Source organism: Falco punctatus, assembly GCF_963210335.1.
Source record: "Falco punctatus genome assembly, chromosome: 9".
Taxonomy (NCBI): domain Eukaryota; kingdom Metazoa; phylum Chordata; class Aves; order Falconiformes; family Falconidae; genus Falco; species Falco punctatus.
In genome coordinates, this window is record NC_137589.1 from 37,697,632 (window position 1) to 37,841,810 (window position 144,179).

Genomic DNA, 144,179 nt, shown 5'->3' on the forward strand with positions numbered 1-144,179 from the left:
CAGGACTCTAGAGAACTTCTCTCGCTACTGTCTCTCCCTAAAACACTTTGGCTTTCAGTATTCCTTCCGCACCTGTAAAATGGAAACACTAAAATTCAACTTCTACCAAAACTTTGCTACACTTGGAATTAAAACGTTTAGTTGCTTCATTATACCCTCCTTGAATCCCTGTGGAAGGTCACCAAAGGAGAATTAAAATAGGGCTCTCAGAATAGACATCAGTGTCTGGTTATTCAGATGATATTGGACACAATCCAGTTCTAAACCACACTAGTAATTATATTAGTACTCTGGACACATATTTGAAAGTTCAGCTGAAAGCTGTTCTTCAGTAATCCTAATAATGAAAAAAAAAAAAAATTAGGACCCTGACAATGTGTTGAAACAGTAATTTGGCTGTTCTGCCAGCTTTTTAGGTTAATTGTATCTCCCCTGTAATAAATGCGGAGATATTCTGCTTTCAGTTATGCCGTGAACTTCTGGACAAGTCATTGTGAACTTGTAAACAGATTAATCTAGATTTACATAGACAAAAGCAAGAAAACAGTCCTATTTGAAGAGCCTAATTATGTCTTTTTGTGTTCATTTGAAGACACTTAAACAAAGGGATGGAAAGCCTCATCAAGGAACCCGTGCTGGAGAAAGCTCAAGCCTCCAGGCAATTGAAGCCTCAAGGGACAAGCCCAGGGCCAGCTCTGCTCCTGGGTCTGTGCAATAGTTGTCTTCTGCCACAGAAAATAACCATTGCCTGGAGCCAGATCATGCCTCACATAAACCCTGTTGTCTCAGAGATGTGACCAAACAAGCTAGTACATGCAGAGCATCTTTCCTTTCACCTCCCAAATCCTTGTCTACTCTAAAGCGAGCCCAGATCTGGTTCAAGTCTGAGACCCAGGCTGAGCTCCCCTTCTGCAGAGCCCTCTCCTGCATCCATGCCTCGCCTGGCAGGTGGTAGTCCTGGCTTTGGATTTGCTTCTTCCAGTACATCAATAACGGTCAGCAACATGTGGAGGGACACTGCGGTGCTGTGGAGTGCTCGGCGGCTGCTGGCTGGCAAGGTGGCACGGGCTTGGCGTGGGGATATGCCCTGCCAAGGGTCTCTCTCTGCTCTGGGATTCATTTTCCTCTTTGGCTTAGAAAGATCAGGGTTTGCTGAGGTCTGGGGAGCACTGAAGAGCATAAATTGAAGCAGGGAGAGTAAGGGAGGCTGGAACTAAAAGACGATAATGAACAATTACTTACTTCAAAAACATTAAAAATGATTCTTACATACTCAGGATACAAAGAGCTGTACAAATACCAAAGCAAAGCACGTCCTTTGGTCCTGTAGCAAATGGGATGTGCTAGAGTTATTAAATACCCAAAGAAGCACGTTGAAATACCTAAGAGAACTGGTTAGAAAATTAGGTACTTTTGTGTGAAATCACACCGATAATACAAACCCTGTCATGTTAATAACTCCCCAAAGCTCTCCTTAAATATGATAATAGAAGTCTGACTAGTCTAACATTGTCATTTTAATTAAAAGCTCTATTCCTCCTGACAGGGGCAAGTCAAAGAAAATGCAGTTGGGACCCCACTCCAACCTCATAAAAAATAAGAATGCTTTCCTCTGTAAGACGGTAAACTGGTAGTATAGCTTAAAGGTTGCTCTGGCCTATGTTCCATATGCAAACATACATAGTTCATCCCCCAAAATGGAATTTTATGGCTGATCCAATTTGGTCAAATGAAAAATGGCACAAGCCCATCAGCCCTTTTTCCCCTTCAGAGTACTTTTATTTTTCCCCCTTGAAAGACTTTTCATCCAGAAATTTCCAAGGTTTCCAGCATTAAATTTCAACTGAACCTTCCAGTTTTATCAAAATGTTTCCATTAGTTCAAAATTTGTTTTCAGAATTTCATTCTGCTAGAAACTGTCACATTTTACCAAAAGCGTGCGTCACCTGTAAAAGCGAAAATCCAGTTTCCAGCCTGTTCTATTAAGCAACGTGGTTGTGCAGAGTATAGTAGTTTGAGTCCAAATGCCTACATTTTTCCAGTAGGTCCAAATGTGCAGATCACCAGGTACAGTAGCTCACACCACTACTATACTCGTCACTGCAAGGTGGATCACAGTGTTCTACAACATACTTCACTGTCTGTAAGACCTGGAGAACTCCCTCAATATTCACAAAATCCAGTTTGCACCTATGTAAAAAAATAAAAGTCACTCTGGCACACATACAAGGGGAGGATAAACCTTACCAGCTGTCAAATACACTGTCTTCCTAAGTAATTGCTAGCAGCTAACATTGTCATTTCTGCCTTCAAAGGGCAGAGGTATTTATCCAAATAAACAGCCAACTCTGTAGACTCCTTGCTTGCTGTTTCTAAGTAGCAATCCTTGTCTGTCTTGGTGCATGCAGAGAGAACTGGAGTCTTTTCAGGTGCCTTCTTTTTATCAAACTCAGCAGTTCGATTGTTTTCTGGGTGCTCATGCAGACCTAAGAGGTTCCAAGCATAACACATTTGCACTGCCATGCATCAGCGGGGCACGAACATTCTCAAGGGAAGTAATCAACAGTCATAGAGCTTCTCAGGTGATAACAGCAGAGATCAACAAATCTTGCTAAGAAGGGTGATAATCATAATAGTTTTGCAACAAACTTCTCTGTCTGCAAAGAACAAAGGACAACTAACACCCTATAATATTTTTGTTGCTTTGAAAATAAGGATTTGCATACACTGCTGATGCTGTGGCAAAGAGACCAGCTCCTTCACAAAACCTTGCAGAGCAGAAGCAAAGGGGAAAGGCAGCCCTCACCTCTGCAGCAAAGTTGTTTTAAAATATTAAAGGTATTCAAACTCTGCATCACTGTTTAAAGATAAAGTCTGGGCTCCTCTTCACTGCTGAGGGGAAAGGAGCAAAGGGACAGTGTTCAGCTCTGTCCCCGGCAGCTCCTTCAGTTCGGGTCTGGCCAAGCCTCAGCACCGGGGTGATGCTCGCTCCTCACCTCCAGCCCCCGGGTGCTTCTCTCTGTCCCATCCGATGCCCCTGAGCTGGTCACACAACCGCTCCCTGGCCCAGGAACCAGCTGGGATAGCCGAGCCGGCCCAGCTGCCTTCCCTTACTGGGAGAGCCACCCAGCAGGGGTGATGGGGCGGCTGCCCCGGGGGGCTGCACACGCAGCAGCTGGGGGCAGCACGGCCCCCCCAGACGAGCCCGGGGGCAAGCACAGCCCTCCCCCCTCAGGCCATGGCCCGGCGTGCCTCTGCTTGCCATTGCCAGAGCTCAGGGGAAATTCATAATTTCTCTGGGTCCCCGTGAGTAAATCAGCCTGAAGGACATATGCTGAGGGCAAAGCTGAAGAACTGGGGTTCTCCTCAGAAACTCAGCACTTAGAATAACACAAGTGAAGGAACTGTGATTTCACTGCTCCCATAACACTATTCTAATCCACTCCCATATCCACTTTATGTGCATCTAGGAGTCCTATAATGTCACAGGAATTCAAAAATGTGCCTAAGACTGCCTTTTGCTTATCGGTGTGAAGTTCCCATGGAGCAGATGCATGCTGCAGCAGATTATATACCAGGACACACTATTTTGAGAACAAAAGGAAGCTGATGGAGGCACGTCTTTTCCCTCGATTAGGCAACAGACCATTCTTCTATTTGCATTACATTTTGTCATGTACATTTTGTACAGAACGGTGTCTGTAATTTGAGTAATCTTTTGTGATATAACCAAAAGGAGCCACTATATTATGTTGTATTACGATCATTTTCCTCACAGGAATGAATCATATTCCTTTACTGCCACCGGGACACATTTTCGTGTAGGAACACACAGTAACTTCTGCTTTCTGAATGCTAAAGAGCAGAGAGCTGGCTGTGGAAGTATGTGGCTACATAAATAAATATGCTGCTTTCTATTTTTCAAGGGCACTTAGAGATGTGCACAGCACTCACAAAACACAATTCAAGCTATGCAGTAATTATCTGGGTTTTAGTTTGTTTAACCCAAGTTTGTTAAAAAAAAAATCCCGAGACCTGCAAGCCCTCTAAGTGAGGCTGAAATGAACTCAAATGAGTGATTTGTTTTTATTTAGAAGTACTTATTTTTAAAAATCGCTTCACTAACAACTCAAATTTAGAAGTAGGAGAGAAGAATTATCAAATTGGAGTTTTCATGGGTTTTTTAAATCCTCAGCATCCCCAGAGAATTTGTACAAAGTGAATTCATCCAATTTGTCAAAGCCAATAATGCTATGCCAATGCAGGTATCTTTCATTAAACAGCAGGTAGCGTTACCTGGAGCCAAGGCAGTATGTATCATGGAGACTTCAGACTCTCTGTCAGCCTGGATATGGACCAAACATCTCTGGAAACACCGGTCTCGATACAGACAAGGGGAAGAGGGCAGAGCCCTCTGAGAGGTGGGACGTGCCTCACTGGATCAGCAGAGCTGGACATCTTGCTCGTGCTGCAAACTGCTTCATGTTCTCCATTTAGGTGCGGGCCGGTGGACAGGGTGGGGACAGGGGAAGAGACACAAGCAGGTTTCAGTCCTGATTTAAACCACCTTTCCCTGGAAGAAGAGTTAAAAATGAACACAAATGCTGGAACCACAAAACCATCTTTCTTTAGCAACTGCAGCCTGTGATATCTGCTGTCTAGATATAGATATGAATTTCTGTTTCCTAGTGCATGCTATAAGAAAAGATCAGTCAGCATCTTTCCCTTTTCCCTTGAGCTGCTTTCCATTAACTCTTTGTAAACACTCATGCTCTTAATTATTTCCTCTGCTGTTATTTATTTAAACTCTTCTGTTCCTGTGCTGATTTCATACATTACACCACAGCAAACCTCCTCCCACAAATTTTTTACTTTCCTTGGTTCACAGTAAAACTGCTGAATAAAATATTTAAGGGGAAAAATTCATCATCATAATGGAAAATTAATTACAATCTCATCAATAATCATATACCACTATGTATAGGTAATGAGTTCAGCATATAGGCTGGGATATCTGAGGCAGACTGCCACCGGTAGGCATGCAGCTCTCCTGCTTGTCTTTGATCACCTTCCCTGGAGGGTTTAAAGTGGATGGATCAGTTTCTCAATCACACGGGTTTGTAGTAAACATGTATTTTCTTCCAATAAAAATTAAACCTAAATGAAATGCAAACCGAAGTATGCTTATGAAATTAAAGACATATTTTTCCAACCATATCCACCACCCCATCACGATCAGAAATGCAAAGCTACCTTCCTTCACCAAGCAGGTTGCAAGGGGTGGCTGCCAGAAGGCTTCATGACACATTCATGAGGGTGCATGATGTATATATGAGCACACATCAGTCCTGGTGTCCAAGAGCCAAGGGAGCAATTACCCAGGCTTGTTCATAGTCAAGGAGCATAGGTGTGGAAGTCACTGCTGGAATGATGGATTTCAGTCTTTGCATTTTTCTTCTACTACTATCGAATGTAATGAGACGCATAAGAAAACCCCTGTGTTGTCTCTTGGTTAGGAATGCACGGCTCTCTGACATTGTCCACTCTTTAGGCATTGTCCACTCTTTAGGAAAAAAATATCAACAAGATCTGACATGACTGTGAGAAATTCATACACCTTCAACACCTTGAACAACAGTTTTCTCTCTGTTCAGAGGAGAGAACACAGGAGGTAGAACTTTCCAATGTTGCCTCAATCTGGCTTGATCCAGCAGTTATGGAGACTCCCAGAAATGAAGTCTGTGACAGCAAACATTGTGCAAGAGAATATCTATTTTTACCTTCATATCATTAAGAACTAAGACTTCTTTGTAAGCGGAGGTAGTAGGAATCTTTGGAGAAATCCAGAGACTACTTTCGGGGCTTGGAAAACCCATACTTGGAGAAGTAGCTAGGAAATGTTTCAGCAAGACTGCTAAACATTTCAGAGTAGCCCTAGTGAAGGGAAAGATCTGCGGAATGCAACAGCCAGCAGTATAACGTCTCTCCTGTTATGCACTCTTGGTACAGACAGCACTCACTGGCAGCGATAACAGTCAGCCAGGAAAAGCAGTATCTAAGAGCTGCAGGTGCAATAGAAGAGAGACAGAAATTTGAAACTAGTGCTGCATTCAATCACTTGAGCCCCAAAGAGAGCACTGAATTTACAAGATTCTGTTTTCACCAGACTTGTTAATTCAAATTAAGATTACATACTTTGGAAATTGCTCTGTCATAAACAGATCAGGATTTATTACTTGGGATCTCATTTGCAGCTACCTGTGAAAGCCAAACTGGTGGAGGTTTAACAGTGACTGAAGGGAATGCTCTCTTTTGGTAGCCAGCTCTGCACAGCCCAGCATACTGCACCCAGGGAGCCCCCTCCGCTCTGCCTCCAGCACCCTCAGCTCCAGCAGGGGGAAGCTTAGCCCCTGAAATAGCAGGTGCTTTCACAGTTGTGTGCACAGTACAGGCACAGCCTGGGGATTCGACATTTTCCACTTCATTCAGCAGGATTCCCTGTATCACAGCAGACCCTGATCACGCTGGTTTTAGAGCCTACAGAATTCAGTTTACACAAAAACTCAGCAGAAAGCTGGCCAGCTTTACATGAGAGGGCATGGGTGTCCAGCTCCAGACAGCTGCCGCAGTGGAAACGGCTTTGAGGCACCGCATGTTTTCTGATGCTGGGAAGAAAAGCATCCCAGCCTGTGTGATGGTTCAAGGGGAACAGCAATCTCAGCAGGCTGCTGCATCCTCTCTGGGACCAGCAGATAAAAGCTTGAAGCTTGCTCTCGAAGCAAGCGCTGCCCTGCCCTCTGCCAAGAAACGTCAACCAGCAGAGCTGAGCCAGCCTCGCAGGGAAGCAGTCAGATCCCAGAACAGGGATGCACGAAGCAATTTCTTCCTGTGGAAAAGAGGAAAAACAGAGAGCAACCTGACATCTACCTGCAGGTTCAAACATCACTCGGTTGTGGGGCGAGCATGGCTTTATGCCTCCTTTTAAAGATGAAGTTTGAATCTAGCTTCTCCAAAGGCATTGCACCAGCTTAACACACTAGACAAAACTTGCATGGGCCTTCTCATCAGCAGTCTTTGGTCTGCTTCAGCCTCCTTGTCACCTTTGTTCCCTTTCAGATGATGCTTTCCTTTGGTCTCCACACAGGCCAAGTCAAGCAGGCTCATAGGATTGGGAAGCACAGAGTGCACTTGGTTTGGGGTTTTAACAAACGCTTTCACCATAATAGTCCCTTCAACACTCAACTTTTTTACTGTCTCCATCCCCTTCTTAAAGAATTTGCTAAACTGTTAATGGACAAAAGCACCCCTGGGTCCAGGCACTGTAGACTTCCCTGTCTCCCATTAGTCAGGATTGTCTGTAGTTAGGCTTTCCTCACATTTCAGGATATTTATTTTAAAATGAATCCAGCAGGTGTTGTGAAATTAATTATGACTAACATATGGCTTCATTCGACCAGTTTTGGCTGTCTTAACGGCCAAACGCGCGTTGTACCCACTTTATAGAAAGCCCTCCTCCAGCACGCTTGCCGTGAGCCACAGAACAGAAACTGAGCAAGCAGCCTGGGCAAAAATGTCCTTGATGCACAGCAGGGCAGGCATCCCTGTATAAGACTCTGTATCACACTGCGCTGTTCTTTCCAGCCATTCTTTTATTCCTCTGCAATTAGTTTTCAATGCAATGGTGAGGGCAGGAAAGAGTGTTTTAGGGTGCACTTGGAATAACTGATGCATTAGGGGCTAGATCTTGTAATCCTCATTTGTAATCCCCTTCAGGCTCAACACAAAAAGAAGAGCTGAGCTGAACACAGACTCTATTATAGATTTAAAATATCAAAAGCAAAAACTCAATAGACCCTCCTCAAACTATGGGCGAACAATTAAATAATCCCAAGAAGTCTGCCAGGAAGCGAAAGCGTCACATGTAGCACCCTGCTGCCTTTTTTCACTTTCATTTCTAACTAATGCTACAGGTTCATTTAATTATCTAAGTGAATAACTTAATGATAAATTCTATTCCATCTCTGACAGCTGAGTAATTCAGAAGAATTTTAATAGGGAATAATAAACCAGACTTTTTAAAATTCACTTTGATTCCATCTCATCTTTAATTAAGTTAGTTCTGGAAAGCTTCAAGACATAAAGGTCATTGAAAGATATTGGCGAATTCATCAGTTAGCATTAAAGTCCAAAAAACAATGCATAGGTCCAGTTTCAACACAAGCATTAAGGCAACCTTAAAGGAAACTGCATGTTATTACCAAATTATCATTATATATTAGTTTGAAACGTTAAAATTATCTAGGGTTAATTGCAATTCCCATAAATTTGCTTTAGCCAAAGTAAAATAATGTTGTTTTCCAGCTAGTGACTAAAACTTGATAAATAATGAATTTTTCAGAGTTTGGGAATGAACTCTGGAAAATGGTTTGTCTCCAAATAAATCAAACTAGAGTTGTTTTTTTTTTTCAAGTTGTCACTGATACAAGCAAACAAGAACACTCCGTTTGGAGTCAGCCTACAAAACTGTTTGACTTGAAAGGTCATTTAAATCCATTCACTAACATTTGCTGTGGATCAATTTTTAAACAAAGGAAGCAGTTCAAGAAAAAGTCAACATTTCAAATAAAAAGAAAGTCAGTGCTTCCAAATAAGAAAGTTATTATTTTCTTCCCCACATCTGAAACAATTCACTAACCTTTCTCTACGTTCACAACACCCATCCATTTTGGGGGGGGGGTCAATCCCTTCTGTTGAGAACTCTTCACCCACGTCTAGTTAAAACCACTTTCAAAGAGTTTCCTCACTAGTTATACAAAAGCATTGCTCAAATACCATCCAGACTGAATGGATCGTAGGAGTGTGGCTATAGACCTCTACCCAAACGCAACATGTTTCTCATTCAATAACGGTACCCCGAGTCTGGCAGAACATCTCCTGGCACATTGCCTGCAGCAGAGCTGGGGGAACTAGAAGGCAGAAGGGAGAGCCAAGACCCCAGGGCTCTGCCCTGCCCCCAGCTCTCAGCCAGAAGGCTTTTCTCCACTGGTGCTCTTTGCAGCCCAAAAGAAGCCAGCAGAGCCCTCTTGCAGCCATTAATCAACTATAAAAGCATTAGCCTGCTTACTGCTTTGCTTCAGCAAGGTTGCTACAGAGATAGTCTAGCAGAGGTACACTGCTGGCTGTTGGACAAGTGCTTATAAAAATAAATGAATATATTTAGAATGATTTTACAAATGTGTATGGGAAATATTCACTGCACCTGCTCTCATGGAATGGGACTACACTTAGCAAACATCTTCTGGAATTGCATTTTCAGCCTAAATAGATTAGTTGTTAAATTTATTACCTTCTCAGCCCAAGACTGGACAGGACCAGAGCTGAGGTCCCTTAGGGAAACCTGTCATCCCCAATCATCTCATCAGCCAAGAATAAGACAGAGTGCAGATCCACAACTAAATGCAGCTGTACAGCATCCTAAGGACTGGTTTGTGCCTGACTTCAGGCCTGGCAATCAGAAATACTCTCTTGTTTCCCGATGAAGCAAGCTTCTAGCAGCTAGACAAGCCCTGGCTAGTTTCCTGCTGCTGTGAAAATTGACTCCATATCCACATGCCTGGCGAAAATGTGTTTTGTCCTTGTGACAACCTAAGGTCGGAGAAGGCCATTTACAAATAGTGATGACTTAATATAAAAATTAAAGCAAACCTTGCACTGAATTTGCATAAGTTTGGGGTTTGGGGATTTTCAGCCAGTTCCAGGACGTGAGATTCCCTGTAAATTCCAGTTCAGACAAGATCCCTCATCACCAGTACCATCCAAAAGCCATATAGGATTAGAAGCAAAACAATACCTGCAAAGTGACATTATTCACCAGCCTTCCTTACTAATATTCATATCTTGTTATTTCCAAATCACAAGCCTCATCTACCTCCCAAGCAGAAGCCAGTCACAGCCAGCATGCGCAAGCTGTGGGCTACTGCTATTTACGATCCTCGGGTTGTTTGTCTGGCTTCCTCCTTTGAACACAGGAACGCTGAAGGTGCCCAACCCTAAAGCAAGGACTGTGTGCCCAAGACCCACACTGCGCAGGAGGAGCTGTTGGCACCACAAAGGGGAGCTGCTTTCTGATTCCACCAGGGCAAGCCCACAGGCACAAAAGCCTCCACCTCTTCTGTTGTTCATCCCCTTTTCGGGCACTAACTTCAGTCTTCAGCACAGGCCAGGCTGGGTCTGCCCTCTGCACCCACCGTCAAGAGGGAAAGGTCTTGCATGGCACAAGGCAAAAGCCAGCCCACAGCCAGGGAACAAAAGCCCAAAATCAGAACAAAAATATGTTTTTAGCCAAGCCCAGCAATGCAATGCCATACTGCTGCTTGTGCAAGCCAAGAAGAGGAGAAGGTGTCTGTTCTGGATAGATAAAGAGACACGAGGGCAAGAGGCAGCAGAACACCATTCCTTGGAGCTTCCCTCCAAGCCGTTGGGTTATTCCTACTGCAGGAGGAGGACGCTCATGGTGCTGGCATGGTTCCTCTGAGCACATCAAGAGGGAGGGACTGTGCAAGAGCCCCTGCAGGGGTGGGGAGCACCATTCACCTCCATCCCACCTCCCACCCACACCCCATGGCCCCAAGGAGGAACTGCTCCTCCTGGAGCTCTCCACAGGTCAGTGCCACCAGCAGATGCTCCCAGCAGGGGCACAGGGCCAACACCCACAAAGAAGCACTGTGCTGAAACAGTGTCAGATCATCCACCTGCACATTATAGGGAAAACTTTGGTGATTATTTATGCACCATTGCACCACCTCATTTGCACAGATTTATCATGGCTGTAAGGTCAAATTAGGGAAAACAGCTCTTTGCATACAAGATTCCCCAGGTTGTATGTGCAAGCAAGAGAAGAGAGCACCCAGGGCAGCCAAGAAACTGGAACACTTCACAGAAAATGCAGAAGGAATGAAAGACTAAAATGAGATGCAAAGCAAATGAATAAACTTGCACAACTTCTCCTTGTGGGATTTATAGAAATACCAGGTTTGTCTTGCTTTCTTGCTCTGAAATATTCCTTAGTGCCAAAGGCTGTGGCTTTTCCTTGTTTGTTTTTAAATAAGGCTGGTAGTTTTTACTTCAGTGCCTACATATCCAGGCATACATTTACATGAAGTGTTTAACTTCTCACAGAACCACAGAATGGTCGGGGTTGGAAGGCACCTCTGGAGCTCATCTAGTCCAACCCCTGCTAAAGCAGGCTCACCTTGAGCAGGTTGCACAGAGTCATGTCCAGGCGGGTTTTGAATGTCTCCAGAGAAGGAGACTCCCCAGCCTCCCTGGGCAGCCTGTGCCAGTGCTCCGTCACCCTCCAGGTAAAGCTGTTCTTCCTCATATTCAACAGGAACTTCTTGTGCTGCAGTCTGTGCCCGTTGCCCCTTGTCCCGTCACTGGGCACCACTGAAAGGAGCCTGGCCCCGTCCTCTTGGCACTCGCCCTGGAGATGTTTGTAGGCATCGACGAGCTCCCCTCAGCCTTCTCTTCTCCAGGCTAAGCAGCCCCAGCCCCTCAGCCTTTCCTCATACGGGGGATGCTCCAGTCCCCTCACCATCTTGGTACCCTCCGCTGGCCCCTCCCCAGCAGTTCCCCGCCTCTCCTGAACTGGGGAGCCCAGTATGGACCCAGCACTCCAGGGGCGGCCTCAGCAGGGCAGAGCAGAGGGGGAGGATCACCTCCCTCCACCTGCTGGCCATGTTCTTCCTCATGCCCCCCAGGGTCCCACTGGCCTCCTTGGCCACAGGGCCACTGCTGGCTCACGGGCAACTTGCTGCCCCCAGAACCCCCAGTCCCGTCCCCGCAGAGCTGCCCCCCAGCAGGCCAGCCCCAGCCTGTGCTGGTGCCTGGGGCTGTCCCTCCCCAGGGGCAGGACCCTACACTGGCCTCTGTGGAACTTCATCAGGTTCCTCTCTGCCCAGCTCTCCAGCCTGGGGTCAGGTCTCACTGGACAGCAGCGCAGCCTTATAGAGTATCAGCCCCTCCTTCCAGTTTCATATCACCAGCAAACTTGCCGAGGGTACACTCAGTCCCTTCATCCGGGTCACTGACGAATGAGTTGAACAGGACTGGACCCAGTGCTGAGCCCTGGGGAACCCCGCTGGCCACAGGCCTCCAGCTGGGCTCTGCACCGCTGATCACAGCCCTCTGAGCTCTGCCATCCAGCCAGTTCTCAGCCCACCTCACCATCCACTCATCCGACCCACGCCTCCTGAGCTTACCTGTGAGGATGTTACAGGAGACGTTGTAGGGAGACATACCTATTTTAAATGAGATTTTTCCCCAGTCTTTGCAAACTTGGCCCATCACATCAGGATCAGGGAGCAGGTAAGTATCTGTCTCCCTACATGAAAATGCATCCCCTCACGCATGAAGGGCAGCAGTCAAATCCTGCTGAGGGTGTCCTCCAATTTCTCCTGGCTTGCCTTGCCAAGGAGAAGTACACCATATTGATATTAGGCTGCTCTTTGATTTTCGAAGCGTTACATCTATTTGGCTCAAGCTGATGTTTTTTATCTTACGGGTAAATAGATGATCTTCTCAAATACAAAGCACAAGCTCATGAAAGATGGGGGCTAACTTGGGCCTTTGCCCTGAGCTTGGTTGCATTCCCAAGCCTGGCAAACACTGAGCTCACTGGAACAGTGCGGGTGCTCTGCCAGACCCAGATGGGAGGGAGAGAAACAGGCAGCTACAGAGTCATTGCCCATTTATTTACCCCTTGTAGGTTATAACAGTTGCCTGTAAGGAAAACACAAAGCAAACAGCTATCAAACCTGATGTCCTTCCTTCTCCTCCTCACCTGTAGTCCACCATTTCCCCTTTTGTCACCTTGAGAGCCATCCCCTCCCTCGAGCAATCCCCTCTGAAATGAAGGTGAATAAATCCACTCCTCCAAGCGGAGCCAAGGCATGGTCACAGACTTGCTGCCAACTTCCCCTTCCCTTGTTGAAGCCACCGCATCTCCACGTGCACCCATCCTGATTTCCACCGTCACCCCTTGCTGCCGAGCAGCACACAGAGTCAGTGAGCACCTCATCACTGCACCCAGGGACCAGGCAGCAGCCTCACTTCTCCTTCACCTCCGGAAAGCTGTGCGGACTTTACAGAGCACAGAGGGATTCCTACTTAAGAAGGGAACTAAAATATTACAACTTGCCTCAAAGCCCCGCACCCGGGAGAAACTCCTCAGGGCAGGAGGTGGATCCTTGCCCAGGGCACAGGGCTTCCCCATTCCCAGCACAGGGATTTGTGCATCAGCTCCCATGCAGGTCACAGGGGACATGCCATAACTGACTTAATTTCTTAAGTTATTTATTTTCAAGTCCATTGTAGCAGAGCTAGACTTCATCAGTGCCACCATCCTGGTTTGGTACACATCCAAACTGGGCACTGCCAGTGTAAATGTCAGTGTCCCTCACCTTCACCCCCAGCACACGTCCCCATTCCCAGCAGAGGCAGCCAGCTGCAACAGGCTGATCTCATGTTTGTCTCTTCTAACTTAAGAAAAAAATTATCAGCGCCAACATCAGTAACAGGAATTCACCTTAAAGGATTAACAACCTGATTCAATACCAGCCATGGATGCCTCACCCATGTGAGCCAGCTCATTAATCACAGCTCGCATGATTACTATGGGGGTTTTACTGTATATGGCAACGTGTGCATGTCTGCAGAAGCCTGTAATTTACCATATATTTTAAAGCACATTAAAGGCCTATCACAGGAATTTTTCACTAAAGCATCTACTTTTCCTCTTGGAAATGTTAACTTCAGTAGGAGTTGTGGGCAGGGCTGAGCTCGGCTGCAGGTGATTTCTGCCTTACCTGCCTTTGGCCCAGTGGGATGGGGGGATGTTTTTCAAAGGAGACGCTTGAAAGCCCAAGGGCTGGGTTTGCCGCTGTTCCCCAGACCCCGTCCATAAGCGGGACCCATGCAGAACCTGCGGCCAGGCAGGGGTGATGGTCACCCAGCCTCTGCTGAAGCACCCTTACTTGTAGCTCCAACGTGCCTGTGTTGGAAATGGAAAAATCTGCATCTGACTGAAATACAAAACATATTTGACAAAAGATTAAATCCTTAGCAAGAAAGCCAGTCTAGACGTGGAGGCATCTGGATATGGAGAATCTGCCATCCTCCCAGCAGCTCTGTCCAGCAGTTGATACTTAAAAAGAAATTGCTCCTAATCTGTTCAGCTTCACTTCTAATCAGTCCCTCTCACTATTACTTCTGTTGCTACATGAAAGAGCCCTTTTAAGACTAAGAATCATCTCCACAAAGGTCTTAGCATGCTCCTATCTAGTGCCCTGGCAGCATTTCCATTAACTAAACAGGCACGTTCGCTTGACTCCCTTGCTGCTAGGCTGTTTGTCTCTCGTTCTTCACTACCCACTCTCTACTTTTTCTACTTTATTTTAAGGACACAGATGGTGACAGTCTCCCCAGCGGTGGTCCCACCAGCAGCACCCACAGGCACCACATCCCTTCCCTGCTCCCACGCATTGCTCCCCTGCTTAGTCACTCAGGTTTGCCACTCCGTTTTGCCAACTAGTTTGCATCACAATTAGCAAGGAGGAAAAAAAAAAAAAAAAAAGACAAAAAAAAAAAGACACCAGCAAAAAAAAAAAAGACACCAGCAAAAAAATAAGCACTGTTTGAAAGATTCCTGTTCATCTCAGCACATCTCTGCTTTTTAGCAATTCATCTCCATATTTTTTTTTTAAAGTACTAATGACCATTATCCTATCAGTAATTGCCTTAATCATCTGGTCAAAATTCCTCTAGTTATCAATCATTACAAGTTCTCATTACCCTTTTCTCTTTCTGATCTGCTATGCCAGAGGCATCTCCAACACCACCACTTAAAATTTTCCTTTATTCAAGTAGCCTACTTGAGACCTGGATATCAGAGCTACCTATTTACCAGGCATATTTTCCTGGACATTGAATCAATCACCTCAGAGCACTGCCAGTGACAAATTAAGCCTCATAGCTTGTGTGCAAGATAGTGAAAATTACTGGTTTCCACTTTAATAGATGCACAAAGAGATGTGAAAGTCAGAGCATGCTATTCACATAGCAACAGATATATCTCAGGACTCCTGTCTCAGCTAACGGCTCGCTGTGCTCCTGCCCAGGAAGAAGTGTGGTACACAAATAGTTGCTGCAGTCAAACTCCTGGAAAACGGGAGAAGTTTAGGAATGTTTACTTTGGTGAATTGTATCCCTGAACAGTGTAACATGCCAGGCTGTCAACAGCCTTCTTTCAAGCGGCAAGTGGAGTTTTCTGAGCTTACGACCATGGTGAGGCGTGGTTTGCAGTGCGCGTTGATCGCAGGGCAAATGGAAAGGGATGCAGCGCGTTCAGGTGCCTCATCTGGGGCTCCTTTGCAGAGGAACACTTGCTAACAATAAGAACAAAGCCCACAGATTTTCTGGAAGCCTACCCTGGACAGCAGCCACTCATGCATGAATTTAAACGGTTTTACCTTGGCTGCAGCACCAAGCCCAAGGGCATGGATGAAAGCCTGACAGTGGAGACCTGGAGGAAATGAGTAAGTATGAAGGAGCTGCATACAGCACAACATCTAAGTAGGGGAGAGACAATGGAAGTGACCCACCCCAGACAGCCCAGAAGCTGAATTCCCATCATCAAAAGGTATCCTTAATTTCTTAATGCATTAAGGGATTCAGCAGTCCTTGTAAATGTCTGAGTATTTAAAAGTTAATTGCAACCAAGATCTTTCAACGAAGTTATGTCAGAGAATAAAGGTTTCAGGAAATGAAACCACTGTAATTAAGAGATTGATATCACAGATTCACATCTCCCAGAGCTTTGTACCGTGCCTGTACCAAGAATGGAAGGGAACAGGAAGGAAAGAAGCATTGCTATCCTACAAAAAGCATAACAGCTGGGCCAGTGACATTTCATTTGGATGGAATCAGAACTTTGCTCTATTTTCAAAATGAAACCAGAGAGCGGGGTTAGGGTCATGCCAGAAACATTTCTATTTTCAAAGCAAGTCAGAAAATAAGTTGAATTTTCTCAGGAAAATGTTCCTGAGCTCAAAGTCTCTCCTTTGACATCTCATGTGCCAGTGGTTTAGGACTCTACGTATTCCAAAATGCTTTAAAGCCCAATTACCACAGTAACATCTAAGTACTTTGTTCTAATTTTACACTGTGGGGGGAAAGCTAAAATGATAAGACCTTTTCCATTACTAAATATCTGAGAAATGAACTTTCGGAATTGCCTTTTAAGAAGGATTTTTACCTGTTTTACACACTTTTGCCTTGCTGCCAAGTTCAGGGAGTAGCTTAAAACTGAAACAGAAGGTACAAATGCAGCATTGCAACCTATTCTCTTACTAGAAGCCAGGTGGTTTCCTCCAGGTGTGGTAAGGCTCCAGGCATGTTCTGCGTGGAAATTAACAGATTGCATGAAACCAAAGTCCTGCTTTTTACTGCTTCTTATAGTGAGCATCCGTCAATTTGTCATCTCCAAGAGGGAAAACGCTCACTCAGTCTCAATCTCATTTCTCATTAGCAAGGCTGCTAAGTGAAAGGTCTGACTTCAGATCCAGAAGGACCAGCTGCAAGGGGAAAGCAGCCAGCAGGAAGGGTCCCCAGCCTCTGAAGGTCACAAGGTGTATGCAACGAAGTCCCAGTAGTGATGCGGGCTGCCAACACAGTGCGATGACTCTACATCTGAGAGGAGTCAGAGAGGGAAAGAAGCAGAAATGCAATTTGGCTGCTACATTTAGCATTCAATTCACCACTCACATAACAAAGACAAGACATCGTTCTTCCAATTAACGTGGCGAGTAAAGGACCAGTGATTAATACTAAGTGTTTGAATGTTCTGTTATATGGTGTTAACAGCCCTCTAAAACTGAGAATTGGTTCCAGGCACCTCAGGCACTCAAGACCACTTCTTCAGAGCCATGGAGAGCACTGTGAGAGATATGAAGATGAAACTCAGGAAATCAGTTTTCATCTGTACCGCAACAGCAACACAAAAAATTAATTACTTCAACTAAGCCTGAAAAATAAGCCACATTCTATTCCACTGGCTTTTCAACAGTGATTAGAGCAGCATTTGGGAGCAATGGCTTCACAGGAGCCCCATCTGAGCTCTATTTTAGAGATGTAAGTGATTCCACTGTGAGAAGACAGAGCACTAAAAGTTAAGGGTATCTGTCTTAAAAGGCACCTACGATGAAATCCAGACTGAGGTCTTCTTTTATGCAGCTTTTCGCAGTACAAGAATCTGGCATCGTACACTTATGCTGCTTCACAGGGAACAGCATCGTCTCTATACAATGTACTAAGCAGAAAGCTGCTTCAGCAGGAATTTCTGAGAGGGAAATAGGAGTGGCACAGCATTAAAAAAAAAAAAGAAAAAGAAAAAAAAAGGCATGAGAGACTGGGACATGACAAGACTGTTGCAATGTTAATTTTGCCTAGCATCTATGGAGAATGTCACATCTGCACGCCAACACAAGGGGCCCCAGCTGCTCGGTTGATGGTTGAGAGGCTCTGCAATGGAAAGAATGTGCTTCACATACGTGCATGCACATAAGCATACGTAGGGACTGAGGTACAAAACTCAGTCCTTCCTCTGTAGGGGACTTACCCCAGAGGGCTCTCCCTAAGCTCAGGCTTTGGGGGCTGACAGGTTATAAAGGCATACTGTCCAGGCAGCATCGCCTTTCCAAACCTGGGAGCAGCTGCTGCTGGCAGACTGAGCCAAAAGGCTTCAACCCCTGCAAAGACACATTGGCCGTGAATAGCAGAACTCCACAGGCTAGCAAAGGTGATCCTAAAACTTCATCATCACAGGGTGAAGTTCATACAATCTTCCCCTGACAGAAACAACAGCAAAACAATCAGCCCATGGCAGACATGAGAGACGTTCCTTAATGCACTTCTGCAAAGTACCAACGCTACCTGCTCCGCTCAGTAACTCCAACAGAACAGAAAGCAGGCAGCGTGAAGGTCACTTGGAAATTAAATTCTAAGAGATGCTACACATTGAAAAATCTCCAGCTTCAGGAGGACAGAATTGAGTTGTTTATTCAGGCGGAAGCACGTCTGGCTAACATTGAGTTTGCATTTAATTGGCACTGATGAACAATAAAGTTGCAAACTCCTTTCACTAGTGCATGAATGTGCAGAAAACAATCTGCCACAGAATATTACATAGGAAATATTGTCCTTCAGCGTCATGCAGCCTTCTGCCATGTGAATCACAGCCCATTTAACAATGACATTGATGCTAGGCTTCTCAGAGGAAGGAAAGGCAGCTCTGACCATTACACACCAGCCAACATCATTAGGGTCAATTACCCTATTAGCACTGAAACAGACCTTAATACGTGAACAGGGAGCTTCAATACTCTTCAAGTACCGCTTTCAACTACGGATCAAAAATGGGCACATGAAAATATTCAACTACTTACAATCAGCACTCAGCACCTAGCAGAATTTGGTCCCTAATTAGGATTTAATAAGCTGGTAATTGTAATGGCAATGGTCTCATTAGCCTGATGCCTCATTACTGTGAGCACAGATCAAGTTGATAAAGCCAGTCAACCTTGCAAGCTGTCCCAAACAATGACGCTGGAGCTGATTAAAGCAAGCACTGCTTTTGTGGCATTTCCTAATGAAAAGTGAATTCATGGCCAATGGGAAGCCAACAGTAATTTGTGTCACTCTTTTTAAGAACATCTTTAATAAGAGGCATGGGACCAGGAAGTTTGTTAATACTAAATAAATGCCAAAAATAGAAAGGAAGAATTTGCAGTCAGCACCGCAAAATCAGGAACACTGGAGTGGAACAATGTTTGCCTCAAAGACAGTTCATGGAAACTACTAATGACTGCTCATTGTAAAATCTCTAAAGCAGACCAACACAGTTCTGAATCATGAAGAACTTAATGGCCTTTGGATACCCGTTACGTTTATTTCAGCTGTCACTTCAGGTATACACTTGGGCACTGCTCAATAGCAGGTGAAATCATGCTGGTTTTTCACTGCAGTGTTCAGCTTGCCTTTGATCAAATGTCTGCCCAGTGATTCTCATCTGCCTTTGTTTGGACGAGATCATAGCTACAGGTTCAAGATATAGTTGTGCATTTCTTTACAATAGAATTGCAATGTGCTTTATAAATCTTATTTCTTTTGATTTCAGGAATTTAGAGATAAAGCCAGATCATACCATGAATAAAATGGGAGTATAGATGCCATTGTATGATGAGCAATCCCCTAGGTGCAAATTAATGAAGTATTTCTGAATGTAAATCAAGAAGGCAAGACCTCTAGGCTCTATTGCTCACCTTCTTCTTTCAACCAAGAACATTAAGTTTATTGAGGATAGGCTTTTGCTGCAAGTTACTTTACATCATATTTTCACCACAAGGAAGCAATGCAAGCAGGGAGCTGATAAAATGCATACAAAAGAATCGACTCATCAAAACTAAGTACTAAAATGGCTTCAGCAAAACCAAAACACTACCAAAAAGGACACTTCTGGGCTTGATTTCTGGGTATCCAACTGGACAGTTTTAAAGCTCCTGTGAGCAGTCACTAGGGCAAAGACACACATGAAAAGTCTTGTACAGCAGGGAATTGGAAAATCTTCAAATTGATAGTGTTCTAATAATGAATTAGCCTTTTTTTTTTTTTTTTGTGGTGAAAAGATGCCTGCAAAACAGATCTTTATATAGACTGCCTTTCAGTCAAAAAAACCGCAGTGACCTACCACAGAGAGCAAACTGTGCTGTTACCTTCCTGAATCATTTTAGGCTGGCACAGGATGTATTTGCACCGAGGCCTTGGAGCAGCAGTTACCAATTACAAACCACATGGATCATCACCGATATCACTTGGCAGCTGTTATGTGACTGTTAAGAAAAGTAGCAATGTTCATGGCCACCAAAATGGAGAAATCCCTCAGGAGCCTGAAAATGTGATTTTTCAGGAGTTAAGGGAGTCTTATTTACGAAGCTGACTTTAGCACTAGTGCTCCCAAGAGCCATTCTACCACACAGGTGCTGGTATCTGTCCGATTGTGCAGGCAGCTGGTTCAGGGAGGGCAGGCAGCAGACAACCAGTCACTTGCCTGGTTTGTTGGGCTGTTTCTTTGTTTAGTTCCCTGAACCACCTCACCTTGGGATTAAAAACAGAAAAAAAAAAATCAAAGCAGCACCCATATCATCACTTTGAACATTAATCATGTGCTTACAGAGTTGACAGTAAATAAAAAGCGCCACTTAAAGATGCTAATACACACAGAGCGGCCCTTAAAGATGGCCAGAGACTAGTTCAAGAGAGTAAACTGGAGTTTCACGCAGGGAGAGGAACAAAGAGCTGTGATGTGAGGAAGCTTTGCTGCCAGCTATTGCTTTTATACTGTAGGCAATGAGAAATCAGCAATCAGAGGGTTCAGTGAGGAAGTCTTTGTGAAAGGCTCGGTTGGCCTTCAGAGAGCTTGTTTCATCTGAAGGTGCTGCAGCAAGCCCATGACTCGGGTGTGATGAAGGGATCCCTACCGAAGCCCCCCGCGGTGAGCTGCCCCATGCCTGTGCTGCCAGCCCGGTGACAAGTGCAGCCCCCATGGGAGCGAGAGCCCCAGCGACGGCAGGCAGGGCACCGGGGCACCTGGGCACGTTCGGGGCTTGGTCTGCTTACACTTTGTCTTGGGAAACCACTCGTTGTCTGGGATAATCTCAAGAAAACACTCATTGCCTGGGATAACTGTGCTGGTTCAGGCTTTGGTGATTGCCTTCTGTCGGTGTCCACACCTCAGAAGATGAACGTCTTTCTCCCTCAGGCAGCTTCAGCAGAAAAGAAGTAATGGGGGCGCATAGGGTGCATCGGCGGCGCTGCTTCTGCCACAGTGCACCCCCAGGCCACACTTGACAGCAGAGACCCCACACCCTGCTCCTCAGGGCAGAGAACTGAAAAGGTTAGCCCACCTTTTTGTTTGTTCCAGTGCCACAACAGCTAAGCACAAAGCTGTAGCTTTGTATCCTTCAGCTTCTCCCCCAAACCCTGAGCTATGGAGACTGCCACCTACTCAGACTGCCCCCCATGCTCCAAGAGTGCCCAGAGGAGGCGGCACAGGGACCTGGAAGGCTGCCAAGCCACCACATTTTGAACACCAAGTGATGCAATACCTCTAACATAAAACATTTTACTGGGTGTAGGGGGTCACCACAAGGACCCACCACGTTCCTCATGCTAGGTGGGAAAGGAGGAGCTTGGTATACCATGCCTTCCTCCAGCTACAGAGCAAGAGGCTGCACTGGTCTGGCCCACGAACTGCGCAGGAGTGGGCAATGTGCCCATCAGCCTCCCTGGTACCCCTGTCCACATGCTACTTTTGTGGACTTTAACTAGTGGAAATTACACCCAATCCTCTTAATCTCTTGCATTGCACAGAGCAAGGAAGGAGCTGCTTGTATGTCTTAACACTTCCTCCTGCTATCAGGTGACTGGGTTTTATTTTATTGATATGAAATCTCCAGGCAGCAGCCGAATCAACTGGGCAGCACAGGAGCGGCAAGAGGAACATCAGAGTCAGGACAGGATCTGTTCATCCAGCAGCAGTTACCACCTCCACATCCCTCTGCGAGGCAGAAATGCAGAGGAAACATGACCTGAGAAAGGCAATTCCAGCAAATGAACACGCTGCGTCGAACCTGGCCAGCTGCGCTATGCAACTACTCTTTTGAATGAAATAGATACCTTGTTACCAAAACCACCATTTCTAGAGACTGAGCAGCAGCAGCCGCAGCTGTACCTGCTGCAGTATTTAGGTGCAATCTCCATCAAAACCCCGCTGTGCGTCAGGGAACAGCCTAAGCCAGACAGTGGAATGTAAGAGCAAGGCAGAGGGGATGTCAAAATCCAACAAAAACTACCTCAAGCTTGTAAATTATTTAATGAAGCAAGAAGAGCCTGCATTTGTACTCTGTGCAGCAGCATCTACAGGGAAACAGAACCGGTGGTGCTGGTAAGCAGACAGACAGGTACCCTGCTCTGAAATATCCAAAACTGAGATGAGGAAAAGCAATTATGTCCTCTTCATGGGTGAGGAATGAAGTCTTACCGTGACTAAAAGTCACGTTTTAAAGGTTAAGTACCTCAAGGTGTGGAAAAGCATCTAGGATATGACAGAAGAAGGCTATAAAGTACCTGACACTGAGCTCCACTGATTTCAGTAACATTTCCATACCCAGAGGCTTTTTTTAGAAGTTGAAGTAGATACCGAAGCAAATGGCTATGGCTGAGGTGAGCGAGAAGTGAAATACAAGTTTCCAAAATCACTGTCATTCTTCCCCTCACCCACACCTTTACCATACTGCAATTTCTCTCCAAAAATTATATTCCAATCTCCATAGTCTGTGCAATTCCTCAGTTTGGGGCATGGGGAGCTTTCACATCCCCAGGCTCCCTCAATGGCCAAAGAGATGGAGAAGCAACAGCAGAGAAAGAGCAAGTAGAGAGATTGCAAAGCATAAATTGGTATCACTTAAACAAGGATGACCCAAAAAAGCCAACCAGCAAATAAACCAGTGGGCAGCAAAGAGCAGCACTAGGATTTACAGCCTTTGTGGGTTCAGGTCTCAGAAATATTCCAGACATTCACCCAGGAAACACGGTACCTGCAAATGTCGGTGCACAGAGCTGGGCAGCGGCAGCACCCGAGCCCACAAGACCTGATCCACGTGCTCCTCCTACGCTTTGAGCTCTCCTGTTGGCTTCCCAGTGGGTAAGCAATCATGGGAAAACCAGGGTGTTCCTACTTGCCTTATTCCAGAAGGATTTGTGGAATCCTTGTCCAAGGGACTGCCAGACCAGTAATCTAATGAGGAAAAGCAGATGGTTGCTTTTTAAAAAAAACTTGTAATTCTGTCCTAAATGTAACGACAAATGCTTTTTAAAATTATCCATAAATTGCTTTACTCTAACATTAGCATTAATTTTGATGTTAGTCAATAATTGTACTTTGTGGCGTTCAATGAATTACACCACACCAAGCAAAATCTGATTTTGAGCAAAGGAAAAGATCTTGCAACTGGAACAAAAAGTTTCTTTATGCTGAAACCATACAGTTATTTATCAAAAGCCATTTTGGGGGTTTTCCCACAGAGGTATACAACTCCTGACATAGAAAGTAACAACCTGCTTTTGATCTTGATGCAGTCACTGGGACTACAAGCAACTTCTGTCAGGTTATTGCCCCTCGAACTCCCGCTGAGGACAGCCAGCCCCCCCAGCTGGAGCACAGCCCAAAGACACGGGCAGAGATCAGAGGATCCTTTCCCGCTGAGGCAAAGCTGCGATTTGCAGATGGAGTTCAACATCCTTTGGAGGGCCAGGGTGTTATGGCAATTTAATTTATAACTGTATCCGTTCTAGGTATCTGTCGCTGTACTCAAAGACATGGGGCAGGGAAGGGACCGATGATGATGGTGTTCAAGAACATAATCTGGAAACCCCAGCCAGAGCACTTCAGTGGTAGGAGGGAGGGCCTGAGAGCATGCAGGAGGTGAAGCCTACAGAGAAGAAGGGTGCCTCAAAGCACAGACTTTACACTCTGGAGATACAGGTTCAGACCCCCACTCCCCAGCAGAAGTCCTTCATGAACCCACACAGTCAAGATTGCCTGTTTCTCCCCAGGAGATGCTATCATCTCCCAGGTTCAGGGACACGCTATGAAGAAAGTCACCTGAAATGCTGAGAACTACAGATCAAAACTTAATAACAAGACCCCATGTAGTCCTCCCAAAGCTACCCTGGGATCCCAGCATGCAGGCAGCCACCACATGCGGAGGCTTGCGAGGAGCCGCTGGATTCCTGAGGTGGTTCAGACAAGCAGAGCCAGAGATACCAAACCTGCAGCTTCCCACACACAAAGCCCTCCAGCCATCCCAGCTCACTAACCCCATTCCTGCATGCAGCACGCTGCCGCTGTGGGACTGACGTGCCCACATGAAGTGCAATAGTAAGTTTAAACCTCACAACGTTGCCGTTAAGCTCACACTATAAAGCTCTTCCAGATAGCGTCGGTCTCTTCCTCCAGGGTCTATAAGCACATATTCATGTGGAATAGAAACTTGACAGGAGGAAAGACAAGCAGGTCAGGGTAGATGACCACAGCCTGCTGTACGAACGTGATCAGAAGCGCTGTGGATGCTTCCTGCATTCCTCCATCCAGCAGAATGACACTCAGCATGCGGAGGGCTGTACGTTGCTTCTGCTTGCTAGAAAAAGAGTGGCGGAGCTTCCCACGTGGCATACCGTTGGGATTTTTGTTTTAAGGCTCGACAACAGCTCAGGTAGGTTAGAAGGCATCACTCTTTCACCGTTAACGCGCTCGCCAGGAGGCTCTGCTCTCCCCAGCAATCACCGCAGGAGTTCGGGTTGGACAGCAAACGCCTATGTTAGATCAGATCACTTTTAATGACATTTTGTGCAATATTGCATTGTTACTCAAACCCACAGGCTTCTGTATATTCACCCAGAGGCCAGACGGCTCTGTTACCTGATGGAGAAATCAATCTATCCCATGCACTTAGAGGCCTGACAAGATATGATAAAGTTTGCCTCTTCTGCCCAAAGCAACTGGGCACTTACCCCATTTGCTCCTCAGCAGCACTGTATTTGCTGCCAGAGGGAGAGGGAACAGCCCAAAGACCACCTTGCAATCAAACGCAGAGTGTTTGGCAGGCATTGCAGACTAACCTCTTGTATTGCCACGTGATATATTTTCTTCAGGCTTTTCAGTACTGCCATCCCTCAGAAGCTGTGAGCACAGCCATTTGTTTTGGGCAAGCCTTTCCACCCTTCCATCACCAATGCTCAGAAAACACTGCAAACAAACTCAGCCCACATCATCTCCTTTACCATTTCTTGGTAAAGGAAATGATCTGTCATGAACTCTCCAAGACCCCAGTAGACTCTAATATCTTGCCTAATTTATTGTCTAACCAGTTTCTGTACGTCTGGATCCTTCACTTATGCCACTGTTCCACACAACATCCCTGTTCGGTTTGTGCATAATTTAAGGAACAGTCAAATGCCGTTTCCTTCCTTGCGCAAGAGTGGATGCAGCCGCATGTCTGAGCACTTTGCTGCACAAACACCTTGGGTCAAAACCGCAGCATTTGGTATTTTGCAGGGAAACCTCTGCCGAGTTCAGCAGGTGCAGAACTTCAACCCGTCTTTGTAACATCGGCATCCTTCACCGCTCTTTTTGTGCATCACCTTGTTTCACTGTTTTCCTTACAACTGCCACTTCATTTTGTGGTGCAAGCTTTGTTTGCAGCTTTATGGTTTAAAGAAACCCGAAGCATATTTTCTTATTAAATACAGACAAGAAAAAAAGTTACTCTGCGGCGAAACAAACCTCTGACATACTGAAGTAACAGCCAGCACTGCCTGACGGCTAGACATGTTCAACCCATCTTCAAGCATACAGATGTCCCAAAGCAATCTCTCTTGGTATCTTTCAGGAATCAGACAGATTACTGAAAGTTGGCTGTTTTTCTCCAACTTCCAGGAATTTTCCACCAAGTAGGAATAAGCCTTTCTGACCGCTCTGACTCAGAGTGAAAGGCAGAAGAAGTGACAGGTTTGGACAGCTTGAGAATAAAGCCAGAGAGAGTACACCTGCAAACGGCATCAACTTCATACATATTGAAGCAGACTACAAAAATGTGGCAGAAGAAGAAAATCATACATTGTAGGAACCCACAAATCAGGAGAACCTGATTGACAGCAGAGCAACAACTACAGAATAACAGACTAGAACGGCTGGTAGAAAACTTAAATATATATAAATGAATTCCCCCATTCCCGAGAAAGACTATGTTACACTGGAAGTACCGAAGATTTCAATTTGTTTTGAAACATCAAGCTGCTGATATTTCCATCTCTTCTGCAATATGACTATTAAAGAAAATTAAAATGCATCATTGCTAAATGATTGCCAGTACATCATCCATGCAGGAAAGAGAGAGAGAGATTAAAGCTGCTTTGACAACTGCAGCCTCACCCAAGCCGCAGAACTTTGCTTATGATAAACAGCCTACTCCTGAGCAGCGCTCAAGGCCAGCAGCCCAGAGGGAAAAGGGTACAGAGAGAACTTCAACACAGTGTAAAGGCTCTTCACAGCATATCTGGACAGCCAGCAGCAGAGATTGCCAAGCGGTTAAAACTGGCAAGATTACTAGACCCAGGGATATTCAGGTCATGTTATTTCTCCTTAGAAAGGGACAAAGAGACCACCTACCTTCACTGTTGTTCCTCTTTAACCAAGTAGTCTTGTCCTGTCCCATCCCTTGTCCTCACAGCATCTGCTTTTAGAGATGCAGAGTGTAGCCCAACGACCATGCCCTAGGGCTAGGAAGGGAAGATGGGGATTTGAACGTGCTCAGCATCTCCAGGTCAGAAGACACCAGAGAGCCAAAATAGAGACAATATTTGACAACCACATGGAAAATTACAAATTTCAGAGACAAGTCAGACAATATACTGGAGAAGCTGAAAACAGCTGAAATTGTGTCTATAGACACACACAAGTTTTGCATAATCTTAGTATGTGATCAAAGACAAGCACTTCCAAGTGCTGAAGTGCTCCTTCCTTCCTGTTCAGGAGCTGTCATGTTCAACACGACCTGGAAGTTTTATTATTAGCTCTTCACAACTCTGAAAATTCTCAGAGATTAGTATCTAGGGCTGAGCCAGTTATCTTCTGAAATTTATCCAGTCAAGAGAAGAATTATTTCTTCTGTATGAATATCACTATTTTGCTTTAAATTCAGTTTAGTTTTAATTTGACTGATATAAAAGTAAGCTAAACTACAATGTCTCCATTAAAAGCAGCCACATATGTTGGGTTTTTTTCTGTGCACATGTAGCCCACAGAAGAAGTAAAGAGAATAATGTGATAATAGCCAAAAGCGTTTGTATTCCACACAAGTGGAATTCATCAGACTAAAGCAAGCTTGAACTAAGTCACTGACGATGCAGACCAACAGAAAGTTAAATTATCTCCACTGGGAACTAACTTCACATGCATTATTTCTCAGGATGCCTTTAAAAATCAATACAGCTCTTGAAATACTTCAAATACAATCAAACATTGGCTGCAAAGTGGCTAAATCAATTTAAGAGTGGAAATTTGTTCTGCCCTGGGAATTGCTAAACAGAAACACAAGCACCATTTGGTGGTACAAGTAATAGCCATCCCGCCCAGCATAACACACACCTCCAGCCGGGCACAGCAGCGAGCAGCTCTTCCACCACCAGCACCTACATGCACGCTGGGGAATCCTGCTCTCCTCAGCATCCTTTTGTCAGCACGCAGCTCCACACATCGGACCATGTGGAAAAGTGCTCTCTCAGTCAAAAGCACAGCCACTGCTGCTCTGGCAGGGCACTAGTGCTGTGGTTTCACGATTCAGCTTTCTACCCCGTTCTTCCCCAAAGCCCAAGGGAGCTGTCCTTCCTACTCACTTATGTAAATACTAAGGACAACCTTTTGTTCCCCTGTTTATTAGGCAAACCGCCTACCAAGCCCAAAGGTTAGCTGCGGGCCATACACACAGTCATTAAATCTTTAATTAAAAACTTTACTGCAAGGCACAGAGCACACGGGCGAGGGCCTCAGGTAGCGCTGCGCACCCAGCCCACGCGCGCTGGGCAGGGACCCTCGGAGCAGCCTTGTCGATCCCGCGCAGGTTTCAGAAACAGAAAGGCACAGCTCTTCCTAGGAAAGAGCCCAGAGATGACCTGCTTCAGAGAGGGCACAGTGGCTTTGGTAAATATGCCTCAGAGGTGACTCCTGAAACCTGCTGATCACTGACTGTGGCTCGTTTTAACTAACAATCAAAGCCAAGCGCGATGACAGGCAATTTCAGTAACAAGGCACTAAAGCGCCCTGTAGGAGAAAGAGACCATTCTGCAGCAACAACTGCAGATGTCAAACCTCAGCCGGAGCAGCAGAATGGCTGCCGGCCTGCTCTGCTCGGTTTCCTTTGCTCGGTTTGGATCTTCAGACCCAAGTAGATTCTCCGAAGATGAGCAGTTGTGCTGGCAGGCAAAGGCACTCAGCCGGCTCGCTCTCCTCTCCTGCAGCAGCGAGTCATGAAGTGGCTCACAACTGGTTAGTCCGAGTTCTGAGAATCTGCAGCAGAGAAAGAGCAGCAGAAACTCTGCTAAATAAAAGAAACCAAATATTATCATGCTAAAAAAGTCTGCCTTGTTCCCTTTTACCCAAGGAAATCATCCTGATAATTCCCAATTCTTCAGCAGGATCAGAGTGTGACATCACAAATTCCCATTTGAACTCTCATCACCTGCGATGTCAGAGTTTGGACAGTTGAGCCTGTGCAGTGACACCACCATGCTAAAAGAGAGAGCTATAAAATATGAGTGATGAGGGCTTGCTTCAGTAGTTTGTAGCACGGATACATGGCTTTCTATGACGACAGACGTAGCTGAATTACATTCAACAAGCACGTGGCAACTGAGATCCTTTATATACACAGATTTCCACAGGGTGTTTGGTGAGCTCTCTCATCAAAAGCTCTTTACGAAAGCTACCACGAGATAATGGGGCAGCTTTTCCACATGAATAAATTGCCACTGGAAAGCTACAGAGCAGGAACTGACAGTGCTCACAACACAGAGAGGGCACCAGCAGAATTCCACAGCGCTGGGGTCATTCTAATTGCTGTGCTCATAAAAAGCTGAAAAAAAAGCATTGAGGTGAACAATGAAACGCAGAGTTCACGTGCCATCATCCAGGGAAGAAGAGGATTGACTACAAAGAGCTACAGGGCTTCATTTCACTATGCAATGGGGTGAGAGATACAGACTACATATGTTTATATTGACTGACAAAATGATGCATTGGGAAAACATGGTCCTCATTTTACTTCCACAAGGAGGAACTACTATTACCCACAAACTACTTCTGGGGATTACAACAGATAGCTTGAATAAGTGTTAGCTTGATACACAGCTTAAGAAAAGGCAAAGTCAATGCTGGGAATTAATAGAAAAGAAAGAATAAAATGTTATTATGCCAAATTACAAAAGAGGTAAAGGATCGTGTGTGTACTTTTTCAATTAACCACACATTCCTGGAAGGAAACATGAAGCTGAAATAGGCATGAAGAATTTAATTTTACTCGACAGGCCTCTCTCTCCTGCATATCTGTACCCAGTAACTACAACATTCTCTGAGGTAGAAGATTGAAGCCATAACTGGAAAGCACATCATCACTTGAACACACATTCAGAAGCTGTAACTAAGGGAAGAAATAGGATCATGAGATCGCTTAGATTACAAATAGATAATCACCAGGTATGATGCATCTCTGTATTTTAAGGGAAATGGTTCTATACCTCCGGTGACATTCTGCCAAAGATTCATTCCAACAGAGAAAACCATCAAAACTACATACCTGGAACAACTTGGGTTATCCAAGCAGCTGGGAACAGCAGGTGCCTGCTCTGTAAAGGCTTAGTACAAAAGTCATTAGTAAAAAGAACTAAACAGGCCTGTTTTCCTTCTGCTCTTGCATAGGTAGGCCAGGTCCTGTCTGGCAAGATCTGCTTCCTTCTCCTTTGATGAGACCGGTTCAACTACCAGCAAGCCACGGCTAGTAACAGAGACCCAAAAATGGAAATCATAAAGTATATCCATTTAGTGCTGTGCGGTACCTGTGGGAAAAATCTTTGGCTTCACATTGACCATACAGGGAATTTACGTTAGGCACCTTACAAATAGGTTACTTTTAAGATTTCATGCCTTGACCGATTTCAAATGTGAGTTGTATGTCACTGCACAGCCATTCCTGCTACGGGAACATGTTATTATGAATATAAAATGTGAATTTGCAGAGCATCGGCTATCCCATGGTAACTGACTGTAGAGTCTTTGGGCGTGTGCTCAAAGCACAATTCACTTCACAGTTGCTATATGCTTCTATAGGACAGTCACAGCATGAACCTAAGCGGATGGACCACCTCAGCTCTTCAGCAGTACACTCAGACTTGTCCTGACGATGTCTCTCATCCACAGGGTAACAGGTACCAACCATCCCAAGATGCTCATTTCTGAGCTGTTCTCTACACAAAATCATTCCATTTGCTGGTAGACGGCAAATGGTGCTAATAAACAAGTTACCTGCTGCCCTCTAATACTAAACCAGGATTGGCTGAAAAACAATACTAAAAAGGCAGCAAGTGCTATTACCTAAATCCATTCTGCTGTCATCATTAGGGGAGTCAACTTTCCTGTCCTGTGCTAATTAGATCAGTTAGCAGCAGCAAAGAAAGAGCAATAATAACCAACTGTACCTGGAGCATCCCAGGGACAGCCGGAAGGAATTTCCAAGTACTCCTTGCCTATGAAATTTTGGAATTCCCTTAAACCAGTCATTCAAGTTAGGTCAAGATACATGGGTTTAATCTTTCTACTCCCTCTAGCCAAGTACAAAGCACTTTGTCAAGGAGCTTTCAACTGAGGCCAAATCAGCTGTTTGTCTTGTTTCAGTAATGTAGGAACACTGATCTTCTGCACCTCCTGACGGAAGGCAAGGCTTCCCCTTGCACGGGATGCTGCTCCCCATTCAAAGCCAGTGTATTTCAGGGCTGATAAAGACAAAATTCAGATTCTCTGACCTTCTGTTAACAGGTGCTATGGGTATAAAAATACCTTGTTGGGGCAGTATCACACCAATTTACACTATAATAAGTAATGTCCCCTGGGAAAAAATAAACTTCCTCTGACCTGTAATTACCAGAATGACACCTGCTAGAGTAAGCCCATCCCTGGTTCACACCTTCCACGATTACCAATACCTGAGGTTTGTGAGCCTACCAAAAAGACCATTGTTTATCCCAGATTAAATCCATAATTAAAGTCTTGCTGTGCTGTAAGCATAGTGTACTCAATACAATTGACTGTCTTGCACCACGTTGCCTTGGAGACCAGTAGATAAAAATCAGACAGATGACCCATAGTCCTTTTCCTTGGAGGAGAGATTCCCTCTCCTCTACCAGCCAAAGAATATTTTGCAAGAAAGCTCTAGACTGAAAGATCAGAGTCTACCTGCAAATTGTCCTCTGTCTTGCCTAGAAATAAAAGACTGGATGGGACTGAGACCTCCGTTTCTTTTCACAAAAGTCTTAATAGTCATGGATGAAGATCAGACTCTGTGCTGAGCACATGCATGGTGGGACACGAGTACATGCTATAGCACTGACGTGACTCACATGCATCGGCCTAGCAAAGCAACTGCACTGCAGGACTCCCCCCTCCCCTGCTTACGCTCAGCCAAAGAACAGCACAGAGAAGGCTGCACCTCCTACTAGCAAAGCACGTGTGTCTGTTCCTGCAGACCCTCAGGTCTGAGTAAGCAGGGGACACAAAGCCTGACCATCTACATTTTTCCTGCCCAATGTTGGGAGCACAGTTTGCAGCTCGGTATTACACTATGCAAACATCTCCACAGAGATGCAGCGATCTTTAACGTACATTTAAAGGCTTCTAGTAGAGGTGCTCCAAGAGCAGTGAAGGAACTCTTCAGAGCAGCAAAGCAGACACCACTGATGCAAGCAAATACTACCATTAAGAAACTAATTTACAGTATTCAGCTCTGAATTTAAGTTTAAATGAGTCATCAACATAAGACAACCCTCAAAAAAGGAATTTTCAACTCAACTGGCATCAGCACAGTGACTTATCCCCACGTTATCACATTGTCCCAGCAGAGCAGAAAGGCAAGTACACTAACCCAAGCAGTAACGATTTCTCCCTAGCAGTACCTTTTGGTTGTGGTCAATTGATCCTAAAAGTCCCCACTCTGTGCTGCACTAAGTGCCCTCTGGGTATCTGGTGCATGTCAAGGCATCAAAAATCTTTGTTTTCTCTCTGCTGGAGCTGGGTTGAAGACAGGAGTCAAATTCAAGCAGTTGGTTTTTATTCCGTAGTTCTACAGAATAGTCCTTTCACTAGGGTTGGCACAGTGTACATGAAACATGTTTTTCAGTCGCTCAAAACATGGTCTTTGTAGTTTGGGTTTTTTTAACATGTAGAAAGTAAACAATCACGTCAGGGAAAAATTAAAAGCAATGAATCTGGCTGATCATATTTCTATCAAATGACAAGAGTCAAAACCTTTTGCTTCAAAAGATTCATCCACAAACACTTCCCCAACAACTGCAGAAAGGCATCAAGGAGATCCAACTGCAGAAGAGTTGAGTATTTATCTAGTTAGACCCCCACACACCTTCAATGTTTGTATCAAAGACCACCTTGACCATATATTGACAATGGCCTACCATTACAGTAGTCAGCAGGACTAATGTAAATATTCATCTTCCCAAATCAAGAAGTGAAATTAACCTAAAAATATTTTAATGTAGCAAGTTCGGCTATAGAACCAGTGCAACATAAAGAGGACACCCATTGTATAACCAACTTTACTGCTTAATCTTAACAGAGTAAGCTACAGGTGCAACGGATTTACCACAAGTTATTTGGTTAAATTAAATACTGCAGTTAGGATCATGCTGTTGGTGACTGTGGCTTTGCAGTACCAATGCTCAAGTTGGCTGAGTTAGTTTTACTGTAAGTAAAATGCAAGTTTACAGAGGAACAAAATAATTTAGTATAGTACGCTGTATTCTGTTTCATGCTCAGTCACAATGGTAACGCCTTTAACAGATAAACAATATTTCAGCATTGTGTTAATAATGCCAAAACACACAGGAATTTTAATGCCAAATTTACAACATAATACAGTGCTTAACAAACAGATTTCTCAAGTATGGTGGCCAAGTGAGAATGCTACACAGGACTGAGAAGCATCCAAGCGCTACTCAGTGAGTATGAAGCGAACCACGCTGACAGGAATGCTTTACCTTTTGATGGAATGACTGGTTTAGAAGTCTGTGTCCCAAACATAACACAATGTAAAATGAATGTTGAACCCTTGCCTCAAATATGAAGCAAAAGCACTACATGTTATTTACAAACTTGAACCAGTAAAACCACTTTAGGAACAGAAAAGAATTATGATCACTTGACAAAGATGACAGAGCTTGATTACTGTATTATGTGAACTAGAACGGTAATGAAGTTGTAAACAAACCAACCAAATTAGGTTAATGTATCTATTCTTAACTCAAGAATATTGTCATTTCAGCAGTGTTTTTTAAAGCTAAGGACACTATCAGAGACTTAAATTTTGTTTAAAACCAAAACTGATAAAAACCTGGAAGCTGGTAAATCATTTTTTGTTCCCTATTAGCCTTCATTAACTTCTCTACTGCATACTTCGGCCAAATTTTCAAACCCCCTGTTTTTATCTCATTCTGCTTCAACTTAAGTAGCTGATAGCAACATTGAAGCAAACACTACCAACACCTGAAAAATCTGTGCTCAGAGTGGTTTGGGTTTCCACTACTGGGGACGAGATCACACTGCTGGCAATATTCTACACAGAAAAAAACAAAACAAAAGCATTCATTTTTAATTTTAAAAGAAAACCTTCCTCCAAATTAAATAGGCTTTGCAAATATGCAAAGGAATATATAGGTAAATCAGACTTGGTCAATCACAGCAGTGTCGTCCTCATTCTTCCTCCCCACCACCCCCCGAACTAATGGCATTGCCAAAGTGGCTGACGTGAAACTGACAGAATTAAATTCATTTACATGAAGCCTGCATACAGAACAAAAAGAAAAAAAATCTTTGTCCCTGCCGCATCTATTTTTTTCTTTTTTCCTGCATTTTGTAATGAACCCATACAAGCATAAAGGGGGTTGTGTTGGTTTTTTGTGTTGTTTTTTTAAACGGGCATAAGAGTTGTGCAAGACAAAACTGAACAAACTTTTGTTTCACTTCAGAAATATTTTTATATTACCAACTCATTTCTCTTCGTAACTAAAGGTGATAAAAAATAAATCCATAGTAATAACAAAAAACAACCTGTATTCAAACTGCTTTTTCAAGTATGTTTCTCCCCTCATGAAAGAATCACATTGCTCATACTATTGATTAAAAACCATGTCACAATCACTAGGATTTAGACCATAGGTCCAGATCTCCTGGAACTGGGCTCAGCTGGATCTCCAGCTGAGTTTACACAAGACTGGAAGCAGGAGGCTGATGAGTACACATGCGTGTATTAGATCACTCCTCAACTCCCTCATTCCGACTACATCCACTAGCATACCCCCATCACATCCCTGAAACAGGAGAAATGGCACAGGAACCACAAAGTGATCATGGACAGGTACCATTGTTCGCTGATTAACCAGGTGCAAATCTGGTTTGTGCTGACAGAGATGCACTTTGCAGACCTACTTGACTGGAGAATTTTGCCCACAATGCTTCTACATAGCACAGCATAAAACACATCTTAGTATTTCATTCAGTCTGGAATTCACATCTCAATCTATTGCAATTATGGAAGCCAATAAAAAGTCAATGAGAGAGTTCTACAAGAGTTGGTCCCAGCATTAAACACTAATACATATGAAACATAAAAGGGGACAAACTTCCAAGTCATTATTAGTGATGGTGATATAGGTTCAACTTTTCTTCCTTCCTCCTTAAATTCACCTCCCATTAATGCAAGAGAAAAATGCAGCTTTGCAGCATGTTTGTTCGCATCAAGTTTTTCCTCAAGAACACATTTTGCAGTAACAAAATATGGTCTATAAAGTTGCAAAGTGCACAAGCTGAAGGCACAGAGTACAAACACATAGGAAAACAGATTTCAAAATACCAATTAAAAAAAAAAAGATAAAAGAAAAATCTGGAATTTTAAACTCCCTGACAGAAGATACATTTATATGGGACCAACTCTTAAAAGCTGACAATTTTTAAACTAACGAACAAATACTGCAAAATAACTTTATTCTTATTAAGTAAAAGCTCCAGAAAATACCTTGAAGTTTAAAAACTAATACACTGACGTGTTAACTAGTTTTAAGAATGTCCTTAATATTAAGAAAAGAGTGCAAAAAAGATTCTTCCATTCTAACACTTTTGGAAGCTGCTGATTTCGGCTGCCCATTTCCACTTTGAAAGGATTGTTTTTCAAGGTGCATTCCTCACAAAAATCGCAGAACATGAACTTGTTGATAGGCTAGACCAAGGGATCATGTCTTTCAAAGGTATCCCAATTGTAGCAGCAACTGACGTTTTATTATATAAAGAAGAAAGTCCAAAACTCTTCTTTGAGGCATAGTTCATGTCAGAGCTCAAGTATCAGCAGTCGCCAAAGGAGGCTCCAGATACCACCTGTGCTCCTCCAGTGTCTGTTCTGGCTAGAAATAGAAGCTGATCCAGTATATTCACTATCTGTACCCCCTGGAGCTTGCACAAGCTGACGAGCCATCTGAAATTATATAAAAAGTTCAAGAAATTCTCATATTAAACTTAGGGTTTTGCCTCCCTTCCCCCAGCAGCCCCAAAACCCAGCATTGCCTGCAAAATGTTAACAGTGCAAACAGAAGCTGATCTACCACATAAAACACCCATTCGTTCACTTTAGGTTGTAATAAGAATTCATCATAAAACTGGATGACATTTTATGGTAGGTAATAAAGCAAACATACTCAGCTGAAAGCACGGGAAGGAACTTGGTGGAAAGTATGTGGTAAAATGAACTGAAGTACACAATGCCAGGTATTCCCCAGTCCCCAAAGCCATTTAATGACAAACAGAACTTTGTACTTCAGTCCTAGCCTACAATGTATGGGACTAGAGTCTCTCGTGGCCAAATATTTAGTCAGCACAGAAGACAGGTCCTTTGGCTGACTGCATCCAAATTAGGGCTGTCTGGAGTAGAGCAACCAACTGAGTATGGAAACATCATTCATTTCTCCCTGCATCTCATCCCCCAGTTCCCTAATCTATACTGGGGGAGATTAACCGAGTAACAAAGTGAAGAACCTCACAGTTAAACATGCAGCAAGAAACTTCCATCTAAAAATGGAAGAGAACTTCCCTGCTCATGCCTCCAACATTTAGAGCCAAATACTGCCTGTAGTATCTCAATGCAGCTGGATCCCAGGTTGTATCAGACATGTAATTTAGGGTTCCAAGTTGAAAAGCACAAGCCCTCCAAACTCCCACAGAAACACACATCACTAGTGGGTGATTTATATCCAAGGTGGACTGGCTCATCATTTCATTGCCTGTTATGTGTATCCTGACCAGACAGAGTTGGGACAACTAAGTTCTTCAAACCTCAGCTTCCACTTAAATGATGTAGAAGTATCTTGGCCTCGGTAGCTGCTGGGGTATCTTACTACCTTACAGGTGGCTGTGGGACTCCAGCACAGTCAGCCAGGCTCTAAATCCAATAATTTTGTATTATTACTTAGAACGGTAAAGGTTACATTGGCAGACAAGCTAGCTACATGTGGACATGCAGCCTCTGACACTCCACCACCCCCGAGAACCCAAAGTCCACCACTACTTGTCTGTGCCCAAGCCATCAGGGACTGCAGCACACTGGAGGGCAGTGTTAGATGCATACTTACTGTAAGTTAACTCTTCTCCAGCTCTCTTGCGTGACTGGTCACCTCTAGGAAAGAAGGGGAAGAAAGGTATTTTCATGATAACCTGAACTAGCTGAAGATGTCTCTGCTCATTGCAGGCTAGATGACCTTTAAAAGGTCCCTTCCAACCCAAATCATTCTGTGATTTTAAAAAAGGGGAAAAAATAGTGAAATACCTCAGCACAATAATTGACTTTTATGGACTTTAGAAACAAAATGCAACCATAGTAGCAATAACATGTGACTGCAGAATCATCAATTTACTGAAACAGAAGTATAAGCTATATTTTACAGATTCAATTAGCTCACGCTTTTGTTAAAATTAGTAGGTTTGATTTTATACGATAGACTTCTACAAAATGAAGATGAGGAAAATTGCTCATATGCAGTGTAATCTCAAATTACGCATAAAATTGTCTTCAAACTCCTCAACCAAACCTTATAGAACTATGAAAAACTCTGCATCTATCGGTCTAAAGAGGGAAGATGCTCCTGAAAAATCCAACAATCAGACTCTACACAAGTCTGAGCTGACAGCATTCCCTCTTCAAGTAGAAGATTTAAGTAGCTATAGTTGTATAAACGCTGGTTAACATCATTGCTCCTAAAAACCCAATGTCAAATTCCCATCTATTTATAAAAATATTTTTCTTTTATCCTTGTACACACAAACTCTTAAAGATGGAAAATCTTAGTGCTTCACAAGTTTCTTGTGATGACAGCTATGCTACTGATACTGTTATATAAGAAAGAGATTCCAATGTATTTTCATCACAGTGGTTATAATTTCACAGTTATCTGCTGGTAGTTGGCAGAAATTGGGAGGTTTTTCTAATAATACAAAGTGTTCTTCCCTGAAACCACTCTCAAAGTGGTGCACTCACTGTATATGCCTTAATTAAGGTCTTTCACAAGAGAAACAGCACCAAGGAACTAGCTTGTCTTTCCACCTTCTGCAACGACAGTATTTAATAGCATTAATAAGCTGTTTCGGCTAGAACCCGACATGCCATTAATGCTGCTGAAGATGCTTCACTGTGCCATGTTCCTCATGCTCATTGTTGTAGGAAATGCAACAGCAAAGACATCATCATTTTTTAACTCAATTAGAGGAGAACAGATGACATTTCATACTAAGCCAGTAGAGAACAGACTGGGCACAGTACTTAGCAAAAGAAAAAAAAAAAACAACTTTTATACATCGTCCTGGCTTCAGCTGGGATAGAGTTAATTTTCTTCTCAGTAGCTGGTACAGTGCCCTGCTTTGTATTTGGTGTGAGAACAATGTTGATAACACACTAATGTTTTTAGTCGTTGCTGGGTAATGTTCATACTAAGTCAAGGATTTTTCAGCTTTTCAGGCCCTGCCAGAAACCTAGAGGGGCACAGGAAAATGGGAGGAGACAGAGCCATGACAGCTGACCCAAACTAGCCAAAGGGATATTCCATACCATGGGACATCATGCTGAGTATATAAACTGGGGGGAACTGGCTGGGGCTGGTGGATTGCTGCTGGGGAACTGCCTAGGCACTTGTCAGCAGGTGGTGAGCAACTGTACTGTGTACCACTTGGGTTTTTTTTCTCCCTTCCCTTCTCCCTCCTTTTCATTACAATTATTATTATTGGTTTGGTTTTTTCCCCTCTTATTTTAATTATTAAATTGTTCTTATCTCAACCCTTGAGTGCTACATTCTTTTCCGATTTTCCTCCCCATCCTTCTGGGGGTAGGGGGGAGTCTGGCTGGTGTCAAAACATGACAGTTCTTTTTGGCACCCAACATGGGGCACAAAGGGTTAAGATAACAACGGATCTGACTAGAGCGTGTTAAAATAAAATTGTTATAAGTATTCTTTGTATTGGTTAAATACTCACTGGCCTCATTATTTTCTTTTTTCTCTCAGCTGCTGCTCATGATCTCAGAGTTGCATTACGTACCTTACTTGCAGTATGTGTTCCTTGTGGTGCTCTTGATGGCCCATGGGGTCTGGGTTAAAGCCGTCATTGCACTGTCCTTCACAGTACTGGTTTATGATATGAAAATATTTACTGGCTGTGAAACTAATCTAGTTTGCATACTCAGTATTGCTGTCACCCCTGTTATTCAGGTGTTCTCTGGCAGGGATTATTGATAACTGCACCTTTAGCTTTTCCTTTTTGGAGAGCCAATCATGGAATCTACTTATATCTTCTCTCCCCACCACGTGCCCTCTGTGGTCCCACAGGTAAAACCACAGGGTACCCCATGGTGCGTACCTCCTAGATCCTCCCTCTCAGGCCGAAGGGAGCTTGCTCCTAATAGCTGAGACGTGCTAACAATGGTGGAAGCAACCACTAGATGGCTGGAAACACAGCCTGTGCCACTGCCTGGAACACTACCCCAGATCTTGAGAAATAAGCCTTACGGTGACACAGCACCCCAGAAAGAAATGAGTCAGACAAGGGAACTAGTTTCTGAAGCAACCTCATAGACACTTGGGCCAAAGTGCATGGCACTGAGTGGGTATATCACATCCCCTACCACACACCAGCCTCTGGGAAAATCAAACCATGTAACAGACTGTTAAAAACTACATAGAAAGCAGCGGGTGGTGGGACCATCAAACCTTGGGATACACATTTAGCAAAAGCCACCTGGTTAGTCAATGCCAGAGGATCTGCCAAGTGAGCTGGTCCTGCCCAATCTAAGCTTTTACCTACTGTAGAAGGGGATAAAGTTCCTGTAGTGTGCCTTAGAAAGATGCTTGGGAAAACAGTTTGGGGCAGTGCCCCGGGCAAGGGTAAGCTGATCCATGGGACTTGGTGCACTTGGTGAGTAATGTGGGAGGATGGGGAAAGTTTGATGTGTGCCTCAAGGGGATTTCGTTTTGGGTGAAAACAGCCAATTAATCAAATTGTGTGATGTGAATGGCTGGGCATCAGCAGGTGATGAGCAATTGCATTGTGCATCACTTGGGGTTTTTTTTCTCCCTTCCCTTTGGATTTTATTCCTCTCCCCTGCTCTCTCCTTTTCATTATAGTTATTGTTATTGGTTTAATTCCCCTCCTATTTTAATTATTAAACTGTTCTTATCACAACTTTGAGTTTTACATTCTTTTCCAATTCTACCCCTCATCCCTCTGGGGGTGGGAGAGAGTGAACAGCTGTGTGGTACTTAGTTTCTAGCTGGGGTTAATCCATGACATATATATATAAATATATATATAAAAAATTTATATGTGTGTGTGTAGGAATATAAACTCAGAAAAATTCTGTAAAGTTATAAATAAATATTATCTACGTTCATAACACAGGAAGAACCTTATTACATCGTGAGACACATTTCAAGGCAAAATGCATTTCAAATACCACTGCAAAATGTCATGTTGCAAACACATTACCTGTACTTCAGTCTTCTTTTACCTATGTCATTTTAATGATGACAGACTCTAACACTTTATATAGCCTCCATGTTTACCAGACTACAGTGACTCCCTGGTAGTACAACCATATAAAATATACTGTGCAAAACCTATTCAGAGACTAAAAGCATTCTACATAGCTTGCTTTCAGCTGATTATTGAAACAGCAGTTGCACAATAGTGGGCCAGTTCTAAGCCTACAAGGCACATCAAAACTCTTCACACGTCTAATATCCAGAGGATCCCATACTGCAGAAAGCCAAAAGGAAGAGGAACTCTTAGATTCTGCAAAGAGTATGCAACACAGAAACCTTGACTTAGTTCTTTCTTTTATGACTATCCTCAAGCCCTAATTTCTTCTTTGTCCCCATCTACAATACAGGACACAAATAGTTTCCTATGGATTTGCATTAGTTCCAGTGGTAGAGAATTACTTTTCTGGATGAAACAGGAGTTGCTAAAATATATTCTGAGGATCCCACCAAGTCTCTAACAACTAACAGCACCACAGAAGCATCTAGCCTTTGCAACGGTCAGTATCCTTCCTACTACTCTTTAGCCTTTTATACAGTATCCTCCTCACAGTACCAGCCAAAGAACTTCACAGCCAAGCTGACAAGCCTGTCTTATTCTCAGGTACTTAGTGGAAAAATGTTTTTGAAACATTATTTTTGTTGATATGGACTGCTACTACTCGAAACTTCATTTTAATTCTCCATGGACTGTTGAAATGCAGTTGTAAGCAGAACTACTGTAAGTCACCTACAAAACTAGTAAGACTGAAAGTTAAGGCTAAACTAAAAGTTCCTTTTTTTGTTTTGTTCTGTGCATTACGTTCTTTTGTCAGCATTATATGCCTACTCATTTTCAAAGTCTCAAAGTTTTATTTCTTGGGCCAAAAGCACTGCTTTTCTCAGCCAAAGTGCTTATGGCTTTGTTCTTAGTGTCTTAACTCACGCATATCTATCAAAAAATTATTTTTCTCATTGGAAAGCTTTACAAGGAGAGAGTTACAAAACCATTTCCATCAGTAGTAGAGTTCTGAAGCTCAATAATTGACCAAGCTCTGAAGAGAGAGATTACTTTGAAAGAAAATACAGGATTATATCTAATAGTAAACATACCCCCATCTAGTAGGTGTTCAAACTACAGGACCAGGTTCTCATTGTTGCACAAGTAACAGGAAAGATTATGTTCTCTCTTCATGCAGAAGCTTGGGAACAGAGCGCAACAGACTCCCCAGTCTGATCTTAGATTGTCAAACTACTGCAAAAGTGATAGACTACTGTGGTGAAAGCACTGTGTTTCTGTCTGGTGATTAAACAGCAGAGCACAGAGCAACAGCCACTGCCCAGGGTGAACAATACAGGATATGAACATTTTCCACTGTCTCTTTTACTGTTTGTTCTTCCCCACCCCCCTTCATTACTTGGAAGATAAATACCTATTTAAAATAAACACTCGTCTGTATAAATAGCTCTGAAAGTGGAGTAAGAAGTCATCAACTGACATTTTCAGAGGCATCATGAGAAAAAAGTAAGCTTACAGAAAATAAACGGCCAAAGTAAAGGCTGAACAAAAGCATGATCATGCATTAGAAGACAATCAAAACACAGCGATGCATGAACTGTAAGTAATCTGTTTCATGAAAATATGTCAAGACTTCAAATAGTTTACTTTTTGGTACCATCTGCAGGGTTGGTAGTGCTCAAAACATCTGGAATGTTTCCCATACTTCAGATACGTGATGATACTCCAGATGGGAAGGTTATTTATTAATTCTTGAATTATTTCTTCAGGATTTTTAGGTGTATCTGGTTTTACCATTTCAGCACTGTCCAGCTCAATTACTACTTCAGACTAATAATTATTACCTAGTAAATCCATTCTGCATAAGCTCTCTTTGAAGTTTCTGGTCTTGAGCAGCATACTCCTGAAGCTCAGATTCCACAGCAGGGGGTAGGATATTTGGGATGAATTTAGAAAATAAAGCTGGTGCCATCTGTACCCATTCTGTAGAAAAAGGAAAAGCAACAAAACAGGTGGAAGGGATTTTATGAAAATTTTACTCTTTGACAAATGTAACTTTGCTCTATTTTAAATACATTTTAGGATCCTGAATTAAAAAAAACAAAACAACAACAAACAAAAAAAATCCCAAAACCATCCCCAAAAGCCACAGAAACCAAGCTTTAAAGCAGAACAAATAATCGGCCTGTTAAAATCAGATGTTTACATGTAGATAAAGTAATTACTTTTTGTCATCAACCTCATCACCAAACTGAAATTCAGTTCTTGCTGCATCTCACAGGGCCTGCTGAGTCTCTGGGCACTCTCAAGGACAGGCACTGATGATCAGCAAATTCACCTTGATAATCAGATCACTTGTAACACTTCACTCCAGGAAGCATATTCACAAAGCTTACACCTCTCTTCCCTGAGCCTTACTTCTAGAAAGTACAGTAGTATCACCATACAATCCTGCTTCTCCGTTCCCCATTACAAATTAATGCAATTCTCTCGTGATCTTCCAAAGCTTAGATGAACACTTTTTAAACGTTCATGATATAATTTTAACCTGTATTAATTCAGCTTCAGGATAGAAATGTGATTTAATTTAACTACACTGAACATTGCCTTACAAGAGCAAGACAAGAGCAAGACTTAGCGCTGCTTCAAGGCTGATTATAACAAACACAGAAGACTGAGCAAAGAATGCAATTAGATTTTATCCAGTTCCCACATTTACTTGGTTGATGCCAAGCTTCAACAGTTTTTTCAATGAGCAAACTCACTAAACAATCATTGCCAGTATACAGGTGGTTTAAACAAAATCCAGTGCACTAGCCTCACTCATTACAGAGTGATTTAAGTTGGAAAATACTTTTAAGATCATCAAGTCCAACCATTAACCTACCACGCCCAAGTCCACCTCTATCTAATCCATGTCCCTAAGTGCCACATCTACACACCTTTTAAATATCTCCAGGGATGGGGACTCAACCACTTCCCTGGGCAGCATATTCAAGTGCTTCACAACCCTTCTGGTGAAGATTTTTTTCCTAATATCGAATCTAAACCTCCCCCAGTGGAGGTTTATGACCTGGGGCCATTTCCTCTTGCCCTGTTGCTTGTTACTTGGGAGAAGCAGCCGATTCCCACCTCGCTACAGCCTCCTGTCAGGGAGCTGCAGAGAGCGGCAAGGTCCCCCCTGAACCTCCTTTTCTCCAGGCTGAACAACCCCAGTTCCCTCAGCCGCTCCTCACCAGCCTTGTGCTCCAGCCCCTTCCCCAGCCCTGCTGCCCGGCTCTGGACACGCTGCAGCCCCTCCATGTCCCTCTTGTCGTGCGGGGCCCAGAACTGAGCCCAGGGTTCGAGGTGCGGCCCCACCAGTGCCGAGTACAGGGGGACGGTCACTGTCCTGGTCCTGCTGGCCACACTATTTCAGATACAAGCCAGGGTGCTGTTGGCCCCCTTGCCCCCCTGGGCACCCTGCTGGCTCCTGCCCAGCCGGCCGTCAGCCAGCCCCCCCAGGCCCTTTCCCCCCAGGCAGCTCCCAGCCCCCTGCCCCAGCCCGCAGCGCTGCCTGGGGCTGGTGTGACCCACGGGCAGGGCCCGGCACTGAGCCTGGTTGAACCTCATGCAAGTGGCCCCGGCACATCGGCCCGGCCTGCCCAGACCCCCCTGCAGAGCCCCCTGCCCCCCGGCAGGTCAGCACTGACGCCCCTCGTCCAGATAATCAATAAAGATATTAAGCAGAACCGAGCCCTGGGGAACACCACTTGTGACCAGCCACCAATGGGAGGTAACTCCATTCACCACCACTCTTCAGGCCCTGACATCCAGCCAATTTTTTACCCAGCAAAGCACACACCTGTCCAAGCCATGAGCAGCCAGTTTCTCCAGGAAAATCCTGTGGGAAACTGTGTCAAAGGCTTTACTAAGGTCCAGGTTGACAACATCCATAGCCTTTCCCTCATCCACGAAGCAGGTCACCTTGTTGAAGAAGGAAATCAGGTTTGTCAAGCAGGACCTGCCTTTCACAAGCCCAGTCTGGCTGGGTCCGATGCCCCAGTTGTCCTGCATGTGCTGCATGACGGCCCTCAGGATGAGCTGCTCCATAACCTTCCCTGGCACCTGTTCCCCCAGATCATAGCACCACTCAAAACCAAAAAAAACCCCAACCAACAAAAACCCCAAACCCTCTACAGACATGAAATGGTACTTTTCATCTCATGAAATACAGTAAAAAGGTACATGTAGAATGTGTTCCCTACCAAAAGGCTACTGCTACTGAATAACTGAGCCAAGCCAAGAAACTGACTTGGAATTCACAACATGAAATACTGAGGTAGGGTATTTCATGCCTCTGAGAGATCATTATAGGCGAGGTGAAAAAAGCATTTCACATTAAATCCAAGTGGGCCAGCTAGCAGCCTGAGCATCTGTCCAGGCTTCAGTGTTTTCTACTGCAGCCACCATGTGCTGGAGTTAGAATTAGAAGACAGCCTTTTCTGCAACGTTTGAATCTAACGGCTGTCAAGTATCTCCAACTTGAAGACAAAATAAAAGAAGAGAAAGAGAAGAGAAAGCTCACGGCCACCAGCCACATCAGCATTGCTTCTCCTCTTGCTCTCTGCACTGCCTAAACAGATGCTTCCCAGTGCTGCTCTAATCCCTGAGCATCTCCCACTGGCCACATTTTTTGCTTTACTTTCCCAGTCATCTGCTCACCAGTCCCCATGATACATCCAACAGAGTATATCCCATGGAGTAAGTGAGAAGCACTACCTCAGAGGAACTCTTGCCTTAATTGTTTCAGAATTCATCCTCAAAAACCAGCACCACCAAAGAACAGCCTTTTACATCAAGAAGTCTATCCTGTGCTCTTCTGATTGGAATAACATTAAAATTCCTCATTTTCTCAGAGGCTGAGAAGTTTGAGAGGCAGGTAATTAAAGCAAATGTCTATCTGTTTAAGCAACAGCTTAAAGGCAGTCACTTGGGTCTTCCTACCCAGCTGTGGAAAGGCAGATAATCACAAATTGAAGGAACAATATTTATAGTTAAATATCTTACACACATAAGGCAATTATTCCAAATCTGATTAGGCCCATGATACCAACCCACGCCAGTTTCTACTGTGTTGTGAAGTATACAGCAAGACAGGGATCATATGAAATTGAAAACTGGGAAATCACAAGTCCATCATCTACAATATTAAGTGCAGTAAAAGAAAATCACACTGAGCTACTTGCAAAAGAATTATACTTTTATACTTATGTATACACCCTTACTTTCTTTGGTACTGAACAGTTCATAAAAATGAAATTAATATTGCCTTAAAAATGATGGTGCAATGTTAATTTTGCTGTTGTAAAAATAATCCTTGCCTAAAGTGCTTTATCCAAGCATTTTATAAACAGAGACTCCACCCCATTCCTGGCTCGTACACATGCTAAACATTGCACTAAAACTTTCTGTAAAGCTTTCCCACCCTCATTTCTATTTCTATAAATGGGGATTGCAAAGCAAAGCTAGACTGAAGCTTAGACATCATCCTCTCTGTCACACCAAGAAGAAAGTATCAGTATTGTAAAATGAAGAGAAGCAGGTACTATTTATTTATGGATATTCTGAATACTTCCTGTTTCTAAAGTCTTTTCAAACACAGGCTAGAGCTCTACTCAGTTCTCCAAAACTTACAGAACCAAAGATTTTGATACCAAATTTATTAAAAACTGCAACACTATTTTCCTTTCAATATAACTGTTGCTGCACAAGAGGTCATGATGTACTCAGAAATTAAATTAAGCTCTTCTGTGAAATATCATCAACCAAATAATAGCTTCATAGACGAAACGGTCATTCATCTCATGTCAAAGATCTGGCTGTTCTAAGTGTGACTCAATATAATTTTCACCATTTCAGTACTTCTAAACTTCTGCCACGACTGACTCATTAAACAGCGTTTTTTATTTCCACAGAGCAAAAGTAGTAAATCTTCCCTTTGACTCCAGAGCAGAGGCTTTGTTTTTTTTAAAAATGACTTTGGTATTCACATGGTACCGTGTGCAGGTAACAGAGATGGGCAACAATAAGAACCAGGGCCTTTGGATAGTAGAATTATAGATAGAAGCATTACAATGGACAGAACAGAACACACATTCGTTTGTTAAACATGCATTAGATAGATGGCGACCACATACATATTTAGGAAAATATATCACAACCAAAGTATGAGTGACTCCTGGAAATATTTTTCTTTTTTACCTGGTCGTAGTGTATACAGGCCTTTCACAATATTTGCCATGGTTGAAGGAGTTATTTGAAACGGTGTTGACTGAGCTTCCAAAAGTAAAGCTGAAATAAAATTAAGAGAATTAGCAGTTTTTCTAATCAAGAAATAGCAACTCTTACACATACATTTTTGTATCAAAGAAATACAGTAGCTGTACTTTTTTTGCTATCTGATGTCCTGACAAAGGAAACATACAGGTACCTGATTGACAATTTAGTTCTTAAGAGTAATAACACTTCAGCTTTAAATAGACATTCTGTTCAGATTATGTGATGAAAATGTGAAATAAGTTATTTTTCATCCATTTTCAGACAAGCAGCAGGAGTTGCAAGAAAAAACCGAGCCACTGATGGCTCTAAGTATTCTGATGCAGAACTGAAGCAAACAATTTATTTTTAGAAGCACACTCATACTGTGTGCGCTAAACACCTGGAGATCCACAAATCCTTGCCTTACAGTACTTAGAATCTTGTACATAAACCTAAGGATGGATTGAAAGTCTGAATTAAGTACAAGTAGTGTTAAAAAATAAGTAAATAATCATATATGAAAAGTTGTTTTTCTGAACACAAGTGAATATCTTTATTTCATTCTTGTATCTTCTGTAGTAAACATTGCAATAATTGCATCTTCCACTTGTGGAAAAACCTGCCAATACACGTTTACTGCTTATATTACAATATCCAGCCCTTTATCTTGCCTTGTATGTACAAACCTCAAATACGTGCATTTGAATTACAGAAACACCAAAAAAGAGAAAATAAATCAGTAAGGTTTAAATCAACTGCTGCCTCTCAGTTTTTATTCCTCTACAAAAAGGCTTGAGTAATATATACACCTTTCTGTACCTTTCTGTACTACACGGAGAACTGACTCTTAGAATTCTACCTAAAGGGCATGTTTCTTGTGTTTACATTGTAGAGACTTCTTTTTAAGCTTCAGAGCATCTCCAGTTCTAGCTTCAGCATCTGCCACTACAGTATTTACCACAAAAAAAAATATCTTTAGTAGCATGTTCTTCTCTTTCTGAAACTGTTTATGTGGCTCATATAATAGGGTGATCAAAAAATAAAGTATTTCTTCTAACCGTCAAGTAATCAAAGTTGTTATATTTAACTGCTATAGATGAATTTATTTTAAAAAGAACCATCTTAAAAGTGCTTGCTCATTTCAGCTGAAGCCTTGAGGGGGGTGAAGAGCCTGTGATTTGTTTTGTAATGACATATTTACAGCCTCTTCCCTAAAGATTTTTCAAACAGCCTCTTGACAGCCAAGAAAGATGCACATCATACAGGACATAATGCTTTATAAGGAAGATATGAGACAGTAATGCATAATCCAAACAATGTGTGTGTATACATATACATATTTAATTAGACTGGAGCTACTTCAGCCCAAGCTTCACCGATAGGTTTGCGAAGCATACAGTTCTCTGGACATTTGTTCTTTGTATGCAGGCATCAAATTATATTCCTAAAATATGTATAACAAATTATTTAAATGAAAATAAGCCTAGGAATTAATACTGACACAGACCATGAAGTCCAGAGTTAAAAGTCCCTTAACATTTTGAAAGACGTTAAGAAAATAAACATAGCTTCTTGATTTTATTCCTGATAAACTGAAAATTGTGCTCTCAGTAGTGTCCAAGTTATAACTAGCAAAATGAATTACAAAATATTTCAGAAGCTACTTTATATAACTGTACATGTATAGGACATACTGTGGGAGAGAAAGATGTCATTTGGAGTTGCTCTGGGGACAAACACAAGCATTAACAGAAGCTGTCCAAAACTACATAACTAATTAGAGGGCATTGACTACTTGGATACCTCTGAGGAAACAGAAAATTGCAAGCCACACTTATCCCATCTACAGATGAAACATGAAATACAGTGCCTATACTCTGAGCAGTCGTATGTACGGTCAGCTTTCATTTTTTAATTTTTTTTTTTTTTGTGAGAGAGAACAAGTAGATGGCAGAGAAACAAAACTTTTATTTTATGGTATATAAGAACCAAAGGCAAGAGGTGATGAGTAAATCAGACTGGTGGCCCACCTCATTTCTGTCAGACCATGGTATTGGAGACACGCTAGAGATGCAAGATGCTCCACCTTTTATTCTTCCCTTCCAGCTAATGGAAACCCCCACAGCATTCCCATAAGGAGTCCCCGTAACATGCTCAAGGTGCTGACCAACCAAATTATTTGTAGAAGCAACAGTTTAAGAGGATGTTCCATATCTTCAGGATAGTTCACCATCATAAACATGCAATACTATTTGTTACTTTAAGGTAATATTCACTCATGAAGCTCATTTCACTAGGGATCCCTTGAGATAACACGAACAGATATATTTGCAAAACAAAGCAAGTATAATGAGCAGCCACTTGCTTTTGTTCTAGGTTACTGACCACATTACCTGGCATTAGAAACAGATTGTATGAATAGAATCAGTGGAAGAATACACCTGGAGATCAATCCTACAGAAATATCTTCTTCACCACTTCATTGCAGCTTCAGAAATTAACGTTTCTTATCTTTCTGCAACTGACTACACCACACACTACAATGCAAACTGCAGTTAACGCATACAGGTATGATGGTATTATCTTCAAGAACAATATAACAAAGTAATGCATATATTTCCTGTTACTAATAAAGAAAACTAAAAGAATATACTATTCATTAAACCATACAGTATAAACTAATCCAGCCTACACGTTTTCCAGAAGCTAGACATTGATACCTGAAGAATAAATAGCACTCCTGTAGAACATGCATTTTCAGAATGACCTCCATAAGAACGAACAAGACTACTCTGGATAGAAGTGAAAAATCTCAGTGCAAGTTTATAGACAAAGATTTAAATAAATAAAAGATGTAAAACTTCCTCACGCACAAATTCATCTTCAGTTTTGCAGCGAAACTACATGAACATTCAATCCTGTATTACTTCTTAAGAGAGGGTCACTTAAACTCAAGGAATAGAAACAGCTGTGCTAGACATACTGAAGTTACCTGTTATTTTACAATCTTACAAAAGTCCTCCAAATACTACGGCTTTGGCTCTAGCCTTATTAGAATAATTAATGAGACTCTACACACAGAAGTTGCACAGATTCCTTCTACCTACTCCCAGAAGCTCCACCTGCAGCACTTACAAAGACAGAGCAGGGTGAGGCAGAACAAAACTAAGCCTCAGATGAATGACAGTGGTAATGACACTATGATACTATCTGATCACCTCCACAGCGTTTATGAACTAATATTGCATTCTACAGACTAAGTAACCAATATGAAAATAAGTTAATTAACCTGCAAATAGTCTTGAAAATAACTCACGGCAGAATCAAAGAAGAGAAGTGTGGGTTCCCATGATAAAATGTTTTAATTGCAGAAAAGATACAAGATGCTTTGAAATATTGTCGAACTGAGGTAAGACAATACCCAGCATGGCCTCAGGATTTTTTTGAGGGATGGTGGAGTAAGTGAGGTATGAACCTGCAGCACTTCAGGCACTGCAGTAACTGAGTTACTCCATTACTGCACAGTAACGCTGAAGAAGCTTGTCCCTTTATGAAGGTTTAAGCTACCTCCTAATTACAGTGGGGCACCTGAGGCAAGATCCGGGACCCCAGTAGTTCCAGAAATAGTAGATGGTACCTTAACAAGTTCAAACTCACTTCTTCATAACTCAAGATTCACTTGCAAAACCCAAGATTTTTAGCTGTTCTAAAAAAATATTTTTCTATACTTCGACATCCCTTTCAAAATAGATTTTGCTTGGCAAAGATTTACTGTTCTGCCAAAAAGATTACAACTTTTGCATGTTAGCTCTGAAGATTATTTTCATCCTTTTGCAGTAATCTAATAGAAGTTCACAGCAAGATGTTTTAACAAATCATATATAAGTACACCTTAGGCAGATGTGTTCAATGTTGTTATTATTCAACAATGCACTTAAAATTATAAAGTGTATTCCCATTAAAAACAACTCCAACAGCTTTCACAACTAAGGTGTTAATTAAGTCAGCTGCTGCTCTCCAGTCTCCAACAGAAGCAGAACTGATTGCTTAACGAAGCTGTGAAGTCAAATAAATGTATTCTGGAGATCTTTATCCCATTGTACAAACTGTTCTCTTCAGTGCTTAATTCCAATATGTATGCAATATTTATACTGTTTTGCAGAATGAAAACTTGAGCCCTTCTACAACTGTGCATGAGATATTCAGGGATGCAGAGCAGGAACAATGGAGCTCTCATCAGCACACAGCCTAACCGAACCTTAATAGCACAGACATCATCAGATCACGTGTAGTCAAATCTATAGCATAATGAATTACCTTCTCTCAGCTTAAACATATAGGATTCATCTGACCAAACATACCCTTCGACTTACTGTGGTAAAGTCATATTCACCTTAAATGAATTCCAATGTTCCTGTATCCCAGCCTTTACTCTCAAATCCAGTCCATGCAAAGCACTTGACTGAACCCCACATGCCAGCAGCAATTAAACAGGGAGGGAACCGCTATGGCTGGTGTCCCAGATGCGGCTGTAGATTTTTGTTGTTGTCCTGGGTTGAGGTTCTTTGGGAGGTTGGTTGGTGGTTTTTTTTTTTTTATGGTGGGGTTTTTTTCCCCCTGTTCTTTGGCATTTTGGGTTTGTTGGCTTTTTTTACCTGCTGCCTATTTTATTATTAAATTGACTGATGAACCTTGAGCATATATTACCTTTTCATTACTTTAACCCATGTACAATTTGTACATAACTATCAATCTAGAACTTCAAAAGCCTTCTGCATGAAAATCCTCTGGCTTCATCCTCATGCTGGCAGTTACATCAAACTCCTCAAGATTCTGCATTTTCATTTTCCTTTAAAAAAAGCTAAAAATAATTTTTTAGCAACTTAAATTCTTCAAAAGTTTGTAATTAAAATTTAGATTAGAAATAAGAAGTTGTATTTATTACTAAGCATTTCCCACCAGGCATTTAAGAAAGCCAGAGATTACTTTCAAAATACTCATTATCTAGCCCAAAAGCTTTACTGAGTATCTAATAAAAATGCTACAAAATAAAAATCAAGTCTTAATCACAAGGAAAATATTCAGTGTTGTAGCAAGAATAAATATGAAAGAAATAAATATGAAAGAGTAAATATGGAAGCTATAAATGTAGAAATACATAAGTTTGGACTTCTATAATTGGAAAATAAGATGATATTTTCATGTTTCCAATGTTACGAAGGCTTATTGAAATGGGAATGTTGTTCTTATTTCTTTACCAAGGAGCCAGACTAAAGATGACAGTTATTACTTAAAACTATTATTTTCCTATTAAAAAATTCCCTTCCTTTGAGGTGCTGCAATTTACTCAACATGAAATAAGAAAAGAAAGATAGCTGTAACTTTTTAAAATAACGCAGTTCTCCGATAAAAAAATTAGTTCAGTGACAAAATTTGTGTGTAGATTAAGTGTTATTTAAAGAGTTTGAGTGTGTTCCATAATACCTGGTAACAACACATGCTGTTTCAAATATGGTTACAATACAATTACTTGGCTCTTAGCTGTCAAGTTACAGCTACCACTTCAGTATTAGTGATACCACCCTTAAACTGGTGAGCATGTTATTCTTGATTATTCCATCAGATCTGCAGAGCACAGAAGGTATAAGAAAGATTAATAGCTACAAAATCTATCCTATAGTCCTTAAGAGCGTAGGGGTACCTGCTGAGGTTTAAGAGCAGACTGACATTAACGTGACGATTTTTTAAAAGTGTTTTAAAGAAGAAACAGTCAATTATCCTGCAGTAGCAGCATCCCAGCAATCTCCTCACATGCTGGAAAAGTAGAACGTTAAGTGCAGTTGATTTTCACTATCAATTATCTGTGTCTACAAATATTCGGAAGGGAGACAGGAAGGAAGGAGGGGAAGGAGTATGTTGATTTTAAGGTTAGAATTAGGAATTTGAAATGAAGGTCATAAGATCAAACTATTTGCCTATGTAGAATAAGCCAGATATTAAACACTGTGAACAAATTCACAAACTTGTAGATGCATAAAAATCTTGTAAAATTACTTTTAACAAAGACTGTGACAATAAATGCATCCCTTCCCTACATCTCAGAAAAGGATCCTTTATGTTACAGAACCTTCTGGCCCCCCAAAACATCTGCTGTCAAAAGCTGGTATTTCAACAGCTTTATTGCTGGGGAAAAAGAGTAAATTAGCTTCTTGTTGTAGAGGGATTCTAACAGAAATCATCCCATTTTAGTGTGGTACAAATGCACTGACATAAATCAGTGTTGTTTTCTTCTAGTGCTCTGCTACATTGCTTCATTTTTAAGGCCCTTAGGAAGGAATCTTCTCGTTTCATTTTACCTATCCAGAGGCATGATTCTAAAGACAGACAGCAAGTCACTCTACAGGCAAGTAATTCTGCCTTTTTTAATTATTTTTTTTTGTAAGAAACGTATTGTTTTATTTTTCTGTATCATTCTTAAACTTAAAAAGCAAGAAACATAGCTTTATGAAGGTGGCAGAGTAAGGTTGTGCAGATTTTCTTCTCATAGTGGTTTTGCACACTTTAAGGGAAAAAAAGTAAGTAAAGCAGTGTCCAGGAGATGAGTAACATCCAATATATTAGAGAAAGAAAGATACTCAATGTATCGCTTCTGCCACCACAGTTGTCACTCTGTCTCTCGAAGAAAAAAAGAACAGTGATTTCAAATGCTTAAAGGCACATTCTATATTAATGCTTTAGTTCAGATTAGAAATGTGCTTTTGAAGCAAATTCACAGATCATCCCTGTTTACTGTTCCATGGTTCATATGACAGAGCTGCCTTGGAGTACATTAACTCCTTTTGCGCAAGATCAAACCAGATGTGAACTACTAACTGGCATTCTATCCACAGGACCAGACATTAGCAAGTGCAAAATAAAACTCGTCAAAACACATGTGAAGGCAAACATTGAGTCCTCAACACCAGCACACAAGTGTTTCATACTCTGCGGACCTGCTCCCTTTACCTCACACCACTTATTAACATAGACATAGCCTAAACCGCGCAAGGCAACCTTCAGCTCTTCCTACAGGGCACACATCTCTATGGTCATCAAAACTGCTGCACCAAACCTGCAATGATGCTCTATCAATTTTTGTCAAGACCAGGACACTGGACTGAACTGACTTTCGATCCAGCTCAGTACAGCCATTCAAGAACAAGCCCATTTATGAAACTAAATGTTTTTTACTTATGAAACATAAGCATTAGATCAACAAAAATGACAGGCACAAAGAATAACTTCCTGAATGTAAATGCAGAAGGACAGCATACAGAAAGGGTAGGGGCAACGTCTTTCGTAAGAAGCTGAAAAATGAGAGTGTTTTCCCCCCTTTTTACAGGAGATTTTCTCTGCAGTTTGTGCATCAAGGCAGTAACAGGTTGCTTCTCATATGCAGATTGAGACAGATGTCAAAATGGGGGGGATGTGAGATCAAGCAGGGAAAAAAGTCAGTCCAATTCATTTTTTCTTGTCTATCGCCGCCAAAGGGTGAGGCATGGGGAGTGCATAAAAAAGCCCCCAACATATCAAAATAAAACCTGTGTCCTTTGTTGTAGCTGTATAGTTAGGCTATGAACCTGGTATCACAGTCCTTCTCTCAGCCTTTTGCACTACTCCTCTTCTCTTGGGGTACTCACAAACAAAAGCTAGATATGGAATTTATTAATGAAATGCATTATATTATAGCAGTACACAGCCAAAGAGATGAGGGTTCCTTGCTTCGCCGACACCAACAGGCTTCTGGAGGTCACCACAGCAAAACACATCTGCTATGTATGTAGGTCTGGGTGCTACAGAGCAACACACCCTCTCCTGCTTACCACTGCATAAGCAGCAGGAAAATCTCTGCACAGGAAACATGCTCCTTGATACATTTATCAACTTCTAACAGCTCTAACTAAATTCATTCTTTATAATTTTGTATTAAGTTTGTACCTGCTGCAACCAAAAAGGACAGCTGGACAACTTCATTGTTGAAGAAAAGTTGCTAACAGCTTTCTAACATCTGATTTAACTTTTCAGGTACCTTTCAGAAAGCACCAATGCAGTGGAAATATTCTTACACCCATCTTTATAAAGAAAAACTTATCCAACATAAACAACCTTCTATTGAACTACAATATACCTCCAATAAAAAAATAAAAATTAAGAAAACAGAGCAGCAAGATACCTTCACCTCAGCCGAATCCAAGTGACGTAACTGGAAAGAGACAAAGCCATCATACGTAAGAATCTTTTTCACAGTAACTAATCAGAACCTGCTAACATAATGAAATAGGCTGCGAGTCCTCCCCCTCCTCCAGACTTTTTACAAAGACATTTTTCTTGGAAAACCATGAGAAAAATTGCTACTTTTGGTGATTATACATGATAAATTTTTACACTGGGTTTTAGCTCTGTACTCACACAAGCACTGACAAGGAAAACTACATTCAACAATTGCCTACATGCTATTACAATTTGCATACAGAAAACTGCTCTGTATGCTTAGCTTTCAGTAGCTAATTCTGTAATTATCTTGATATACATCACGAATAAAAATCTGAGACAGCCAGAAGCTGAGAGCTCATGCTTTAATCCCCAATAATCATTTTGCCTGTATGTCACATGTTTTCAAGCCCATGGTCTAGTTCTGAAACAGTAAATTTCAGGAAATTGACTCATTCACAGGCTGTGTTATCACCTTCGATCCTGATAACAATTTTATGACCCATCAAGTCTTTCGGCTCTGTTTATTCTATAACATTTTCACCATGGCCCAAGAGGTTTCCTTTCCTCTGGATCAAAAGGATCTGTTTCTATAATCTATTCCTTACTCAGTTGATTAAAGATAGGAACAAGCACATATTCGCTCCTTAGCCCAGTCAATCGGAACAAAATCAGAAGTGTTGAAGAAAGCAGTTTTCCCTCTGATAGAGTTCATTTGTCTTCCTAGTTGAGTAACTTCTGTCCAGAAGTACAGACAGATGCTTCTTTGGGAAGAACCAGCTTGTACTGGGTGATATCTACCAGTACATTGCTCCTACAGGAGGAGAAACCACTTCCTGAACTCAAAACACTAACATGGAAGGAAAGAAACAACTCACACACATACAGATATAAACAGCTGAAGTACTACAGCGATCTGCTAAGGCTACCGCTTATTTGGAAGTGCTATAATCAATCTGATACAGCCTACTTTCCCCACAAACACCATCACAGGCAAAGACCAAGGAGAATTCTTCTCCTCAGACTGGCTTCTAAAACTGCTTTCACCTATATGACCCATTTAAGTTATTGTTGTTTTTCTTTCCAGTATCGAGATGTTGAGAATCTGATCTACCTCCCAGAGCAGGACTCCAGCCCAGCAGCCACCCTCCTCATTTTAGTTTCGGGAAGGAGAACAGCTGTAATTGCAAACTCTTGTAATTGGAAACCAAGAGATCTACCCACCAAGGAGAAACAACACTAAGCTGTTAATAGCTTTTCCCTTTTGTTAAGATTCAAAAGCAAGTTTGCTACAGGCACTAAGCTGCCAATATTGAAAAAGAGTAGCAATTACTTGCAAATACTCTCTGCCACTGGATTTTACCTACTGCAAAGATTAGAAGCAGAGTTTCAGGAGCTGTTACACCTTTTCACCACTGAAGACAGTTAAAAGTTTGCAATAAATTGTCATTCTTCTAGACAGAAGAACAAACAGGCAGGATGTTTCCAGAGCACTGAGATCAGGTCTCATCTACCAGGAGAGACAATGGCTGCACAAGGAGAAAACCCATGTGTTTCTGATTTTTTCTACTTACAAGTCAACTCATGCAGGACTTTAGGAGGAACAAAGACAACATTCTTTGCCACCCCTTCTCTAGTGGCAAGGGGATATTATCTGCATCCCCCTCCCGCCTCCCACCCTGTTTCTAAAACTTCTTGTAAATTAAGATGCTGTATCTTTCCTTGTTACACTCAGTTAAGTAGCTCTGCACATAGCAACTTCTCCCAAGCCATTTAATAAAGCAGTCTTATCAGCAATAGCCAGCTTTGGCTTTGTAAGGAGAATAATCAGGTTATATTCACTTAATTCAAATGCATCCACTTAAATTTGAAGAGCATTGACTTGATAAATATGTGTGAGTGTAAAAGTGTTTCACAAAACACAACTGTGTTCATGTATCTGTGTATTATATTATTTTTCATGTATTTAACTGCTCAGAAGTACTCTAGATAGTAACGCGCTTTTAAAAAAATACCAACACATTTCCTCTACACAAAAAAAGGAACCAGATCAGTGCTTGGGCAGGCAAAGTTTGTCCAAGTAAAGGTCACATAGGCAATACTTCTGTAAATAATGAATTCACACCTTAATCACTCTATATTCTGTAACTAAGTGCTCAGATAAGTGCTCCCACCACAGAGACCATTGTACCACAAGTTCATTTTGCATCTTCCTGCCTTCAACCACACAGCACAAGGACTAGGACTGACCCAACCACTGGGAATTTGAGCAAGATCAAACACTTAGAGATCTGTGCTGCACTGCTTTTCTGTCTTCCCCGCCCCCCCCCCCCCCCCCCCCCCCCATCTTTTGAAGAGGAGCAGGAACTTTTTCTTAAATGAAACTGACCTGAAATGTACTTACAGTCCTTCCTGAACACAGCTTCAAACAGCAATGCCAGCTTCCAGGCTCTGATAGAATGACAAGAAGCTACAAACAAAAACTCCTTTGTACCAAAAACATAGCAACAAAATTTCAAGAGCAAGAGCAGATGTTATTCTTGTCCCCTGTGCCTAGATCACAAACTGATTAAACCATTTTACTCTGTTCTTTAAAAATAGAGGAAAGGCATGCTTCTTCTCACTGAAGCAGCAGCTGCAGCATCCCTAAAAAATAGCCCCAGGATTTCATTTCTCTACAGAGATCATAATTTCGTTTAATTTTGTAAGATTACCCACTCAAAACCTTGTTTTTTTCATACAAGAACACTTTTGTTGAACCAAATCTGTATCAAGTATCAGGAAACAGCACCACACACTGACAATAACATCAGGAAGTAATTAACAAACACTGACTGACCCTATTTTCATAGGGCCCTTACACTTCCAAAACTGAAGGCAAGGTTCTTTCTAGTTTGCTGAAATTCAGACCACAAAAGAACAGCTGAGAGTGGCAGAAAATAATACTAGAACTTTTTCAGCACCTCCAGAGCACTGTATCATGTGCTGTGTGTCTTTAATTATTTCCCAGGAGTCCATTAGCAGGTTTAGAATTTTATTTAGGTATATTTTTACTCAATGTAAAGATCTTATTACCCAAGATTTAACCAAGTCAGATCACAGTTCTGAGTTTATACATGTCAGTATATATCACTTTACTTACAAGTACGATAAAGACTAAATAACTTAGGTTTAACAAGCTGACGGTAAGACTGAAGTTGCTCTAAACAACAGACCCCATATACAGCAACACAGCTGGTGACAGCTTACTTTCATTTTTCAATGTTTTGTTTTGATTTTACTTCTGCAACTAATACAGAGCTGAGGAGAAGTATTTCAGATTTCACACACACACAACCACAGGTCTTTTGCTTTCAATAGTTCATCTGCAATTTCTATTTGATTCTCATATTATCATCCACAGAAAACTAATTACATAGCAACATACACTTGACATTGTTCTAAAGATTTGACCTGTTACCTTTGCTTTGTTATTAAAAAAAAATCATAATAATGTTTTCATTACCTGCAAAATGTATACATATGCATACATTCAAATGTATTAAATTTTAAAGCAATATAAGCAGAATTTACCATGGTCCTGTCACAATAATCTTCCTACTAGGTTTCATGATACCATTAAACCTCTTTGGCACAAAATAAAACATCAGGTCTATGGGAGGACATTCCTCATCGTCCTGCTATTCCCAAGGTGATCTGATCTGCTACACAGCTAAAAGCTCTTCTTCGGGAGACTTTTCCAGATGGCAAGAGCAAGATGGCATCAGAGATGATGATCTCCCACTGTTGTAGGGACCAGGCTCCCTGATGTGTGGGTAGTCACCTTTTTCACCCACCCCTCTCCCAGGATGCCAACTCACAGCGACCCTAAAACCACAGCAAAGCTCCTTTCCCTCAGCCCTTCATTGGAGAGAGGAGGGCATTGCTACCCAAGTAAATACAAAAGGAGAAATACGCTTGACTCTAGTAGCCCATCATCTGGCCTCCACTTAGCATACAGATGCCAACTGCTTCAGAGAAAAGAGGAGGGGAGCAGCTAGATGAAGACAGAGACACTGCAGTAGGGCTGAGTTACAGAAAGGAGGACACCTGGCTGGGCACTGAACTCAACACAGGGCACAGGAACCATCCAGTTGCACAAAGGACCTACAATTGCAATTCTTCCAGCACGCTGGTCAACTGCTCACCACTCTGCAAACTCTTCCAATTTGAACTCCAAGTCTGATTACCTCTGCCTTTGCTAACTGCCCTCTGGAGGGGCTAACTAGGTCAGTACCGAGGTCCCTATGCTCACGCAAACACACACAGATGGTGGCAGGTTGCAGGCAGACTCAGATTCCCCACAGGAGTTACTCCAGGAGCACTTAATGGGAAGTGTATCACTTAACACATATTCTATTTGCATTAACCCGTTAGCTTAACAGAGAAATTGTTGTCAGCATTATGCAGTTCCCTAACTAGCAGGGATTATCCCAGTACATCATGACAGTATCCCCAGTGGTATCATAATTCTTTGACCACACTGCATTATTAATGACACCTGTCAGTATTTTGATAATGAAATTGAATAACAGCATAAGCAACAGGACAATGAAACATTTACTATGTCATAATCACAAGTCCTAAGAGAAAATACATATTGGTACCCCCAGCTGCTCAAGAAAAACATAACTTCATACAAAGTCGTATTTAAAAAAAAAAACAAAAAAAACAAAAAAAACTGAAGCATGCCACATTTCTGCATGTGGAAGTCTTAGAAAGAATTTGTATTTAACTTCACTAATCTTTTGCCATTTTCTCCCTATTTGCTGTGGATTTCTGCAATATCTGAAAGCACTGTAGCTTTCCAGACTCCCATTATAAGAAAAAATTGACAAGTTTACTTACGCATTAGGTTGTAAATGTGCTTTTCTGCAACATGTTCCGTAAACAGCTTTATAAGGTCATCTTTTAAGTCTCTGTTAAGCTTGGTTTCTATGTAAAATTTATTCTGGAAAATAAGACAGAAGGTTTCAAGTTTGTTTTTTGTAATAGCAAATAAAGCAAACTTACTTTTTTCCCGAATAAAAATAGTTCAAAATTTACAGGTCAAATATTCTAGAGCTTTAAAAGTGCCTCCTTGGTGACTACATTTATACTAAATAGAACATTCCTGCACAATAAAAAAAAACATGTATTTAAAATTAAGAACACATGTGGTACTACTGGTGACAAACCCACTTACATATAGGTGTTTGGTTGGGTGTTTTTTTTTTTTACTTTATATCTACAGATACATCTCCATATCAATCCAGACTAGTGAGTTTGTAGAAAAAACACTTCATTTTAGAACTAACACCAAATAAATGCTCTAACACCAAAGTAGGGCTGGACATCATGTTTGCAACAAAAGAAAACATTTTTACTAATGTCTAAAAGTGATTAAGCCATTAAAATAAAGACAAATCATCAGTACAACTATACACTTCTGTGGTTCATCATGGACAATCTCAAGAGGGTAACTACTCAGAACTAATGAACTGTGGAAGTGACATATACAAATCTACAGAAAACTGAACTATATTAAGATCTGCAGGATTCAATTATCTTGACCCACTCAGCATTAATAATAAATTCACCTCTTCAGCCCTTAAAGGAAATTCTATTCATGAGTTCCTTGAGGGCCTCTATACCCAATGTACTACTTGGTGTTATTTCTCAGTTTCCAGCCTGCAATTAGTAGCAAGATTTCTTGTCTTTATTTTATTCATAGGTGAGCTTTAAAAGCTGGAAAAAAATAATTCTTTCAAAATAAATCTCTTATCATTTTACAGCACTAACATGCAAGTAGAACAACTGAATTCATCTGGACAACTTTTGTAGAAGAGGTAACCAGATATTGCAGATACTGTAATAGAAAATAAACTTAATCAAGAAATAAAGACCTGGAACACTTATCTAGAAGATTTACTAGAGGAATGGCTATCTTAAGGGAGAAAGGTTTTTCCACACACTAAATCAAGTTCTTCTATTCACTAAAGCATTTAATATAATTGGAACAAACCCTTAGAACACTATTAGAACTATCTTTACATTTTTTGTGTGAAACCCATTCTCTTGGCCATTACCAAAACTACACATACCATAATAAACCGTCCATGCAGAAACCACTTGAATTTTCAAGGCAAGCAGTTATTTACTATTAATCACAAATGAAGGCAATTTGAGGGCTGAATACATGCCCCTACTGAAGTTTAGATTTGTTGCAGTGATAGACAACAATCTCAAAAAGATATTTTTTAAAAATTGAGTAACTTCCTACTGCTGGTTCCCTCCCTGAAGCTATCCTACCTGCAGAGGTTTTATAAAGGGCTGTTACTCAGTTGCTTCCCCCTCACCTAGGCCTGTTCTTTGAAGAGACTGAGGGAAAGGCTCCATAGACATAATAACCTGTCTCATAAGAAACAGACTAACTTCACTTGTAATATTTCTGATCAATGCTGAATCTCAATTGCAACAGAAACTCACAGCAACTGAAGATACACATCTCCTAGGAAGTGTTGAGCAACACACCACACTACCTCTTTCATCTGACCTAACTTCCTGAACCACTTCCACGTTGAGCTTCCTCACCATATTCTACCACATAGCCACTGGTGCGACACACTGGAGAGACCAGAACATCACAGCACAAGCCTACTGACCCGAGTCAAACCTGACAATGTCAAACTACCAATTCTGCTGATCCTTATGAGTTGACAGATAAGATGCACCCAGCTAAGGAAATAGCTTACTCTGTTCCTTTCCCAGTCTCAAAAGCTTCTTGCATTAAAAGCAGTTGGCAACCTACAAACTGTGACGCTTCCTTTTGTTGAAGGGTTGGAAAGCTTATACCTTAAGTTTCATAGCAAGAAAAACAACAAAAAAAACCCAACAGCAGTTTCAAGCAGAAGAGTTACAACACAATGCTTTCACATAGAACAACTGTAAAATACTTTCACATCTGCTCACTTGGAAACACCTTTTGAAAAAGATGTTACACTTGCATGAATTTAAATAGACAATGAAAAATGATCTAACCAAGTACTTCATTTCCAGTCCACAGTGCTGAAAGGAGGTAGCAGAATAACTATCACCTTTCTCATTCTTGTTAGTGGAAAACCAGGAAGATTTTCTGTATAATATGTCACTACCTAGGCTGTAGCAGTATTTATTGAGAAGTGTGTCAAGTCACCTAAAGGTCTAAATGACAGGTAAAAAGATAAGCAGATATAAATAACTGAGAAAGTCAGATATGATATAAGCATTTCTTCTACAAAACACTGTATCAGTAAAGCAATCTGGCAAACGTTAAGAGACGTATTTGTGTTAATACCATTAAGAGGAGATCAATAAATACTAGAAACAGAAAAAACAGTGTATGAGTGCTTATCATCTCATCCACATATAACTATATATATACATATATACACACACACTTACACTTATATATACAGACACACACAAAGTGCCCTCTAGCTCATAAGCAACAAAGTGCAATACCACCTAGTAGGAACAGTAATATTTTAGAGGCAATATGAGTTTTAATCATTCATATATGCAGCATACTGTGATATGTACAACCTGTAAGCATCCAGAATAGCCTCACTTAGATTACAAAGCAAAGTTATTCATTAGGAATTATGCTTAGGAATGAAACACTATGTGCTAAGCTGACTTCTAGTTTAAATTGCTTTATCTTCCCAGAACTTTTGAAGGAGTTCAAACGCACAGAACTTTGGAGGGATAAAAGCATTTTGGGTCTCCATGCTTTCTTGAGAAGTCTACTGTAGCAGCATAAGACCGAAAAAATCCATCATCATGCGATAAAGAAAACCACTAATGCTCCTAACAAAAAAAGGATAAAATCCCCTGATTGCAAAGTCAGCCCTCTCAACCATCACTCAGGATAAGCTCTGAAACAAACCTTGGTCACCATACACAAGCAAGTTAAGAAAACATCTTTCCTGTATTCCCACCATTCACATACAAGAACATTATTTGGTATCTATCAGGAAAAAGAGAAAGTGTTGCTGTTGATATCAAAATACACAGGACTAAGCCCAAGGCAAAAATACTGTACCTTTTCCTGCCACCAAAGGCCAAACCCCAAGATTCCAGTTGTACAAAAAAAAAAAAAAACAAAAACCACAAACATCCTTGAACTTTTCCTCAGCATCACAGAATTAAAAAAAAATAGTATTTAAATGTATATTAAGTTTTCCTAAGCAGTGATACAATTACCCTTTCAGAACAAAGTTTATCACTGCAACTCAACTGCCCAAAGCAATCACATCACTACCAAAAAAGGAAAGCCCTGCCACCTCTGCTAAAAAGGCAGAGCTCAACAACTTAGTCCTCTTCACTTAAAAATACACTGAAAGTATGTATTAAAGTAACTGCAAAACTTTAATTTATACTGTAATTAGGCTTTCACTTCTTGCAATTGTTTTTTAATTGTATTTTCTTGTCTAAATAAAGGAAGCCACTGCTGCTGCATGAGAGAAAACTTGATTAGAACCTACAATGTAAAATTGCAGGAGTAGCTGTACATAAAAGTACTTGCAAATGCATACAGAGAAAAATGAGGCAAACATTTTTCATTCTGACTTCTCTAGAGATATTTTCCACGTTACGCACAGCACTGGTTAATAAATTATCTCAGAGAAAAAGTATGAGACTTAATTTGACATTAGTCTTCAAAGCCAGCTATATAGCTGAGCCAAATCAGCTCCTCTTGCTGCCAAACGCAACGCTAACACCTAGGTCACTAAACTCTACACAAAAGCAGGCTTATAATAAAGATGGGGGCAGACTTTTAGCAGGGCTTGTAGCAATAAGACAAGGGGTAATGGTTTTAAACTAAGAAAAGGTAGATTCAGACTAGATATAAGGAAGAAATTTTTCACGATGAGGGTGGTGATACACGCACAGGTTGCCCAGAGTGGCAGATGCCCCATCCCTGGACACATTCAGGGTCAGGCTGGATGGGGCTTCAAGCAACCTGATCTGGTTGAAGATGTCCCTGCACACTGCAGGGGGGTTGAACTGGATGTCCTTTAAAGGTCCCTTCCAACCCAAGCCATTCTGTGATTCTGTAACTCTCAGGTCTAACTTGAGTTGTCATTTAAATGAGAAAGTGTTTGCAGGAACAGAGTTTTACTGTCTGAAGAAATCACTAGTCATGCTTTAAAGAAGCTTCTCCTTTAAAACTACAAGAGTACTTTGACTTCTCTTTGTTCTCAAATATAAAAAAATTACTAACTACTCATTTTACAGGTTTATTACTCATTAACTGTTTTTAATATGTTCAGATATCAGACTCAAATTCTAAATAAGAAACCACAGGATACACAGCACTCCTCCTCTGAAGATACAAACACCGCATCGCAACTGCGTACAACACAAGCTATCAAAATCTATTTGGCAATTAATTATACCTTGTCTGGTCATATAGACAAGGCCTATAATGATTAAACCTGTCTGTCTATATGCTCTTCATGAACATTTTTTCAATCTTAGTTACTACAGTCTTAATTGTTAAGGACAGATTTTGTCTTCTGTGATGGAAGAACCTCAGTGACAGAAATGAGCATAAACGAGCATTCAATAAGTACACACCTGACCAGCTTATCTCCGTTTGTAAATGACTATTAAACTATGAGACTGCTTAAACACCTGTCTGCAATAAACAAGTTAAGCACACATAGGTGAAAAAAATGGCTAACATTAAAAATATCTGAATGCAATAGGGGGAAAAACTCCCTTCCTAGTTTTTCCCCAGCACTTCACAACAGGAACAGGTGATAAATAAATAATAAAACAAAATCATCACTAGGAACACATCCTTCAGCTATTAAGTGAAGCTATAGCAACTGAACTTCACTCTGTATTAACTAGACAAAAGAGCAGATTAGAAGACACCCAGTTCAAGAAGAAAATTAGTCCTTTAATGCAACAAATCTGTGTGGTAACTCTATGCTGAAAGACTGTGGCAAGTTACTCCGTTTCAGACACATTCTCTGAAACGTAGGAGACCCTTCTAAAAGATACTGCTTCCCAAACTCTGGGAAGCTACCACTGAGAATAATTTTGAAGAGGTCGAGATTTATTCACTCTAAATCAGTTTAATACTTTCTTGAAAAAAATAAAAACATTTCTTGCCCAACAAATAGACACTTTGGGTTTTATTTCTAAGTGATGCCAACGCAAGGATGGTTTCTGGGAGAAGGATAAATTCAAGCTTAAGTTATTCATTACCATAAAAAAACCCAACAAACACCCAACAAAAGTCTTGACATTTTGACAAAAATTTTTCATTTCTTCAGAGGTACAGAACACTTCATAAATTACAAAATCAGCATGACATACGCTTATAGCCAATAGTTTTGGAAACTCTGCAAGTATGCCTGACAGTGCTATGAACACGTTTGTCTTCATCCAGTCAATGCTCTAAATTGCTTAATCAAGTGACACAGACATTTCCAAGAGACATTTCTTTGTCTTGTCTGAATCTGTGCAATTTAAAAGCAAGAAACAATCATCTTTGCAACCTGCCCAAACTGCCAAGTCAACATATAACAAGCCAATAATTATCACTGTTCAAAAAAGATATAAATAATAACCTATTTGGGACAGCTTTTTTCCAATCAAAACAAAAAACATTCCCCCCCCATTGCCAGGAAAGAAATGTCAGGGCAGAAACCAACTGCAAAATTCTACATTTAAAAGCACAGCTTCCTCTCCCTCTCCCCACACTACTTGATTAGTACTGTTATGCAGGTAGCAAAGCAAAGCATGACTCATAAGTTCCACAAATTAAAAATCATTACAGCAGCGTTTTATTCTTTTCACTTTCAGTCAGAATCTTGTGTATGGACATTATTTGAAAAGAATTTTCTAAAACTTACCATATATATGAAAAGAGGCACAATGCTCTGCAATGCTCCCATATACTGTCCAAGGGCTATGTTAAATCTTTCAATATAGAGATCTGGAGGGCTGGCCTGCAAGAAACCGTAAAAGTCAGGTTGTAATTTGAACAAGAGAAAGATCTGGAACAGTATGGGCTATGCTTTCATAGCAAACTCAAAAAACTACCAAGTACTTGAAACACTAAATTTGAAACACAAAGCAAGCCACACACCATTCCAGAGTTTCTGCTATAAGTCCCTCCAGCAAAAACAGTTTTTCTTCAATAACTGGTTTTTGCCTAGAACCATGCCAATGCCCATTCAATAAGAAATACAGTATGACTGTAACAAACTAGCATTTAGCATATGCAAATAAAAACACATATTAAAGACCAAACCTTTGTTTTTGAAGAATTATCTACACCTAGAATCCGTAACCAAATTCCAACAAGTGCTGCGATGTGTGCTCTGACCCCCCTGCAGGGTTTTACTCCAAGGCAGCAGGGTGGCATTAAGCTGCTGCTTTGCAGGAGCTAGCAAGTGGCACATTCTCCAGCTCCAGGGAATGCTCTCCATCACAGAAAACATTTTAAAATTTTTGCTGGGTGACCTAAGGCAAGGCAAGTATTCAGGGTGTTGAGTTGGAGGGACTGTGAAGCAGTGTTTGCAGATAGTGCCCCACATCTGGTGTCCTGCACTCCAGATCAGGCCCACGAAAATCTACGGCAGTGCTCCGACACACAGCATTACCCTGTAGCCCCTACACAAAACCTGAGTGTGCCAGCTTGCTTTATGATGGACCCTGCAGAGCCCACAGTGACAGCGCTTCTGTGTTCTGTGTACAATACCAACTTTCCCAGAGAAGGAAATAAGGAAGCTAAAAAGATCTGCTCTGCAGCAAGCTAAGTTAAATTTAGAAAGTGACCAGAAAAACGGGAAGCACTAACCACTGTTTCTTTTATAAATATTTATTTGGAGGGATGCAGGGGAGCTGCGTTAAGGCATTCAGGAGTGCACTTACACGCCCAGGGATGGAAGTGTAGCTGGGGTAACATACTCCTTCACCATCCCACCTCCATCCCAGCTTACCCATGTGCTCTGGCTCTGGCCCAACTCCTGCTTTCCCTACCATGGTCTCTTCAGAAGGAGGCGAGTAGCTGACTGAGTTTCTACTGTTCATATACATGTGCACACCTGCACACACCCAAGGACAAGTGTTGCTTGCTAACAAGATGCAAAACTCCTCTTCCCTTGCACTATTTTCCTCTCTGACTGCACCAAGCCAGAAGAGGATGGAGAATGCAGCAGCGACTGGGACCCTGCAAGAAAAAAAGCTCAAAGATTTTTCTAAAGCCAGAGCGTGTGTGGCATGAGAAATGCTCAAAGCTAGCTGCACCTCAACCACCTTACTGGAACGTAAAGCTCTTAGCTCTACAAAGCAGATTTTTCAGCCTTTGTAGGGACATTCACCAGGGGCCCTAAGAGAACAGTTAAAATTTATGTTGACTTCTTGCTCTACTAATATTCTAAATTTATAGAAGGTTGGGGTTTTTTTTCTTTAAACTAGCTTCTTTTGCTTCCCTCCTTAATATGCTTAATGAACATGTGGATAATTTTCACAGCAAACACCGATACAGAGCAGACATTTCAAAAAAGGAAAGCAAAACTGGCAAAGGAATAAAGACTGTTATTCCATATGTGGTTGCCAAATGTTATATATGGTTATTCCTCATTTTGATCTTAAGTTTTTAATCTTATTGCAGATGCAGTTCTCAGGGGTGGCCAAACAAATTTTAGTTCAAAATGCCAACAATGTATAAAAGTGGCTATGAACTCAAAAGACTCCCTTTCATATATAGTTACACATATAAATTTTTGCAAATAAGATGCAATGAAATCTGCATTTCTAAGCAGTGTGTATTCCTGCTTCACTCATTTTCAACCTCAACTTTAAATATGGTTATAACCTTTGATTTGAAAACACTTGGTATACAGTTTCTAAGATTAAAGAAAAAGGAAAATTCTGCTTCAAAGAACATGTCAGACAAAAGGAGACCATAGCCTGACACAGGGCACCACTCTTCTCTCACTGACAATTTGCACTTTTCATTAAAAAAAAAACCCAAAAACAAAACACAAAACACAAATAGAAAAACCACCACAACAAAAACCCAGAGACAGTTGTCTGGACAGTGTGTGATTTAATTCCATGAACAGGCACTAGGCAATAGTGTACAGCCAGTCTGCCAGTGTTTACAGGGGATATTAAGGACTGCTATCTTTTTCCTCCACTGAAAGTAACTGCTAGCTCACCTCACAAAGCCTAAGTCATATTGAGAGATGTTTTAAGAGGGAAGAACAACTGCACACTCATCTATTTCCCAACAACAACCTCAAGAGCTGTTTAATAGAAGGATATCTGGAAGCTGTTAACCACCAGCACTTTGCAACCAAGTGGAAAACAACTGCTATAGATAAAGACAAAAAAGCTAAGAACAGTTCTGACAGCTTCAGGGGAAGGAACCATGAGTGTCAGGCAAATATCAGGCCTTGGTCTTAACCCCTGGAACGCAAAATCATAGTGTTACCTGCTTTATCTGCATGAGATGTTACCTTCCAGTTTTATTCTCTCGGCGTTTCATGTCAAGCCTCAACAGTCAAGACACTTAACAGGAAAGCACATATTACCTGATTCTGCTTGTTTCCAAATAAAAAAAAAAAAACCCAAAATCAACCCCCCCACACATTTCACAATCAAACACTATCCTCAATTATTACTTGTAAACTAACAAAAAAAACCCAACAAAAACCCAAGCCAAGGAGAAATCAATAATAGTATTTTCACAGCTCATCTATGAATTATCTTAATCTGTGTGGGGAAAATAGAACCATCTGTCTTCTGTTCATTATGGTGTTACTGTATGGTTGCTCAAAACTGCTAGACTGAAGTCAATGACTTGTTTAAGCATAGGAACTTTCTCCACATCTCTATGTGCACATTAATGAGACAGTAACTGGAGTGGGACTAGTTTTATATAACCTACATGAAGTTTATAAACTGAAAAGCAGTGTGTAGCACCAAATCAATGAATAAATACATGTTGCTAAGATTTTTCTATTAAGAGGCTATCATTAGATTAGAACTTGCATTTATATATTAGCTATAACTGAATAAATCTTAGAGAAAATAAACTGCTTAGGCTGACATTTTTCGCTCTTGGTCCTGGTCCAGAAAAGATAACACATACGTTCAGCTTTTTTATTTACAGAAGGAGGAGTGGAATTAAGCATGACATTTACTTCTTACAACCCCTCGAAAAATATTAAGTCTTTAAATCCACTCCTATCATACATGAGGGATGATTTACAGAAGCTATTCAAAGAAACAAAAAAATATTGCTAGCCTAAGGTCTTCCAGGAAGGAAGAGGCTCCTTCATTCATTCATTCCCCTATCCTGAATCCTATCAAACTGTCAATTCATGCTGGGCTTGTTGTTTTGGGGGTTTTCTTAAGACACTCTGTATGGGGAGACATCTCTCCTCTCCTCCATTTGCTCTCATCTACCACTCACAGGGTTAAGAACAGTTGTCTAGTAGCAACTATATATAGTGCCTCTGTCCACCATAGCACTGGATGTTTTGGTCAGGTTTCTCAAATCGTGATGCCATGATGCAATTGCATTTGTTCAACGTCTTCAGGCTTGCTTTTGAGCCAACTACTTCTTAGCATAAAATACTATGGCTGCTGTTAAAGACATCATTTAACCTCCTTACACACCATAGTGGATGTCTCAGCACCAAGAGACATGAGAAGTAACAAGAAAACACATTTGAGAAAGGATGACATGTAAGACAGACATCTTCAAACAAAGCAAGCTATTACAGACCCAATTACCCTTCCCTTATTTGAAATCTAATATCTAGGCATTTCAAAGAATTTGTGGGCAAGAAACTGTACACATGAAAAAGATGTGGGTTTTTTTAGTTTGAAAATTGTTCTTTAACTAAACATAGGAACAAAACCAGAAGGCATGCTGCTGGCTCAAGACAACTCAGAAATGGCTCACAAGAAAGAAACAGTGACAACAGCTCTTTGCTTGAGGAACACAAAGTTAATCTGTTTCTGAATAGTCGTCTGGCACAATCAGCAATATATTCAGTAAAGCTTACATTCCTACGTTGAATGGGCAGTTCCATTTTCCTGGGAACATGCTCACTGCCAAAATGCCAGCATACATGCTGCAGCATCTCTCCCACGCCTGCCAAGTGAAAAGGGAGAATGGCTATGACTATACAAATTAACCTGCTATTCATGCAAGTGGTCTGAATCTTTTAAACCAGTTTTTGTTCTTTTCAAGAAAATGTAATTTGTTTACTTTGCCTTGCAGACAATATATGTGATGCCCAGGTCTACCTCACTAGACAAGAGTACTATTAAAACCTTTTACAAAAACCAGACATCAAGCCAAAATACAATTCATTCAAAGACTGACTGTGTCTTCCTATTCAAGTCTGCACTCAAAACTGTTCAAAGCTGTACATCATCGTTATGCACCCTCATTTAATTGTCTTAGAGCAGGGTAGCAGACACAGGACATGTTTCCATTTCTATTCTTTATGTCTGTAAAACGAGATGACATTTTATCTAAGGACCATCAAATCTTCCTAATTCCATCTAGTAAATACATATTCATTCGTGCCATATTTACTTAAACCTTTCCATAATTGTATAAGGGCCTGCAGCACCCAGTGTAGTGTGGCAAGGAACTCAAAATGACTGCAGGAATACAATCTTTTTCAAAAAGTTGCAGACAAGGATACTTTTTTCAGGTTAGCTTGCTCATGACAATGCCATTTTTAATGGCAATTCTGGCAACATGGTGACCTCTACCTCAAAGCAAAAGCCACCTTTTTGACATCCACACATGAAGATGCACACATTTCTAACACTTCTGGTTTCTGCCATCTCAGTTCTAATACTGATCATTCACTTGTTCTCATGCAATTCAGTGTGTTTCACAGCAGTAAAGGCTTATTTCACACACAGTGAAGCAATGTTCCCCTAGCAAAACTGATAGATAAATGCCTGTGGCACTGGATGTCTGGTGGTTGTGTTCTTTGGTTTGGGTTTTTTTCCCCCTTTTAAGTATTATGGGCCTGATAAATGCCTAGTCTGAGTCTCCTCTTTAAAAAACAGACTGCTGATATTTACAGATCATTCAGTTAACCCAAATGGACTTTAAGAAACACTAGGGATTTAACATGTTTAGTAAGAAAAGAGTTAGGAAATGCAAGTTCTCAATTTCCATTTTCCACCTCTGTTTCTGAGGTTTTCTACAGGCACAAGAGGAAGTGGATTTGTTTTCTGCATAAGTGTTTAAGAAACTACTGCAACTATGGAAATTATTCCAGCAAATCAACTAATTTCAAATTAACAAGAGCTAATTTGAGTGTTATTTCTATGCTACAAGTGATGAGACATGAATCGTGAAGGCGGCTCGCTATTTCTCATTTAACTAGTGAATCAGACAATGTGCATACAAACAGTGTAATAAAAATGGGCTTCTTCATAAATACATTACTAAAGTCAAACTCATAACTTCATTAGCAATCTAACTTACTAAGTTTACACAAAAACGAGCCACAGATGATGTCATCAAAAGCTCTGTTTTACAGACTGGCATAACTGTTCAATTACAATACAGCACTATATAAAGGTCATGTGTACCTTCGAAGGAAAGCAAAATATATCTGCAAAACCATCTGGGGTAAAATTACCCTGAAGTATAAATATCAAGAACTGCTATGAGGTGGTACCCAGTACGTAACTCTGCCCACAATCAGGTCAGTTTTACTAGTCCCTCCGCACTACTTGGGATGCATTTTTTACCACCCTGACCATATGCAAAGCCCACAAGGTAAACATGACAAGCCACTTAGGCTTCATGCTTTTACTCCTGCAATCAGGAGAAAAGCTGGAAGTTACACAGTGTTTCTAAAAGACAAATAATGAAGTTCAGATGAGGTTCTGAAGTTTGGAGTAAGGCATCTGTATTTATCAGATTAGTGTTTCAGAAAGAGTTGGGTCAGGAATGACAGGCTCTTCACCGCTGGATGGCAAAACTCCATATAATCCCAAAGGACAAGTAGAAGGTAAACGTGAGACAGAAACAAAGAAAGGAAAAGGCAAGAAAAGAACAAATTGTCCACAACAGATACTGCTGACATATTTTTAAGAACAGATGGCAACAGAGAACTGACATGATACAAGGCACTCAGTTCCCAGAGATCTGGCAGCCCTCAAAATAGCAGAACAGCTTTTACAGTAACCTGATTCCAATGCATATTCTTCCAAGGAAACAATGAGTGAGAAGGTATTTTCATACACTGTACTGACTGGTTCGAGAAACTGTAAGGATTAACAGAAGGCAAGAAAACTTTCTGGCACTGCACAGCAAAGACCCTAAATCTGCAGGTCCTGGTGACCACCAGCAGTCATACATATTATCTACAACACCAGCAGCTGCTCAGTTCAGTCATGTTTTTTATAAAAAAAACAAAACATTGTTCATAATAAAAAAGAAACACCAAACACACACAAGCAGAAAACAATAGATCCTTTTTTCTCTTTTCTCTAAATTAAAAGAGGGTATAACACAACTGCTTTTCAGCTCTCAGTCATTTCCTAAAGGAAATATTGAGATTATTCTAACTAAAATGAAAACTTTCCACTGCACTTCCACCAAGAAAAAAAAAAAATCTACTTTTGTTATGGGCCATCTCAATGCCTCCGTGCATTTTGATTGCCAGTGCTTGAAGTACTTTCAATTGTCTTTTGCTGAAGAGATATGTAACAGGCAGGGTACTTGATTTTAAATTACTTCATCAGAGTGCATAAGAATAAGCGAAGCCAGAAAACACTAGTGCCTAATGCAAATATAATTTTATTCATTCTAAGAAGAGATGCATTTCATTTGAAAGCATATGTCTGTGTATCCACCCTACCTCATACATCTGAATGACTCAGCACTTACCCACAAAAACAGCTGTCATTATTTTAAACCACAACATAATGGGCTATGTCCATCACTAATAAAATGTTTCCAAATAAAGCATCTTGGAAAAAAAAAATCATCTGTATACTACAGGCTTCACAGACCCCAAGACAACAGGAAACATGTTCATTTGTGCTTTCTGCAGCCATCCTTTTTTTTTTTAAAAAAAGCACACAAAATCCAAAATTCTGATCAGCTCAAGAACTGTGGAAATTTAATTCTCAATTAGTGGAAGCTCCACATGGCAAAACTCAACCTTATTAATGCAAAGAAGCTGGTCAGACATCAATAGCAAGAAAGAAAGGCAACCTTTGCTCAGAGTCTCTCCGTAACTCAAACTGCATGAAGAGAGTATCATTTATGTACACACATAGTAAGGAGGGAGTCAGAAAATCTTGGGATATAGGAGTACCCATAAAGAGCTGATGGTCTGATGACAAGCAGTTCATCCCAACTAAACATACTATTTATTACTCAGCAGGCAACATTCACTGCTTTTCACCCAATGTTTAACAAGCAGAGAATACTTCAGCACACCCACGTTTTCATAATGCCTCTGCCACCACTGAAAATTATTTTTTTGTGGTGACAATCTGTGAAGCAGACCTTCAGGAATATATGTGGCAACAAACAAATGCCACACAAGGTGTCTAGCTGTGTGGAAGAACCAAAGTCACACAGGGGATGACCAGGGAGTGTGTGCATGTCCCTGTATGACCATGGGGCTCCAGTGGCAGTGCCTGCGACACCCAGCTCAGGACACTGAGCACCCCCCACTCAGCTGACTTCAGCTGAGGCCAGCTGGCCAGGCAAGCGGGGGGGGGGGGGGGGGGGGGGGGGGGGGGGGGCATACATAAAAATATAGATGTTGAGAGTTACTGCAGTGAACGCCACGCAGAAAGAAGACAAATCCAAAAAGGCTACGACCATGCAAGAGCAAGTCGGACCAGCTCCCTGAGATGCTCCCACTTTTACAATTTGGTATCTGACAGTTTTACTGCTTTTGCTGTTGATGAGTGTTCTTGTAGGAAGCAGCTTGCTCTGGCATGTTAGTTACGTGCGCAGATATTCTGCAATTCACTTGCCATTACACTGTTGCACTTCTATGCAAAGAAGCTGCATGGCTTGTCCAGAATAAGACATTACATTTACCTGCGATTTCAGTTTTCATGATCATCTGCTTTCTCACACAAACTAACATTCCTGCTTATATTGGGCTACATTTGCATCTCTGCATGTAAAAAGAAGATTACTTTGCACCAAGTCACACCTTGCCAATTAAGCAGAACTTTGCAATTAGATTAAATATTGTTGGCAGATGGAATGAGCTTATGTCAGAGAAAGCAAAACACCACATTGTGCATTTTAAGGATTCACATATATATAGTGGGGTTTTTTTTATTGTTTGCCTGTGTGAACCAGAAACTCCCAAGTGACCAATATTTACAAAATAATTTGTTGTTGTTGCTACACTAAAGATCTAGCACCACATTTTCAATGTAAAACCCAAGTGACTGACACTAAAATGTATTAAGATCACAGAAGTATCAGGACAAAAAAATATATTGTAGTCAAGTAATTTCTTAAGGGTAAATTTCACAGCTAAAACAGTTTCTTTACAGGACAATTTTTGAAGGCACATGAGCTTTTCTTCCAGCAGCTCAAAAAGATGCATTTTACCATCCAAATCCAAAGTCACATTTGCATCAGACAAAACTCACGTAATACACTCAAAGATGGTATCATGTTGTGTTACAGTTCTCTTGCCACAAGGTGTGTCTAACCTATGTAAAACAGCTTTTGCAAGACAAAGATTACATTAAATAGGTGTCTTAATTATTCTTGCAACAGCTGATATTCAGAAGGCAGCCTTCTTTTTAGGCAGAAGCACTGAATGCATGTATGTGCTAAAGCAAATTTTAAAAGCAGCTGCCTCAGTTTTGGAACTTTGAAGGAAACACCAAGGTCTGCCACAGAGTAAAGAATTTGGGGTATTCCCAAATTCAAAGCAAAGTAATGCAGTACACTACCATGGGATGCATCAGAAGAACTGGCCAAACCTGTACAGCCGCAATGATTCGTAGTTCTCACAAGCAGAAGAAAAACGTACAAGCTGCACCAGCTCAGCAGACCAAGGGTAGGCTTTATTTTAAATACTACATCCATCTACACTAACCAATTTTTACAGAACAGCGAGGCCATCATTCCATGAAGAATAAAGAAATTGTAAAAGAGAAAAGAAGCAAAGAACCTAGCTCAAGACAACCCAGATATTTTCTAGTCAAAGACTGCCCCAAAGACCGTGCTCATTAAATGCAGGGTGGTTATTTGTCTTCCTAAGGAAAGCAACAAGTGAAAGAGAGTGAAACGACAAGGACAGAGTGATCACAGTGCTATATATTTTGATGGGAATGCACATTTGGCCAGAAGTACCTGATGCAGTTGAAAGTAGTAAGACTGCTTTTGACTGACAGAAATTAGTTATCAATTGTTAGAAGCACTGAAGGAGCTGCTGTAGTTTAGGGTTCCTTTGTATTTGGCATTCTCTACTTGATGCACTGCACGTCAGTACAGAACTCAAACATCAGTTACAGAAATGACAAAAGCTGTAGGGAAATAGAACAGTGTTGCTGCTACAGCAACGACAATTTCAAGAACATGTCTGGAGATTCTAGCCGAGAAGGAATTTTCAACAAGGAACACATGAAAACAAACATGGATGCACAAATAAGATGCAGAGAAGGATAGGGATATACAAATTGTATTTGGACTGCTGTAAACCACTGACATCTAGAGATAGGCAAGAAAAATGCAGAATAAAATGTAGCAGAAAACTTACATATGCAATAATTCCTAATTTATATTTCACAATTCATATTTACTTCACTTCAGTTTTTTCCTTTAGATTTTCCCTTTCACACTACTTGTGGTGCACAAGGACCGTAAGCAGTTTATATAGACTAACATAGCAATGGCAGATATCTATGGCATGTGCTCAGACTGACTGAAGCATTTACATCCTAGATTACACTGTATATTTCCCATTCTCTAGTCTTTGATTCTATATTACATATTCAAGTTTAGCCACTGCTTTCCAGATCTCTAAGGCTAGTCAGTGCCATGCACCTGGATCTAGTAGTTGGTATTCTATCTGACAGCCAGTTAATGAATGAAGTAGCCCACAATTTAGTAAACTAGCATAAATCAGTCTTAAATGGCAATCCCCTCCATGGGCCACCTACATGCTGCTCTGATATAATCACAGATCCCAGGAAAGACAGAATTAGATTGTGCAGCTTCTTACCTGCAGCTCCTTTGAGACTCTCTCTAAGTGGTTAGTTATCTTTTTTATTAGGTCACTATACATCTGTTCCGAATGCTGCTGGCATACACACTTATACACACAACTGCAGAAACAAATATAGGAACAAACAATGAACTTACAACAGTTTGCAATGAAGAGTAACAGACTTAAAATTATTTTGTTCAAGTCTCAATTTAGAGGACAGAGTTAATTGAATGATTGCTGAACTTTTAAATACAGCCCTAAGCTTGGAATGAGTTCCAGCAGACTCTTAAGTCTCCCCTGGAAGCCCCAGTGTGTCTGTTCCATTCCCCCTCCCCAATCTCACTTTAGCTAATAGTGCACTTCAGAACAGCCAGGATAATTCTGTCAACAGCACACTCCTAATTCTGGCTTTTGCCTCTCCCATATGAACGAAGCCTCCATTAAAATAAGCATGTTTATTGCATATTCTAGGGTAAAACTCTTATTAAAAAAAAGGGCAACACTGACAAAGAGTCATAGAAGTTGTACCAAAATTGTGCTAGGGTTTTAAAAAGAAATGACAAAAGTGCTAAAATTACAGACCCAAGCATGTTACTCCATCCTTTGTTACTTAGATTCTAAGAAAACCATACATTGTAATAATAAACAGACACAGAGAAAGAGCAACAAAACTTTAACTGTACATTCCATAGCTTGGCTGCGTTAACCCTGGTCTTCAGTGTTACCTTTGTTTTTTAAGAACATTTTATTGCTCTCATACTGCAACATAACATATCTGCAAAATAAGGCTACGTATTGAAAACATATTTACAACAGCTGTAAAACAAAAGACATTTATTACTTTCAGCAAGTAGTTACATTAAGGCACTCATCACCATCAGGAGTAACACCAACATTCTCTATACCAAGCAGCTTTTACTTCTCTTGAGCACTTCAATTCTTTGAAGCCAGCACTTTGAAAGCTAGCTGCCAAAAGTCAAGAGGCACAAAGAAGACTTCACCCATTATCTTGGGCAAGCCAAACTCCCTCCCCACATGTCTGTTCTGCTCCCCTCTCCCATGATCTCTCTGTACAGAGTGCTATGACAGCAAATAATTTAGAGCAGAGACTGCTCCTTAGGACACATGCAAACAATTTCCAGCAAGGTTCAGATCCCAGACTTGGATTCTGCAGGTTTTTAATAGCACCAAAACCCTAAAGCTATGGTAGAGCAACACTGTGTTTCTGCAGGGGAATGACGCCATTCCAATTCTCTACTGAGAAGGTGGCACGATGACAAACTGCAGATGGGATTAAAACAACCGTAGACTATGGGCTATCGGAATTTTCAAATGCAAGTGAGAGCTTAGGCACCAACTCCAAGCCTTCAGGGGCCAAGACAGTGCTCTCACTCAATAATTGCCACTCTCAGTCTTCTGGAGGAAGGTTTTAGAGGGGAATTATCAGTAACTTTCAGAAGTTTGTGTTTATTCCCTTTGAAAACTTCAAAAGTTCCAAAAATACAGCATTCATCCCTACACAAGGTCTACTCATTTGGCAAACCATGCTATTTCTTTAAAACCAAAAGAAAACCCCACATCTCTCCCACTATTATATTTTTTAAATAATTTAGTACCTGTAGTTTGATATTCTTTAAAATAACAGTCAAAGTCATCCTGCTTTTTTTTACATGAAGTCTACCAATACCAGATCCTATTCTGGAACAAGCAAGTGCAAAGGACATTTTGGTATGATGCAGTACACAGAAAAATATCAATTTAATTTGGATCAAAGATAGAAACACTGACAAGAAAAGGCAGACTGATTTTTGTGGTATTTTACAAACCAGCCAGCTAAGTGACAACAGCAAATGGCCACGTTTGTTTGCTCTGTAACTAACCAGTGCACAGCCACTTCCACAAGCTGAGCACTTCATTTGCAACAACGTAATCAAAATGAATTTTAAAGTACTTCTGCTTAGTCTTACCTATAATACTACTATACCTACTTCTGCAACATGTTCTCTAGTCAAACACCAGTCTCTGTGTGTGTGCGCAGAGTGTATTTACATTTTATCGGAACACTGCTGTTTAGAGGTTCCTTCCCCATTTTCAGATCCTGTTTTCAGTTCCTGATAACGGGCTGTTTCTGTGAATCATCCTTGCCCTGCTATTACCCCAAAGAAGTCACTAGTTTGTTAGTCCTCTAGCATAACCAAACACCTTGGGAAAAGGAAGAGCCAAGCAGAGCATTAGAAGGGAAGCATTTAGTAAAAGCGATGCAGATCCGAGATCTGTAAGGTGTCTTGAAGAACACTGATCTAACTGCACTGTACCTGGGAGGCAGTTGTAAAAGTTGCCACAAGCATAACCTAGCTGTTCGTATTTTCCTCATCTCGAAGTTTCCTTCAAATCTCTCTGTCAATATATTTAACCCTTTTAATAGGAGGGCACTATGCGCAGGCAGGCTTTGGACTCAAAATGAAAACAGTCACTAATCACACCAACACCTTATGAGTAAACTGATCTGTAGGAAGTACTTGCATACACACCTTCGAAGCTATCTCCTAGCTTTCACTGCTGCGGAGTAGACACCTACAGTTATCACTGACCATGACAAACATAATAGTTTGGGTATCTCATAACATATTTTGAGTTTACATTATGGAAACCTTGATTCCTTTAGTCAGCACAAGGATGATCAAAAAGACCACTGTATTTGCAGCTCAGTTTCACTGAAAAAAAATAATATATGAGATATGTAGCTGTTCAAAACATTTAAAAAGACCACCCTGTTTTTCAGACTAAAGACTTAGCCTAGGGAAGCAGAAAGGATCTAAATCCCAGTTCTGCTACAGACTTTCCATAATACTCCAAGCAAGCATCCTCATTAACTTCAATAAATTTAAAAAAAAAAATTAAAAAATCAGTTTTCCTTCCCTTCTCAAACAATCTAGATTGTCAAGCAAAGGAACACTAAAAATAGTTTAAAAATTTAAAAATAAAATATCAATCTCCTGGTTGGAGGAGGCTGTGTCAGAGTAATTACAACCACAGACATAATTTTTAAAAGAAAATTAACACACTAGCTTTATCAGTAACACTTAAGTACAGAAAATATTTTGTTTTGGTAATTGTAAAATACATGCAGCAGACATCTGTGCATCATTACAATACTGCATAAAGTGTCACCTTGATGGTATAAGGGTTATCTAGCAGAAACCTAAACCCCATTATGCCTTCAATAAACAAAACTTTTGAGGAATAAAAATGTGACAAGGATGAACTCCAGTTATCTGAAAACCACAACTAGATATGGAACTACTCTAAGTATTAAATCATTAATTTTGTACACCTACTCTTCGTCAGAGATGACTGTCAAGAGATGAGATGTTGGCTTAATTCTTAGCAATGGCTGTTTGCACACTGGGGATTTCAAGCTGGGGAAAGGATTTTGATGACTTAGACTAAAGCTGCAAAATGTCTCTCAATTCAAATGACCATTTTAATTATTTATACTCATGATGAAGTCCAAGTCCTGATAACAGCAGTTCCAAAAGTTTGGAGAGGGAAGAAGTTGTTTAATGAAGTTTTTAACTAGAATTAAGAGGGAAGACCGAACACCTGCCATTCTTGTATCTGGTTCCCTAACCCAAAGTTTCAAACTGGAGAGACCAAGTCGCTAAGAGCAAGTGGGCAGTAGACAGTAGTGCTGAAAGCCTCTAAAAATAGCAATCAGGGACAGAGCCACCAGCGTTATTTCATAGAGTGCAACTCTATGGTAAAGAAAACCAAGCCAGCACTGCTACTAGCGGTGTTACTGGCAAGGCCCAGTAGTTTTAACAACATCTTGGCCCATAAATGCAGCAGCAGCTACCCAGTTTCCATCCTGTTTACCAACACCCTGAATACCTGTCACCTACGGAACCAAAAATCTCTGTTTCAGTCACTCTCTTAAGAAACTGCCAGGTCTCTAAAGCATTTAGCATTCTAGTTTGGAGCAGCAGTGTGGTTTTGAAGCAAATCCCCTACCATCCCCACTACCGCGCACTCGTTTAGTCTGCAGGGGAGTTCTGGCGTGTGCCTAGATCCCTTTTAAAGCAAAGTAAACTGCAGCTCCAGGCCAGGTACAAATCAAACATTCTCCAGACAAGAATGAGATATAAAGGACTGAACCTTTTATCAATCTTTCAGACAGCCTCTAACTGCGCATGCAGTCAGCTGGCTGTCCAAGATCAAATCTACCTAACGCAAAACACACAAATGACAGTTTATACGGATGGACCTTGGCACCAGTTGCTTCTATTTACTTCTGCACCTCTACTGCACCAAACTGGTTGCTATTAGACATGACAAAGAAGCCTTTTGAAACATTAGAAGTCAAACACCTACCATGCCAGTCGTCTTCTTACCCTTTGAGGAAAGGGATGTTGAGACTTTAATACTTTTCTTAATATATTACACCAAGTAACTGTGTTTGATCTTACTTTAATGTTAATGTTTTCAGCACCCACACATTTTAATTCTTTACCATTTATTACTGTTAACATGGGATGTCAAGATATATATATCTATTATTCACTCATTCCAACTATTTAAACAATATTGTACTCCACATAACCTTCCCACTTTCCTCCTCACAAAGAAAATATGACATATACATAAGCTGCAAGGTAAAACAAACATTTAACTTTAAAGAAAAAAAAAAAACAACAACATAGCTTCCTTACCTGTATATTTGTTCATAGGAGATAGGGATGTAGTCACCAGGACTCTGAGTTAAAAGCTGATCTATGGCACTGTCCAACTTTGGCCAATATGTGCTCTTATAATCTTCAATTGTTATAACATTCATTACTACAAGAAAAAGACAAAACTACATTAGTAACTTTGCTAAAAGTTTAAAGCTAAAAGCTTAGAAGCAAGTGAATGCTCTGCAATTTCAGATTACACCAGTAAACTGGCTAAAAAGCTGGGAACAGTTCACTTCCACTAAGATAGCCTAATCTGAAAGTAAAACCCAGACTTGAATTTGTAACTTTTTATTTACAGAAAATATAATAAAATCAGAAAACCTGCCAAATCAGTGCTTGGATATTTCTTAAGGGCCCAAGTAGCACTGAAAAACAAACTCCTGGAAGTCCTAGCATGACAACACAGTAACAATTAAAAAGAGTAGTTAGGTAGTTGGTTCACATTAATGAATTATGCAATCTTGTGGGAGTCCAGAATCAACAATTAACACCAGGTCCTCACATGCAGGAGGACAAGCTTTGGCCAAGACTAGTAGTTGACAGAATACTCCTTCCTAGCACATGTATTTTACAAGTCTCAGGTAGGACCAGCAACTCCCTTGGCCTAAAAGCTGATGCAATTCCCTCTGCCTTCAATTGCAGTTAGGCTCCCAGGCAACTTTTTTGGATCCCTATTACAGTTCCCCCTCTAGCAGGCACAATAGTACTCCTTTTCCAGATAAGGATCAACACAGGGAAGAATAGGAGGTATTTAAATTAGCGTTCCCCATCACTCCCTGACTCTCCCTTTGAGCTTCCCCACTGCACCCTACCACGCAAGCCAGTCAGTCGGTGTGCCTTCACAGACACAGAGTTTTAATCTCTCTCTTTTCAGGGAGGATTTCTGAACTAACCACACATGGCTCAGTTCCAATAGCAGCCACAGCAGAAGGGTTAACACCTTCCCTTCAAGGATGTACTCACAGGACTACCTAGCTGGCTTGTCACACCTCCATAAACTTCACGGCACTCACTGAAAACAAAACCCTCAGTAACTCACAGCACAGGGTGTACTTCATATCAAAACTATCCAGCCAGGGAAATGTAAAGTCATTTCTTCATTTAAACTCTGCATGTGCATCTGGGCTATATGGAACAGAGAATAAAGACAGTTCCCACCCCAAACAATGCAGTTTGGACACCACACTGAGAAGAAATATTTTGATCAAGCTGCATTTTAAATACATGTGTAAACGTAGATTCACTGCTGGGTTTAAAGAGCAATTTCTGAAACGTTAAGTTTCACAAGGGGTTGAGAGGAGCTGGCTAAGTCACTTTTGGCAGCATTATGAAGAACAATTTTAGAGAAGTACAGGCAAGACTTAACAGTATCATGAGAAAAAGAAGACTACAAACAGAATGCAGAATAAAAAGAGGTGTGAGACAAGGAGGTGTTTGAACGCTAGCTGTAAGACCAGGTATTACAGACTCCTGTTGTGTGTCTGTTTAGTATTGTAGTTCTCCTAGCACTCTCTTCACTCAACTAGCCAATGGCTCACTCGTGCTTCATACCTGTTACAGAAACAGATCTAGTTAACCTAGTAAGTGTCTGAGCAGTGAACGGATCACCACCACCAAGTGCTGCAGGATGCTGACCTGACACAGCACCCTGCAATCTTAAAGTACACCACCATTTGCTAACAAGTTGATAAAGGTTACAGGGTCTGGGTACACAACTAGTAGGACCTAACTTAACATGTCCAGCAAGTCACCTCTACAAGGTAAAAGCATCCATGCAGTCAGGAACTGCACAGCACCTGCCTGACTGTAAATTCACCCCTTCTTCGTCTCTCTCGCAATGCCTCGCTTGAATTCTTGCCCCTTACAGAGCCCAGGCTCTGGGCAGATCCTCTGAGAAGCAGCTTCCACATAGTAGCTTTACTACTCACACTTACACTCAGCAGCAAATTTTGAGCATTTGTGTCTTACTTCGTTATGTCAAACAAAGTGGGTCTCCACAGAAGTACTCTGTTCTGCAGATATTAAACTGAAGTCAGCATAAATATTAGACCAAGTCTTGATTTAAGATTTCAATGTATAATCACACCCACATCTGGGTTAACATATTAGATGAGCTCTATTCATTTGAAGAAAATAGTCAAGGAAGAATTGAGAACGCTGCAAAATAACTTTTAACAGGCTGTTGAGATGTCCATTTATTACTTTAAAAAAAAATAAAAAATAAAGTACCTGCAGACAGGGAGTCCTGCCCATTAGAAGTGCTGCACAGGTAAAGGACAAAATGCTTTTATGAACAGCCTTGGGACACTTGCCTAGGAAACACTGATGAGTTCAAAGTAACATTCCAGAACAGCTTCATTTTTATTCAAAAGACTCTTACAACTACTATTTCATTTGATTTCCAAATTTCAGTTCTGAAACTAAGCCAACCATAGCATTTATACAGTTAATAGTCCAAGACTACACACCAAACAATCACTTATTCTTCTAATCCAGAAAACAAATTACTTTAAAATGTTAATAACTGTCACAAGTTAGTAACAACCTTTTTTTTCTGGCAGTGCTTACATACACACAAAAAGTGAAGGATGAGTTTAAGTAGCACCCTTGAATTACAAACACTGCCAGAACCTCAAGACCAAGAAAGAAAGGAATGACCCAAATCCTTAGAAAGCAGACAGACTGCCCTTTTAGAAACATATTTTTTACTTTTCCACCTTTTTAGGAAGTCATTCTTAAATGTTTATCCCTACATTAGTTATTCAAAATTTAAAAGGATTTGTCCAACAGCCTCCATTTCCAAATCGCAAGGAAAGGGCAATACTAAAATATGACTTTCATTTCATTGAGATTTATTAAATTTCTTGGAAGTGACACATACTTTATAACAAAGAATCCTAGAATGTATGATTTATGCAGCTACAGCCATGTTTGGGGAGGGGATGGGAGAGAAATCAGTCTGATTGAATGGAAAGGAAGCCAGCATTTTCCAAAGACTTCACAGGTAAAGCTTGAGAAACAACTGCTGCTTTTCCATATACAGAAAACTTCAAAAGAGAAACTGCTGAAGTCAAATGCAGCAGTGAAACCATTTAAGTGAAAAAGAATATGCATGAGCTTTACATCATAACCTAGATATTTCAGTATCAGAGCCATAACTGAAACATAGCCTGCTCCAAGCTAACAAATTCTTTGATGATAACTTCAATCAGAAGAATGGCAAAAAAACAAGAAAATTAAAAAAAAAACAACAAAAAAACACCCAAAAAGTCCAAGACTCTGTATACATCCCCCATGAAATTGATAAGAAAAATCTACAAACACACATAATTCAAAAAAGATGCTGGAACATAAGAGGCAGAGGACACAAGAAATAGAATACCATTTAAAAAAAAAAAAATCACTGATACTGTTGGGGCTTTTTTAGATGAGACAACTTAACCTGAAAAGCTGCTCAAAACACTTTACTACATTCACATATAAAAAAACCTTCCTTCTTTTAAAACTATAGCTAAAAAAGCAGGACAGGTAATCCAACTTGCTGTCAACTAAGCAGATATGGGTCTGACAACTATCTGTCATTTATTCTGACAATAAAAATCAAAGATGGCAGCTAGGCATCTTTCAGAAGCGTTATTTCATCTCACAAAATGACATATATATGAAGCTTTACTGCTTAATTTGGTACGCACCCTACAATCCTAAAATATTTTCTCAAAGTGTACAAACTCCTCAAGCAGATGCCTAAGACTAATCTACAGACTTGTAGCTATCCCTGTGGCTCTACGCTTTCCTTAATCTCAGCTGTCATGTGCATGTTTACACAATAGATTTTGCTATAACCCCTGCCTGACACATCCTAGCATACATTAGCAAGTTTACGAGTCTGCCCCGTAGTTACTTTCAATTCTATTCTATTTTTATTGCATGTTTCTCAGTCTGTGTTAAGACTGGTTAGTAAAAGTAATGTTGAATTTTTTCTTCATCAGACAATTTGCCTACGCAGCAATGCACAGACACTGTGCTGAACTATGTTATGCAACAGGGTAGTCAACACTGACAGCCACATGTGCCCACCCTAAATGGGACTGGCATCAAATACATTTATAACCATCCTTGCTTGAAAAGGATTTAAAAAAAAAAAACAACCAAACCACTCTTCATTTTTCACCATAATTGAGTTATGCTACAATTACTACTATGGAAGACTTTTGCTTAAAGTATTAACAGTTCTTATTTTCTCCCTTATGGCCTTTGAAAAATATTTTTCATAATGCTACTGCTTTATAAATCCATTACTATGACTGAAACTGATGAACTGTAAACACAGATTTATTTGTAAGTTTACTACAACATGGAAAATCTTCTTAAGTTTTCTTAACTAGAAGAAAACCTACTTACATGAACCATGCATTATTATATCTGACTTTAGTTCTCAGTCTCACCAAGATCTCAAGGAAGGAGAACTGGATTTGGCCCTCTCGAATGATTTTAATGGGTTTCCATCTAACCTTCTTCTTCTATTGTTCTGCTGGTTAAATTAGACCAAAAAAGGTCCACCAGACAGCTTTAGTCCGCTACTATGAACATGAACAAGACCAACACTCTGCAAGTAATTACGCACTGGAACACAGGCACTGGTTTTTTTGTTTTGGAGGAAAGAATCAGGAAGGAGAGACCTATCGGAATGTCAAGAGGTGCTCCAATTTATCATATAGGATTTTTGGAAACCATACAGCACCCACATTTTTTAAGGTCACCTGTAGGATAACCTGTTTAAGACTCAGCCTGTACATCACGAAGCAAGCAAGGCATGAGTCCTTGCTCATTCAATTGCAAGAAGTTCTTCATGCAGCAAAGAACAGACAACCCTCCTATCAAGCTTAAGGCTGACAATCAGCTTCTCTACACGTGCTCTGCCGTAACTAAGGCAGGAGAGAATCTAGCGCACACTTGTCTCCCTTCTCATTCTATGTTTACATCAAAAGTAAGCTTTCCTCCTTCTTCTATACATGGAAATGTAACAGAAGAGACAAAGGGATCTTCTGTCAGCGCCAGGATTAGAACAGGCAGGATCCTAACTCAGCTCCTGTACTTTCTCAATCTGTACTACTTCACTGGACTTGTTCTGTTCACATACACGTACCATCAAAACTACCCACAACATAAAGTTGTAGAAAAGTTCCAATGAACTTAAGTCAGAGAATTTTGTATTTTACAGGAATTTAAATTTTCTTTAAAACAATACATAACATCAGTAAGACAGATACTATGTCGGGATACCAGTGGTGGAGAAGTGAAAACAAGAACTCAAAACCCACACTCTAAGCAAAATCACGCACAGCTGCTTCTTCGTCCCCTCACACATAAATTGTACATTAGCTGGAAAATCACCTTCCCATTTGGTAAAGATCCAGCTTGAAGACCATTTTCATTCTGAAACAGAAGGAAAAACTAAGACTCCAAATGTCTGCATTGGGAAATCAAAAGCTTAGTTTAAGCAAGACTGAACGACATCTCATTTCAGCTGTCTCAAGTATTTATGAGCCACCCTGAGGTACCTGGAGCTCAGCAAAGCAAGGCAGGCAGAGCCAGAGAGCTTACGGAGTCTGGGAGACTCAACTTCAAAGCAGCCGCCTTGGCCAGGTGCCTAGAGCCACAAAACCCAGGCCACCAGGGAAGCAGGGATCCAGAAGCCTGAACATCAAGCTTCTGATCAGCTCTAGAGCTGAGCTGTTGAGGAGCTGGACAGGTAAGCTAACAATGGGGAAAGGAGGGAAACAATGAAAAAAACGTGTTTCCCATCAAAATTTCATCATGGCAGTTACATAGTTACACTTCTAGGAATCCTTTTAACTAGCCAAATCCAAGTTTTCTGACAGCCATTAAAGAAAAGGGCATATTTTGCCCAGAGAGGCGACATCTGGAAATAAAAGTATAATTGAAACAGCAAAAAATCCTCCCTTGCCTCATCCTTAGCTCAGCAAAACAACTGAAAAATTTGCCATTTCTGTTAAAAACTACATGCAAAAGATGTTTTGAGACTTTTTTTTTTTTTTTTTTGGGGGGGGGGGGGGGGGGGGGGGGGGGGGAAGAGATGTGTGTGTAAATTAGTCTTCAGTTGTTCTCATCAGGCCTTTGCAGACATCTGTCCCTTCCAGGACAGCACACCCTTTCCAGGAGCTCTGCACTCATTGCCATCTGCTGTCAGCAATCACAAAAAGGTTTCAGGCCCAGCTTTGGGCTTCTCAGCCAGAAACAAAAACCCTCCAGGAAAACACAACCTGAGCTAAAACCTTCAGGAAAATCAACAGTGCCTCTGTACAGCTATAAAAGCTGCCTACACTCGCTCTCCCAGTTCTACAGCCAGATCTACCGCGTCATCTTGCCGTGACAGGAAAGCTGCAGCAGTTGGAGTGTGAGCAAAAAAGGTTATTTTCTCCCTCCAAGGCACCGCAACCCATTTGATTTTGCTTTGAGAAGCCTCTCGGGCCAAGACCCAAGGAAGGGGCCTACCGCAGGACAGACCCGAGACCAGACCCGAGACCAGCCAGGGGCACGGAGAAGCGAGCAGGGGGGCAGCGGAGGAGGCGGGTGACCCCCCGTGCGCCCGAGGCCCCGGGGCAGAGGGCAGGGCGGTCACTCACGGAACTTGGAGGTCGAGGCGTTGATGTTGATGGCGGCGGCGATGGCTCCAGCTCCCCCCTTGGCGGCGGCGGCGGCCCCCGACTCGCAGCCCCGCAGCACACCGTTGGCCTCGGGCACCGCGGGGAACTCCGGTCCGGCCGGGGGCTCGGCGGAGACGCCGCGCAGGAGGCGGTCACCGAGCGGCGCCGCAGCGGGGCCCAGCAGGTGCCGCCCGTAGCCGCCGGCGCCCCAGTTGTTGTGGTTCTGGTCGTCCATCATGGCCTCACAGCCGCCCTCCTCCTCCATGCTTTCCTCCTCCATGGCGACTGCCTGCCGGCGCGGGGCGGGAGATCACCGCCCGCCGCCCATGGCAGCCGCTCTTCGCCCGGCGGGGCTCGCCGCGGCACGGCTCCGGGCACGGGCCGCGGCCGCCAGCCCAAGCTCCGGCCGCACAGCGCGACACTTTGCGGCAGGCGGAAGACGGCGGAAGAATCGGGAACGCCCCGCCACGGGGCACGCTGGGGAGTGTAGTCCGGAGGGGCGGAGCTGTGATTGGCTGGAGCGCAGAAGGCGGCGGGGCCGCCCTCAGGCGGGCCGCCCGCTATGCATTGTGGGGCGGAGCGGGGTCCGCCGGCGTCGTGAGGTGGCGGGTGGAGCTGTGGCCCGCGGCGAGGCGGGAGGGGGCTGCTCTCTCCCCCTTGCGTTCGTCCCAGGCCCAGTGACTAATTTTAACTTGAGATGGGAGGCTCCAGCAGGTCCTGCGTTTGGCTTCCCTTTCTTGCTGAGGAGAGATCCGCAGGGCTGTCCCTCTCAGCGGCCAGGGCCTGCGCCCGCTGCCAGGCGCGTGGGCTGCATCCCCCTCTAACGGGAAAGCGCTCCACCGCCGCCGGGGGGCCGGGCGGGCAAAGGGGCGCTACCGCGGCAAAGTCCCCGTTAGAAAAACAAACGTGGCTGTGGCGGTTATACCACCCTTACCGCTCTTTGTGATCTGTGAAGTGCCTACACAACGTTGCCATTTTGCAATGTTTCCTTTCTCCTGTGAATGGAGGAAAAGCCCGCACAAATAACATAGAAAGTCGTTTATCTTGTCAATTAACAATGTACCAGGTAAAACCAATTTTAGCATTATCAACTTGTCTTCAAGTCTGCTTCCCTTAGGTTTTATTTTCATTTGCAACTGGCTACTGCGATGGAAGAACGGACATCAACAGCGGCTTTTTACCAAAAACAAATAGCAACTGTGTGGGCTTTTGCTCTTATTTGGCAAACAAACAAAAAAAGCAAAAAATGAGGATAACAGCAGAGATGCCTAACCTTCTTTCTAAAATATCTCATGAAAAGTGAAAAGCTTATGATTTGTTTTCCAAATAGAAACACCAATTTGTATTTTAGTATGGGGCAAAATTGTCCTGTTTTTACAACAGCAGAAGATGCCACTGATTTCACTGCAGTGTGGAAACAGTCTGTCTCAAGTTGCTTTGATAAAAGCAAGTGATGAAAAGAATGTGTCCCTATTGCATTTTTTTTCTCATGTATTTTAGCTAATAGTGTTTTTCTTAGATTTAAAAATCACACTGAGCATCAATGGATTGTTCAAACCAATTTTGAACCTCTCCATTTTCTAACTTGGTAAACACCAACAAATCACGGTCTGTCTTGGAGACCAGAAGCTGATTTGGCGCATTATGCATAGCTCTTAGATTATGGATTCAGCATATTCACACGCTATTTTGGCTGTTGATTTATTTCTATCTACACCTTAACCGCAGATGGAAAAAGGACAGAAAGGACATTTTTGTTCACTTCTGCTCCATCTTTGCATTTACTGAGTGGGATGTGTAATACAAGGCAAATATCAGCACAGATATTTATGGTGAATATTAAAGTTGGGAAGCTAAAGCAGCAAACCATTTTTAGCTTAGGTAAGTGTTGCAATATTCTGGTGATCACAAAGAAACGTAAATGAAGTCTGCATATCTTTGCTGCTTCAAGAAAGACATGTTTGTGTTCTCAACCTGCAGGGCAACTCCTACTCATTCACTTCCACTGATCTCAGGACTGGGTCTCAGATTATTTGCCAGTATTTAAAAACACTGTGACCTGAGGAGAAATCAGGAACTTATCCTTATCAGCAGAGCTTTATCTTCATTTTATTAATTTTGAAAGTGCTTATGTTGACATCATAGAGCAGTCAAAAAGTAAGACAAACCCAGCATTTTTCAGTTCTAGGATTTCTTCCTTTGTTTTGTACTCTTTTATTGCACACACCTATTTTTCTTACCACCTCTGTAATTTACTGACCATCTGGGGTCTTTTGGGATTGGGTTTTTTTGCCATGATCTTTAGAGGTATGTTTCCTTTCTAATCCCTTTCACAATGTTCCTTGCACTGTGACTACCCTCACTGCACTTCCTTGTGGCAGGAATCCAAAAAAGATTAGGAAATACTTCAGTGTGCAGCTCTCTACAGAGCCTCCTCTGTTGCCTGGTGCAACAAGTTAGCTCATCTTACAGATCAAACAAGAAGCTCTTTCTTCCCTCCCATAAGGCAAATGACAAACTGCAATAGTGATGTATGGCTCATGCTATTTAAACACATGACTGCATGCTGATAAAGGCACTATCAAATACTTCATCATTAAAGCAACGCTTGTTTTTGCATGCACCTCAGAGCCTTCTCTGCATCGTTTCCTTTTTTCCTCGTCAGCATGTAAAAATTTGATTCAGGCTTTAAATACAGTCTTAGCAAAATTACATTTTGCAATACCACAACTATAATTATTTTCAATATTAGTTGAGAACACCACATACAAATGCAATTCTGACAAGACCTGAGTATCCTCACATCTCCATAAAAATCCCTGGAGACTTAAGACTCATCTTCATTGTAACTAGCTCATCAGTAGACTACAGTACTTTCGCCAACAAAGTAATATGCAGATTTCACACTTTCATTTCAGACTCCTGGATCAGTATTTAATTACATAGAGTAGTATCGGAAGCGTTTGTTACATCTTCATAATATTTACTTTTTTTTTTTTTTTTTTGCTCAGCACTTTTGATAACCAGGTCACAGCTGCAAGCTTTCCTACAAATTAAAAGGGAAGATCAAGGTTTCCTAACAGTACCCACGGAAAGTGTGACTCATTAAAGAACTAATTTCTACAGAGAAATTTGTAGAAATGAGGCTACAAGGGAGCTTTTCTTTCCAGGCGCTTGGAAGCAGGCTGCAACACTAGCTTCTGCTGGATGTTTCTGTCTTGTGTCATTTTGATTTTATATGAACATTTGTATCAGACAGATAAGGGTATTTTCTTTTTCCTCAGATACTTGTGTGCATAAAGCAGAATTATTAAGTACCCCAGGACAGCTGTTGCTGCACTCCATGTCACAGCTGGGTGTATGTAGGTGGCAATTAAATTATATATGAGGCCTGTTGGGAAAAGCCATGCATAATACATTTTGGTTTATTTCATGCTATTGGTAATAAACATTATGACATGGATACAATTCTTCTTATTTTAAAACAGACCATTTTTCCTTATTTCCCAAGTGCCCAGTCCACTGAAGTCAATAGGAAAGCTTTCATTGATTTCAATGGGATTTCAATCAAGCCCTAACACAGCATGTAAAATGCTTCCTAGATTTATAGCTCTAGTTCTAAACACCAAATGAAAAAAGAAAATAATTCTGACAAGAAAGAAATATGAATGCTAAGCAGAGCCTTAAATAGCAGTCTGTCGGGAGAGCATGAAACATAGCTCTTTCAATGGCAAATAAGACAGCCCCTTGCAGAATACTGGCAGAAAGTAGGTAAACCAAAAGGGAAGGCTCAAGTGCTCATTATTTTTGAGACATATTTTGACAATCTCTGGGAGATGACTTGCTTGAGCTCAGGGAACTGATAGTCCAGTCTGGCAGTATCTATGGCATACCCCTTCCAACAGCAACTGCCGCTTAGGGCAAGCTGATTAGTGTAAAGTTTTCATGGAAAGCATGCCAGTTACAGTATGGAGAGACCACCCTTAGTGTTTCTTGACCATATACAGTCTGCAAACACAGACTATATACAGTCTGTCTGGTTGTATTACAATCTCTTAGTTGGGCTCTGCCTAGGGAAAAAAAACACACAAAACCAGCTTATGTGATAAGTCCTGGGGCACTAAAGGCTGTTAACACATTTTTATCAGCAGTATTGATTTCTGAGAGTTCAGAAGAAAGAAACATAGCACAAGTAGAAATCAGCTGCCTGAACAGGAACAATCTCTGCCATCTTCCACAAGCAAAAGAAAGCAAAAGAAACAATGTATTTTGAAAATACAGAAATCCCAACTACCCCCCACCAAGGCAGCAGGAGCAGCCTCTTGCCAGGTGCCAGCATGGTGCCTTTGGTGGAGAAGAGAAGCACACACTTGTGCAGCCAGGGAACAGCAGAGTAAATGTATGCTGCTGATCAAAACAAAAAAAGGAACACTCCAGAGAAGTTTGACTTTTCTCCTGTACTGTGCCAGACATATAGGTATGCTTTTGCAGTGCAGAGCGCAACAAAAATACATAGTCAAATCAGATACTATTCTCCTGTAGCTAACAGGAGAGTCATAGCAGACACGCCGCAGTCTGCTCTCTCTTACTCTTGGGTGCATATGCCAAAAACTCAGCCAAATAATTTGCACTTAGGGTAAGTGGGAAAGCTTTACATTTGGTTCAAGTGCATACCTGCTTCCGCAAGTAAGGCTGTATTCCTCCTCTCCAGACTTACAAAGAGAACAGGACCCAGAACTGTGTGAAGCTTTTATAATGCAAATATATTTTCAAACAAGTTCCCTTTTCTCTGCCCAAACACCATCAGCAGCAAGTTATTAAGAGCACAATGACTACAGTAGTACAGCCACTGAAATTTTTCTAACTTCCCCACTAATGGTCACATCCCCTCCATCATCTGTGCCTGATGTGAGGGCCCTGAGTGTGCTAATTGGCTATAATTAACATGACCAGCCTCACCGAGGACCCCTATCCATAAACCTTCTGCCCTTTCATCCAGGAGCGCCATTTAAGCTCAGAGCTTGAGGTTCGCTCTTTGCCTGTGTCCTGTTACCTTTCTTTATCAAGTCTTGCATGTTATGCTCACCCTCATAAATTATCGAACAGGATTATTTCAAGGGCTGTATCACCCAGTTCCTGCCTATGAGGATAACTCAGTATTTGGCCCATGGGAACAGGCAGAAGAGGCAGCCCTGTGCAGCCACGTTCCCTGGCCCAGAGCCTCAGCTGAGCATGCGCTGGATGCTCTGTCATGTCAGCCAGGCATGTAAAGCAGTGCCCCCACCTGAGCCCTGGAGGTAGCAGGATGGGTGGCATGTGTATCCTGTAATTTTACAGCATGTATTTTGTTCATATGGGTTTGGTTCTACAGCACCGATACAAAGCACAATTCTTTTAGCATAATTGCAAAAATACAAAAAAGCATTTTTGTGGCATGTGATATGGGTTAATCCTTCTAACTATGGGTGTGACTATTCTGTCCCATAAGCCAGTACCAAAAGGAACTCACATTGAAATAATAAAATGTATGGGCTGGTATTCATTAGTAACCTCATTTTGGCTGGTTCTTGGGCCTTTGATTGACCAGTCTAGTACGTCTGGATGACACTGGGCCAGTGTAAGCAATAGAAATGAGTCTCTGAAACTGTGTTCAACACTTTACAAAACCAGCCACTTGCCTCCAGCATATGTGAAAAATTTGGAGTGCACTCTGTCCTTGCTTATGCACCACAAAATTTGAAGACCTAATCACCTTTTTACCAGGGAAAGCTTCAAGCATCTGACAGTCCAGGATGCACACAGGCAGCCAGCCACAGCTCTTGCCCAGAGCACACCACCTCTTGTGTGCGGTTACACAAAAGGTGATATTTTGGCCATATCTGAGCTACCCATGGTGGCTAATACCACGCAGGAAGGTCACACGTGTTTGGCCATTGCATGACACCTCTGAAGACAACGCTCCCACCAGCCAGGTCCAGCTGCCCACTCCCGGCAAAGGGCCCTGGCACCACGTGGTCCTTGCAGGGGATTGATGCCACTTCCACGCAGCCCTCTTCAAACCCGGGGCTGTCAGCCCTCACACCGGCTGCTGCTCACACAGGTTCCCCACTGAGGGTCCCCACCACAACTGGCTCCAGCCCCGCACCACCTGCGCTCAGCAGCTCAGCCGGCACCAGTGTGGTCTCACTGGGGCCAAAGTGGATGCATCGTTCTGGCTCCCCAATGGATTCAGATTTCTCAGAAGAGGCCCAATGCATTTAATGCAGTAAAAAGCTGCAGAAGGTGTTTCACCAATGCTGTTTTTACACAGCTTATCATTAGATGTCAGCCCACTCCCCTGGGACCATGGTGCTGGGCAGGTCATCAGTTGCAATGGGTGTATCCAATGACATGTACTTATAGGGTAGCATTTAGAAATAAATACAAAAGCCCCAGTTCTATTAATGCAAAAGTAAGAAGCAAAACAGCATGTAAATTTTTTGCAGTTTCATCATGTTTTCACATTTGACTTACTCCATTATCTCCCGGTAATCTTCCACCGAGCCTCCGCCTCTGCTCGCGTGTGCAGTCTATTGTCAGCTCTCTAAATGCGTCCCATTTATCAAACAAGTGCTTCTTGACTAAAAGCAAAAAGGAAACTGTAGACTTCTCAGAACAGATTTTGTTTATTGTATCATTATTTCATTTCTTTCTCACAATGTATTTAGAGAATATGCATGAGTCCATGAAAACTTTGGTTCCAGTAAAATAAGGGTACATAATAGAATAAATTAAGTAACATTTTCAGAAAATCTGCCAAAGCTTTTGTGCTTTAATCTTCAATCCAGTTTCCCATTTCCACTTCTTTGGCTGTGAATGCAAATACCGAGATGTGTTGGGTATAAAAGCACAATAATTTTAGTAATTTAAAAAAAGTAAAAGTGAAAAGGATTTTGATATTAACTGATGCCAATAGGATTTTCTCAGTAGCGAGGAACTTTTTAAAAAGGGACATTATCAATACATTTAGGTATAAAATCTAGGAAATATTTGGGAGTTTTCATAACAGAGTGAACAGGGTGAAAACTTTTATTTGTCCCAGACTTCCTGCAGGTAAGTGTAACAGCAGCGTGGTGCCAGTTACTGAGAGCCATCAATGTAACAAAACATTCTGATCTGATTTTTCCAAATTGAAAATTCAAAAGCCCAGCATAAACAGTGATGGGCAGATCACCCTGTAAAGCCAACTGTCATTCGCCTAGAGGTGGAGCCAGTCATCTGCAGGGCTGAACACAGAGGAACATTTTCTGAGCAATAATGCAGGAAAACTGGCGGGGAAAAAATAACATAAGTAATGTATTTGCTTGAATAATGGCTCTATGTGTGTGATACATCCTCACCAATAGCGAGCAGCAGATAACTGGAAGGTTTAGAATACATTTGTGATAGCCACAAGATGATTTTTCAGGGGAGAATCTGGGAAGGGAGACAGGCAGGGAGGAAGAATCATGGCACAAGCTAAAACAATACATAAAGGGGAAGAGAACAGGTAGTGCCTCCCTTACAGGGCGATGTTTTGCTACCATACCGTATAGAGCCCCACCACTGATTACTCTCTGCACAGTGCTTCTCGGTGTTAGGCAGCACTTCTATTGCTGTTTCAAAAATAGGCCTTTCCAGGACATTTTAATCAGATAGTAGGAAAGCTTTCTTCATTGCATCTTTCATTTGCTTGCACTTCTAAGACATTCTGGAAAATAATTTGCACAGCATATATCTGGCTGGCGTGAACCACCAGCATGCAGCAACAGAAGAACTGGTGCCCAGTCTTTGTTTAGTATTAGATACTGGATATCAACTTCCTCATTCTTGGTATTTTCTAGGACATGGAAAAATAGCATCCGTAGTTCCTCCTGCTGGGAGATTAGGCATGAATTCACCGTGTCTCAAGTTTTAAACTGGACCGCTATCTTTCCACAGCTATAAGAGAGGAAATACTGGTCCATTAAAACTTTTTTTTTCCAATAAGCTGTCATGGTGGGGAAGGCTTTAATGACAGGCTGTCGTGTGGTTTCTTGGTCTGCTTTCAACTCAATAATTAAAAGAAGGTCCACTCATGTATTCTTCAGGACCTGGTGTCACCGAAATCGGGAATAAAGAAAACTCCTTAACACAATGTAGCATTAAGAAGCAGACATTCCTGTATCGCGGCAGTGGATGCACAGGGGATTGCTCCATCTAATGTGCATGCCGTATGTTACACTTAGGCTAAGTTATATACACCATGCATATGTTTATGCATTACATTTCTCAGAAGAGTCATAGTTATTCATCTTCCAAGAATAGGTGGGACTTCGTTGATGAAGCACCGTGCATGCACCTTACCTGTATTTTAGAGTCTTCTGGGGGTCTCAAACAATAGTTGACCTTCTAGTTGCAGCTGACTGAGAACTGAACCTGTTTGCTTTCCCTGTATGGACTTGTCTTGACCACAGTTCAACTTCTTTTGGCAAGTATGGTTTCAGATCCGGCTTCACAAGATCTTTGCTTTAGTTTTTTCTTGGTGTTATTGATTAACTTTCCCTCAACAATATAATGCTGCACAACTAGCATTTGTTATAATTATCCATAGTGTTTATACTGAAGCAAACAATAATACACGGTAAGGCTGGTATCACTTCCCGCTTTCCATGTTGCATTGTCCAGGTGTCCAGAAGTCAGCAGCTGCTCTTTGATCGACTCCAGAATCTCAGCTGGCCAAACCAATGCCCCCTCGGTAAAATACTTCAGGGTAAAAGGAATTACACAAATACAGGAGGTTTTATAGACAAACTTAAAGACAGAAATAACAAATGCAATAGATTCATAGTGTTGTTACTCAAGGACTAAAGACACAGGGACACCAACCTCTAGCCCTCGTGATTACTGTTCTTATCAGCGCAGCAAGTGGCCTTATCTTAATCAAACTTCATAATCAGCGCTCCAGCCTCATCCTCCTCAGTCTGCCCAGAGCTTTGGCATCATTTACCACCCACAATCTTGTTTAACCTGGCTTTTTGCTCAGTACTTTCTAATTTTCTTCCTACTTCTTCAGTTATTTCTTCCCTTCGGCCTCTCTTCCTCCGCCCAGGTTGTGTTTGTGTCCCTGGCTTAACTTTCCCTCCTCCTCCTTTCCTTTCTGGCAGTAATACAGTCTCAACATACCAAAAACTATAATCTCAACTTCAAAGAGAGCTTTTAATTTCCCTTCAGACTCACTGTCTTATCTCTCTCCCTTATCTCTTTTCCTGGGCACAGTCCCATCATCCCCACCCCCCCCACCCCCCACCCCCCCACCCCCAGGTGCTGCCCTGGCTGGGGCCTCCATGTCCCACATCCTGCCATTCCTGGAAATGGGTGCAAGTAACGTTTTGGCATATGCCCTCTCTTACCTACCCGAAGGTGTGAGTGGCCTGAGTAGATTCTTTCCTCTTTCCTCAGTTACAGTGACTTTTTCAGTTCCCTTCAGTAAATGCGGTCATGTTCCCCCCTTCTCCATCAAACTGGCCATGTTACCAAACCATTTCAGACCCCTCTTGAGTTTCTGGACCCCTTTCTCCATCACATCAAACATAAGCTTCACTTTCAAGGTTCTTTATGATCCAGTTCTTGTCTTTCATTAAGTATCAGGAAACCAACCCTGTCCTCCAGTCCATTCAGGATAAAAGCCCTTATCTCCCACTTGTTAAAACACTCACTCAGGCACCTTTGTGCTTTTTCCCAGGCAGCTTCAAGTATCTGTGAAACTATCCTCATTATCCTCAAAATTCTCCTTTGACATTACCTCAATAAAATCCTTAAGTGTTAGGCTGGCGTGTGCTGAAACCCTCTGACTAACAGTGGCTCATATGTCCCTCTGCCTCCCTCCCTGTCTGTGTCCATTCATTAGCTCTTGTCTGATGCTGAGATCTCAGGCTCTGAAGGACAGACCTCGCCTTTCTCTTTCACAGCCCCCACCACAACAGGGTCTCGATCCATGACCAGCTGCTGTATTACAACAGTAGGGGGGTAAAACAATCCATGGTCTTTTCCCATGAAAATTATGCTTCAGACTTTTTCTAATTGATGGTGTACTTGTCCCAAGTTCACCACGGACTGCAGGAGTTCAGGTGCAAATGACACATGTAACATTGCATAATAAAAGGAAGCAATGAACCAGCAAGAACATCGATGAACGTTATTGAAGACTAGTTCTGACTTCATATCAGAATGAAAGGAAAAATAAATATGGAACTTCCTGATGGCATATCAGCACAAAAAAACATGCAAAAGCATTCCTAGGAGGTTTTTATATGTACAGTATTGTAAGCTCACACATTTGCTTCTGTCCAGTATTTGTATCTAACCACTGGTAGACCTTATCGGGGAAATACAAATAGAAGGAGAAGGAGCCTTTTAATGGATTTTAGAACTCTAGCATCCTTTAAATGTCATCTTCTGATGTTGCAAAAAAATATCAAATCCCATTCTGTTTTGTCATTGCTCCATGGTAATAAGCAACATTAACAGACCATGATTTGGGACAATTAGTTTCTCTGCTCTCGCCACTCCTTGCAAGCTGCTCCTTCCCTGGTTCAAGACTGATTCACCAGGACAGATTTTATTCCTAAATCAGAGACCTATCCACTTGGCTTCATAGATGTCTCTCTTGAAGTCAAAGCAGAATTCAAAGAAAATAGCCTTTCATACTCATATGGTCAAAAACATTGTGTTTTCCTCTTAGACAACAATTTCTAAGCCATAAATCTTCTCTAAGGCAACTTTTGCTGGCAGAATTATAGTCGCAGCAGAGCTAGCATAGCATTCCTGATGTTTTGTGCTGCAAACACTACCAGTTTGACATATGTCTAAGTCTAGAACAGAGGGACTAAGCTTTTAAATAGCTTAATTCATTGGTGCAATATCTTTAAAATACATCAGCTGAAAATGTCACCCAGGATCAAAATCAGAAGGGAGGTGCTACAAATCAACAAAGTAAATGGAAAACAATGCAGGAGTAAATATAAACAAAATAAACTTTATTTACAGTGAATAAAAGGACACAGAACACTAATGAACAAATCACTTCTTTTTATGTGTATTCATTAGTGGGGCTTAAGACATGCTGAAATTTTACTACAGAACTCACTGCTGCAACGCATAATTAAGGAAAGCACAGGGACTACTTACTGTTACAGCCAGAAATCTCAGCTGAATCTAACCACCCTTCATATCATTTTCTTCAAGTATTCTCTGTTGAGATGCAATGAGAATTACCATATTGTAGGTGAGCTTTTATGTGCTACTTCATAAAAGCAGTTAACTTCCATGCAGAAAAGCCCAAATTAATAAATCACTGTGGAGGAACTGGTTGAATTAGACAAAATGAATGAAATACTTAGCAATCTGTTACTTAAATAAAAATAAATAAAAAGGTAGCAAGTAGCCTGTCATGTGTGTTACTGTCACAGACAGGAAATTACTTTAACTGCTTTTTAAATGTTTCTTCACTAAGTGAAATAAGTAAAGAAAAGCCTGTATGACAAAAATAAGGGGAATTAGATTAGCTTCTGGACTCATCCATCAGTGTAAATGCAGTACATCTCCAGCTGATGCAATTCCAAAATCATTTGAAGCGGTTGTTTTCAAGTCAACCTTCCATCACCCACCTTTCTTTTTGCCAGAGGCCAGAAATAGCACCTCATAATTTATCTTCTACGTCAAGCTTTGCAACAGCTGCCCCCTTCTGAGCCACTGAACTCAGTTTACTGCATCTGTTTTCAATATACACACTGGAACCATATTTCCTCTACTGCATTCACCTGTCAAATATGGTTCAAGAGAACATGCTTCAGATAATGCTAAGAAATGCTATATCCACAAGACTACTTCTGCACTTATAATTCAGTGTGTTCATGAACTGCCTTGAAAAGCTTACAGAACTTCATCAGCCATCAACACATTGCAATGAACTAACGCTGCTGATTTATGGGTTGGATGCCAGAGACAAGATGGCCAATAATCTTTAAATTTATAAAATTACAAGTTGCCTTGGACCCAAACATTCTAAATTTCCACCCAAAAAAAATTGCTGAAAACTTCCATGCTCTTATTCCAATCACCCTGTACTGTAACCAGTCGGGGACACTTACCTCAAATGAGTTCCCAGATCCTGTTGCAGTTCCCAGGTCAGGGTCCATGTGCTGGGTTTGTGAAGATAAGACTCAGGCATGAAAATTCCTTGACGCTCTCCATCTTGACCTTGATGCTCTGCTTTAACCAGAAGAAAAACTTGGGGGCATGGGTCAAAAATGAGTGCGCTTTGGGCAGGTGCCTGATCTGGGCAATAAGGAGCGGGATCGTGCCATGGCTTGTGCTTGCCATTCAGAAGAGATGTCACACCCTTCCTGTTATAAAAGCTGATTACAAGATCCCAGTGTACCCAGGCCGCTATGCACAAGTTCTTCCTTCTCTGCAACTTGCCAGAAAGTCTCTCTGGCTTTTCACATTGCCTAAGGAAAGTTAGCCTGGTCCACTCAGAACAACACTCGTGGAAGGGACCACAAGGCTCTTGCCATGTGTCCACCCTCCAGCTCTGGGTGCCATCTGAATTTTAGCTGAAATAACTATCAGAAACCTTGAGAAGCCTTGAGAAGCCATCCTTCTTTTGGGGGGAGCCTGGTAGCCTTCTCCTCATTCCAACAGACATGGTGCCATGGAAAGCCACCAGTCCAGAGACCAGCCACATGCCGATCTCCAGAGTTTCTCCCATAGGACTAGTGGGCAAAGTGGTGGCTGCTGCACACTGCCCCAGTTTCTCTAAAGAACCAAAGGCTAGACCACATTCACACATATCTAGTGTATCATCCTTGGAAGTTAAAAATCTAGTGACATGACTTGAAAAACCTTCATGTTTCTCGGTAGGCTCCAGCCAGGAGGCCTGAATTCAAAGGTCATAAGATTTCTCACTTGACTTGGCAAGGGGAAGAAGGGGGCAGGTTTCCATGGGGTGTGTTGACACAGTCTTCAGACTTTACCGAAGGTCTGCACCAGCTCAGTCATCCGTGGCAGTGGTCTACCTAGAAACACATGCCCAGCCCCAGGGCTGCTGCACCAGGCACTGGAGAGGAGCACAATCCAACCATGAACCTCTACTCTGCACAACTCACTGAACAGATGTTGGACAGAAGATAAAGAACCATCCAGATGATGGGAGAAGTCCTCCGAAGCTGAACCTCACCATACCACGTTATTTATATGTTCCCACACCCCCAATGGCTCTGAAGCCACAGATTCACAATTCCTGTGTGAGCGTGCACAGTACGATTCAAGTTAATGGCAATTGGCATGTGGCAGTCTGAATCCCTTTATGTCAGTATCTGCTTCTACATCTTTCAAAAAGCAGAAGCAGCAGCCGGTCTGAACTGGAATGCAGCCAGCTTCATGTTGAAAAGGGAAGAATTCCCCCTAAGAGGTTCGTATCCAACCTCAGCTTTGTTCAGCACCACCTCCTGAATAGCAAGAATTATATTTGAAAGGTATGTTCTTTTGAGCAGCTCCTGAATAGGAAAAACTATAGGAGACTGCACATTTTTTACAAAGAAAGGATGTGCTTTTCTCCATTTACTGATCCAATGCTCAAAGAGCACAGAAATCGCCTCCTGCTGGTGCTGGGCTTTGAGAATAAAACAGAACAAAAAAGAAAAATGGATATTCTGGTAACTATGGAGGGGCTAAAAAACGTTTTTCTAGGTCACTGAAAGCAGGCAAAACACAGGAAATGTTTTCTATTGCCATTCCACTCTCCTCTCTGCTCCCCCCCAAACATAAATAGTTCTGTGATTCACTGGAAAGCTGTTTTTTCTTGTTGAATCTTGAAAGAGAATGTAGTTGTTTTCTCTATACACCAGTAATGATGAGAGAGACCGAGATGCATTTTTTACATAAAGCAATATGTCATTCATTAAAATTACTGCTGCTTGACTTGGGGAGTTTCTAGCAGAAGTGCTGTCTTCGCAGAACATGCATTGAAAGGAAGGCAGATAAATAATAGAAGTTGTCTCCTCTTACTTTTACACAACACGTCAAACTCTAGTTTGCAGCTTAACAAAACCTGTCTTTCATGTTCTCATAGGAGTTCTGGGTTTGTTAAAATATCAGCCCCAAGCTGGTGTGTACATATATCTACGTGTATATACCATTAACAAAATTAATTCTCCATTATTCCAAGTATGGCCAAATCAGTTCCTAGTGAAATATTTCACCATTTATAATTCTTTGCATTCTAAGTGTGCAGATTTAAATAATATTGGATTAAATGTATAGCATTTGTTACACCACTGCAATCAACAAATGGAAAGATATATTATGCAAAAAGGGATGCATTTTCAGTAGTGAAAGTAAGTAATTGGGAGATGTGGCCAGTGAAGGAAGCAGTGGACTCTGTTATAAGCATCATCACCGAGAAAACTGGTGATGCTTTCTGGCTTCTGATGCAGTGGTCCTTTCTAACTTTAAAAACTTGTAGAAGTTCTCTCTACCGATCATGTCATCTTCCCATCACTATCTGGTTACAGAATCAGCAACAGACCTGCTAGACCTCGATGGCATTCATTCCCAGAGACCTTGTATCACATGAAATCCCAGAGCTCTCATGCAATAAAAATAACAGTATGCCCTTGGTCAACAGCAATTTGTTCCCTGTCTGTCAGTTGGTTCCCTGCGAGGGCGGCATTGCCTCATGGCAGAACCCAGTGCCTGTCATAGCAGGATGCATAGCTGGGAGATAAAAGTGAAACATGCACTTTTTTTTTTTTTAAAGCAGAGTCACAGAGTCAGAGTGACATCCCTTTGCTGAGGATGCACCTAGCTGTACAGCAAATGCAACACATCAATTGCTGATGTTATCAAAGGAAATAGCATTTCCAGCCACATGGGAAATATGTCAGCAAAACAAATGGATTCAAATAAACAGCAGCAGAAGGCACATAGAAATATTGATTCATGGCTTTTTATCCTCTGTCCTTTTCAAATGGTCCCTTTACAGCACTCAAGCTGCTGTGATAAATACCTCCTCCCCTTTCTGTATTCTTGACTACTGAGAATACACTTTGTGTGATTTTCTTAGCAGGAAGGAAAAAAAGAATATTTTTTTAAAAAAGAGGGAGAGACACCTATACTTTTTAGTGATTCTGGTTTCAAGCCTTTACTTGCCTTGCAATATCAGGCATTACCTCGAACATCTCCCTAATACTACAGTAGCTGATTTGTATCAAGGTACTTCTCAGTAAAGGCAAGGTATCTGAGAAAAACACTGAATTGTCATCAACAAAAGATTAGCAGTAGAAATGCATCAAAGGAAGCAAGATCAAAATCACTATCAAGCAAGCAACTGAGGCAACTGGGAAAGTCCTTCCCATTCAGACAGGTCACCTATTCAAGTCCAGCCTAAATCAAAAGTGAAGATGAGTCTTCTGTATCTTTGGAGAAATGAGACGAGAGATCTCTCTGCTGGGTTTATATTTGATAGCCCCATCACAAAAACGGTTGTTGTTAATTTTAGCAAAGGACAATGCAAGGTTGTTGGTTTGACTAATTCAATCAAAATATTTGTAATAAAATATTATGCTTATTTTTTGAATAAACACCACTACCAAAAGAACATTTTTGCCATCTAACCATAAAAGCAAAGAAAAGATGTGCAAAGGGTTTTTATTAGCTGCTGGTTTGTGAATGGATGAGAGGGAGTCAACAAAGCACAGGCAGCATCCGAGAGCTGTGAGCCTTGAAAACCATGTGGCGAGGGTCTCCACTGCAGAGGATCATCAGCCAGCAGCAGTGCCATCTCCTGCTTTCCTGCCTCTAGTGAAGCACAGCTTTCTTCAGTGCTTGCAGACAGGATTGTATTAGGCACCAATGCCCCCTCTTCTCAGTCTAATGCCTAAATTAAGTTAAGCATTTGAGGAAGACCAAGAAAACTTTTAACTCCTTCAGCATACCTACTACCCCGCTGGCTTCTTGAAGCAGAGCAGCGCTGCCAGTTCAAGTCTTGCCCATCCCCCAAACAAGACAATTCATCTTCAAAGCCCAGGCAGCAAAGAGACATTGCTGACCCAATCCCTGTGCCCCGAGGGCACTGCTCAACGGCATCATAGGTACAGGAAGGGAAAAAAAGCCTTCTGAACCTATGGTATTGTTCGTGCTGACCTCAGCCCCTCGGACTGGTTACCCTAGTGGCACCAGCCTTGTGAGAAGACAGACCTTCGTGCTCCGGGTGAAGTCACAGGCTGAAACCCGTCCTCGAGCTCAAGGGTTCATGGCCCATAGCACAGCTCTTGGGGGGGATGTGGGGTTTTCAGTGAAATGGTGCTCTTCTGCTGAATGATTGGCAAGTGCTTGTTCCCTTCCTCCTGTGCTAGTTGTCCTTTTTTACTGCTATAAAAACGTTAGTATGACTGCATGAATAACGGCCCTGATGAATTTCAGGAGTTTCAACACATACTTTAAAAGGAGAAGTCATTAGCAAGTGTCTATTTGACCACTGACAGCTGAAACGGTGAGAAAAGCAATCATTTAATAACAGTTAAGGTTAAATATATTCCTGTAGTTTATCATCATTCACTTTCCCTAAATGCATGACATCAGGTAGTGAACGTTGAGAAGAACAGCATGAATTACGCACTGTGGCAGTTACAGCCATCAGCAGTGGGCTTTAACAAACATCAAACCAATTCAAAACAGGAATCTGACAAACAATGCCAGGGGATCATCATATGACATTAAAGTCCTCATAATATCATCCTTTCATATATGTGATATATTGGAGGCAGCTCTCGAGTAGTCCATAATGGCCCAGCTGCCACCGCAGTGATGTATGCACTGTATATTAAGGAAATGAAACAGGAATTATGCACAATGCATCATTTCTCTTGCTAGTGTCGTTGGGCAGGGAAGGCTGCGGCACCCTGTTGCTTTGGGGTAAGGCAGGATTCTTAGTGCTTAATTGATACAGAACAGAGTGGAACAGACTGTTTCAGTCGGAAGGGACCTGCAATGATCCTCTAGTCCAACTGCCTGACCACTTCAGGGCTGGCCAAAATTTAAATCGTGTTGTTAAGGGCATTGCCCAAATGCCTCAAATGCTGGCAGGCTTGAGGCATTGACCACCTCCCTGGGAAGCCTGTTCCAGTGTTTGACCACCCTCCCCATAAAGAAATGCTTCCTCATGTCCAGTCTGAACCACCCCCCGGCACAGCTTTGAACCATTCCCACTCATCCTGTCACTGGGTACCAGGGAGAAGAGACCAGCAAACAGAGGTGTGATGGGTGAATAAAGGGTCTCTTGCACTGGGGAAAATGGAGATTCAGGTTCACCGCATGGGTCAGCGAAAGGCAGGAGCGCAGCTTGCATAGCCCCAGCTCTTAGCCATCCACAGGCTGACATAATAACAAGCTTTTAATCATAGATTTCAGTTGTGGGCCTGCCTTTTGTTTTGCAATTGAAACTATTCCTACAAATTGCAAGTCTGAGGGTGCTGTAAGACCTTTAGCCAATCTAGCCAAGCCAGATTTCAAGGTTCCTCTGACAGTCAGCAAAGGTGACTTCAGCTTCTCCAGGGGACAGTTCACACCACCTCAGCTCCCCATATAACCAGCAGAGAGAAATAAATTAGATATCTAAAACTAGCCTGTGAACACTCTCCCACACACAGAAATGTTTGATCTGGAAATTCTTGTGTAATTTTAAACAGAAATTCTATTTTCAAGTAAGGAAAAGAACTTCCCAAAGAAGCATTTAAACTGTATCTCTTCTCAGGACACATTTACTGTCCTAATTTACTGGGTTTATAGAAAATAAACAAGTCCATATAGTCCACTAGCCAATGATGGCAGTGGAAACCTGTAACCCAGCTCGCTGTCTGAAAAAAGAGAAGGGGGGATGTTTTGACTTTAGGCTCCAGAGGAGTGGAGTAGTCATGCTGGGAGAGGGCACGGGAAGACAAGCATCCCCCTGAGCAAAAGGTCAGGGCAAGTTCACCCTAGGCCAAGTCCACTCCCTGGGGGAAGGCTTGGGACTGCTCCCTCCATCTTGGCCTCTTCCCTTTTAGAAAACCCCATGTTGTTGTCTATTTTGGCCACAAACACCCAAGCAGATGATTAGGACACAAAGTCATTACACAACGTAATGGTTCATCACCTTAATCGTGCTAAGCCATGGTTTTAAAGCTTAACCACCCCAGCTGGTTTCAAAGGCTGTATCTGGAAAGCAGAGCACTTCTGAGCATAGGGCAAACTACACGAGCGAGGTGCAGATGATGCAGGCTGGGCACTGAGGGCTTATCCAGGAGAGTCTTCTGGCTGATGGCTGAGAATGACAGACAGACAACTCAGTCCTGCTGCTGGCTTTCTGTAGACATACTCTGGGGCTGTGGAGTCTCCATGCAGGATGAAGGAGCCACCTGAATTCCCTGTCAGGTGGCTAAGTGCATGCTGCAGCCTACAGACCATACCTTCCATGATCACTTCTTTTGGGGAGAAGGTAAGCATTGCTGCAACCTGTGTAAGGCTTTGGGATTTGGGGGCTGTTCATAGCTTGCTCCACCCATTCCCTGACAACTGATTCAATGTTTGATGATGACTGATTATCAACAACATCAACCAACAAACGATGATGATGATGATGATGATGATGATGATTGTGCTTGATTCAATTCTCTAACTCAAGATCAAGAGGGCTTCCAGCAGAAGGGACAGAAAAGCCGATCTCAGCTCAACTCCACTTGTCATACAACATTTTTTAAGACTGTCTCTCTTCAGAGTCCTCCCCACCCACTCAACCCAAGCAGCCTGAAAACTCGGCCACAGCACAGGTACCTCTAAGGCAAAGCTGGATCAGCTTCCAAGAAAATGCCCTGGTTAGCCTAGCACAGGGAGATGGAGAGGCACCTCAGCAACCTCCCATGAACAGGGTGGCCCCATCTTGTTTCAGTATAAAAATGTACAAGTTTTTGATCGCCAGAAGACTGCCCTGTTTGTGTATTTATGACAATTACACGTATTCAGCAGCTTTTCAAGAAAAAAAAAATGAAACAAGGAAAACCTGTTGCCATCTGTTTTGGGTGGCTATGCTGTTCAACTTGCAAGTTAAGGAGTACAACATCAGCATCACGGCAGAAGTCCTCCCTGCCTCACGACGAGAGGATCTTGCACCGCTTCATGTAGGTGCCACAGACCCAGCAAATGAGAAGACACAAATCCAGAAAGGCAAGTTCTGTTGAGAAAAACCACACTGTGTCACACTGTAACAGCCTGTTCCTTTCCCAGTTGTACTACCTGAAGGCTAACTTTACCAAAGCCACCCACCAAAACACAGGCTTTTCTTCCCTGCTCCAAGCTCTGCTCCATCCCTATGTCAAGGATGAAACTGGAAGAGTAAAGAGGTTGCAACTACTCCCTGATTCAGAGCCTTCCATACCCTGTGCTGGCTGGAGCAGCTTATGGATGCTCTAGCTCACTCCCTTGCAGTAAGATAACTGAAGTACCTCATACCAGCTGAGAACCAGGAGAATTAAATACTATTCAACAACTCATCATAGCTTTTGCACTAGAATGCCCGTGCACAATAACAAAGCAAAAATAGCAGCTATGTCTGTCACCTCTGCAACAGCAGGCAGCTTCTCAGTCCAAGTTTCCTGCATAGGCATTTATAGCAGCACAGAGCAGGTGGAAATCACTGCTGTTCTGATCTGGTGGCATTTTACACCCACTCTGGATCAGAGAAAATCGCTATAAAGAGGTACAGTTTAAGAGAGGCAAATATATAGCACAGTCTCCTTAAGACAAACACTTGGCAGCAGCTAGTTTCCACGCTCACTGTCACATACCTGCAAATAAAATTAGTCTGCCTGGGCAAATGTAATTGTGAGATGCTCTGGCATGCTGACAGAAGAGAAGAAGCAGTTCAGATGCTAACAAGCACCCATCTGCGACCTGGAGCAGGTGATAATCCCAGCTCCAGCCTGCACAACCCTTCCCAGGTCAGCTCACCTTTTGCAGGTTTTCTCCCTCCCTGGGGAGCAGGGGAGGAAAACTCACTCTTCCTGCTCCCAGCAGATTTTCATCTGTCATTCAGAATCTACGTTTTCTTATTACAGAGCTGACAAAGTGACAGCAATAATTAATCTTACTGTGTACAGAGCTGATTGATATCAAGCAGAATTAGACTATTGTAATCAAGTTAGTCCATTGCAGATGTGTGAAGTGCTACAGTTTATCAGATTCTGCAGGCACACAATTTGATTCTACATAACGAGGGAGAACAACACCGACAAGATAATGGAAAGCCAATAACACAAGGCAGGATTTCATGAATGCCTTTTTTTTAGCTCTTAAAAAGTGGCGCACTTGTCAGCTGTACAAAAGGTGCCATGACACATTACCACATGTCATACCAAAATTGTCAAGGGAGGTTGCATGCAGGCTCTGTGGGGATGTGCTGTGTTCGAATCAACATGTGCATGCACAGACTTCTTGTGAGACACCAGAACTTCGGAAGCTGAAGGCTCCTGAAATCAGGTAATGGGAGTAAATGTGCAGATCTACGAAGGTGTGAAAAGATGCTGCTAAACGGGATGCTGAAATAGAAGCAAGACTCAACAAGGACAATTATCTCTGTCAAAGGCTCTTGGTGATCGATGTCAGCTGCCATCACAGTAGGAGGAGGGTTAACCACAACATGAATATTTGATTAAATTAGGCCAACCTGAAGTCTCTGCCAGAGCATGTGATGCAGTGTGTTTTCTGTGGGGTGGCAGAGGTTTTCTTTCACAATGGATTATATCTTGGTCTCGCTTCACCAGTTTCTTTTTCTTCTTCAGCTGAAGTGCTTTTCGCACTCGTAACAAAAGGTACAGCTTGTCAGTGCTGGGGACAGCTGGCATCCCATGCCAGCTCAGCAGCAGACCTGCTCCCTGCCCACTAACCTGAGGTGCAATGATTGCAAACAGGCTGAGGGCACTGTCAGAGCAGTGGGGCTGAGTGATGCAGCAACTGCCTGCCTGCAAAGCCAGGCAGCCCTGCTCCTCCGGGCCGTTCAGGTCTGTACATTCCTGCCCTCTTTCCTGGTGCTGGCCCCTATACTGACCCCCAGCCTCCTTCAAGTTGATTCAGTTCACTAAGAAGGCAGATATCAAATCTGGGTGACAAAAACACGTGAAGTTTCCACTATGCCACGGCCAGTACAAGGCCAAGCAACAAGAACGTGAGCAAGGATTCCAGAAAGGGGGCAGAGGGACAACCCTTGCAGCAGTGCTCTCAGGCCTTCATGTGATGCACTTCAGGCGGCTGAGACAGCCCAGGGACCATCTACACAGAATTTACTAACCCCTTGGCATTTATTCCCTTTTCACTCGTGGTGCTTTACATCTAACCTAGATGATAAATCTCTTGTACTCAAGCCTGTTCTTTGTTCCCATTACAGAACTAAGCTGCTCCGCACTCTCTTAGGCACTATGTGCTGTTAACAAATCCCTGGCAGCGTGGATGTTTGCTTGCAAAGACTAACCTGCAGGGAACGGCTTCTTTTCACTCGCAGCCTGGTCTATTGTTCAACACAGATCCTAAACCTGAACGATGTAACCCATACTGCCCACTCAGCCTCCTGTTTCAGAGTTTTTCACAGACGAGCCAGTCTTTTCTGGCAGATGCCACCAGAACCAGCTCCCTTCGTACCTCAAGCAGCTCCACAGACGGCGCTGCCAGCCACCTTCCCCTGCCCCAAACACACAAGCACAATAAGCAACATGCCCACCTGCGCTGCTGACCCTCTTCTCCCACAGCATGGGCCATGGAGATGTTTCTAACCCACTGAGGCAATGAAAAATTACCAAGCAGGAATGGGTCATACAGGAGACTGTATATTTCCTCCCTAAGGAAAAAGTGTACGTGGCAGCATTTACTGCATGTGTCTCTAACCATAAGAGCAACACCCTAGTGCTGGAAGAGACCTGTGATGTTGCTGAGACTCACCCCTGCTATCACACATAGCTCTTCTATGTAAAATTGTACATAGATTGATCAAACTCTCTCCTTAAACTAATTAACTCTGTGGCATCTGTTGCAAGACCATATTCCCCTAATGCCTAAAAGCTCTCTGCCAGTTTCCAGCCCCTGTTCATTTTGCAGCTGGTTTATACCAATTTTCTCTGTTTACCTCCTGTCAATTCTATTGACTGACTCCTTGACCTCATATTATTTAGTGTTTCACGTTCAGAGCAGCAGGAAGAATCATACAGCTTTAATTATGAATGGATGGGCAAAAGGTACGGAATAGCCCGCAGCTGAATCTTGCAGTTTTCTGCATAATGAATAAACAAAGAGGGACTAGAAAATTGCACCTGTGAGTCTGAAATTAAACAAGATTCTCCATGCCACACACAAATGGAACAGCATTAATAATCACATCCAATGGCCACTTCTGCAGTAGGTCTGTATTAGCCAGGCTAAGCAAACGCAACTGGGGAACCATCTTTGGGGAAGAAGGAATACTTGAGAAAAAGACACTCAGTTGCTGGAAACAGCCAAGAAGGCAAACTTGTGACTGGAATAACGTGGTAGAACTCACCCGACCGTCCTTGTAAAGAGATGTGGGAAGATCCGCTTCCTCTGCTCTGCAGAGGTACAATGAACATCAGGGATTCATGTCTTCCCTCAAAGCAGCAAGAGCTACTTTTAAGGCCTTTTGATTCCATGGAAGAAGGATCGAGGTTCAGAAGTTGAGTGGTGCACAAGTTGGAGCCAGCCAGAAACATGCTGGGGTGAGACAGCACGGCCCTGCAACAAACCAGGCTTCCTCTTCTCAGTGATTTGCTCTGATTGACAGAAGGTCATTATTTATTCATGCTTCTCCCTTCTCTCCCATTAATAGCACCCCCCTCCCCAAGATTACAGAATGCCTAGTGTACAAAAGCGGTTAAAAGAGAGAGTGTTCTTAATATAGAGCAGTTTCATTTCTGCAAAGCTCTCAAGGTTATCTTTCTTGGCTTTCAAGACACTTGTTTGCAACACTTCCTGTTTCAATAACCAAGATTCAAAGTTTCCAAAGTATTTTATGGAAAAACTTCTAAAATGTATCACGTAATGGCCTTTCAGAGAACGTCTTGAACTCAGGCAATAGGAAACATCTTCACAGGCAACAAGCAAAGAGGTAACTTTACAAAGAATCATTATAGGAATGATTAGGCTTTCAGCTGGTAACATCCAAGAGTTTATTTACTTGATACAGGACTGGAAAATAGACCAGAAAATGTTATAAAATGTTCCAGCTCATCTGAGAGCAAGCACAAAAGCTTCATGTACAGTCGTATCACCCTTTCCAAGCTGAAAGTGAATAAAAGCCTTGTGATGAATTCCATGAGTACAAAAACCACAAGAAGCTAGGGCTCTGACCGCCCCGCATTTAAGTATATACGGAGATGTAACTAGTTTTCAGAGACATTCATGTGAACAAGTCAAACCATTTCCCTTTCTATGTTTAAAAAAGTTAGAATTTTTGAAGTTGCGCAAAAAACTCATAAATTGATCTTTTTTCATTTTAAGTCACAAAAGTTTAGGATTTAGTTGCTGGAAAACATACTTTTCCGCATTTTTTCCTCAAATAAAAACTTAGAAACTGTCTGAAGAAAGTGGTATTTTGGGTGCAGTTTCCATTTCTGCCAAAGCTTTTGCCACTGAAAATCCTGGCAAAGGTGTTTTACTGTTGCTGGCGCTGCTGCTCATTCATAAAAAATCCGGTGAATCAGTAGAGACAAGCACAAGCAATTAATGGTCTCTTTATAGCACTGTACGTTAGTCTCTTGTTTTATTTGAAGGTACTGCTGGTTTGCACCGACGCAAGAGTTTCAGGAGTGAAGCGAGCGGGGACAAGGCAGTAGTGACAGCTAGTTCTTCCCACCTGAGGACAAGGGGATGCTCTGTGAGCCCAGCAGAACCAGGCGCTGCTCCTGCGCAGGTTGTCCCCGTTTCATGATGAGCTGGCTCTACTGATGACCTGCCAGAGTTGGGGATTGGACCTTACTCTTTCCCAGAAGTAGGAGCTGAGATGCCATGCGGGGGAGTCATTGCTCCTTAGGAATGACAGCGCAGGCAGGATCAGACGGAGCTACAGATGTTCACATCCTGCTAATGAAATACCACGAAGAACACCCCAGCTTAGCAGGGTGGCGGTAATACAGCACCTAGCACAATCAAAACCGACTCCAGTTCAGACTCCAGGAGGCATAACAGGTACAGTCAGTCATGCTTGGCCTCCCAGGGCACCTAGCAGAATTGTCTACAATGTCTACATTTGTTGGAGGCGAGCAGGCAAGAGAGAACGTTTATACCAAAACACAGTGCAGCCTTGGTTAACTGAAATAGTTCACAAATTCTAGTTTTTCACTGGAAACATACTGAGGTTTTTTTCTGGTCAGAGCATGCTAGGCCATTTGTTTTCACATTTTCAGAGCAATGTATTCTGTTCTGTGTCAAGGAGAATCTTGGGACAACGCAATCCTTTTTAGCTTTTTTATTTTACATTTCTGTGGGAAGATGAAAAAAGTTGGGGGGATCAACCCACAAGTGTTTTCCTCACACATTCCTAGGTCAGCCAGCAAACCAAAAAATCAATTCCTCACCCATTTCTAATGCTCAGGGTCACTAAATGTGAAACACATTCTTTTCCAGTAAGTCATTCCTAATAAAAGGCACGAAATTCAGTGGGCACATGGCTTTCATGTAGATCTGGAGACATACAAATTGAAATTAAACTAGTGTCCAGCATCTCCTTTTCTCCACAAAAGGTGGGTATTGAAGGGGAATGGTTTTCCAGAAGCTAGTGGATGTGTGGTTTAAATTGTTCAACAGATTTTATGATGATTTTGCTACCCATTCAGCGTAAGTAGCATCTTACCATAGTGGATTCTGTACAGGGAAAGGTATTGGATGTATTTCAATGAAACATTTTGCTAATCATCACTATCATGAGGTTAGTTTAATAAATAGATGATAGCAGATGAATGGTCTCGCTCTCAATGTCCAATTTGCTTTCATTCCTCTCTTTGCAGCAGGAGCATTTACATTCATGTAGAGAGAGGGGAAGGCAGCAGTGCGAACAGGTCCCTTGCTGATGTAACATTTTCTTCTCTGTAGCTACACAATTTCCAGTACGTCTCTGCAATAAAACATTCTAGGTCTTTACACAGCACCTATCAGCATGATGGGGTAAGGACAGCTTGACTTTCACCACAGGGACCCTTTTGCATCCAACACAGCACAATTTTATAGCGATACTAAAAAACAGGTAAAGGTTTCACCATGTAGGAAAAGAGAGAAGTCACTCCCCTCCTGCTTCAGCTGCACTCTTTGTTCAACCAAACAAGGTGACCGAGACCCACTCACCTCTTCAAAACCCAGCATTTGCTTCACTTGCAAAGGTTTGGAAACTATTTCCAATGTTTTCTCACCATTGGCCACTGGTGGTGGAAGATCTCCTCCAGCACAGCTAACCCAGCAATCCCAAGCATCTCCTGCCCCATCACGCAGTCTCCCTCCCGCTCACACAGCTCACACCATAAGCAATGCAGCCACTGTTTCATGTATTTTTCTACTCACACAAACTGTGCACCTCATGATTTCAGGAGACAAAGCACCCCCACACCAACAGGTTTTTGCAGATTTGCAGTGGTGGCATAGTCTGTGCCAAAGTCCTGAAGGCAGCATGCCTGCCGCTGTGGCAAGTGAGGGGATGGATGCTCAGGGGATGGAGATGTAGCATTAGCAGACACAGCCCCTCTGCCTCCAACCGCCAGCTCTCAAACCCAGCTCTACCCTCCTTTGCCTGCCTCTCCCTTTGCCTTGGCAGAAGCTCCTTGTCTGGGTGCAGCCCAGCTCTTATCTTCGGATTTGGAAAGTTCAGTATTGCCAGCATGGGCAGGGAGCTGCTAGCCAGGTCTTGGAGCTGTACACATGGATCAATGAGAGATGCAGAACCTGAGGCTGCAACACAGATTGTCCACAGCAGGTCCACAGACCTCCATCTCTGCAAAGGCTCAGGGACAGCATCCAAACACATTCCCTCCATTTGAGCGTTTCATGTATACCTCCGGGATTAATTTTCTCGTGCCTCCAAGTATTAGGACCTGGCATGAGAAAATTCCCCCTGGAAGTCTGCGCAGAGACTTACGGGGTGGAGGGAGACTGGCTGTATTTCTTGCTTTAGTCCAGCTCACAGTGTGTTCACCCTGTAGCTCACTCACTGTAGCTGTACAAAGATGTGATTTTCCTTACCCACAGGCACGCACATGCTCAGGATAAAGCTGGAGTTGTAACTTCATCGTATGGCTTTGTCACAGCTGTCACCAGCTCGGGAAAAAGACTTGTGAAACTCCTCTTCCATTTTGAGCTAACCATTGAGCAGCGTGTTAATTTTCTGGGTCAGCATCCCAGGATTTTCCTTTTCCTAGCATGCTGTTCAATACTCTCCACTCTTTGACATCATGTACAACTTCTATGGCAAGAAAGTGCTTAATCCTCTCTGAAGTAATTTCTTTCTTCTTTTATGACTGCAGCCCTGGACAGTCTGCTATGCTTCAGCCCCAGCACTATATTTAACTCAGCCATCTTGCTCACTCGTCCTGCCGTCTACAGCTTGGCTAAAAGGGAGAAACTGCAGTCATGAATAAAATACCAGGAAGAAAGTCAAATTGTTCAACACGCTTTTAGGCACATTACAGCATCCAGAAAAGGGCTGGATTTCTACAGCTTTCTTCATTCTGTTTAGGAGGATTTCCATACAGCTCACTGCTCGGAGGTAAAATGGGAGAGTTAAAAAGATGTGACCTTAGGAACATAACAAATGGGACAGAAATTGAAACACTGGTCAGATAGTAATAAAATGACTCTAGTCACAGGGAGCTATATATTCCACAGAACACTTCCCAGCAAACTTTGGCCACCACTGTACAGTCTTGGTCAAGCAAAACCAGTTCAACACGGCATTTGTCATCACTTCCAAAACAAGGACACTATTCATCTACATTTAGATGCCACCACACTGTACATAACTCATTACTTTCCATGTTAGTTCTGACACCCTTTTCAAGGCAAGCGCCTTCCCATTTCATTATATCCACAGGACGCAGCCACAACACAATGAACAGAAAAAATCTGAATCAGGGCTGCCTGATTCTGACATTGATCATAGCTGAAGAAGGACAACCATATATGATGTGGATACACCCCTCACCATCTCACCCACACAGGCATGACCACAATTCACAGTATTGACCATCCTGAAATGTCTTACTCACAAGAATTAGGTATCTTTGGGTTTTGTCTCTGTACCAGTCTTCAGCATCTCTACAGTTTGTTTGATACTGCTTTGTTCGTCTTCAGCAGAGGCATATTTTCCTGAGGCATACAGAGCTTGCATCAAGAGAAGAGACAACAGCTTTTCTAGATATCTGTGCCTAAAACAAGGCTCCTACCTACATGCAAAAGCACATAAGTATAAAGAGTCTGATCTTCAGAAGTATGGTAGATTCAGATAATTTTTAATAACCTGGGGACAAAAGTTGCCAATTTTGCCTCTATTCGGTTGGTTTTCGGTATATGACATTTTTATTTTCCGTGTCACCTGAGCACATGTGACTGAGAAGCTCCAGGTTCCAGCCTTTGAAACGTTAGTACGGCCATGCAGGGGACAGCCCACAAGGCAGGCACCAGCGCACACACACGTGCTTACAACACAAATGTTCAGATAAGTCCAAATTTGCAGCAGCATAATGTGCTGAAAAAGTTCATCAGCAATCACATTTTTAAACAATTTCAATCTGCTTTATTTCATTCATTTCTCTTGGTGACAGCAAAAACTCATGCAAATCTGCTGCACGTTCCCAGCAATAGAAGGGGCTTGCACACATGTCAGCAGCAAACGATTCAGCTTTGAGACCTAGAAACAACTGACCTTAAAACCCACCTACAGAAGCATGGCACACACATTAACAAAGTACCCGTTCCCAATGTACCAAGGAAGTAGTGCTCTACCCTGAATCTAGACCCTTTTTATTTGTGCCCCAAATCTGGAATGGATGCTGAAACCACAGATAAGACAAAAGTGCCAATGTTTGTTTAGGAGCCAGTTAAAGGAAATGCAAATTCCTTTTAAATTTTAAACTTCAGATTGGTCTGACAAATGAACCAGGAATGAGATGAGTCTGGAAAAACTGAAGCTTTTAGCCTGTGACATCCTGCTCTCTGCAGGGATTTCTATCATGGACAGATGCTCCATATCCCCAAGCCCTCCTTAATAGCCCTGCTTCCAATTGCAGCAGAAACATACTCTCCCCTGCACCCCTGACCGCAGAGGACGGGTGGGCGATGGTGCCTCCAGCCACCACGCATTAACCAGGGAGCTTTTCCCTATTCCCACTGCCCCTGTGATAAATAAGGGAGGTGTGGAAAGGCCAGTTTCTTTGCACCAGCCGGATGGGAGGTTGGAAGAAGGCCAACCTCCTCATTGTTCTGCAAGGCTGCTCACAAAACCCCCCTTTTTTTTTTTTTTAAATTGTTTTGTGTCCTTTTTGTTCCACCAGACCCACTCTAAATAGGCATTTCGTTTTCTATTAATGAAATCTGCTTCAATTTCAAAAGTTCTGTTTGCAGGCTGTAATCTCAGTCCCAGTCCAATTTAAATATCTGTTGTTTTGATGGTGGACTTCTGGGCTACGTCCCTCTAGCTCAATGCCAAAAACATAACAGAGAAAATTTCACCCACCGTTAGGAGCCATCTGGTTATGCTGCTCTGAAAAGTGAGACAGATAAGGAGCTGTGTGATACCCATGTAAGGCAATTTGCTGGCCTGTTTATCATACCTGACTCTGGGGTGCACAGCTTTATTTTGATTTGATAAAAAGCAAAGAAGTACAGCTGCAGCACACTGCTGCTTCACTAAGCCGACAGATGGGCATCACTGTAAGGAAGCCACATGGCATTTTTTTGTTAAACTCAGCTCATTAGGTTTTATCTGCAATATGTTGCTGTATTGGCAAAAAACCTTTTAGCGAGCAGAAACATTAGCCAAAGTTTGTCAACAGATATGGGGAAGATCCTATTGTGGAAGGATATGTGCCGGGGCAGGGGTGGGGGCTGATTGCTTCTCAATGCTCAGAAGTCGGCTCTTCAAACTTTTTTTTCAGCTCACTCTATAATTTGTGCCGTAATGGTAGTCCTGACTGGCATATTAATAGAGCTGCTATTCACAGTTTGCAATTGCTGGTGCACTTCGAGACAGTTCACAAATCACTTTATCTGAATGAGTGCAGAAAGTTTGTCAGCAAAACCTGGGAAGTGGGAATTCTTTCTCGCCTCTAACACATACCCAAAAACTAGGTGCCCACAGTTCTGTACAAGTGAAAAGTGCATTTCTAAGTTGAGAACCACATCTGCTTTTATAGGCTGTATTATTTTGAGACACTTTGAGTTGTAAGTGGTCCTTTCCTATCTTGGATCACTGGTTTGATTCCAATGGGCCAGTTTAACTTTCTGTGAGAGAAAAATGAAGCTAAGTTCCCTGCATTAATAGAAGCTTTAGCTACACATTAGAAAGTTTGGAAAGCGAAGCAATGTATTTTCAGTTCACAGAAGAAATATCAGATACTTTGGGAAGTTTGTCCTCCAGGAAAGACATTTAATGGGCTTTTCTGGGAGCACCCATTTCAATGCCTGCTCACATGGGAGCCCCAGTACCAGCCATTTCACAGAATGGGGTCCAGGTGAGGTATTAGGAGCTCCCATGGGCCCTTCTGACACAAACATGCACCAGCTTATCAAAGGCTATTTAGGTAGCCAGGGGGCAACCACATCCGCATCTTAGTCCAGATCAGAAGTATGCTTTCAAAGCAACTGTCCTGACCATTCCCACTTTGCTTTGGGCAACATCCACAACACGGTCTGGGAGCACACGCTGTAAATTCCTCTTGGATGAAACTAAACCACTGGATGAGCTGTGGTAATGCCGTGGCTTTAATGGGCACCGAGTCTGCAGGGCTGAATTAATCTGAAACAACCCAACAGAAACATACACAGTATGGACATCAGGGCCTCAGCACCATCTCATCCTCCACATCTCCAGCACCAGATTACTTGCTAAAGTAAATTCATCAAAGAATCTCTTTTGTTTTAATTCACGGGTGGTAAATTTAATTTTATACCGGGGGCTTTCACTTACTTACAATTTGAACCAAATCAAATCAAACTCAACCAAAGTTTAATAACTCCAGCTCAATCCAGAGTGGGACTATCCACACAGTTTTCTGGTTACTCTATATTTACAAGTCTAATATGATACCTTGAATTAAGCCATTCCAACTCAGCATCTCAATGTAACCTTAGTATCTATAAAAGAAAACATTTTTCAGTAATGCAGAGAGCTGAGCTATGTTTTCCATTAGTGGAAGAAGTGATCACATTCTGAGATACTTTTAATTTTTTTACTGCCTTTTATTTTTAGCTGTTCCTGTATTAGAGCAGTGCCCATTATCTTGCTATAATTAAAGGTCACTGCTCCTGTTACTATCTACAGCTATAAAACTTCATGGTAGGCTGCCACATCTTGACCCAAAATTAATAGATGTACCTTAGATCATATATTTCCCCTTTCTTCAGTTGCCTAGTCCGTGTGCATATAATAGATGCTCTCCAGCTCCCCGCCATTTTAGGAGTGCATCTGAAAGACACTGCACAAGGGTAAGATCATTGTTTCTGGGAGACACAGCTGTAATTGTCATTGGTAACAATCACTTAGACCGGGCTTTCGCCAGCAAGGAGCATGCAAGCTCCCACAGCAGGGAAGGTGCCAGCACCGCTGGTTTGCGGTCTGTTTACCAGGAAGGCTTGAGCCCTTCGTCTCCTGCAAGGAGCTGCAGCACTGGAGGTGGTGGGGAGAGCTGCTGCCGTCGGTTCTCAGTCCTCCTGCAGCAGCGGTACCTGAGCAAACTCCATGTGCAAACCACTGGCTTGAACCCAAATTCCCTTTGGGTGGGTCTGCCTATTTGCTCGATTTCTGCCGAGCAGCCAGCAAAGGGGAATGCTAACTTGTAAGTGAAGTTCACTGGCACTTTCATAATTCAAATAAAGAACTCCTCAGATTTATTGCCAGTTCTCTCTGGCCTTACCTCTGCTGCCATGCAGTCAGGGTTTATTTTACCATAGGTAAAATGGACTCTATGAAAGCAAAAGATGGTTTTATACATAGAAAAGAACAGATGTAAACTCTGCTTTTGACCTTTTTGTTGTCACGATGATCTGAATCTGCTAACCAACAGTGCAGAGACTACAAAATAAAAGAAACATTTATTGTCTCAGAAATAGTCCTGTTTGCCAGTAGTCCATAAACTCCACTCCTTTCAACACCAGATGTTTTCCACCATCTCAAGCACTAGAAAATTTTCTGTCCTTTTAAACTTCAGTCTTGCTGGAGAGAAAAAAAATACAATTTCTAGTCACACATGAAAGAGATAAGCTCCATGGTAATTGAGCAGAAGAGATTCTACACTCCAAATTCTGCCTGAGCACCTGTGTGGATATTGCCTTTCAAGGGCAGAAAGGGGAATGGCTTTTCCTAATAACCATTGTCTATATAGATACTACGGAAAGAAGGCAAAGGGCTATTAGCATGGTGGGAAGGTGTGGGAAGAAGAAATGGCAGGCTTGACTTTGGAAAAAGCTCCCAGGTTTTACCTGAGACCAGGCCAGTCTAAAGAATTAGGTCTTGACTCTGCTGAAAGTAAGAAAAATCTTTGGCATCCAATTTGTAATTGATATTCATGAAAATGTATGAGATTAATGTACTCACTCGGCGCTGCCCTTCAACCTTATAATGAAAGCAGTCAGGTCTGAGAGGAGATGGCAGAAAATAAAGAGGAGTGGGAAATGTAGAAATTAAACGGGGCAGAGGAATATGCAAACTGGATGGACTGAAACATTTCCTTTTGATGGATTTGCTGGCCAAATGCTGGTCTCCTTTGCACCACGTAACACTGGGGTTATGCAGGATTTACCCTGGTGCCCTGAGCCACTAACACACCCAAGACATGTCCTCTTACCACGCACGCATCAGAGCCTGTAATGAGCTCCCCCCCAGGAAGCCTTTCTGATCCTGGAAGAGTAGTGCTGACCCTTCACTGTTTGGTTTTAGGGACAGACCAGAGCACAGAAAAGACCTAGCAGCTGTCAGATGTCCTGCAGCTGTGAGCAACGCTGCGCTGGAAGCACCAGGCAGGATGGTCTCCAGGGCCTGGATGTGACATGCCACCAAAACCATCTCGGTACAAATCTAGGGCACAGTATATTGTGCCCCAGGAAGGGAGTGGAGAGAGAAAGGGACTCCAGAATGCAGCTTTTGTCAGAGTTTTGTTACCATCACCTCATCCTTCTGTGACCTGGCAGCCCTAGGTGCTAACTCCTCATTGTGCTGCACCTTGCGATGCAGCAGAGAAAGTCTCTCAGTCCCTGCTGCACCACCGAGCTCCGCCGCCTGGCTGCACCCCGCAGTCTGCCTTCTGGACAGCCTTCCTCCCCCCAGCCAAAGGCCAAGGCTTTTAGGAAGCAACCTGGATGTGTCTGAACAACAGGAGCTCCCTCATTCTTTATCAGCATCTCCTTTACACTAATCTTTTTTTCTGACCTTCTCATTTTCTGAAGCGCTTCATTGGGTAACTAAAATCCCGTCTGTGGTACCTCATTCCAAGGACCAGCAGGTTTTGCGTACTGGTACTGCCTTCACTGCAGAAAGCAGGATCAAGAACAAGCATTTCTCAAGCAACTCTCCTGTTGAACCTCTGAAGACTCCCTTGTCTCTCCTTATTCACTTCAGGACAGCAGAGCTTCACGCACCAAACATACTCTCTACAACCTCTTCAAAGCAATCCTTGTCCACCGTGATGAAATTTCTCAGAAGATGAAGTTGCCCAACACCCTGACGTACTGCCACTTTTTGTTTGCTCTGTTCCCTTCATTCTGGGGAGGGTGATCAGTGTTGCCTTGTCCTTCCTCTTGCAGAGAACACAGATGGGCATCCTAAAAATCATTCAGCCACTCTTGGGAGGACTTTGCCCCATCCTTGAAAGCTGTTACTCTCCAGAAGAACATTTTCATTTTTTTCAGTGTTGCTGATTATCTTGACAAGACTTCACCTCCCTGTGCTTTCTGGGTAGAGCAGGAGGAGGGTACTGAGAGACAGCAGGTCATTCTGTCCTCTGCCAATCACCATCTTAAGAGACATTAGTCTAGTGTTGGCCATGGCTTGGTCCTGCCTTTTCATTAACATATTTACAGAAGGACTAGGACATCATCTGGTACTAGGTGAAATGTAATTGTGGAGCCAAAGAAAACCCTCCTGTTGACCTCTGTCCATCATAAGTCTCAGTAACAGTGATGGCTGTATAACCCATATAACTTTGCAGAAATGATGCTGTTCCTCTAGTGTACCGGAAAAAGGCCAAAGTGCAGCTAAAAGACCCTGTGCAGAGGTAGGGGGGGCCAGTGAAAGCATCCTAAGGAACAAAATCAGAATGACACACACCTCCTTTGTTTATAATCCCTGTCTGGCTCCACCTATTGCTGTAGAGTCTCTTCTCCCAAACCTGTGGTGTAGCTCAATGGTTGTACAGTAGATAATTGCCTTCTCTGCTCAGCTTTGCTGATGTGCCACAGCAAACGTGTACAGCACATTTGACACAAGACTAGACTGCTTTACAGTGAAAAAAAAACCCTTGAAGCTTATCGTGGAAAAGGAGGAAAGTGAAAACTTCAATATCGCTACTGAAATACTACCATGGAACCTCCTTGGAGTAACATTCCTATACTCCAAGTTTCTCCAGAAGCCACGTACCCTGTCATGTTATATCCTCATCACACGCTACAAAATATTCTCCAGGGTGAGGAGACAGCTGTTTGTGGTGCATGGGGGAACAAGCCATCCATCTGGGAAATAAAATTCCCATAAGACATCCTTTCAATATTTCTAAATAAAATGTTATTCTCGGTTATCTGACTTAAGGGGGGAGGGAAGTAAAGGACAAAGTAGGGACTTTTCTCAAAAAGTTTAACTTCACTGGAAGTCCAGTTAGTTGTTAAAAACAACGTCAGAGGACTTTTCAGCCGCATTAACAGGTTTCTTATGGCTCACAGCTGAGTGTGCTGGTGGGCACTTTGGTCTACAGGCTCAGGGGAGCATGGCTGGGGCAGTGTTTGGGGAAAAGCTGCTGCCCAGAAAGTGGAGGAGCTCTGCAAACTGTGGTGTCTACTGAAAGAAGCTTAATGGGATTTTTTCTTTTTTGCTAAGGAAGTCTCACTTTAAAAATTAAATCCCACCTCCTCTTAAGATTCCTAAAAGAATATATCAGACCAAAACCTGCCTGTACTTGGTTATGGTGCATATTTGATTAAAATCCAGGAGAATATTGTTTAGTGCCTCGCTCACACTTACTGTGTAGTAACCTCATCACTGCACATGGGTGTTACTGCAGTAACTGCATCACTGCAGGTGCACGCTGCCATCCCTCGCCCTCCAATGCAAGGAGCACAGGGTGGCTTGAACACTCTCTCACCATGAACACCACAGTGCTAGCTGGCAAGATGCTGAAGACTTTTAGTTCTTATTGACCCTGGCGGGAAGGGAGGGGACTCAGAATCTCCGCCGAGGCCCTGCTTTGCCATTGTGTCTTGTTTAAAAGGGCTATTTGTACCATTATGAAAGAAGTAGGTCACAGATAACCCTTACCAGTTCCCATCTATCCACTTTGCTACTGATGTGGGTTAGCACAAAAAAAGGTAACATTATTTTTTTTCTTATGTAAGAATGATGCAGATTACCTTCTCATGTTTAATTCCATCACATGAAAAAGGGAAGTCTAAGCTGTCCACATTCCCATTTGATTTTCTTCTGCACATTTTTTGCTGGGTTACTAGGACTACCCCTCATACCTGTCGTATCAGCACGGAGACAGGACCTTGTTAGGATGCCTCTTTGTATTTAAGAAACCAAATCTCCCCCCCACCCTGCTGACATGGAAACCCCCACGGGAAAGAAAAACACCTTCTGACCTCCAAAGTATTTTCTGAATTAAGTAGATTCTTTCTTTTTCACCAGAGACCACAGAACAAAGCTGGTAGTGATCAGTCCTTAGGAACTGAAGAGATATTGGGAACCAATGCCACTCAGCATTCAATTTGCCATTACCCCAGAGAATAATTCCCTCCGATTTACTTTCCTGGTTTTGTTTCTCTCTTCTGTGGCCACATTGTCCTCCCTCTACACTTACCCCAGTGCTAAGCAGGGAAAGTGTTGAAGTCCAAGTGGATAAACAGCAGATGAATCCCACCACTGTACTCGGAGTCTCTTTCTGTACTTTAATTGACTTCTTAGATCAATAAGGACCTTATAGGCCAGTTTTTCCTTTTCTTGAGAGTAACAGTGCACATATGGAATGGAGACATTTATATCCCACTCCAGGAACAGCACGCTAACTATATCTTTCCATTTTGCGCCAGACTCATCACCATGGTACCTGCAGCACACACTTTTAGCCATGGCCTTTTGATAGAGGAGGCATTTGGTAGCCCTCACCCACCTGCTGGGAGTCATGAAGTGCAGGGGGCCATTGGTGCTGCTCTTGAGTTATTTGGGGAGGAGGAGAAATGCTAGTCTTGTTAATCATTTCTTACTGTTTGTATCACAGTACGCTCTGGTATGCTAAGTGCCTTAGCTCTCCTTCCAGGCTGAGGGTTTGTGGATTATTAATCACCCCTGCTTTCAAATATATAAATCATGACAACAGTAAAGGAAAAGGAGGAAAAGCAGCAATCTCCTGTTAACTCTTCCAGCTCAGAGGATGCTGTCTGTCCTGCCCAGTGCATTTCCCTCATCTCACCAAGGGTCCTGGCTTGCTTCTGTGCCAGTCACCTCTCCAGGAGAGGGGCCCCTATATTTTTAAAGTTGTCCTCAAACCCACACACACAGTAATCTCACATCCACCAATTCTGGGGTTGCAGGTCAGGCCCAGAAGACAACTGGGAGGTCCCGGGTGCCAGGCTCCTATAATGAGGGAAAGCAGTCAGCTGGACATCATCACACCTCACTTCATTCCTTGTATGAGGGCCTGGAACAAAAGCACGCAGCACTGCTGCAGGCAGAAGTGTTGTTGGGTAGAGACAGAAAAACCGACACATCGGACATTGAAAAAAACACAGGGAAAATAAGCTTGCTGGGATTCTGAGTTCCATAGAAAGCAGGCTGAAAAAAGATTAACAGATGGCTTGATGCTCATACAATTGTCAAATTGTAAAAAAAAAAAAATATAAAAAAATAAAAAAAATAAAAAATCATTCTCTCCTTCCCTCCTGCTGAGTTATTCTACCTTTTGCCTAGGCTAAAACTGTATTTTTGAACTGGAGCAGACCTTCCTCAGCTGGTCTAAATATTATACCCAATAAATGCTTCTTGGACTAAGGCTGCGTCTAAGCCAAGCCCACAGGCTAGACAGTCTTCTAGTCTACAGGAAACCTTTCAAGCTCCACAGACCTTCACCAGTGCCAGAAATCTACATCAACTTCAGTCTCAGCTAACGAGGTTCTCAAAAGCCAGAGCAAACCACTGCTCAGGCTGGACTATTTCAAAGCTGCGACAAGATCTGTAACCCAGGAATCACATCTTCTGTTAAACTCCAGTGTATAACTACACCATGTAACGTATCACGACACTCCCCCAGCTCATCATAGATAGAAAACAATTTAAGTTTATTCTAAATAAATCTACAGTAAACAAATAGGCTCAAAAAGGGTTATTTTCAAAATTTTCAATTTTTTAGATAACATCTTTACAAAACACTAGTATTTCAGGTTAGGAAAGAAAAGGAATGGTTAGGGGAGGGGTTTTTTGGATAAAAATGTTTCAATAAGATTAAGATTTAGTACTGAAAAACAAACAAAAAAATATTTTATGATTGGGAAGAGAAAATATGCAAACTAACACCGCCTGAGGTGATTTACCTCAAGACAGCATCATGGTCTGATCTCAGCAAGGTTCATCTCAAGTGATGTATCTCAAGACAACACCACCAGCTCTGATTTCTCCCCACTTCAGTGCTACAGAATCACTGCCAGCCAAGAAAGAGGATGATGCTCGCTTTGATTCTGGGACCATCTTTGGCATGCAAGGGAGATGCTGCTGTGGTCTTCAGAAGACAAGACCCTGGGTGGGATAGGGAGCTGGCTAGATCATCAGGCTAGATCGACAGCAAACATTTTCCACTGAAACCAGATTTTATTTCAGGTAGACCCTTCCTTTCCCAAGTTTGTGACCAGACATGAGGTTTATTCACATCAGGAATCCTAGGCTGGTCTGGGAAGAGGAGGAGGTGCCACTGCTTAGAGCCAAAGACAGCTATTGCAGCAAAACCACCACAGTACGTGTCCTGGTAGTATTTTATCCAATAGTTTGGCTAAAATTAAATATAGCACAGAAGAACAAATTATAGCTAATTGTCATGACTCGCGTGTACGTTTTACGCTATGGCACAGATTAATATTTTGGGGGTTTTCTGTTGTGCTACAAGGTTTATAGCTAATAACAGTAAATCTGCTTTTTATGTCACTAGTCAGCCATAGTGCTGTAAAGGCCTTGCAGCAAAGCAAAGCAGCTGAAATCCTAATTACAGTGATGATGACTGAGAGCTGTAGTTGCAGTATTTCTAAACATTGGTTTGATTTCAGGTTTCACTGTATCTTAACTAGGCATGTTTATAAAAGAACACAAAAGGCTCGTTTGTAAGTATATACAGCCAGATTCTCATGTAAATCAGCACAGTCCCATTTCAATCCCCTGGGCTCCAGCCCCAGGGAAGGGGTTCGTGTCAGTGGAGCTCCATCATTTTCCAGCAGCAGAGCCCATTACATTTAAGAGTTTGCAGCACCAGAGTGGGTCTTAAATATTGAAGGTTTTATCCTGCAATGGGCTAAAAGGATTCACATGTCCTTGGAGCAGCAGGCATTTAGTGCATCTCTGGAGAAACCCAGTCCTCTGCATAGTCATTTTCTGTTATCGTCTGAGCAAGGCTATGTATGTACTGTCACGGTGGGTAAAACTCAGCCCCATGAAGACAGTCTGCATGGAGCACACTTTGGTTCGAAGCTCACTTCAGCCTTTGAAGTGAATATGAATTAATTTATACAAGGGAAAAACTCCATCCTTTCTAAATCATCCTTTGTACAGCCCTGGAGCTAAACCCCCTATGCACAGAACTATACCATGAACATGCATGCAAAATCTCTGCAGATATGATAGGGCCGGTGCAATACCTCTGCCGAAATGTAGATTCACCATTACAGAGACCAGCTCTAGCTTTTCTAAAAGGAAAAATATATCCAATTCCCCTCTGTGCTAAGACTCAATAGGTCCAGCATAAAGTGTCTAGAATACCAGCAGCACCTCAAGAGACTTATATGATAGTCCATCTTAATCAGCATAACTTATTCAGGTATTTATAAATAGCTAATAAAATTGAGAAACTTGTGTGTGAACCAGAAACAAAAAGGTGTGAAGATCATTAAATAAATGTAAGCTGCTACAAAGTTTTCTCACTTAACTGCGATTAAGTCACGGCAAGGTTCAGCCCTTTGTGTTCTGATAGGAGGGTGAGGAGCAGGAGAAGACTGAGATCCCACCTGGGAGGGTAGAAAGCCAGTGCAGGTTCCCAGCAAAAGGTATGGACACTGTGCTGTTGGTGGAGGGGAACCTGCTCTAAGATAGAAGCAAAGCCACTCTCTAAGTAATTAGAAGAAAGAAGTTAGCTTTATCCGAACACAAGAAATATTCCAGAATACCTGCAGAGCAGTAGCTGTCCCAGAATAGCTCAGGCAATCAGTCTGCCCGCACAAACAAGCTGTCAATGATTCATCTTGCAGAATGAGAATGATTTTTCCTGGAGGGAAAATGAACAGCAAGGGTTTGTGGCCTGGCTGAAGCTCAAGTTATATCTCCAGTGCTCCCTTCATACAGAGGACTTCTCCAGGGCTCTTCTGAAATGCTCTCACAGGCAGAGGGGGCAAATTTAGCTTCCTGCTGCATCGGTGTCGGTGGCTTTGCCCTCACATAATGAGCAGATATTACCCCATTTTGTTTTTCATCTTTTTCTCAGATGCCAGCTCTTATTTTTTCTAACCTACCTAAGAGTAAATATTGCCAGAAGCAAAACAGTTCTTAGAACAGCTCTTACATCATCTCTCCTGTTTTCTAAGAGCATTTGAATTAGACCAAGAAAGCCACCCTGTAGTCATATAAGCTATATATTGAGCATATTCATTTGATTTCAATCACTTTGGTTTCCTGGACTAACATTTAAATGGGAGAAGACATTCAAAATGAACCAATATTAGATATAGGCCTTGCAGGCAAAACACTTATTGTGCTGAAAACTTGGAATACTGCAATATGAGACAGGAGGGGGAAAAAACCCTGTCTAAGTGTTTTATGCAAATTGTAAGAAAGTAAGAAGGAAAAAAAACATACCAGAAACACTACTGAATCCACCGACTGGATGCTGCTTTATGGGCAAGTTCTTAGGCAGAGAGCAGTAGTAACTTATATTTTCCACAATGAAATTGAAAATGTTCTTATATTATAGTGGATTACGGCTTTGTGAAATATTACAGTTTTCTTTATTTGCTTTTGCAGGTAATTAAATTTAAGTGCTACTTACATTCCTCCTCATCCCCAAATTTAAAAGGCAATAAATTGCTTTAGTGTTTTCAATTTCTTTTCCTTCAAGAAATGTAAATTGATTGCCTAAATCCCTCCACAAACTTTATTCTTATGAATAGAGGAGAATAATTTGCAAGGCCATTGGCCTCATCTAATCCCCCTTTAGCTCCAGGTCTCCTTTCTCAGAGGCTACCAGTACACTTCATGCCCAGCGAGACAGCGGAGCAGCAGCACCCCCCTAGCCCCAGGTCAGCACCGCCCTGCAGCCTGGATGAGAGGGATGGGCACAGGGTCTGCCATACCTTTCAGCTCAGTGGTATGGAAAACACAGCTGCACCCAGAGGAGCAAAGGGATAGAGGATGCTGCTCAGAGACACTCTTGGGATGTACCTGAAAAGAAGTTCTCGGGCTGGTAATAGAAGTGATTACATGCATATAAACCAAACCAATTGGTTTCCAAACTTCCTGGCTTGGCCAAGGGACAGATCAGCTACAGAAGAAGCATAAGGTAATATGATCAATTAAATGTGAACTGGCACAGTTTAGTAAAGTGAAGACTTGGGATCAGGCTCCAGTCCCAGGAGCAGCAGTGTCCAGTAAGCCTTGCTGCAGCGCTTTGAGGTGCTGTCACAGGAGGTCTGCAATGCTCCTCCACAAAAGGCGACCACCTCCAGCACACTGGAAACAGCACGGGGCCTGTCCGTCCTGCACCCCTGCCTCAGTTTCCCCAGCTCAGCTCAACCCACCATTTAAACAGCCATGAAGACAGGTCTGCACAAACGCATGCAGCAGCGAGGAGGAGGCAGGGAAGAGGATGGGAGCAGCACAAGCACCCGAGCCCATCTTGACTCCATGACTGGTTATTCATGGTAGGCTCTGGTGACAGTGAGCAACAGGCGCATAGCACCGGTGCTGACACCCTCCCATAGACGTGCTGCTGGCCACCGGCACCAGCTGCTGGGCTCCTTCAGACCCAGGGCCCTCACTGCTGAGCGGCATGGCTCATCACACACCCCGCCCTTCTCCTGCTCCCACGCTGGCACATGTGTATGGGTATAAAAATCCAAAATCTGCATCTAAAAGGCTTTCAGTCATGCACGGTCAGAAAGTCGCCTCCACAGCTAAGGGTACTGAGACCAGAAGTTTGTTTCAAGGAGGTTTTTGGGTGAGCAGTCAGGCTTTCTTCTGTCCCCAGCACAGTGGACATCCAAGCCCTGGCTGGAGCCTTGGAGGAGCTACCTAGTCGTATAAAGATCAGAGCAAGCACAAAGCTTCAGTCAATGCAGTTTCAACACACATTACAGAGACTACAATAAAGTCTTTAGCAGGCCAATAGCATGGTTAAAAAAAAAAAAAAAAAAAAAAAAGGAATTTCAATTAAGACTATCTGTACCTTTTGATTCTGCCTTTTGCAAAATAATAATATAGCAGCATGGGGAGCAATGAGAGGGACAAATCTGCTCGAGGGGGGTATCCTCCCCTTCATGGTTAGATTTTTCCAGGAATAACAATCATTCCCTAAGCAAAGCCTTATTGCTGTTCATTGCACACATTCCATACAGCCTCATCAGCCATCCCACGTGCAGCGCAAACGTGCTTACTGTCAAGTGACAGGAAGAAAAATACCATCACCAGGCCGGTGCCTGCTGCAGCAGCTCTGCAAAATGGAAACCTGCAAAGCCTTAAAGGGTAAGGGGCTGGCAGTATGGCTGATCCCATAAATAACTTGCACGCCTCAAAAAGGAGGCACGCTCTTAGGAGAGATATGGAGATAAGACAGACAGCCCAAGAGCTGAAGCTGACGTGCACTAGCAGCAGGCCTGCCTGGCTGGGAAGCATCGGCCAGCAGAAAGCACGTCCTCTCCAAAGCCCTCCTCATGCTCTTTCTCGGCGGCCCACTGAAGACAGTGGCTCTCCCTGGCTTGCTCATTTTAAAAGCTCCCTAAAAGGTGAAGGAAGCTGCGAGAGAAATGAAGCATTTGGCAAGATGCAGCCACTTGAAGATGTTACATGCACAGAGAGCGTGTAATCCCATCCCCACCCTCATCTAATGTCTGGTGACAGCCCATCAGACGTTCCCTCTTTATTAAATTCAACTGTGAACAAAATTAGCAAAGAAATATGGGGTTTAATTAATGTTTGCCTTGACCATAAATGAAAGAGAACTTTAATATTTTTACTGTATTTTACAAATCAGAGTCATTCAATATCTTGGATGCTAGTAAATTAATTCTGAACTAATGAAGTTAAAGGAGGTCATTTGTTAGAGAAAACTGATTACATATCGGGATCTCCTGGGGACCTAAATGAGAAAATCACTATAATGAAAAAATATTTTAAATTATGCAGGTCAACCAAGTAGATCATTAAGGATACAGGGGGGGTGGAAATATTAATGACACCGTGTCAGGGAAATGCCAACAGGGAAGTGGGCTGACATCAGTAAGCAGAAAGGCATTCACAGTGCTAGCTTGGGGTTTTTTCCCCTTTTAATAATTGAAGCACATGAATTTCATTGCTTGCCTGAAATTAGTCACCTGTGCCCAGATATTCCAATGACAACGTAACAGCAGTGCACCAATGTGCATTACATACGTAAATTTGTGTAGAGCATAAACCATTTTAGTAGCATCAATCACAGTAGCACCTAAAGACCCAAGCCAAGATATGGGCTATGTTGTACGAGACATGGCAAGAAGTATGCAAGGGAAAATGAGGAATCTCTGCTTCCCAGGGGTTTAATTTCCACAAGCAAGCAGCAGTCGAGGGATGGAGGCTTACATGGCACATTGCAGTGTCAGGTACAGCACGCCAGGCTGGCTCTTGAACACAGCTAGCCAGAGCAACGGGAGCAGTGTAGTCTGGGTGAACAAGCAACACTCCCAGGGACTGGAGCTATGGTCTGCCCAGCCCAGAAAACCCACTGTCTTGGCCTACGGCTGTGGGAGATGGTATTTAGGGAGAGCATGTGAGCCTGACCACTCTCTGCAGCCTGTTGCCCCTGTGCTCCTCCAGCACCTGTGATGACTGTGACGGGGACAGAGCGCACTGCTCCATCGGCACTCCTCCTAGCCAGATCGGACCATCTGAAATGTTTTTTGTTCCATTTTGAAACTGCTGACACCACAAGACTCCGCAACCTCCCGGGGCAACACATCCCAGCAGTTCGTTGCCTGCTATGAAAAACAGGGATTTCTTTCACCTGTCTCACACTCATCTCCCACTGGTTTTGGTTAGTTCCTCCACCACGAAGTAGTGCAGAAGCTGGTGAGAAACTGTTCTGCATTCACCTGATTCATGATTTTACCAACTTTGATCATATCTTCTTCAGCAATAAAACAATTCCCAACGCTTTGCCCTCAGTGTCCTTGCTGAGGACACCCAGCACTGCGCTGGACTCTGCGGCTGCTGCAGCACATGGACCGCATCGTTTCAAAGAGCCATCAGTGATGGCTCCTTCCTAACCTCTAAGTGCCATTTCTGAGTCTGGCAGTGTGTGGGCAGGATTTAGATTATGCTTTTTCCTTACACACTCTAAGTACTCTCCTGAGAATCCCTGTAACATTCCTTTTACCACATTCACGTCACGCTGAGGATGTGACTGAGCCTAATCCCACATGGCAAAGCACTCAATCTAGAGAGCATCCATATTCAGGTTTGCTAAGTTTTACTGAGCCAGTTTACAGAGCTTCAGGACCTTCTTTGGGAAAAAAAAAATAAAATCAAAGGAGTGATTCGCAGGTAGAAACCAAAGGCAAAAAAAAGGGGATCTCTGGTCAATAGTACAAGGATGGCAGAATCCTCTCATGAATTCAGGAAGGCAGAAGGAATCTAGGGAATACTAGAAGAGAAATTAATATACTACTGAATGAGAAACAAAGCAGCACCAAGAAAATTAGTTGAAACAACCCTTTATGAAAAGGGAAATACAGCAGATAAAGCACGGATATCTGTTTACAAAGCTTATCAGAAAGCATTTTATTCAAAGGAAAGAACCACCAAAGTGATCCTAGATCCACTAAACCCACTTTTCAGGATTTCTTCACCAAATTAGGCATACAGAAATATGCTAGCCCTACAGAGCCGATGCAAACTGTTTAAATGAGTACATCAGGCAGTTCTATCACAAAGAGATGTAATTAGATTTGAGGAGCCAATACCTCAAGCAGAGCCTGAAAGAGTGATCAACAAGTTTACAGCTTGGAAAACTCCCAGAACTGGAAGCCAAATTCTTCAGAGCATTTACACAGAAACTCATCCCCTCATTATAATGGAGCATTTGCTGAAATTCCAGGAAAGACTAGGATGAAGCTACCACACTATTCCCATACAGAAAAAGGCAAAGTCATTAATTATTGAAGGTTCTTATGATTTATTTCTCTTTTAAATATGGATAATAAAATTAGTGCTAAAAGGCTGATGACAAGATAGAGATTGCTTTTTTCAATGGTAAGCATTTCTGACCTTTTAGTTACCGGTTAATTGCAGTCTCCAGATGAGCAGTAATAGCAATTGATTTGTGTTCATTAAAACTCTATCACAGAACCAAGAACTAATCCTGATGTTTTACAATGTAAAGACAGCATTAGATTGAGTTAAGTAACTACATCAGTTAGTATTATGAGAATGGTTTGGCTTCTAAGTAGGCATGCCTCATATTGAACTGGAAACTGGAATTCCTGTAAAAGCTTCTTCATTAAATAAATATTCCTCAAGAATGGAATTAGCCATGACTGATGGTCTCTTTTTAACTACTCTTTCAACCAAAGTTTTCTGACCATTTCAAATGAGAAATCATGACCGTTAAAAAGCAAACATTGTAAAACACAACTTTCATTTCGTTGTAAGTGCGTATATATATGTATATCTCCATTTATATCCATTATATTGAAATATTATGAAAACAGGTTTAATCAAATAAATCTAGACATATCAACAATCTGACAAAAAACCCCCAAACCTCCAATCTTTGCACGTGTGTGTAATACCTAGTAGAAAGGGCTGGCATAGCCAACTGGAGATGTTAGTCCAGTACAAGCAAACAACAGGCAAAGAAAATGACAGTTCTACCCAGCTGAAAAGGAACACATTATTGACACAGTAATGTGGGGGTGGGGAGGAGCTTTCATTCCCTATGTGAAAGCAGAAGGCAGGTTTAAGACAACACTATGCCCAAAAATATTACTGTCACCTTACCAGAACCTGAGAATTAACTTCTGCCATACCCCACTGGTGTTGCTGTGTGGATGCTGCCCATGAAATTACTGGCACACAAGCGGCATGAAGAACAAAACATACATGTGAAAGAAACTTGCAGCATATGTGCTCTCAGCCCAACAGAATAGAAAATAGTAGGACCAGAAGTATCAGTGATGTGTTTCTCACTCCACTACTCTTATGTGGAGGACTGCATTTATAAAACAGCTAATTACAGTTTGAATCATAAGTGAGCACTGAAGCAGAGTTCCATTTTACTCAGATGCATAAATTTTCCTCACCTATAAACCTTAGAGCAGATGTACAGTGGCCATACACGGCTGATGCTATCATTCAACATGGTAATTCCAGACAGAAAATAATAGAAAATGAACGTTGGTTTGCTGTACTTCATATGCACATTTTGAAGGCAGTATATTATCCATGCAATGCTCAGCAATAATTTCTCCATTCCTAACCATGTAAGAACTATATATATATATATATATATAATGTATAATACTTAGAGCACAGGTTGGCCTAAGTTCCAACTGTGCAAAATAAAGCATTTGTGCTCCTGTGATAGGTGTTCTTCACAGTTTGGGATCATCACCCAGATTTCCTGAGATGCCTTCACTTTTTGGCATGGCAGTCCTTGGGATGTACAAATTCCAGCATTTTGGCATGCCCCGAGATGTGTCTAGAGAGATGAGTTCTGGTTGCTGGTGGAAATTCAGGCTGCACGATTCAAGATGCGCACGTGCTCAGACTGGAAGAGGACATCTGTGACACCTTCTCTGATGGTTATAAATTTTGCCCTTTTTTCAAGTTATCACTGGTGGAGCACAGGTATTGAAAAAAACCCAAACCCAACCTTTTTTACCCATTGCTGGCCAAAAACCCCAATGGATCCATTACTATAATTTAGCAAAAGCATTAGTTCAAATAATAAAAGGAAATTCTAACCAACAAGTGTGAGTCTGAAGAAGCCAACTGATGCTTGCTATTGAGGTATTCATCATTACCTTTTACACAAGATCTTCTTGGAAAGTTTTCTTATTTCTAAGACAAAAATGAAGTTTAAAAGATTTATTATTAAGACAGAGCCTTTTATTTTCCGTTCAAGCATGCTCACAGGGTTTCAGTCCCATTGAGACCTGGCAGCAGATCTTTGTTTTCAGTTACTACTACTATGATGCCGTAGAATTCAAGTGAATTGAAGCACTGTTTGAAAACAAACATCTCTGCCTAATGTCCAAACATTGCATGACATCGTACCACAAGAGGCTAAAATCAGTCTGGTAGAAAACCAATCAGTTTTTCTAACACTATTTCCTCCAGCTGCTAACTGTAGCATGGTAACGAAAGCACAGGCATTTTGCACAAACCTAAAATATTGCAATCTCTTGGCTGTGAAAGAAGAGTGTGGCTCAAGCTGAAGCAAATCTACTTCACACCAGTCTAATCCCAGCGTAATTAGAGGATCGCTGCCAAATGTAAAGCATATGCTTTGTTTAAAATCTCAATGCAAATCTCTGTGTGTGTATATGTGTGTTGATTTATTAAATCCAGGAACCCATAGCAACATCTATGATAATATATACTGCTGCTATTATTATAGACAAGAAGCGCTAAAGCCACTTTTAATCAAAAAAATCCTTTTAAATCTATACCTGGTTTTAGTGACATTACTGTTAATGCAGCTGATGAAATATTAAGGATGCAATTACTGTACATGCTCTATAAATGGCTTTCCTGACATTCAGGCTGTATAGAAGGCTGTGTCAAAATAAGAAGGAAGTTATTTTTCTCCCAAGTATCTCTCTCCCAAAGAGACAATCTAGATTAGGTTGAAAGCATCTCACTCAGAAGAGACAAGAACCCCAACCAAATGCCACAATCGTTACAAAAAAAAAAAAAAAAACCAACACCAAAAAACCAACAAACAAACCAGACTAGAGGAGAGAAAACAGCAGAACTCCCAGTTGCTGTCCTGAAAGAAGGTGGGGCAGCCGTGTTCAGGCTCCACACCTGGGGCTCCCATCTGGTACGCGTTGAGTCACTCACAAAAGGGAGGGAGAGAGGCAATCTTCTTAAGAAAGCTTGTTACAGCCTTGCGAGCACAAGGCACGTATGAAGAACACGGGATAAAGGTCACTTAATGCTCATTTTTTCTAGGGAAACTGAGCATTCAGAAATCAGACAGCCACAGTCTAATCCCCGACACAGTTCATGCTCTATACAGTGTAAAAAGGAAGGTTCACTCTGCAGGCATCCTATTGCCACCCCACTTTTGGAACTGCAGCTGTAACCAGTTATTGGCTGATAGTGTCTAATGGTCTGATATGGATGTGCTAGCATAATTGTATCTACACAGGCAGGTGTCAAAAATGCACTGACAAGAACATTTGGAGAGCTATAGTATTTGCCTGTCAAGTACACAAGGCTCCCAGTAAAACCCAATATAACCAAAATGTAATTCCTTGTGGCAGTCAGCACACTGCATCCCCCCACTGCATGTGCACACACACGGAGTCGCTCTAGCATATGCACTGATGTGACTAACAATTATTGGCACAGATAGGTAGAAGCCCTACAAAAAACAGTTTCACTGCAGGACATTCATAACCCTTTGTGATTAGCCCATTAGAAACCCGTCACATCATTGCTGATTGCTGTGGTTATGGGCAATCTGCTCATTATCGAAACAACATGCACAAGAAGAAAAAAATAGAAGTAGTTCCTTTTACTGTTATGGGGACAAATGTGGCTGGTTCTTTACACACAGCATCCTTCCTCTTGGACACTGCCGATGGCTGCTGCATACTGAGGGAGAAGTCTCCTGTTCTGGGGCACTGCTGTCTGATCTGCCCGTGATTCTTCCCCTATGAAACAGAAGAAACTGGCAGCCACACTGGGGAATCCTTTCATTTCTTTGCTTATCCTTACTAGTTTCAGAGCTGTGCCAGAATCCCTCATTCTCCCTGGACCTGAAGCTCCATCCTTCATTCCTGGCTCCTGTTAGTACAATTTTCTTTCAAAAAGAGCATCATCGGTCCCCTTCTATTATACAAAAGCCTCTTCAGGAAAAGGCATAGCTGGAAGGATCCCAACAGCTGGTATTTATCCAGGAGACTGATAATTGTATGCAACACAGCCTCAAAAAATGATTAGTGGAGTAGAGACAGCTCTTGCTTTATAAAGATGTGATATAGAGGAGGTCAGGCTAAATGCAACAATCCCTTCTGGACTTAGATACTATGAATCTATGAAAAGATCTTTTATTTTATTCAGTGTCTCATAACTAAATGATTATGCTCACCCTTCCTCCTAGCACATCGCTGTTGGTGACAGATTCACAAAATAATACGCTTCAGAAAGAATGAAAGATCATATGCTCAAAAAAAAATATTCATGTACAGTATTTTGGTATTACTACCAGGAGGCACAAAGATATTACTCATTTCGGCCTTGTATTAGACAGCAACATCTGCATCAGAACAGATGCATTTTTAAAATAGCAATAAAAAAATTACCCAGCTGATGCAGCATCTGACATATTTCTGGTGTATTGCATTATTTCCATGCAGCTGGAGTTCTGCATTCAATATCCTAGTCCTCTGGATCTGGAAAAAAAGTTCTTTCCCTTTGTTCCTTTATGAGCTTGGATCTGGGATACTGGACGATAATCTAAATATTTAAACTATTATTCAAGTCTTTAATTCTACTAAACAGTCTTTCTGGACATATTCCAATATAAAATAAAATGCTTTGTGCTGTAATGGAAGAATTACTGCTATTAAAAGATTTAATCCTAAATATACCACAGCGCGTTTCTTTATACATCAGGCGGAGTGTGAAGGGCTGCTATTTTTATCAGGTTTGTATTGTAGAGATAAGCATTAACTGCACATTACAGGATTGGTTCACACCAGGTTTCCCCACTGTACAACGGCAGAGCTCTGCAGAACGAGCAAAGCTAAACAGTTTTTAGCTAAAAGTAAGCAGGTTTAAATATCATTACCACATTTTCATACTTGTCTCTCTGATTAGCCTTTTCACGGTAGTGACTTTCCCTGTTGCTAGGACAGATTCACTGGGAGCCCCGGGAAAGGACTGTCTGGAACAGCTGGAGCGGCCAAAGGCAGTCGCAGAGGACGGGCATGAACACACCAGGCTGGGCTACCCAGGCTGAGAGAGCCACCTATGGGACCCGCTGCCCTGCAGGACACAGCCCAGCCCTGGGCAGGGACAGCACCGGGGGTCCGGCCGCGGGATGCTCCTGAAGACGTGCCCGAGGACAGCGGTGCCACTCCTGTTCGCAGAACCACCTATAGAGTGAGAACACGGGAAAACAACACATCCATCACAACGGCTGCTGTGAAAGAGAGAACTTCTTCTGGCAGCATCCTGGAGGGAAGCGTGGCAGCGAATGCACATATGAAAATTAAATCTGAGAGAAGAGGGAGGATTTTACTTGGGAGAGGTATTCAGGGCAGAAAGCAGGGTTATTCACAGCCCTCGTTCGCCTTGCTGGCTGCCCACGATAATCACAGAAGGGGGGTAATGGGGAAAGCTAGAAATGATGGATGCAGCAATTTGAAAATACTTGCAAGCATCTCCTTCAGTCTCACTAGGAAATAATTGTTGTGGCAGTTTGGAGCTATTTGGGAACAAAATACTTTTAAATGAAAGTGAAAGGGAGGAAAAATTATATTCACAAAGCTATCGAAGGATTCAGGGAAGAGCTATTGGCCTGTGTAGAAATCGGATACCAGAAAGCAATAAAGAAACGATGGGAAGAGAAAGCACTGAGCGGGGGTGGGAAATAATCAAAAACCTCACTAAAGGATTGGGAGACAGGAATCTAATTTTATGAAGGAAGCACTGAAGGAGGAAAGAGCAAGCCCAGAGGAAGCCACTGTCAAATATTTAAGAGCAGAGAATGATGGATTGAAGAAGATTCCTGATGGATGCAAAGGGAAAAAAAATCCTCAGATGTTACTTCAGAAAGGAGATACATGGCTGAAAGTAGGTGAACCTGCATGGCAGAAGAGGGGATGGGATTAGTTCTGGATCCTTCTGCAATCTGCATTTAAGGTAGCAGTGGAATACGTGACTGCAAACAATATGGCTCATAAGCAGGGCGCTAACAGGCTTGTGTTTACAGGGATGTTTTCCAGGACATCTCCCTTTGACACAGGCTGGTTACCTCCTTTTCAAAGCAGCAGGAATGCTTGTCTAGAGAGACAGCTGAAGACATTTTTATTGTGCTCTCACACAGGTCTGCTCCGGTGAGCCCCGGCACAGGTGCCGAGCAGCAGTGACAGTGCTCCCCCAGAAGCATGGCTCGCACCGGGGACATCGGAGCCAGGACAGGTTTGCCGGATTGGCCTCTGAAGAAGAGACTTTGATTAGGGAGCTGGCAGCATGTACTGGTGACAAATTAAAAGGGAATTACTCTAAACGGCTTCTTTGAAGAGAAATGACAAAATTGTCCACCAACTGAAACTGAAAAGCAGATGAGTCACTGGAGGAGATGAGTGTTTAGTTTAATTAACCATCTTTCATATTCCAGAGGTTATTTCTCTCCAGATGAGAGGAACAGACTTGTGCTGAAGCACCTGCTCATAACTCTGAAATAGTGGTCTCAGATTCTGGCTTTGCTGCATGGTTTTCCTAGAGCAGTGAACATAATTCAGCTCACCCCATGCTTCATTTTCCACATGCAAAAATAAAACACTCACACATTTACATTTCAGGACTCTAAGAGGAGACTGGACACCACAAGAGGGTTGGGATAGAGAATCTGATGTCCAGATTGACAGAAAGCCACCTGAAGGATGCATGTAGAAAGCAATAGCCCTGTTTGGATGGGCCAGAGGTGGTACAGGAATTAATTATTTTTCATCTCAATAGCAACACCACAGAAACCTTTCCGACCCACCCGACACTTTTAGTTTTAAAGTACCTGACAAAGTGTGCCGAGCTGGAAGAGCAATTCCAGCCACTGAAACAGTTTTACCCCTCCTCATCCATCCCTTCCCAAATGGGTTTTGAAGAGGAACTCTTATTTCCACAACAGGCAAAGCCTGTGCCTGCTGCTAGTGAATTCAGGTCCTGTATTACAAATGGGCATCAGTTCATAACCAGTGGTCTGACATCAACAAGCTGAAATTCATTAAAGATACAAAGAGAAATCAAACACAGAAGCATGAGTCAGGGGTAACTGGTTCAGCAGAATAGCTGCAGAAATGGAGGTTGTTGCAGACCAGGTGAATCTGAATCGCTGTACACACAAGGCAGATCCAGCTCTGGGATGCACTAGCAGACAGGTTACATGCGAGACACAGGAGATGGACGTTCTACTCTACACACAGTGGAGAGATCTCAGCTGGAATACTGCAACCAGATGTGTGCATTACGCTAAGAAAAATGTGGAGAATTTGGAGATGGTTCAGTGAAGATCAAAAAGAATCCTAGGAAGTATGGGCAAACATGATTTAAAAGGGAAGTTTGAAACAACTGGGTTAATTTTCACTATAGAAGCAGAGTCAGGCATTGCCTGAATATGAGGCAAACAGGGTATCAGTCTCTAAATAAGTAAAAGCAGAAAATAATTGATAAAAAGACTTGATAAACATCTTCCCAGGGTAGACAGATTTATTTCTGCCATGGAGCAGGGGGACGGACTAGCTCTTAGCCTCTTAAGGGCACTCCAAGCTTAAATATAGCAACATATAGGATGCACTAGTGAAATAAAGTGTCTTATTTGTTAAAATCCATGAAACAACATAAAGTAAATTTCCAAGTTAATAATATGCTGAAAAAAGACAACCAAGATAATACCTCTGTACATGTTGGGCATATGTATTAGGACATACAGGTACATGGGCTGATAAAGCATCAAAACCAATTACACTCAAAAATACTGTTTGTCTCAGCAATTGCATTTCTTGTAAACACATTTAAGGATTGATTCAACAATCAATCCTGGATTCATCCAATGAAACTGTAGGCAGAAATATGAACGTTGACCACAAGGAAAGTTACTTACCCCCATTCAGCTAATAATTGCTCTCTAGCTTGAAGCCTGATATCTCTATAAAATTTTAGCTAGCAGAGCAGCAGATGATATTCCTACTTTCCATGCAAATGCATAATCCTTTTCTGAAGGCTACTAAGCTCTTTGCCACCAAAATCAGTGGAACTCCGGCTGTTTACATCGGATCTGTGAAAGGCTTTGAAGATGAAAAGAACTGCACAAGTGCTAAGTGTAGCTATTTTGGCAAGGAATCTAGACTAGAAACACAGGGTGTTACACACAGATCCTATTGTTTCCTGTCAAAAGTCATCTTTATCAGCATAAAAGGCAGAAGCCAGGAAAACCCAGGCTTTTTTTTTTTTTAAAAAAGGGGGGTGGAATCATCTGAGATTTAGCAGTCATTTTCCTAGGATACTTTCAGAGGCACTTTTAGCAGAAAGGTATAGTAAAACTTTACTTTGTGTCCATTACTAATCCTTTCTTGTATCAACTCTTACTTGTTTTAATATTATTTTTATTTGTTCTGACATGGTTCTTGCTCAGTCACTAGGCCAGGCTAGTATTTGGGTGACTCCCCTGCAACACCGGTTTATGCAGAAGAACCAGGGAGCTGTATGGAGGGTGAGGTGAAGAGGCTGTTCCTAAAGAACAGCTGAAGGTGAGAAAGCAAAAATACGGGCTGGCAAGTGTTCTGAAGAACCCAGAGCACAGCAGATGAAAGAGCCCTAGAGAAGCTTCCTGGCACAAAGAGAGGAGTGCAAAGCTTTTTGTTTGGTTTGGGGTTTTGGAGGGGTTGGGTTGTGGGTTGGGTTTTTTTTGTTTGCTTAGGGTTTGGGTTTTGTTGTTGGTTTTCTTTTTTTTTGGGGGGGGAGGTAGGTAAAAGTGTCGAAGTCTTAAGTTCTTGGGGAAAAAAAAACTTCAAAAGAGAAGTAGGTAGAAAAAATGGCATGAGAAACACACGCTACTTGCAGGTAGGGAATCCACAGCTAAGGTGCTGTGCAAACCAATTATTCAAGAAATGTAAATAAAAGCAGAATAAAAAATGAAAAGAAGGGCAGGCATTGGGGAAAAGGTGAAAGAAATACCTGCAGATGAACAGGCTGGGTTTAGGGCAGTACTCAGGAAAAACAGCTCAACACACTGTTGTAGGACAGAACCCAGAAAAGTCAGCAAGACTCAACTGAACCTGTTATAATAATTTCATAAAATTTGAGCAGGCTCTGACAGCATTGCACAGAAAGCGAAAGATGGTGAATTCTGCAAACTTGTGACATCCCAAGAGATTGATCAAGCTGACAGAAAACACTTACAGCAAGTCATCATGTGTGGCAACAGTGGACAAGATGATGATGGAATGGTTAAGGATGGCTACAGAATTCCGACAAGGATGCATGCTATGTCCAGATTTATTTCTACTGATAGCTGAGGCTACAAGGCTTCAGCCTAACAACAGCTTTAGCTTGGAAAGAAGACACAGGAAAAACTGAACTGTATGACAAGGGTGTTGATCCGTAAGTAAAACTGGCCTCGTGCCATGGATCACAGGGACTTTATAGAGAGTAGCTGGAAAAGTGGATGATAAGAACATAAAACTCAATCTAGGAATTATTAGAGGACAACAAAAAAACATGGCTGTAGGTTCTGGTATCCCTAAACCCTGCAGGCTCTGAGGGCTCCGCATGGAGAATGGGAATCACAAAGATGCTGGAAAGAGGAGAAGAATCATACCTGTTGCTATAGCCTGCAAATGGATCAAAAATATTACAAGATCTATGAGATTAAAAGTTTTTTGGGTATTTTGGGGTTGTTTTTTTACAAAATTTGTAACTGAAGCAACTCAGTGGGCTGGAATATGAGGGAAATAAGCAAAGAGTCATTGGCTGCAGAAATTACTTCTGGTAAATGGTAATGAATTACACAGAACAACAAGGGCTAATGACACAGAGCAGTAGGATGTCTTATTTCATTTCTCTTGTTGCTGTTGAGCTAATGGACACCCTTCACATCCAAGTTTGTGGAGCACAGAGGCAAGCAAACTAGCCAAGCAACATCTAGCTTAAGTTTTCCAGTGTATAACAGGAAATGCATTGCCACAGAAACACGGACTTGAGCCAAAGGCCCCCAGGGCCAGAACTGCCCAGCACACTCCTGCAGGTCTCTGCAAATCCCAGACCCAAGAGGAGCAGAGACAATCTGCTGTTCTGAGAGAACTGACCACATTAGTCATTCATGGATTTAGACTATTGCCCAGAAAAGTAACTACTGTGCATTTACAGTCTCGTCATCATTTCCAATCTTACATTTGATCATCTTAATGATCAAAAAATGGGTCAGGAGAATTTCAGTGAATCCTTCTGACAGCAGAAGACAGAGATGCTCACTATAGACCTCTGTGATTGCTAGAAGCAAGGATCTAGCTTTTCTAAGACCAACTTCCTCTTTCCCAAGTGTCTTTGCAGTCTTCACAGGGAGCATTCAAAAGGGTCAGGAGATCTTCTCCCTAGGGAAGCAACATGCATGGTTTCCTCATCCCCTCCACCCCATCCCGTATCCACAGGCTGCACGGTGTGGTGGGGCACAAAGGACCTAACGTCCGCCTGCTTTGTCTTTCTCTTAGATCCCCACCTCAGAAAGATGCAAAGGGCTGCCCTGAACCACACATCCTAACAGCTCTTGCTAAAACCAAATAAAACAGGGGTGGGGGGATGAGGGAGGAAGAGTAAACTTTACAGTAAAGGCTCGCTGCTATGGTGAATTTCCAAACACTATGTGAATCACAGAAAGTTTCTGCATGCTTATGTCTTCCTGCTCAAATATTGTAATTAAATTACCTTAGCTACTGACTGGAAAAAGCTTTATTATTGCAATAGCTAGGTCTGAAGATGAATCACGCTGCCACTATACACCGCAGGTGGTTTATCACAGAAGTCGCCCAATTGCCTTTTAGGACAGGTGGCATTTACTAAGAGAAAAACACGCTTTTTAATCTCTGTCTGAGCAGAAGATGCGATCCCAACCATTGTCCATTCTCAAAAAAATAGACTCAGAAGGCAACATTTAAAGAGGTGAGACAGTGCAAGGCTGTTCTGACACTGGTGGTTAAATCCTAAGAATTTAAGTCTGTTTTGCTTTACAAAAAGAGATTAAAAACCCAGCAGCCCATTACCGGTATCTTTTGCAGACTTAATAAGTGTTGTTCACAGTAAGATTTTCCTTGAGCACAACTGAAGAACGAGCCATGTATGATCAAAGTTGTGGCCATACTGCTGTCACAGAATACTCCATAAGACAGACAAAAAATAAAGGCACGGTGCAAAAGTATACTTTCCATTTTAATAAACGTTTCTGGGGGAGGTTTTGAAGCAGGCTCTGCTTCCACATCATCAGCAAAAGCAATAGAATTTTCTAAATGGCTCAGCAACCAGTGTGGTGAGATCTTTTGTTATTCTGGCCAAATTAACCCAGAAGAAGTTGCTGGGTATTGAGCACTTAAAACTGTGGTCAAGGGATCAGAATGCTTCTCTTATACGCCTTTAACAGAGAAAGGCTGCTACATCCAGCTGTACAAAGGGCAAGATGGGGCAATCCCTACAGAGAGCAGGAGTTTTGTGGGCAGCAGCACTGAACTTGGGACTAGTCAACTAAGCCCTCAATCAGTATGAATAAGGGCTAATAAATGCTGTGGTAGGTCAAATATAGGGGGCCTTTTCTTCTTGCTTCACCAAAGGAGCCGCAGAAGCAAAGACAGCCCTTGGCGTTCTGATCTCTTACCCACGTTTTATCTCATGCAATGGTACTTACGACTGCTCTTTCTGTTTCTGTAGAGAACTGATATCATTAACCAAGAACAAGAACAAGTCATGTACAAAGAAGTTCCTTAAAAAGGCAAAAATTAGCCACCCTTGAAAAAACAGTAAGAGAGGAATGTGAATAACACAGCATTTCCTGTGGCTTGTACACTTATCTCATACCGTAATGACCAAGTGGCTTACTTGCCTCTACCCGTTACAAAAGGGATTCTTTGCATTTTCACGTGGTTCTGCTGTACAACCAACCACACAGTTTTACTACTTTGTCTTAGCTATTTTGGTGCTTAGATACTCAAATCCTTTCCCCTTCCCCCCCAGTAAGTAAATTTTCCAGGCTAAAGTTCAAAGTAAATTCCAATGTGATTATATAAACACATGCATACTGTAGATTGACATCATACAATGCTATTCTTTGTTGCTGGATTATTTTTTTTTCTTTTTAGTTTGCAACAACTTCTGTATGCCTGGCTTGCTTCCCTAAAATAGTAGCTTATTACACCCTACTGAATAAGATATCACTGCATTTATTCCTCTGGCAGTTTGGATTTCACAGGAAAAAAAGCTCATGATTTAATTCATAAAAATAGACTTACAAAGGAAAAAAAAAAAAAAAAGAAAGAAAAAAAAAGAAGAGTAACAGTCCTTATGAATCTCCCCGTTCATTAATGCATGTGATTAGTGGAGTGGAGAGAAGGCAGGTTTATATGTTTCAGTCCATCATGACTGTGAAATTGAACTGTAAATGGTACCTAGTGCAGTCAAGTGAAACAGACACCATGCCGGGAGTTAATGGAAATGTGGAGAGCTTTTCTTTTTAACAAAGTACTAGAGCAATTATCCCAGCACACCCACAGTGAAATGAGATAAAGTTAGTCTGTGCATTACAAAGGCTGTTAACTGCAAAATAAATTTACTGACAGCCATTGGGAGCCTTTCGTTCATTGTTCCTTTTCCTGCACCTATTAGCTAAAAATGACAAACAGCGTTGGTGGGAATAAACAGCCAGCACTTTGTGGTTGGACATTTGTTATGGGCACACAC

The 144,179-nt window shown here is 42.1% G+C and overlaps 1 protein-coding gene and 1 long non-coding RNA gene across 5 annotated transcripts; one reads left to right on the forward strand and one right to left on the reverse strand.

Moving 5' to 3' along the window:
* Nucleotides 1-24,501: 24,501 nt before the first annotated feature.
* On the forward strand, nt 24,502-34,059 carry LOC308069262. The gene is made up of 2 exons (XR_013930328.1): nt 24,502-24,587; nt 24,730-34,059. It is a non-coding gene; the product is annotated as an uncharacterized lncRNA (long non-coding RNA).
* CACUL1 (CDK2 associated cullin domain 1) lies at nt 32,029-87,826 on the reverse strand. 4 transcript variants are annotated; one of them, XM_080401252.1, is made up of 10 exons: nt 87,278-87,823; nt 80,607-80,733; nt 75,913-76,015; nt 65,551-65,646; nt 59,510-59,612; nt 57,012-57,092; nt 46,316-46,405; nt 41,917-42,055; nt 36,625-36,668; nt 32,029-35,474 (listed from the first exon to the last, which is right to left on the reverse strand). In XM_080401252.1, the coding sequence occupies exons 1-10, from the start codon at nt 87,576-87,578 to the stop codon at nt 35,434-35,436; spliced, it is 1,125 nt and encodes a 374-aa protein (XP_080257378.1). In that variant the 5' UTR covers nt 87,579-87,823; the 3' UTR covers nt 32,029-35,433. The 4 variants fall into 4 exon arrangements, with proteins under 4 accessions (XP_080257378.1, XP_080257380.1, XP_080257379.1 ...); XM_080401254.1 differs by lacking the exon at nt 65,551-65,646 and having other exon boundaries at nt 87,278-87,826; XM_080401253.1 differs by lacking the exon at nt 57,012-57,092 and having other exon boundaries at nt 87,278-87,814.
* Nucleotides 87,827-144,179: the final 56,353 nt, after the last annotated feature.

What these genes read in the sequence shown, in the direction of transcription:
- CACUL1 (XM_080401252.1), bottom strand. Translation starts at nt 87,578, where the DNA reads ATGGAGGAGGAAAGCATGGAGGAGGAGGGCGGCTGTGAGGCCATGATG. An exon ending in TGCCTCTTTTCATATATATG is followed by an intron (nt 59,613 to 65,550) that starts GTAAGTTTTAGA and finishes CTTATTTTCCAG; the next exon opens with AATAAATTTTACATAGAAAC. An exon ending in GGACTGTAAGTACATTTCAG is followed by an intron (nt 46,406 to 57,011) that starts GTCAGTTTCATT and finishes ATTTTATTTCAG; the next exon opens with CTTTACTTTTGGAAGCTCAG.